The following is a 144,179-nucleotide window of genomic DNA, read 5'->3' as shown; positions in this document are numbered from 1 at the left end:
TCTGAGACCAGAAGTTTTGGTCTAGGTTGACTGATAAATCTGCTTCCCACTTTGCAGTAGGAAGGGATATTGATTCATCTAATTTAGAGAGTGTTCTGTATATTTTAGATAATAATTTGGGGGATTTAAGAGTAAGAAAATGTGCCGCACTTAGTGGTGTTTGTAATTCAACTTGACTGAGGTTAAATTTCTTTTTAACCTCAGTAGTATTGATTCCAAGAGCAAAAGATTTACAAGTAACACTTTTCAGTCCTTTTAGCAGGGTTATTTTTTTTCTGGCAGGCGACTCTTATAGATCTATACATCGCTCTAGGAGATTTGTTCCATCTGGGGCTCAGAACTCACAGCCTATTCTAAAAAGCTTTAGAAGACTAGAAGACTGTCTCTGCTTTTAAGCTCTGTTATCAGATCAGAGAAGAGTAGGGTTTCCTTGCAGGCCTAAATGGACGGCTGTGATCTCCTACCGAGCTGGTGAAACCCTTCGAATGCGAGATGATCTCTCGCCCTATCTTAGCCTGCGCTGGATTTTTGTCGAAAGGCTTGCTATGCACTAAAATGAGATTTAAGGTTCTCATATTTAGACAGTCTTCCCACATTGTTTTTGTTTTGTTACATTTTGTCTTTAAGCAGGAACTGAACAAATATGCAGCGACAAACTTGTAGAGCAATTTGGTGATTTAATCCTTGGCAAGCGAGTATGCTGAGAAAAGGCACAGATGGCCTCTGGCGGTGGTGGTGCTGTTTTATCAGGCATCTTTGGAGTCAGTGCAGAGGTGGAGTGTGTTGCTGCAGAAGATGATGAGGTTAGAAAGAAAACTAGTAACTAACAGTAGCTGTGAGGTTTGTGTCATAATTTAAGACGGTTTTCATGTAAGTAAGAGCTTTAGAGATAGTGAAAAACATGTAAATATTAATGAACTCTTCACATCTCTCCTGTACCATGATGCAAGATGCTACAGGATGATAGGCTGAGCCGCAGATGACACATTCAGGAGTTATTTAGCACAGTACAAGAACAGAGTGTCTCTGATGTCACATCTGAAGAATGATTGATTTCACTGTCTGTGAAAGATGGAAACTCTAAAGAGAGATGACTGCATTGTGGGTGAAGGTCAACTCAGCACAGAGATTTAGTGATGAGCAAGTAAAAGGCCGTATTGTTGTGCTCTTAGTTTGTATCCACCTGCACTGGGAAATGTTTGAAAGTCACAACAATTCTGTACAGATGCTGTTTATTTTCCTATCCCACACGTACGCATATCCCAACTTACCAACAAGACTTATCATTTCAGTACAGGCACTCTTGCAAAATCTGTCTGAGTGTTTTGTGTAGACGACCGTTAGTCCCTGTCTACTGTGTAGTAATGCCACCTACTGGATTAACCGTGGCTGCACATTATTTTGTGATCAAAGACTAAACCTAACTTCCCAATTCGACCGTATATTTAGTCAAAATGTGGGTTGCTCCTATCCACAGAATTAAACATTTCTTTCTTGGCATAATTTTCAGCACATGCCCTTTTGCAGCTGTGTCTCGGTGCAGGTTTCACATAAACAGTCGCTGGATTCAGAAAAACTGGAATTCATTCATTGACGTGCAATGTTTTGACTGGACCCGATGAAGTGATTGTCTGCTGTTCCTAGCAGGTGTTGGGTGTCAGTGTCAAAGCCCTACACCTGCCTTGGATTCAAATGCCTAATCAATCCCCCCCCATGGTAGTTCACCAGCATCTGTGCCCAGTCTGGGATATCCTGTGTTTTTAAGAATAACTAAACATCAGAGGAACAAAGGGTACACTGTGCCTGCTAGAGATATTTGTCATATGTGGTAACACTATGATGTAGTGGAGCTGGGATTACATGAGTTTAGGAATGTGAAGGGTGACAGCTTGGACAAGATGACTATTGTTGAGAGTAACACCTGAACTGGTAGTAGGAGTGAAAACTGATCAGGAGGAGATGGAAACTGGCTCATCTCTGGCCAAGGAACAACTCGTGTAAAAATTTGATCTTTCTTTATTGAACGGAAAGCGCAGGAGAAGTGCGTCAACGCTAAAAACATAGATGTGTATATATTTCATTGTAGCACTATAGCAGGCCGACATAAATTCTTTTTGCAGAATTTATGGCAAGAAAGATTAAGACAGGAGTAGTAAGGTGTGTGATAAAAGCAGTTTTTCTGCTTGCCTTATTTTTTTGGCTTTGTTTTTGCTTGTTTTTTTAGTTCAAAATTCAAAGACAACACTTTTTGTCTTGTGATGAAGACACACAAAGCACCCCTTTTAGACCATGCGATGGTAAATCTTCACTAACTGTCAGTAGAACAAAGCTCGTATTGGAACAGCCAAGGTTTCAACATGCTCAAGAGTGCGAGTCCTCTGCAGAGCACCGGTGCAAAGATAACAGCATGTTCGCATTTTTCAAATAACAAACCTCAAAACCTCTCAAAGCCATATCCCACTAGAATCAGCTGTAATGGATCCAGGTGGGAACTTTATGAGCAGTGAATAGTATTACTTTATTTCCAGACCAGATGGGATGCATTAGGGAGTAGGCCTGGTTAAAAATACAAAACTTTAACCCCCTTACACCAAGTTTGTTCCCAAATGCATTAGGTGGCCAGCAGCTGGGTTTTAAATCTTTCACTTTAAAAACAATGTGGAATAACATTTGGTGGGCTGGGGATTTTTTTTTCACACATATGTAAGGTGTGTGTAATGCTGATGTGAAAAGGGAAGGCGTTATGTATGGTGATGTAGTGGTGGTGCCTGAGGTGGAACAGCATTTAGGGTTGCATACATGTGCACATACTGCCCAACTTTCAACAGAACAACACATTTTGTGTATTTATTTTCAGCGTTATGATGATTTTCTGTTCCTTCTGTCATTTAACAAGTTAAAGAGATAGACTTTTATTCTCAGGTATTAATTATTAATAAAAGTTCGTAAAGCTGTGCATTGAGTCTGTTCCATAAAGCATATAGTTAGGGCTCAATCAATTGACCCTGAATCCTCCCTTAGTTATGCTGCAACTCAGTTTGTGTTTATACACCACTTTGCATTTAAACATTAGTTATTATTAATCTCTGGCTCTCTTCCACAGTGTGCCTTTTGTCCTTTCGTCCTCCCATCACCTCCAGCTAGTTGCGCCATATGGCTTCCCATCCCTGGTACATGTTCTGCCAGAGGTTTATTCTCGCTAAGAGGGAGTTTTTCCTTTCCACTGTTGCCATGTGCTTGCTCATAGGGGGGCATGTGATAGTTGCGGTTTTCTCTGTATCATTTTAAGGTCTTTACCTTACAATATAAAGCACTGTGAGGCAACGTTGTTGTGAATTGGTGCTAAATGATTAAAACTGACTTAAATTTAGTTGGAATATCAAACAATAAAATCGTGTGTATGCCATTCTTGAGACACATAAATATTTTGTTTATGTAATATTGCATGTAGTTAAAACATTTTTCTGACTGAAATTCTTCCTGGTGCTGCCAATTTCATAAACCCAAAATCTCAGTTTGTTCCTTTTCTTATTTAGAAATATCAGTTCCAGCTCATTGTTGCTTAATGTCGACTTCGTTTTGTATGTTTTTTCGCATTTACACATACACATTTGCTGTAATGGTGATGAATGGGGAGCACAACACTGAGGAGGTTCTATTAAAAACGAATGTATACTCAGGAAAGACACTTTAGTCCCTTATATCATACAGTCCACCGATGAATGGTGACGCACGTGTTGGAAACATTGATACAATCTAATGTTTTGACCTGAGCATATATTTTACACCTCAGAACTTTTATAGATAAATGGAGAAAATGTCCTTTTGTGTTCAGAATCTGGCCAACTGCCTGATGTGATGTCACTTGAGCTAGTGGCAAACTTGGAAAAAAAAAAAGAGCTCTGCTCTATTTTAAGACATTTTCAGTTTTTTTGTATGTTCCATTTCTACCAGGGTTTGTCTGTGTAGTCAAGTGAGTTCTGATATATCCAGATAGAGACATTTTCACTGAAAAATGTGAGATAACGAATAGTATGCATTTTCTAGATTGTGTAAACCTTTACAGTCAGCATATCTGACAGGCACGTATTTCTCTTTTATGGTGAAATAATGTTGAGATCGGCGGAAAGATTTTAAATTGGCTGGTGGCTTCTCACATGCCGATCTTTATGAAAATGTGCAGCACATGAAATCTTTTATATTGCCGTGAGCTTTATTGATGGCTTTTCCAATAAAGTCTGCTGTTATTGTAAATATGACAGGCCTACTCTGCACTTCTCAGAGATGTTTTTTAAAAGGGAGTGGCTCATACACACACACATGAACATACACACACACAAACCCTTTTCATTGTAAAGGCAGTGTCGGCTGTCCACATATGATAGATGAAATTCTATAAAGGTTTCTTGTGTGAGTGCGTGGGTGCATCGCCGTGTTGGGGTGTATCCATATTTTCGACAACAAGCAGTTGCTTGTTTGCGGCTCCACGGTGCATTGTACTTATTAAAGTCAGTAAGAAAGGAGTCTTTGTCACAGCCATCATCTAAACCCAGTCACACGGACCATCTTGTGCCAGAGAGCCCAACTCATTTTTACCACTGCATTCCTGGGCTGTTTGGTAAGCCCATGGGGGTCCTTTTCCCTTCTCTCCACCTCCCTCCCTACACCTCTCGTCTACATTCTTCATTCCATCTTCGTTTGAGTCCTAATGGGTACATTAGTTTTACAAACTTGCCTTCACCCTTTAAACTGCCCAGTTTAAAAGGTGGCCAGCAGCTTTCAACAGTTGTCCTGACTTCACTGCCAGCCCTAATCAGAGTGTTGGAGGCAGAAGGTGGCAAAGATCGTTTCTTTCATTTTCTCAAATGAGATCATCTTTGCTGTTTTCGCCACTTATTTACTTTTAAAGTCAGCAGAAGAAACATATTAAGTGAAACAGAACTTCAGCTAATGTAGTGCTTTAGTCATTTATTATTTTTTTTGTGTTGCTCCCCACATCGTTTTAATGGCAGACAAACAAACAATCCATTCACGGGATGCCCAGACTTCCCCAAGAAACTAGACTGTATGTTTATACATTCCTTCTATTTGCGAGGCTATTTGTGGTTGCGTTATTCCAATATTCCATGTTTCACTGTCTCCTGTTGTCTCTCTCAAACATTTTCCAGGTTTTCTCACTCCTAGTCTTCTCCTTCTCTTCCCTGCATCATGTCTGTCTCTTGCCTCAACACTGTTATTTTCTATAATATAAGATTGTTTAGTTAAGAAGTTAGAAGTTTTAATAGTCTTTTCATTACTGCCATCTGCAGCTTTTAGACTTGGAATAAATTCTTTTCTTTAAAGATACAGTCCCTGCTTTTTAGCTTTAAAATGTGGGGAAGTGAAATGCTTCCTTACAAATGAAGTAGACGAGCACTCACACCACAAAAAACAAAACAAAAACAAAAACAAGCACACAAAAGCAAACCAAAGTAGAGATGGGAATCGAAAAGAATTTAGGGATTCTAATTCCCTTATCGATTCTTGCTGGCTCCAGTTTGAGCGTTAGTATCATCGCTAAGCAGCATATCAAAGACATATTTGTGCAAATTAATTGTATACTGTGTGGTCAAATGTTTGTGCATATTGGAGGCATTTCTCCCCTCTCTTTGTTGTGCACACACACACAAATATTAGGGTCAAGAAGTCATACGTTTTTAATGGGCGCAACCCACACACTCAACCATGCTCCTCAACCCACAAATGCATTTTTCTTATAAACGTGGCAAAATGTAAAGGGAAATACACAGGCTTTCCAACAGTATAAGATTTATTGTCAAGAAGCATTTATACAACAAGGAACTAATCTCCCAAACATAAAAGTTTATGTGATTTAACTTAAAATGTATTATTACATTTCAAATTTTACATTGCGTTATTTGCTTTGATTGATCTGTATCATTCAGCCCTCTCGGTTTCCTGAAAGTTGGCCAAATAGTGACTCAGTTGTAGCCTGAGTCATAATACGTCTTTGTATACACACACCCTGCAAATTGCACTTTCTTGAGCTCACACCTTACCAGTAATAGATCTTCATATAATCACATAAGTAGTGTAGTACACCACAAGGCAACTATAGGTCATTTGGTATTTTTGTAGTTTGGGACTTGTGTTGTTATATTAACCAATTTCTGTGTATGTATAATAACAAATGCATCCATTGTGCAGGGACTAATGAGATGAATGCAGCTTTTAAACTGGATAACGTGCATCAGACACCACATATTCTGCAATTTAGCATAAAGAATAACTTCAGCATAAATTACAAAAGGACTATTCTCAATTTTAATCCAGGTTTTTAAGGCCATAATCCTCTCTGAAGTGATGATGAGCTCATTCTGCACTCAGACATGGTAGGATGGTGGCAGGGACACATATTGCTTGTAAAGCATCAGCCTTACACAAAAGGAACATTGTTTTATTTTTCACCCAGCTTTAGTCATTCATAGTCATAATATTTAGTATTTATAATGGCCAGATTTGGCCAAAGATTTAGATAAGTTGATCCTGTTTTTAAGATTACTATCCCAGTTCCTGGATTTCTCTATCATAGACTTTATTAGATTCATCTCCTTTACAGCCAAACCTAGTCATCGGGATTAACTCAATTCTTGAGGCCTAACTCCTGCCTCAGCATGCCAATCATTTGGTCAGGCCTGGACATATATGGCACGAGGCTTTGTGACTCGATTCTCCCTTGTGTGTCTTGGCAGTGTGTTCTTCTTTGTATTATCTGTTATACCAACCGGCCTTTTCTTCTTTTGCAACTCATCAAAATTTAGGGGCGACCGTGGCTCAGGGGGTTGGGAAGCGCATCTGTAACCGGAAGGTCGCCGGTTCGATCCCTGGGTGATGGCCAGAGGGGCTGACGGCGCGATATGGCAGTCTGCCCCAGGGCAGCTGTGGCTACGACTGTAGCTTGCCTCCACCAGTGTGTGAGAGTGAATGAATAGTGGAATTGTAAAGCGCTATATAAATGCAATCCATCATCAAAATTAGACACCAGAAAAATGGATAAACATTGACTGGACTGATGAGTCTTGGTTTCTGCTGCAGCAGATCGTGTGATCAGAATTTGACATGAACAACATAAAAGGATGGCTCCATCTTTCCCTTTCAGGCAGGTGATGATGTGCAGTGGAGAGTTTTTGGGTCTCTTAATACAAATTTAGTGTAATCTGAATACCACAATCTCCCCGAGTTCTGCTGCTGACCAAGCCCATCTGTTTATGACCAATGAGTAGCACACGCACCATGCCATGAAGCTCAGATCATCTCAAACTGGTCTTTGAACATACTCAAAAAACCTACCGACCACATCACCTTAGGTTATATTATTTCCAGCACCTTGTTGAAATTTAGGGCACTTCTTGTCAGGCAACCTTCTAATGTGTTTTTCATGGCTGAAGATAAAGAAAAAGAAAACATGCCCATTTAATATTACCATCGTTATTTAAAAAGTACTTACATTACTAAAGAACATATAACTATGTTTGACTTGCGCTCAACTGGGATTGTTGACTTACTAGCCTTTGGTGACGAACCAAATTTTGTTTTATTTGGATAGAAGTGGCATAAAAGTAAACGATATAATCTCAGTGAACTTTAAAGCCAACATCACTGCATCATAACAGCCTCTTTATTTGACAGTTACTATTGTGTTAGTTATCTATTGGCGTTTATTGATAATAAGGGTTTTTTTTTTAACTCAAGAGTCAACGTCCTTTGCCAGGTACATGTTACTATAAAATGTTAACGTTCGGGCTGATTTGTTAAAACAACATGTTTGATTTTCTTAGTTTCGCAGTTTACCTGAAGAAAGTCCCACCCCTTCTTTTCTCGTCACAAAACCTGTTTGCACAGACTACAGAGAAATCTTTCAGAGCTGAACACTCTTGGGATATTGCTTTCTTCGTTATTTTAATAAAGCATTTCAAAGCAGGCCTCCAAGACTGTGAATGCACATTCTGTACTGCAATAAGTGAGTTGTTGTGCTTCTTTGAGTTGCGGAAACACAGAGTCACTTGGTTCCCTTGACTCTGCAGGTGCTCTGAGTACATTTCATAAACACCTGCTGGGAGTGAGAGTGTATGAAACTCTGTGACCGGTCAGAGCTTGAAAGTGTTTGACTGGGTTAGCCCTAAAAAACAGGTTGTGCTGTCTATTAGCCACTTAGGTAACTTTGAGGCAAATAAGTTATATTTAAAACCATTTACCATGACCAGTGGAGCAGTCCTCTGTGGTCCTTGAGAGCCATAATTCTTTACAACACATTTGACATTTCCTTGACCGTATTAGTCAGGGGTGCTTGAAATGTTTCCGAGGACAGGCTAACTATCTGCTTGAGTTCCTGGATTGACTGCAATGACAGCACCAGCCCTAACCTCAGCATCAACCCTTCAACAGTTTACAGAGTGAGAGGAATGAGCGAGCTGACCCAAACTTCCCAGGATGAGAAAACTTTAAATCTAAATGTTATTCTTCTGGGTCCTCAAAGGATACATTGTGTAGGGATCCAGAAGGACATACCAGGCAGTGAAAGAGCCTCTTTCTTGTTTTCTGCCCATTGGCCCCCTCCCAGTCTCTCCGGGGCGGCCTGTCTCTCTCTGACAACAGCTGCTTGCTGCCTGTGGAGGCCGGGGGTGAGCGGCGCAGCTCCAGACATCTGTAGGCCCTGAGTTTGGGCCGCCTAGGTCTCTCTTTCTTTTTCACATACACATACATTGGAGCCCACAGTCTGCCCAGCACAAAGGACCACATTCATCCCTCTCATACAGTCTCTACTGGTGAAGAGGCTGTCTGAAGCTCCCAAGCTCTCACTCTTTTTTTTCTCCTCGCGTCTGTATCTCCTGTCATTTTCTCAGATATTTCACCATTTTCAAACTCTGTCTCCATTCCTTTATTGAGCTGAACTTTCTTCATTTTCTCTATGTGACTTACATAATCACTGAGCATTATGAGCTGTGAATGGCAATGGAGGCTACAGGTTGACAAGTAGTAAGGCGTATTCTCCATTTTGGGAATTATAGCTACCTGTCTTTTGCTTTCAGTGATGTTAACGTGAGGTGTGTCCGAGAAATATGTTGTGGGAAAACATGCATATGTCTTTGTGCATCTATCTTTGTGAATTTTACCTCCAAGAATAGGCATTCCAGTCAGGAGGACTGCCGACTTAGTTCACAAAAGGATACTGAGAGAGGCCAGGCCGAACAGAGATCCTTTGTACAGAATGAATGTGGCCATGAAAAGTTTGGGAACAGCGTGGTTCGAGAAACATCTAAAAGTTGCTTTCAAAAAGCTCCACTGGTAGGAAACCATCTACGTTTAGGTTTTAGACGTCACGGTTGGCCACATATTGCCTTTGACAAAGTCCGTGACTCTATAAAACACACACATTGTGTTTCCCAGAACATAAATTTTAAAAAAAGTACAGAATCATTATATAACGATCATAGCGAATCTATATATATATTTGGCAGTTCAACTGAGCACCAAACTAAATGTCAGATTTTAATGGTGTGTCACAATATACTGATATTATAAGATCATACTATGATGGTCATAACACATGTTTGTGTTCATGTTTGTAGTAATATATAAGTCAGCGTTCTCCCAGTACAATCCAAAGTATGTTTGCGGTGGCTCAGCAAATTGTCTGGCAGTGACAGCGATTAGATGACATATTGTTCAATGGCACACTCTGTTTAAACCTCGTGATTATCCCTGCGTCTGTCTTGCTAAGCTGCCCTCAAGCAACACAATGATTTCTGACCACTTCACTGCATACTGTCAGGTGGCTGACAGATTTTGGTTGCAAAATCTGTCAGCCACCTGAACAGGTTGCTTTCTAGGCAGTGTGTTTTGCAGCCTGTCCCAGTTTTGTTAATATATCCCTCTGGACCTAATAAATGAATTCCTTTCATAAAGTTATTTCTCCCGACTTTTCATTTGAACATTTTTTGAGGGTCTAAGCTATTGTATTTTCTGTGTTATTATTGGACTTGCGGAAACATAAAACTTGTTCTCAAAATTCCCGTTTTACTTCCTCATGTCCTCAGTTTTCATTTTTAACAAATGAACCATTGATCTCTTGGGAGCTGCTAATAATACCATGAAGCAAAGGGTAAACTCTGTTACAGTTTTACTATTAAATTATTTGTAAAGGAGACTGAAAGCTAATGTCTTTGTGCCATGTTCCCTCAAACCATTCCCATTAGGTTCATATGATAAAATGACTTTGCGGTTGTTCTTTAGTTGACCTTTGGGTGGCAGATGATTATCTTTCCTCCAGTCCCTCACTATTGCTGTTTAGCGCTACCTATTTGCATTTGCATTTGATGACACCAGAAACCATCACTTGTTTACAAGTGCATGAGGCACTGACCTGCCTAGATTTCCCATCCTCTGTTTTTATCACTTCCTCACTGGCTAACTACGCATACAGTAAAGTACTTAAATGTGCCAAATGTAAATCTATATTTATGTTTCAGCCCGTGTCATTTTGAATAGAAATGATGATGACATGCAGAAGCCACACACAAATTTGTGAATAATTTGCTGACTGTGGTCGTAAAACACAACACTGACCAGAGTGCATGGTTTACATCAGCATGTTCTGATATCTCCATAAACTTTGTTTTTAACCTCAGTCATATCCCGCAGGTCCACAGTAAAATCCATCTAAGCTCTACACAGTCAACCACACATTCATGCTCGCACTCATACACACAGTTGGTGGAAAGCACAGCTTGTCTGCTCATCTGCTTTTGATTACTGATGACATGAGTAATGCCAAATGGGAGATATGGATCTCATTCGTCTGCAGACAAAGCCTTATTCATTGGCAGAAGGCTCAGATGTGGGAAGACAGTTTCTGTAACTTGGACTCAAGCCGGTCTTGTCCTTCAGGGTCTCATTTTATGTGAACAGCGGGGACGACCACATGTGTAAGAGTACATCAGACGCTATGTTGTATTCTTGTCTGAGGAGAGTAGAAAGTGGATTTGTTTTCCATTAGATAGTGCTGATAATGAAACCAGAGTTAATCTGGCATCTTATTGATCTAAGGGAATAATGTCAGATATTTTTAATCAAGCTGAAAATCAGGCACATTTTGTAAGTGAAAAAAGAAAGAAAGGAGATTCTTCAAAGGCACTGGCCCGTAGATCTTGGAGGCATTAAATAATTGTCTATATTATCTGCTGATGTACTTACAACCATTCTTTGCAGTTAGCGTGCAACAAGCGTGTGTGCTTTGGATCTCCTGCAGCATACCAGTAAGCTTTTTATCCATATTTTTTATCCATTCTTGTTTGCTAATGATCTGTTTGGCCAGCGAGATATGTTCTAACCAAATGTCAGTGCGTGGCTGCAGAGCTGGAAAGGTGATGGCACACCTTGAGAGGTCCGGCAACCTGCTGATGACAGCTTAACCCTTTTTTTTCTAACTGCTTTCTGTGTGACTAAAGAGGAAAAAAAATCAACGAGCGCCAGTGCTTGGATAAAACCTTAGGCTCCACCAACGATGACTAATAATTCAAACAGTCACAAAAAAAAAAAATCAAACATCAGAAGCACACTCCTGGGCACAAACGTACGCTCTTTCTTTGAATTGTGGTACAGTAGCTAAATGATAAATGTTGGTTAATTAAATACAAGAAATGACCGAAGTCTAGCGCATTTTTCAATTTTACTTTTATTCCAAGTAGGGCTGAACGATATATCGCATTTGCGATAATATCGCGACATGATCAAGTGCAATTTTCTAACCGCAAAGGCTGCGATTATACTCTGGACATGTCCAAATTCATGGGCTGCATCCTCCTGAGGCCGCATTTGTAGACCGATTACGTCACAGCGACGCGCCGAAGGCTGTCCAAATTACTACCATATCCCAGAATTCATAGCGCGGCCCAGCCAAACTCCAGTTTCCAACAATGGCGGCCGCTACTAAGTTTTAAAATTACTCATACTAATCTTTCTGGGTCACAAAATAAACTTTTAAAATATTTTCAGGCGAGAAAGTAGTTGTGTAAACATCAAATATCTGCTCGGTTTATCAAGATATCCCATATTTGCAAAAGTGCTTCGACGTTTTCAGAGGCGTCTGCTACCCACCAGCTCGACAGCTAGCCGGGAGCTCGAGGGTTACTGATGCGGCCGAGAACGGCACAACTCCCGGCACATCATTTTCAGATCACCGCGGAGTTTCGCTGCTCGGGTTAAACGTAATATATAAGTCACTTAGACAACCTAAAAATGTTATTGTTGGGCTTTTTTCAGTGTTTTGTTTGTTCGTGAGTAAATCGGTTTGGCTGAGATTAAAGTTATTAGATTAGATAAAATAAAACTTTATTAATCCCCCGGGTGGGTTCCTCCTTGGTTTTCACACAGCTGACTAAACGTCAAACAGAAAACTTATTAAACAGAAGTATGAGACAGTCGAGAATTTACGCCAGTGTCTGGTTATATTTTAGATAGCAAGAAGCAGACGGCCGAGTTTATTAAACTCCACCGAGACAGCGGTGACGCTAATCAGAACTAGCCTTCTGGCTAATCAGAAGGCTAGACCGTCCAATTTCACGCCTTTAAACTTTAAAGGCGTGTTTGTGTGTGTGTTTATACAATTGCTATTATGTTTGCACTTTATGTGTAATGTTACTGACTGCAGAGATCAGTAAGATGTGTGTATTTTTTATTTATTAGTTTTATTTATTTAATATTATTTTTTAATTGAATGACTGTCTAGTAGTTCACAGATGTCGAAAAACTGAGTGTGGTAAAGCCACTGATTTTGTTTATGTATATTTCTGCAATCTGCACATTGTACTGACTTTCATTTTAATGTTTACACCAGGGTTCCTTGTCAGCACTTTATGCTCAGATGTTTGTAAGCTAAAAATAAACTATTGTGTATGTTCAAATATACTGTTGTGATTGAAGAAGTTAAATAAAAATGTCAGTCATCAATTCATGCATCACCTCATGTCATCATAACAGAGGTCTGTCTTCCAGGAAAGAACAGTTTAAAATTAATGTAATATAGTATTGGCCATACTATATGATGTATTGCTTGTCTTTGTTTAATAATACAGAAGACAAAGACCTTAAAAAATAATCGCATATTGCATCGCAATTGCAATATTGGGGCAAAAAAATCGCAATTAGATTATTTTCCATAATCGTTCAGCCCTAATTCCAAGCATCAATTCTGTTTCAATTCTTTAATTTGAGATTGTTTTTACAGTGTGCATTTGTAGTGTAGTTTGCTAAGACTGGAGATGCAGTCATCATTTAGAGGTTGTTGACCTTTAGTCCAACTACAAGCTCATGAAACAAGGCACTCCTGTATGATTGTCCAGTGTCTTTTCACTATATAATCCCCACAGTTAAACTGCATTTGCGCTCTATATTTCTGTCTCTCTCACTATGGCTCCTTTCACCTCATTTCTGCTTTAACCCAGAAAACAGTCAGCTTGCCAGTACATATAATAAAATGTAATGGTGGCAGTTACGATATTACATGCACATTTGTTAGGCGATAAATGGACATTGGCACATTCATTTCAGACCTGTGAGGCATTATTGATTGTAATGTGTAACTCAAAGATATTCCATTCTTTCCCAGAAACATACAAAACAAATTTAAGTAACACATGACTCTGTTTTTACTGGCTTGATAGGTCCTGATCAACAAAGCCAACAAAAGCTATCAGGCGTACTTGTTTACATACAATAGGAAGGGCTTACTTAGTTTTTTCCACTGTAGTATGTTTTCTCATGCAATGCACCATGTCATATCCTTCTAAGGCGTAACAATTTCCGTCTCCCAAACAAAACATGCTAGCGCCTGCATTGTGAAGTAACGTGGGAGCAAGTGATCTTTTGTCTTTGTCACCATTGTAAATGAAAATCTGTTTGTTCTACTTGATGTCACTCAAGCATAATGCTTTCCCTGTGTCAAGCACACTTTGACATTTTGCTATTTAAACATAATGAAAGAGACTAAAGTAACCTTAGCTAGCGCAGTATAATTGCTAACTTCTAATTAAATGAGTTAGGTATCCCTGCAGCTACTTTAGTTTATGCTCCAGTAGCAAATTCAGTTATATAGTAGCCTTAGTTAATGTTAACTGCATCATACAGTTTTTAACTTGTTTTTATATTACACTTCACAATGCACCAGATTTCTATTACATCTAATGCTGATAGTAGGCCCACAGTTGTAAAGGTCTTGTGCTTGCAAATGTGTCTCATCCACAGTTCAGTTGCGAGTAAGACTTTTGCCCATTTCTACTTCTAGTCCTTTAATCACAGCAGATGTATTAGACTACATTCTTTTTCAAAATCGACCTGACTATAATACTTATCCACACAATCAGTTTGACAACAACTATGACAGATAGGCATGTAAAACAAGGATCGCATTGTGCGATGATGACACATTCTAAAACTGAAAGAGACTCGTGAGATGAAAACACCTCACTGTATATATGTGAAAGGTTTCTATTTGAAATATCAAATCTTTGAAAAAACGTGAGGAAGTAGATAAAAAATTATGAAAAAATATTTTGCACTCTTTGTTGCTGGAAAGTCTGTGACTTTCTCTCTTGGCATATATATATGTATATGTGGACTACTTCCACTCCTGTTTCCGTCTTAACCACATAAACCTGTAGTGCATCGATGCAAAAAAGATCGACTACCACGCCACCCGGTTTTTCTGTAATCTCCAAAAACAAGCAAATGTTTCGGGCTTTACTCTCCTGGGCGCTCCCCTCCTTCTGCACCGCATGGAGCAGGGTTCATTTGAAAGCCACTGTTTGTTAAGGCTTTAGCGGTTAGTAAGTGCTTCCTTTGTTTGGTGGGAGCATAGAGACGGGGGTTAATATCTCCCAGAGAGCACATACAAAGAAGGCCTTCAGCTTCCCTGGCCGGAGAGGGGTGGCTAGATGAATGAGGCATGGTCGTGGGGCAAAGGTGCCAGGGAGGGCACGGGAGGGTGGGGAAGTGCAGGGGGCAGGAGGCAGGCAGAGTCCAGCAGGTCACAGGGGTATTAGAACACTGCAGGGGGTCTGAGATGCTGCAGGCTGCTAGAGAATAAAAGGAGCGAAGTCTCAGTTTGGGCAGTGACTCTTGATTCAGACAAGACACTAGGCTGAGATTACCATCAGAGTCCGATTGGTCTAAAACAACCAGACCAGTCAGCAACTTTGTGATTATGACATTTTGACATTCTTCCTCTGTTTGTCTAGATTATAAAAGCTTTATGTACAGTAGTAAAAGTTTGATGACATTATGCATTAGCTCTATTTAAACTATGTTATTTGTGTGATTGCCCTGTCCAAATGCGAAAGGTGGTAGGGCAGTATCTGTGCAGTTGCATCAAAAATGCCTTTGATACCATTTGACTACACTCGGAACAGTGTGTAAGGGCCACATCCCTCTGAGAAACATAGATGTATATGTAAGAAGAGTTGCTAATGAGGAAACTAGGGATTATCACTATTTAGAGCAGGGGTGTGTAATTAATTTTTCCAAGGGGCCACATGAGAAAATGGGGCTGTTGTGGAGGGCCTCATCAATAAGCTTATGAAGTGATTCAATTAAAATTGCACAGAACTGAGTTTCTGGTGCAGCCCCCCACAACAGCCCACCCCTGCTTTAGAGATAAGATAAGATAAGATAAGATAACCTTTATTAGTCCCACACGTGGGAAATTTGTTTTGTCACAGCAGGAAGTGGACAGTGCAAAAGTTATGACGCAAAAATTAGAATACAATAAGAATAAATACAGTACACAGCTGTACAGAATAGAATAAAATAATATACTATATACAGTAGAATAAAATAGAATAAAAATATACAATAAGATAAAAATAGAATACGAATGCTATATACAACTGAGTAAAAATACAACGATGCCAGAAAAGATTATTGCACTTAGTGTTATTGCACATGTGTGGATGTGTGTGTTTGTTCAGTTAAAGTCTTTGTTGTGGAGTCTGACAGCAGTGGGGAGGAAAGACCTGCGAAATCTCTCCGTCCCACACCGTGGGTGCCGCAGTCTCCCACTGAAGGAGCTGCTCAGTGCTGTCACAGTCTGCTGCATGGGGTGGGAGACGTTGTCCAACAGGGATGACAGCTTAGCCGCCATTCTCCTGTCACTCACCACCTCCACTGGGTCCAGAGGGCATCCTAGAACAGAGCTGGCCCTTCGGATCACCCTGTTCAGTCTCTTCCTGTCCCCAGCAGAGATGCTGCCGCCCCAGCAGACCACACCATAAAAGATAGCAGAAGCCACCACAGAGTCATAGAAGGTCTTCAGGAGTGGGCCCTCCACCCCAAACGACCTGAGTCTCCGCAGCAGGTACAGCCTGCTCTGCCCTTTCCTGTAGAGGGCGTCTGAGTTATGAGTCCAGTCCAGTCTGTTGTTCAGATGAACACCAAGGTACCTGTAGCTGTCCACAGCCTCAATGTCCATACCCTGGATGTTCAGTGGTTGCAGTGGAGAATGCTTGTGCCTGCGGAAGTCTACCACCAGCTCCTTGGTTTTACTGGCGTTGATCTGGAGGTAGTTCAGCTGGCACCAGTCCACAAAGTCTTGGGTCAGACCTCTGTACTCCTTGTCGTCCCCATCAGTGATGAGGCCGACTATTGCAGAGTCATCAGAGAACTTCTGCAGGAAGCACTGGGTGGAATTGTGGGAGAAGTCTGCAGTGTAGATGGTGAAGAGGAACGGAGCCAGAACCGTTCCCTGTGGGGCCCCCGTACTGCAGACGACCCTGTCCGACACACAGCCCTGAGTCCTCACATACTGTGGTCGGTCGGTGAGGTAGTCCAGGATCCAGGTAGTGAGGTGATGGTCCACTCCAGAGTTCTCCAGCTTGTCCTTCAGAACCGAGGGAAGAGGAAGACAGATAAACTAAAAATGTAAATAAATGCAGTTAAGCCATCATGTGACAACTTATTGAATTAGGAGTTATAATACTGTAATTAATATGTAAGCTTAAAACTTGTCAAGCTCTTGATTTACATGTTCTTCCCAGAGCTAATCTAGAATCTGTATCCATATGTGTATTTTGGTGCTCCGTTCAACACGAGTGCAGTTTCCCAATAGAGTCTGATTGTGAAGGCTCAGTGTTGCATGATGGAGAACAATGGGATTTCTGTAGTAGTTTTGGATCAGATTCTATTTCATGGGAATTGGTGTGTACTTTGGATTGCTACATGTGTTGGCGTGGGTCATGATACAGATACAAATGGTGGGGGGGGACTTGGCTGTAGGGGATGAGAAGTATTTTGAACTAGGATTTGGCAGAAATAAACTTTTCCAGGTATTGATGTACGAGGAAACACAACTCTAATTATTTCTGTTGTTTGTTCAACAAGAACAGGAAGTCTATCAAATGTGCGTGTTAATAATTACATATAATGTATTCCAGAGTTCCTCAGAACAATCTTTCTTTTTTAGTTTCACTTCCTTGTTAGACGTGTTGCTAGGCTGCATATCTTGTGTTGGTTTGAAATTATGCTCACATTGTGTCAGTGAGGGCTGCTTGTGAGGATCTTTTTTGATGTCTCCTTCTCCTCTTCTCCGTCACAAACTCATTGAGAAGAGAGAGAGGGAGATCTGTCTCACTGAGCTGAGTATTCCCACGGAACTCCGACTGGATTCATGCTGCGTCTCAGCCAAACCAATGGTCCCTTTGTGCCTGTCCATCCTAGATTCTCTCTCCTCTACACACTGCCCTCTCTGTACCCTATAGTCCATGACCAACTATTGCCTCTCTTCCTGCTTCACACCCATAACCACTTCAGCAAATCTCAACAAGTTCACTATCCACCTTTGTCTGCAGGCTGGTTAATCTCAAGCTATGATTTTGAAGTATAGAGGTGTGCTTATTATACAATCAATATTATACTAACTAAAATACAGCTGCAAACACACACTCACTGGCCACTTCATTAAATACACCTTGCTAATACCAGGATGGACCACCTTTTGCCCTCATAATGGACTTAATTCTTAACTCTGATCCTATTAACGTTTTTACCTGTTTACCTGGGTCCCCCAAGAATAACTCAGAAGTAGTCATAAGAGCAGAATAATAACAATAGCAAAACACATTTCTTCTCAAAGTCTTATTAATTATGTAATTGGTGTCATTTAAATAAAGAAATTATTGTTGTTACAAGTAATTTGCATAATTTATTAAATAAAACAAAGTTTTCTTTCATATAACTTGCAACTTTTCAAACATGTGCTCCACATTATCACTGTTTAGCATACTTTATTCTGTTATCACTTTGTTTTTCAGTCAGTTCAAGTTAATATTATTTGTGCTGTATATATATATGATGAAGTTGCTAAGAGTCATTTTGATCACTCAATTTGATCCCATGATAAAGTAAGTGAAATAAACAACCTAGAGCTCTAAGGCAGACCAAATGACCGAGCATCTCAAAGGCAGAGCTCAGGCGCACTTTAGAGGAAGCTCATTTCTGCCGCTTGTATCTGTGATCTCACTCTTGTCTGTGACCTGGAGTGGGCACTCTACCCGGTGGATTGCCCACCCTGTTCTGGCTGAGAACTATAGCCTCAGATTAGGAGTTGCTGATTTCCATCACATTCATTTCACACACAGCTGCAAACCAGTGTAAACTGGGGGGGGCTCAATTAAGCCATGGGACCAAATCTCTCCAAACAGCAGAGATGGGATCCTGAGACCATAGACACCACACTCGAAACTTTGGCTGTCCTTATTAATTCTGTTCATAGATAATAAGAACAAATTGATGAAAAGCACAAAACTATCTCTCCGATCAGAGTTCTTGCTGGCAGTGCAAACCAAGCTCTCACTAAAGCTGTACAGGGACCAGCAACAACTAAAACAAGTAAAGCAAGTCAGGTTTTTACAAGAAACAGAAGTAATTATACTGTAAGTGTACGTAATTTTAAGTGCTGCATTAAACTTTCCTTGTAATTTAGCAGAAAAACAAACAGTATTTCCACATCTTACATTATGGAACCATGCCATAACTTCCAGGGATTGTACAGTAAAGGAGACACAAACTGAGGTTGAGAGTCAACAACGTGCATTCCTCAGAGACCTTGGTCGGTACTGACATGACAGCATCACAGATTTTATGGAGAAACAATTTTGAGCTTTGCGACCTGCTGTGTTATTCTGCTGGACAGAGTTATCAGTACACTGTGGTTATAGAGGAACAGTACTCAGAAAGTCTGTGGTATTTTTAAGATTCTCCTTCTTACTTTGAAGTCTCTCCATATACATCTGATCTTCTGCACATCGCCACTCCCAGTGTACTCTGAGATTCTAGGGGTTGAGGGGTTGAGGTCATTTTTACCTAAAACTCAGCCCTTTCTAAAATGTCATACCTCAAAAATAGATACACTTATTGTGAAGAAAATAAAAGTATCCCATAACCATATAACACATGATGAGTCTGGATATGGAATGTTATGACAACTTCACTCATTGGCAAAGGCGAGGCAGTATTTCTGTTAATGAATTTCTTTTAATTAAAATAGCAGTCTGTAAATGGTCTTTTTGCATCATCAACATCCCTATTAACATAATCACTTTGCCATTTATGGAGTCAGTTGTCAACAAGTGTTCAACTTAAAGAGTGATTTCCACCAGGTGTGGTTACTTGTGTGTTTAGCACATCATGCTGTGTGACAGTATACAATCTAGGACAGCTAATGAGGTCTTAGCTGTAATTTTAAGGCTACCTGAAAAGTAACAAAAGTTGCAAATGGTCATTTAGCATGTTTCATAAGAAGATTTTCCTATTTTTATGTAGTTGCATTGGCTAAATATGCATTCATATTTAGGATCATTGTCCTGCTGAATGAGGAAATGTTTTCAGGGCATTTTTGTGAATTTGTGTACATAGAATATTCTTCAATTGCACTCATGCTATTTAAAAAGGTATGCATCTGGCCAACCATCAAACAAGCTTTCAGCCACAATGTGAAGACGATTGAAACCTGATATTACATTTCCTTATTTCCACAGAGGAATACACCTCAAAAAAGCAATCAGGATTGGAAATTGATCACAGAAACCTTAACTGGAATGCCTCCAAAAGCTATTATTTCATCTAAGAAAGGTAAACATGTTGACTTATGTTTTAGTCCTCAGCCAGCTAGTTTTTTTTCCTCTCTTTCTTGCTATTTCCTGTTACTGCTAGACATTTTTTCCCATTTTTTTTCCCGGGTCACTACAGCGGCATTTTCCCCCCAATGAGCTCATCCAGTCTTCACAGCTTTATGTGTGGTGTTGAGTTCTGATTCAAAGCAGGTCTGTGAAAGAATAATATTGCTCTGTTTAATCCCCTTCTCCACCTCTGCACATTCTCCATCCTACAGAACCATAGGAGTGTGCCAACAATAGCACCCCTCCCTTCTTCCTTCACTCCCCGCCACCTACTCTGCTCTCTCCCAGATAAAGTCAGCGGAATGGGTGGCAGGTGTTTGGGTAAAACACCATGTCCACGGGATAGGAAGTATGGGCATGACTTGGCTCAAAAGAATTCAAGTATTGTGGACCAAATGGGAATGTGTATGCAGACAGATACATTGCTGTCATCTGCAAATTACTTACTGTTAAGTTTCAATTCTAGAAACAACCATATTAAAATATATCACAAGTGTGAATATTCCATTAGAAAAAAAACGTGTTGAAAGGTATCACTGGGCTTTGACTGTTTTGCTTAGCTAAATTAATTTCCTCCAGGTGCGCTAGTGGAGCTCGGCAAGAGAAGCATGGAGTTCTTTGTTTTCAAAATCTGTTCAACTGCACTTTTACAGCAATAGCAGCACCGCTCCAGGTTCACTTAAGTTTGGCAAAGCCCTAAAAGATCGACTGTGACAAGAGAACAGACCATTTGTCACCTGTTGCTGCTCTAAGTCACGATCCAGTCTGCATCAGTGCTGAGCCCATTACACATGCCGTCTAACAACAGTTACCTGTTGTTTACTTTTGCTTTTAATAGAATGGCATTGAGAATAAGTGACATCTGTGCAACCTCGGTTTCAGATAAAACAATCGCATAAAGATGCTCTTTGGATTAAAAGGCTTTTACAGTTTCCCTTCATTCACATTGTTCGAATGTCCTGGCACTGTGAAACGGAACAGTTTGTTCTTCACTGTCATAGGGAAAACCCAGCATAGCTCGAGAATGAAGTGAACTGTTTTGAAAAAAAACAGACTCACACGCTCTTTTCCCCTTTAGTTTGATGAATATTCTTTCTCAGGATCATTTTTCATCTGATACAAAGACTCAGGTTTGTCAGAGACTCCAAGGTCTGTGATGTCATTGTTTTTGTGGTCAAGAAAAGAAAGGGGAAATGAGGAGAGTGAGTTCACCATGACCTGTGCTTGTCCTGGAGCCTAATACTTTGGTTGGGGGTTTGGGGCTGGGAGACAGGGAGAGGGGTCAGCCCTGGCAGCGTCATGATCTACTCAGCTCTTGGCTCTTTCATCACAGATTAGTCATGATCCATGTTACCTAAAAGAAGAACTCTTGATGCCTTTCGGTTTTTTCTCCTTACTTCACTTCCAAGTCTGTGCTTTCCCACTTGCGGAGCTTGATCTCTTGATCCATGTTTGCCATTTCAACTACTTTACTACTTTACCCTCCGTCAGATTTGAAGGTGTTGTGAGAATATGGAGATTGACCACAGCTGGAGAAGTAGGCTAAGGTTTTGGGAGATAACAAGAGTATGTGGACATTAGCTGGATTTACAGAGGTGAAATTTAAGGAGGGCATGGCCTTTTGTCCAGTGATTATATTCATCGTGTTTGTACAACTGTCAGGAATGTTTATGAGGATTCCACTAATCTGCTAAATCTCTTTTAGTATTGTACTCTTACTGATGCACACCCAGGCACAAACACTCACAGAGTCACACACCTTTTACTCATACCTGCTACCATCAACAACATAACAGCCGTTACCTTTTGTTTTACCCCCCATCCCTCCTGTCTTTCCCTTCTCACCCTATTGCTTTCCTTTGCTTTCTTCTGCTCTCTGCCTTTCCGTGACTTGCTGTCATTAATCTTCCCTCACTAGGGGCAGAAACTTGACTGTGTGCCAGGAAGCGTTCATACAAAGCCAAGACAGCAATCCAAAAACAGAGCCGCTTTTCTTGTTTCCAGAGCACCACGAAGCTCACACTCATGCTGCCGCGGCCCTCGGGGCAGCACTTCTCCACACAGCAGCTGTAAGTGCCCTTAAACATTCACACCGAGCTTAACAATATTTCTGTATACACATGCAGGTTGCCACGTATGAGGTGCATACCTTTTTGTCACAGTCACTCATGATTCTTTTAATCCATGTCCATTGTGATGAGTATGATTTTGGTTCTATGCATTTCTCAGTCAAATATTTCAGCAGACTTTGTCCACTGATGCACTTCGATCTATGTCCTTTTTTTTGCTTCACTCATCTGTACTTGTAATCATAATTTACCTTCAGCCACCAGGAAGGGAAAATAATTATAGCAACTCCAAGAACATGAGTCAACTTCTGTTGACATTTCAGTGTGATGTTATCAAACTCCGCACACCTATATAACATAATAACAGGTTTACAGGAATGAACACTCAATGCAAAAATGCAATTCCTTCTCAGCATAGTCCTACAATAATAATTAAGCTTTATTCAACATCTCATGTTTAACGCTTGATCCCTGCATATTCGGTTGTTTGCATTTATATTTAAGATTAAAATGAGTATGCCTTATTTGTGTTCTGTATTTTTCAGCCAGTGATGACCAGTCTGGGAGGTGAGCCAGAGTTCACCTGGCTGACTGGGGTTTAGTAGGTAAACCAATCCTTGACATCATCCTCAGTGTGTTGGCAGCAGACTCTGGACTTTGTGTCACAGGTGGTAATTGTGCATTGCAATGCTTGGGAGAAGAATGAGTTGTAATTTCAATGTTTGCCCCTAATAAAAATGCAGATCCTTCACCATCATAAAGAGCTACTGTGAGGTTTATAGTCCATTGTAAGCACTATAAATGCCAGCCAGTAGAAAGAGGTGAGACACCCAATGTTTGTTCTGCGTGTGTGTGTCTAATATATATTGTATATCAGTGGCTTACTCTCGCTTATGTATACATCATCCCTTTCTTTATTAATTTATTACAACCCAAACCTCTAAACCTACACCCACTGATTCCTAAATTATTGTGAGTGATGATACTGTGACCTCCACATTTAAGAAAAGGGGCCACCAGCAGTGGATGTGTTGCAGTATCTCATCTTTCAAAAGTAGTGCCCCATTCAGCCCCTATAAACCACACACACACCAAAACACACGCATACTTTACTTCTTAGAATATATCATCCAACCTTTACAACCCACCACCACATACTACTTAACTTGCCCACTTCTCTTTACCCTTAGATCTGTTTTCCCCTCAAACCCACATTATCTCGCAATATGGTTGCGCAGTTAAGTGCTGAGGGTGTATTTCAGATTGTGGGAAATATATACAATGCTGCCACAGATAGGGTTTAGTTGTGCTTTGGCCCTGGTGTTATGTTTCTCTTAAAGTGTCTTTTTCTCTAACACTTTGATAGCTATCTGAAAGACAGGATTTTATAAGTTTAGAGTTCATAAAAACAAAGACGCATTCATTTTATATGCAGATGCACAACATCGCTAAGGTTGATGTAGACAGGGTCTGTTATCTTATGAGTCAGAAGTGTCGCTTTGTTCTTTTGTTGTATTTAAATTTGACGTGCATCGGTGGATTAATTCATTCTTTTTAAACTCTCTCCGGACTTTGAATGTGCTAAAAAACACTTATTTCAAGAACGACTACAGCATAAAATCAATTTCAAGCACGTTGAAAGCTGCCGTGGACTCTTTCTCTGTTGGGGTTCTGAATATAGATTTAAGGGGCATACGTGTTAGAGGCACATAATGGTTTAAACAGAAATCAGGGGACACTGTATCTACCCAGGGGGAGGGAGAGTATGCTTTTACTCGTGGACTGTGATGATCCTCATGTGTGCACTGAGTCGTATACAGTAAGCGTGATATATCACACAAATTATTGCTACTTGACTTCTTAAATGCAAAGATAACACAAACCCTATGTAATTATTTCTTGAAAGGTGGGCTTGCAAATGAAAACCTTCAAATTGTTCAAACAGAACTTCCTTCTCTCTGTGTTTCATCTCTTCTGCCTAAAGCCAACAGTCAGTCACTCATATTTCCCTGTATTTGCCTGCAGGGAGAACACATTAACCTGCCTCTGCTGTCACGCTAGCTTACAGTTGTGTGAGTCAGCGTCAGCAAGTGAAATTGGACCTCGGCATACCATTCTCACACATCAAAGGCGCATGCTAAAGTGACTCCATACGCTGAACCTCCGTGGCATGGTGTACACAGGACTCAAAAGAACCAGTCGGGAAAGAAAACAAAATGTTCTGAGGTCATTCAGTTTGCGGGAACCAAAAGGGGACAAGGGTGACAAAATAAGAGCTAAAGCTAATTATACTGATACAGTAAATCATAGTAAATGTTTACTTTTATTTTGAAGTGGTTGTTAAGATATATTTACGATTCAGAGCAAGAGGCCATGTTCCTTTTAAATCAGTAATGCGAAATATAGTATAAGAAAGTGGTGATTATGTCATAACAAAAATGAAATATGGCTTTCTAATTTTTGGTAGTTGGAAATCAACTCTTTTTAGGGTTTTTTTTTCTGAAAATATGCACCAATGATGACAATCACAACACACTTTTTGCTTTTTATTGTTGATTATTTTTTTGTATTCAGAGGTGCTTTGCCAATGTGCTTCTTTTCTTCTGCTGGAGCGTGCCAGAAAGCAGTCATTATCGTCCAACACAACCCTGTTATTAGATGACTGGCTTGTGGGGAAGACTGTTTGCAAACAGCTGCCTGACGTGACCAGAGAGAAAGTGACACAGACAAACAAGACAGCAACAGAACACCCTGAAATTTGCCTTTGTGACAGCTTTCTCTATTAATAAAACATTGGAAAAAGTAGAAGTGCAGCACTCACCAAATTTAACAAAAAAAGAGAGAACTTTGATAGCAGCTTTCATTTGCGTGACTTTCTGTCAAAATTGCATTAGCCTTCTAACTTCTCAAAAAAGCACAGTTTGTATTATTGGCTAATTTTATGGATACATACTGAAATATTTCCCACATGATGCGGGTAATGAAAGGGAACAATGGTTCCTTGAGGTGCCATGTGGTACACATTTACAGAGAAAACTTGTTTCACTGTTTAGTTACCACTTTGTTGGTCTCCCTCCAAGCACACCTTGGGGTGTGAAGAAGGACAATACAGCCCTTTCACAGCTCTGACCCAACCATCACACCTATCCAGGACGGGGACAAAAGCAATTGTTCGCAATGAAAGCAGAGAGAGAGACAGAAATGAACTCAATATGAAACAATGGACTCAGATGGCAAAAAATATTACACAGTTTAAGTTACAGGAAAGGTGGTGGATTGTAAAAATGTGTGGGAAATTGAGAATTTCTGATATTTTCCTTTAGAGTGTTTGTGCCGTATTCAGTGGTCCAGTGACAAGCAGCTGTGGCTGTAAGAAATATCTATTTAGTCCCCTGCACCAATTGCTTCATATCCCCTATCAAACAACCCCTTTGTGTCACTGTTTCGTCCAAGCACAGTGAAACAGTGAGCTGCATTGACGAGATGCAGACAGATTATCTTGTTTGAATGGCTTTTCCAGAGCAGCAGAAAGGCCAGAACAACAATAGGTAACTTGTTGTAGGCACAACAAATCTAATATTCATTTAACATAGCCTTGTTGTACGCTACCCGTGGGGGCTGCTCAAGCTGGTACAGTAACTGTTTGTATTTGCATAATACACTTCACCTCTGCAGGGCTACTAATTGGGCTGGTTGGAGGGAGCCAAAAGCCCCTGATGAAAGAGAGCAGCAGGCACAGTGATCACAGGAGACAACAATGAAGGGATTGAAATAATTTATTTTGTGGCTGTATGGGACTGTCTTTTCCTCTCTGACAGTCTGACTTTCCCAAATACAAAAAAGAGCAGACAGGGGTTGCCTCACAGCATGAAGGTCCCGGGATCAAATTCACCTGTTGGCTGCGGCTGTTCTGTGTGAAGCTTGTGGGTTCTTCCTGGATATGTTTGCCTCCTCCCAAAGCCGTAGCCATGCATGGGGTTGTTTAACTGGTCATTCTAAATTGAGCGTAGGTGTCAGTGTGATTGGTTGTGTGGTCCAGGGTGCACCCCACCTTTTACTGCTATGACAGCAGTAAAATGCTGCGATGCTGAATTGGATCAGGAGAAAAAAAACTGATAGATGGAGGCAGGACTCAGGTATTACATTTATTTATCAATTAATCTGAGAGAATCCTGAATCTTTGTTCATATATGATCTAAGCATACTGGAGAACAGCGATGTGTATATGCAGTTGTCTCTCATGTGTGAACTTTGCAAGCACTTTTGGGTTTGCTACTACGCAGCATGTGAGTATGTGTACAGACATGCACGTTCGTGTGGGTTTCGCATTGTGTGTGTGTGTGTGTGTGTGTGTGTCCTTGACATGATAAAACGATTCTCCTTTTCTCTTGCATTCATTTTCAGTGATTTCAGCTCTATTTGATGCTGCTAACATTGGCACAGAGGTTTTGGTTTTCCCCTGCTTAGCCATGACGGTCATTAATCATCGATCTTCGTGTATCGGAACCTGACAGGACTTTTCATTGCTTCACAGTTTGTGGTGAAGTGCAGCTCAAAGGAAGTGCGTGACTGAGGTTGGCAGTAGTACTAGAGCTTGAGTCTGCAGACCAGATTTCGACTTGTTTTATTACCTTCCCCAGGAGTTTAAGTTTAAGTGTTGGATCATAATCATTCACGCACACACCAATAAATATTTTGGAAGTTATTCACACATATTTTTGTATGTCAGTAAAAGCTGTACCAAAACTATGTACAACACCTGAAACAGAAAATTGAAGGTTACACAAGTTGAAAGCGGTTAAAACAGTATAATCTCTTTCTGATTTAAATCAGTGAGAAATCCTTTTTTTCCCCCCTTTTCTCACATTTTGGATTGTCAAATCATATCACGATGGTGGTGCTCAGTAGCATTGCCACCTCACAGAAAGCAGGCTGTGGGCTGTGTTTTCATTTTCCCCTCACTGACCGTACACACTTTTTAAGTTAATCTAAACTGTCAGTAGATGTGGTTTTCTGTCTCTCTTTTATCCCTATGATGGGCTGGAAACGTATCCAGGGTGTACCCCCACCAATGCAGATTATTTTCTAGTGTGCCAAAGGTAATTTTGTTGGTATCGATATTACCAGAAGTGACAGCAGAGCTGGCATGTTCTCATCTTATGAGTCTGTGACAAAATGCGGTTCTTGGAGCACCGACTATCGTGGAAACTAGCAGAAAGGCAGTTTTGCGTAACCTGGCTGGCAAGCTTTAGCATATGGTGCCAACTCTAAGGGATGCAGTCATGGGATGTGACATGCATGTAGTTGGCAATGAAATATTAAATATTAAGTGCTTGTATATTACTATCTAACCTTAGATAAATTCTTGAAAGCTGCAGGCAGAACCATCTAAGAGCCTAGACTACTCTCAGGAGGATCTTGGGGTTTTGTGTCTTGCCCAAGTAAACTTCAACACACCAACCCCGTGTTTATCGGTCTCCGGTATCTGAGACTTTGTTGTGGCCAGTGTGATTCCAGGAGGAATTCTAGTTTTGATTCTGGCAACATTAACTTGAATTAAAAAAGCAAATTTACTGAAATAAGTCTTGTTGGTTTTGTCCATAACTTTGAATTGAATTGAATCTTAATTTTGAACATGTTAAAAAGAAATACAAGCACATAGAAATAAAAAAGAGACAAACTTCATGTAATGTAACACAATATTGCAGGACAAACTGGTTAAAAAAACAAATACAACAAACAGGAAGGAACAACACAGACAAAGGAGACGAACGTTCAGTAACAAAAAACGTGTGTGTAAAGTGTTTGTGAAACTGAATGTTCAGAGTCAATCAGATATTCAACCAGTTTCTCGAGCAACAGAAGGAAACTTCATGTCCTCTATAGGAAACAGGTGCTGAGTCAGTAAGGAGAGGAATTTCAGAAGAATGGGGAGGGAAAGGTAGCGTGTCAGAGGGTGCATGAGCGAGAGACTGAGAATGAGAGGTGTGTGGTAAGTGTGTGTAAAAGAGAGTGTGAGTAAGCCTTGGAGCTGAGGAAAGAACAAGGGGAGGAGACTCTCCGGGGATTGCGTGCGGACATCAAATGTTTACCTGTAACAAAGAGAAAGGGGAAGGTGTAGAAGGCAAAAAAGGAGAGGAAAAAAAGGCCGTGGTTTACAGGGGTGGGCGGGGACCCAAAGCCTAAAGCATGAGCTTCGCACGCAACTTAACAATACTACCTTTATGAAGACTGTATTTCATTAGTCAGTGAGCACACACACACTCACATGAGATAGCGTTGGTGTTATACATGCCCACAAGCACACACCGACACAAGTCGAGGAATTTAACAGGAATAGATAAGTGGTGGCATTTACACTGCAGCTCTCCTTGTCACACAATGGAAAAGGTTAAGGAAGATCAAAGGCACTTAGATTATTTTAAGGCAAACATGGGCTTTTTTTAACAACAAATGGGACAAAATAACTGATGCCATCTGTGGAACAGCTGGAGTTTCTGTTTGGCAGAGATATTTACTTGCGACTGTCCAAGCTCAACCCAGAACTTCTCAAAGCAGATGTTTAGCATTCCCACACATTCCAGACCCTCCCCATAGTTACCCTGTTCATTTCTTTCCCTCTATAATTGCCCAACAAATCACAACAAAATGAGAGACAGCTTTTGTTGCTGAAAGTACAGAGAGTGTCAGTAATTCACCAATAGGCGACCCCCCTTTTACTTTCTTTGGGGGTCTCTCTCAATCTGCAATCTACAGTATCTGCATGACTCTCCGTGTCAAAATTGCCTTATCTGCAACGAGAATAAAAAGGCTGGAAAAACATGGGTTGGCGTAGAACTGATAATAGATTACTATCAACAGTCACGTCATGTATTTACATTGTGTGCTCTCAATTATAGACCCTTAAAGTGACACCTCTGAATAATCTCTCTACGAATAACATTCACACCTATTAAGACATGTTTTTTTTCTTTTTTTTTTACCATTTATATTATTATGACAGTGTGTTGTATATTCCCCTTCATAATACTGCACATACAAAATATCCTCAACACAATTAGAACTTTTACAAAATCCAACATTTCAACTTTTTGGATATAATAATATCAGGGGACTTCTCATAATATCAGGGGACTTCAATCATGCCTCACTGGACTCCACACTGCCCACCTTCACCCAGTATGTGACCTGCCCAACCAGAGTCAATAAAACACTGGACTTACTGTATGCCAATGCAGAAGAGGCATACAGTTCATCACCTCTCCCTCCCCTGGGCAGATCTGATCACAACCTGGTGCACCTTGTCCCTGTGTATGAGCCCTTAGTGCGCAGGGAGCCACCAGCCACCCGCACAGTACAGAGATGGTCAGAGGAGAGCGAGGAGGCTCTTAAGGATTGTTTTGAGTCGACTGTGTGGGAGGTGATTTGTGATGACCACGGTGAGGACATCGACAGCCTTACTACATGCATTACTGACTATATAAACTTCTGTGTGGATAACACTGTACCTACCAGGACTGTACGGTGTTTCTCCAACAACAAACCTTGGATTACCCCAGAAATTAAAACCGTCCTCAAGCAGAAGAGGAGGGCCTTCAAATCCAGAGACAAAGAGGAGTTGAAAAGGGTGCAGAGAGAGCTGAGGGGACTGATAAGGAATGGGAAGGAGAGCTACAGGCAGAAGATGGAGAACCAGCTTCAACAAAACAACGTTGGTGAAGTCTGGAGAGGCCTCAGAACCATCTCGGGCCACAAACAGCAGAACTCTCTGCCTGGGAGGGATGTGAGATGGGCAAATGAACTGAATCATTTCTTCAACAGATTTGACTCAGCCATGAGGCAGTCTGCAACATCGGCTGCAGACTCACCCACCCCCACTGCTGCTGTTCCACCTCAGACACTTCACACCTCCTCTATTCACCCTGCTCACTCCCCCCCACCCCCAACAACAGCATCCAATACACACTCAACACAAGGCTCCAGCCTGTCTCTCTCAACCACCCAGGTTAGGAGGGAACTGAGGAGGATTAATGGCAAGAAGGCAGCGGGTCCAGATGGCATCAGCTCGAGGGTCGTCAGGTCCTGCGCGGACCAACTGTGTGGGGTGATGGAGCACCTCTTCAACCTGAGCCTGAGGTTGGGAAGAGTTCCACAGCTCTGGAAAACCTCCTGTGTTGTACCAGTGCCAAAGACTTCACGCCCCAAAGACCTCAACAGCTACAGGCCGGTGGCTCTGACATCCCACCTGATGAAGACCCTGGAGCGGTTGGTCCTGGCACAGCTTCGGCGCCTAATAAGCTCATCACTGGACCCACTTCAGTTTGCCTACCAGCCTGGCATTGGAGCGGATGATGCCGTCATTCACCTCCTACATCGTTCCCTCGCTCACCTGGAGACCGCTGGAAGCACTGTGAGAATCATGTTCTTTGATTTCTCCAGTGCCTTCAACACCATTCTTCCCTCGGTTCTAAAGGACAAGCTGGTGAACTCTGGAGTGGACCATCACCTCACTACCTGGATCCTGGATTACCTCACCGACCGACCACAGTATGTGAGGACTCAGGGCTGTGTGTCGGACAGGGTCGTCTGCAGTACGGGGGCCCCACAGGGAACGGTTCTGGCTCCGTTCCTCTTCACCATCTACACTGCAGACTTCTCCCACAATTCCACCCAGTGCTTCCTGCAGAAGTTCTCTGATGACTCTGCAATAGTCGGCCTCATCACTGATGGGGACGACAAGGAGTACAGAGGTCTGACCCAAGACTTTGTGGACTGGTGCCAGCTGAACTACCTCCAGATCAACGCCAGTAAAACCAAGGAACTGGTGGTAGACTTCCGCAGGCACAAGCATTCTCCACTGCAACCACTGAACATCCAAGGTATGGACATTGAGGCTGTGGACAGCTACAGGTACCTTGGTGTTCATCTGAACAATAGACTGGACTGGACTCATAACTCAGACGCCCTCTACAGGAAAGGGCAGAGCAGGCTGTACCTGCTGCGGAGACTCAGGTCGTTTGGAGTGGAGGGCCCACTCCTGAAGACCTTCTATGACTCTGTCGTGGCTTCTGCTATCTTTTATGGTGTGGTCTGCTGGGGCGGCAGCATCTCTGCTGGGGACAGGAAGAGACTGAACAGGGTGATCCGAAGGGCCAGCTCTGTTCTAGGATGCCCTCTGGACCCAGTGGAGGTGGTGAGTGACAGGAGAACGGCGGCTAAGCTGTCATCCCTGATGGACAACATCTCCCACCCCATGCAGCAGACTGTGACAGCACTGAGCAGCTCCTTCAGTGGGAGACTGCGGCACCCACGGTGTGGGACGGAGAGATTTCGCAGGTCTTTCCTCCCCACTGCTGTCAGACTCCATAATAAAGACTTTAACTGATCAAGCACACACATCCATACATATGCAATAATACTAAGTGCAATAATCCTTTCTGTCATCGTTGTATTTTTACTCAGTTGTATATAGTATTTGTATTTGTATTCTATTTTTATCTTATTGTATATTTATTTTATTTTATTCTACTGTATATAGTATTTTATTTTATTCTATTCTGTACAGTTGTGTACTGTATTTATTCTTATTGTATTCTAATTTTTGCCTCATAACTTTTGCACTGTCCACTTCCTGCTGTGACAAAACAAATTTCCCACGTGTGGGACTAATAAAGGTTATCTTATCTTATCTTATCTTGTAAAAAAATCTGTCAGTCACTGCTCTGATTGGCAACTTGCGTGTAAAAGGCAGAGTTGTTGGGATTTAGCTCAGGGCGCCTGCGGTCAGCGCAATATGTGTACTGTAAATAATTTGGCTGTGTATCTCGTGTGATTGTGTGAGCAGGGAGGGAGAGACGGGCAAGCGAGCTACGCACACACTGGGATCAGGGCTTCCTCTCCTGCGAGTATCAGCAGTCAGAGCGCAAGGTACAATAGGGAGCATTGTTCACCTGGCAGGCCCCTGCTTGCCGACTCCCCCTCCATACCTGAGCACAGAGACAGGTGTATTTCTCCTAGTCACGCATAGCCCTGCCACACTCCCAGCTGCCTACACACTGCTTGCACCAAAATCTACCCCCCTGACCCCTCCCCACACACACAGACATTTAGAAAAGCATCCAGAGGAAAAATTTTAAAAAAGGCTTCATATGCTTATTCTCCAACTAGAGGTGTAAACTTACTCATAGTATTTCCCCTATTTGAACAATTTTAGCCTCACCTTCATTTTTTCCTGTTTAAAATTTTAAACTTCATGAGGGCTCTTTGTAGAGTCACCAAGCCAGAACTCATGCTCCTTGAAATGCATGCACAGGTATGCAGCTGCATGCTCCTTGGTGCTTAGTGTGTTCATAATTAGAGCTATAAATTTAGGTTTTTATAGACTAAGATTTGCTCTTTGACATAGAAACCCAATAAACCAAGACACCTGCAATGGTCAAACTATGCTACACGCCAGCAAGGGTGTGTTTCTCCGAATAAATTCCGCCTGTGTCCAGTGAAAGACTGAATGAGTCATATAGGCTACATGTCAGTGGTTCTGTAAGCCTAGTCCAGGCCAAAAGTTCATTTAATTTCTCCTCAAGTGAGAAAACTTGGTTGGGTAAACACTGGAACTCCAGTTACAGTTTGACATCTTAATGCAAGATGAGATGGGAAAGGCTTGAGCGAACTGATTTACTAAAATCTTTACGGTTAGCATCAATCAAATGAGGGGGTTTGAGGGGGATTGTGCCATTGATTACATGGTTTTCTTTGAAAGGCTCTCTCTTCCATAGATCTGACTCCCTAAGGTGCTGGAAGGAATCCAGCTCTATCAGTCTCATAGCACAAGAGGATTAGCTCTTTATCCTGGGTGATTCTATAGAAAAGAGGTACATGCCACATTGTGTCTCATTATGTAAAACTGGTGAAAGCCATTTTTAGTTTCACATGAGAAATTTTCACCCACTTCAGTGAGAAACCTTGCCTTGACCTCTGTTTTGCTACACTTTGCCCATTCCCACAGGCGTGCCAAAAAAAAAAAACAGACGGAAATCTGCATGTTGGCTGTATGTGAAATTACATGAGCTGCCAACATGGAATCTAACCTCATGTTTCCTGGCTGATGTTTACCCAATTAATTCCCAGGCGGATGTAGAAGTAATAACACTCATGAGAAGTGGGAAAGTGAGAAAATAAAGAACGGAAACCTAAGCAGACTAGCAATTTTGTGGTTACCAGAGAAACAGCATATAGTTATTGGGAAATATGTGTCATTGTGCCATCCACCCTGTTATTTCTGTAAGGTCATTACCATCCTTCCCCCTGTCCCCACCTGTGATCCAGCTTATATCCCTCTATAAGAGCAGAGGTATGGCCTTCAGTAATGTCTCTCTTTCAGTCTCATAGGCTCTTCTCTATATCCTGCTGAAGCTTAGGTACTCAGGGTCACATAAGGAAACATTTGTTCCCAGTCTGGTTGAATAGAGCCTTGTGTTGGAAGTAGTCAAAGAGATACAAGGGGATAGGACATCCAAACAGTCCAACACAAGGGCTCTGCTCTGAAGCCCCTCTCTGTCTGAGCTGGGCCAGTAATGAATGTGCTCTAGTCTTAATCACTCTCAGAGCACACACTGGAGATATGACTGACTCAATTGTCCTCGTCTCTATGTTTTCTACGTTGAAAGCAGAAGGTCATGAGGGTCATCGCTTTCAGTAAATATTAGATTTGTTTCACCCACTCCAGGTGATGGCGGCCTCGCTTGGCTCCTTTGCCAGTAGATTTCCACATATCATAAGTTTTACACTTGCACGACTGTCTGTGGGTGTACACTCAGTCTCGTTTCCTCTGGATTTTTTTTTTAATGCATTCCTCCTTTTTCCTCCCATCTGTGTGAGAAGCATTCAGCATGGGTTTGTGCTCCCTGGATATGATTATCCTTGTCACACCAATGTGGAAAACATTTGTGTGCACATTAGCACATACCTACAGACGCATGCTGGCGTGAGTGGAGACACGGTGTAGGAGGATGCACACAAGTGAGCATAAACACATTTGCAGGCTGTTGCACAAACAACCTGGAAATCCCACCCGCGCATGCTTTAAGGGGATACACTGAGAAGCAATGCATTTTCATTTGATTTAATACTGCTGTTCAGCTGGCTGCTGGCTTAACATGAAAGCTGGCACACTGTGTTTACATTCATCACATTGTTTTGGATAAGGGATAAACACCTCTTAATTACCCCATGGCAGATAATTGCCTCAACTAATACTTTAATTCAGTCTTGATTAATGATTAATGAGCTACGAGAAAAATTGTGGAAGAAGCACAGTGAACCAGATTAAAAAAGTGCAACCCTCCTTTTCTTTCTTTTTTCCTTTCTTCCTTTTTTTTAAAGGAAAGAAAAAAAAACCCTTCACACTGCAGCGGTGGCTTAGGAATGTGAGACAGGAATGCTGTTGAGTTACTATAAAGGGGGTTTGATCACTGAAAACAATGTCTTTGTGTTTTCGTCCCCAGCGCTAGTCACGCAATGCTGTGTGCGCAAACCTCCAGCAACTTTTCAACCCCTGCACACAAGAAAGCCATCAAGTACCTGCAATTGACAGAATCGCGTGCAATTCAGGTACTCCTGGACTGGACTGGATCGCAGCCAAAAGAACAAAGTAAAAAGTGGAATGGAACCGTGCCAGGCCCTGTGTGAATAGGAGTAATGTATGAGGAACGAAAGTATAATAAAGACTGATATAACTTCTACGTGAATATACTTTTTTATTTATTCATGGTTTTTCCCCTTTGGTTTAGGTCAGAGTTTATCAGCTTTACTCCCTTAATCCCAGCTTTGTTGTCACTTATATCCTCTCTGCTGTGTTTTAGTCATAAACACTTCATCCGAGTACTTCTTAAATATGATGAAGTAAAAAACACAACAAAATCACAAATAACAGCAAACATGCATGCAAGCTTTGACTCCACAGTCCACAGTAGAACAGAGAAGAAATGTCCAGCTTTACTTAGCTTCAGCTTATTATAACTAAGTGGGCTCTGTTCTGATTTTGATCTGTGCTCCATTCCCGTGAATCCAGGCCTTGTTTTGAAGTTTGAGAGCGTGATCCCGGCAATACAAGCAAGCCTGGAGGTGGTTAGGACATGAAAGTGAGGTAAGAAAGACAAGAGATTCATTCATGGGAAGGTGATTCAAGGCACCGACATCTCTGTATCTCTGCACAGCTACAGATGATCATTATTACTCACACACACTGCTCACACGCAACCTGGAATGAAACTAACAGGTGATGAACGATTGCAACAGAGATTGTAACAGCTGATATCCATGACAGCTTTACTGATATTTATAGAATAATAATACTAATAATACTAATACTACTACTGCTAATAATAATAATGATAATATGATCTAATTTCTAATGCCTGTAACTGTTTTAAAAGTTATTTTTAGTTTAAAAGTTATTTCACCTTTACTTTGCTTTCATTATTTTAAGGTTAACCTGTGAAATCATTTCATTGCGTTCCGTGTTTTCTTTCTTTCTTTTTTTTGTCTTTAAAAACTGCTTTTAAGGTTTAAACCTGCTGCTGTTTTCCTATTCCAGTTAACTCCACTTACCGTCATGCATTGCGCATCTACGTTTGGTGAAAGCAGCATGTGCTGAGGCGCTCCGCACAAACTATGGCTCAGTGAAGCTGCGGCTCTTGACGAGAGCGCGTCGTGTCAGCAGAGACTCTGGCTGCAGCTGCCGCAGATACCATCATTGCGCTGGACCCTAAGGAGGAATCAGCATCTTCGAAAATAATCGTTCTGATTGCTTTGCTGGATTTGCCTGGGCGTAAATCGTTTAATGCTGGGGCTCTTTGGACGCATTAACGGGATTAATCGCGACATTGACAAACGTGGAGAAGTTATTATTGTTTTGTGTTTTTGTTTAAACGTGATCACGATGATAGCAGCTGATGGATTGAAAACTCCAGCTATGGATCTTTTCGCGTGTTATAAGGAAATGCTGACTTCAGTCTGGGATGAGTTTCTACTCCTGCCACAGATTCAGCTGCTGGACAAGTCTCTTGGGATATTTGGGATACACGCGTGGTCAAGTGCTGACATTTTCATAGATGGTTAATGTTATATGCTGATTTCGGAAATGAAATTTGTATTTGGTGGATTTCTTTTTTTTTTTTTTGCACAGTTGGATATCTTGGATTATGTTTTGGAAGCTGTGCTCCAGTGGATGTCCAGTGATTTGGATAATATGTGCGCATCTCCTGATTCCGCAGGTATGTGGACAACGTCAATATAAAAACCCCAAAGTATGCTTGACCTATGGAGGTTTGTATTTATGTTATACATTCGCGACGTGACAATGCATTCAGCACTGTCTGCTTTGGCCAAAGGTTCTGTTCTTATCTTCTCAACACACCCACATGGGTGCCCATATCTTCTCTACCAAATTATAATTTATACTGAAATTCTTTTGGAAGTGGACTCATTAGGAACATACTTATACATACAAACACAGAAGGTGTGTTTCTGCTCATTGTCAGTTGGGAGCTGCGTATTTTGACAATGGAAGCCTCGCCAAACTCTCATTAAGTTCACCTGTTCAGTAGGTGAGAACTCTTCTTTATTATTCTCTAACATCACTACATATGCATCTGTAAATGTTAAAGAAGAGGGGAAATGGCTCAATTTAATATTTCACATGCATGTGTTGAGCACAGCCATTGGCTATGCACCTGCACTGCCGGGTGTTCACAGCCTAGAGAGCAATGACCTGTTATAAGTTGTTAAAGACCAGGTGCAGCTGAAATAAATCCACAGTGTGGATACAGTGTTCATAAAAAGGAGCAGGCCCTCCCATCGCTCATACAGTAACTCCATTCAAGGTGAGAGGAAAGTGCTTTGAGCACTATAACGTTGACCTCAGTGGTAGTGGAACACCTGTCAATCATATCTATCTATCTATCTATCTATCTATCTATCTATCTATCTATCTATCTATCTATCTATCTATCTATCTATCTATCTATCTATCTATCTATCTATCTATCTATCTATCTGTATGTATGTATGTATGTATATGTATGTATATGTATGTGTGTATATATATATATATATATATATATATATATATATATATATGGAATGTAATTGGATTATGTTGAACCTACAGGTCCATGTGATCACCCAACTGATAAACATGCTCAAAATAGCGTGAGATAACCTGCTTTGCAAGTTAGCATGTCCATCTTTTACAAGCCTTGTGTGACTTAACGGCATTGCATTCATAATGGGTGCTGTGTGTGTGTGTGTGTGTGTGTGTGTGTCTTCCTTCATTTGCTGAAGCCTCCACTTTCACCTGTCTTCATCTTTCAGTACCCAGTCCTCTCAATCCCACGCACTTCTGTAGCAATGAAGAATTTCTCCTGTTGTGGTTGTGGGAGGGCACAGAGCTCCACTATATGTCCGTATACAGCTTACACACACACACACACACACACACACACACACACACACACACACACACACACACACACACACACACACACACACCACCTCTATTAAAAATCTTCTCCAAACAAGACCCCCTTTCTCCACTGAAGAGCGACCCTCTGTCTAATGCCAAGTGACTCTCATGGCCAGCATTGACGGTGGGACACTTGCTTCACAAAAGGAGCTGAAGTGTCAAATAAACTCGGTCAGAGCCCCCGACACACAAGAATTCCTTTATCTGGCACCCTGGGAGGCAGACAAAGACAGACTTTGTGTCAGTGAGCAGGCCTTGACTAAACACTGGGGCTTTTTTCCCCCTTACTCCTCTTCTCACAACTTCTGCCTCTTCTTCCTCCGCCTCCTTTTGTTATTTAAACGGCAAAGCGAGAGCAATATCTGACCCCGGTTGTCCAGCATCTGTCCTGCGCATGGCCAGCATCACCCCTTTTCCTGTTTAAGCCCATCAAAAAATAAAGATGCTTAAATGGAAGCCCACGAGTGATCGGATAGACATCAAAGCAGCCATGACGCTTCAGCAAGTGTATTTCTTTTTCTGATTCTTTTGTTTATGTTTGTCATAGCTAAAAATAGCAGGAATTTGCTTTCTCTCAGTTTTCTGTGCTGTCATATGATATGTTTGTGGTGAACCACAGCAAAGAACCATATACACACACCGGGGCAAGACTTAACAACCCTGTATTTACTCCAATCAACGTTTCAGGAGGACCTTGTCATCACTGGCAATTGAGTTTCAGCTTCAAGTTGATTTGTGTTGTCGGGAATATAATACGCTAATCTAGTTGTTTCTATTTAGTAAGATGCAGCTGATGTTTATTAGACGATTAACACCAGTTTACACTCCCTGAATATAAATGTCACCTAAGCAAATCAGGGAGCGCGTGCACTGTTTCTACACTGCGGTCTGAAGCACATTACATATCTAATTACTAGTGATGGGAAAGGATCTCATGTAGCTCCCCATGCTCCTCACAGATCCTCATGTAGCTGTGACAGCCATGTGCATCAGACCCCTAAGAGTGCTATCACAGGCAGATAGTCCCGAGCACCATGCGGTTAAGGTAAACGGATAGAGTTCATGTGGTCGAGCGTGTTAATGGTGTGTTTATGAGCTTAAGCTGAGTGGTGATTTATCATGTCTAAACTCAAGGCCTACCTCAGCTCCCTGGCCCCCGATTGAGCTCACAGGGTGACAACACGCACTGAGCAGCATGACCTCCTGGTGAACTATGACTCAATGTCATGACTGCTTTTGACCACCGAAGAGAAATGGAAGGCAATAGGAACAGTTGTTATTCATTATTACACAAACGGCCCTCAGGATTATCTCATCCTGTCCTCAGGTTCAAAGCTTAAGACGCAGGAAGACATCCTTACATCATTAGTGTCAGATAAACACTTAATGAGCTCGAGAAATACCAGTCTTAAAAGAAAATGCTCCTGGTATCTTTTTATGTAGAGCACCATTTAAACTTTTGTGTGTGTGTGTGTGTGTGTGTTTGAATGGGCCCTAAAGTTTGTCTGAACAGGAGAACTGTCATTTATTAGTAGTGCGGGAACAATGGGGAGCTTGTCTCCGGGGTGGTGGGGGCCGGAGGGGGGGGGGGGGGGGGCAGTGGAGCCAGGGGAGGGTGGCCTGAGATTGGGCAGCAGCCTCTGACCAAGAACAAGCCCCTGTCTGATGGAGAGAACTGCTGACCCTTCCTGAGTAAAATGGCACCTTTGTTTCGAGGTGTATGTGTTTGTGTCTATGTGTTTATGTGTGTGTGTGTGTGTGTGTGTGTGTGTGTGTGTGTGTGAAAGGGAGAAGGAGAGAGCTTTTGAAAAGCTGGAGCGCTTTATAAAGTGTTTTTCTTCTCAGGGCTTTTGGCAATTGTGTCTCCATATGTGCTGTCTCGTGTTTAAAATTTTGTGGTAGGAAGGTAGGAAGAGAGCGCAAATTGAACTGACACAGCAGCTAAACGGTCCAACATCATGTCATGTTTTTCTGAACGGTCCTCTCGTCTTGCTCACAGTTTCAAATTCGCAGAATATTCTGAAGTTTAGAAATCACGAAACGTCCTTCAAGAGCAGTCACATCAGAATGTGTACATAGCTTTTGTTAATAACACTGATAACACCCTGATGCTCTGACACCAGATCACCGCCTTAGATTTATTAGCTGTTTTTGGCGTCTTTTAACAGTCTGTGTGGTGCTTTCTTCCTGTAATGATCTCGCATAAGGGAGAGAAGTTGTTTGTTTTAAACATTGGGGCAAAGAAAAATTAAAGGGTGCAGAGAGGAGGTGTAAATGCTGGTGGGTAATGGCAGCAGATTGCTGATTTCCTAAAGGGAAACCACAACTTAGAAGGTGGCTCGTGTGTGTATATTTGCCTCAGGGTGGTGTTATCCTGGTGTGGGAGTTACCAGGAAGTGTGAGGCTGAGAGAGGCATCCAGCCTGTGCTTAGGTGAGAATGAAGAAGGTTGTTTTAGAGGAAGTAGCAAACCTGGGTGGAGGGGTTTTCTGGAGCGATGCCTGGGAGGTATGACACGAAACCTGACTTCTTTGGTTAAAAATTCCCAGTGCACTTTGTGTTTACACCTTTTGAAGTTACATAGCTGTCATATAGCCTGTCACTTGCTGTTATGTGATAAAAAACGGTATGTTTCCTGGAACTGTAATTGTGATCCTACTACCCCGTGGGCTTTTTACCTTTTGTGCATAAGAAAAACCACACTGACCTCTGCAGGAGTATAGAAGATAGAGTGTCAGCCCAAATGTTAAGACCAGAGAGCAAACAGTGAAAATGCTCAGCAGGCCACATTACAGGGGCACCTCTGTCAGCACGGGCAGACAGCTCTCCATTCTCACAGGATGCTCTACGTACCTCAAACTTGTCCCAAAGAGGAACGATGCTAAATAAAGACTCTTACTTTAATAGTAAAACTCAAATACAAACAGCCCGCTCTGATAGTTTGCAGTGTAACAATGATGACACTAGTTTAAAATGCATTTCTTTTAAAACAGACTTGGAGTGAACTTTCAGGTGCATTCTTAACTGTCCTTGTATGGAAAAAAAATCTGATCGAGAGTTAGAAATACTTTAAATTCCTGACATTTCTCCTTCAGTTTTCTTGCTCCTGTTTTGGAAGGAAAATTCCTCCCTTTGTGTTTTGCTCTCATAAATGTCACATTCCACTGAACCTGTGACCACGTTCCTCCTTTACTTTGCTGGGTGTGGGTTGCCATGGCTGTGTTTCAGCGAGTCACACCTACATAAGTAAGACAGAGTGGGTTTCCTTTCTTTTCCAGTTCGGTCTTTCATTCCTCTTTTCTTTTCTTTTGTCTCCAGTCGGGAGGATAAAGGAGACATTTTCAGTGTGAAGAGGAGCGTGAAATTTCCTGTGTGACCTCCCTGGGACACAGCAGAACACCAGGCTCCTCAGACCGCTGTTTATGTGTGTGTTAAGTCATGTGCTCGTGTTGGAGATCCGTGCAATTGTGAAAGCTTTTAGTTCCTTTAAAAGAGATTGAATGTCGTCAACTCGCAGTCGTCTCCACATAAAATGCTTGATTAAGGTTGATTGTTTGATACCTTTGGTTTTCTTGACGCATAGAGGCTCATTGCTGAATTCAAATTTTAGGCCTGATAAGTAGGGGGGCAGATGCTGAGCAGGCCAGTGTGTTGTGCTGTCAAACTATTACTTTGAGCCCTGACAGACAGGGAAGAATTTGCTTGCCAGTGTCACTGAACAGAGTCACAGACTTACAGCACCAAAGTAGTTAAATTGACTGCAAGCTGTCCTCTACTTGGGCTGTCATCAGAAGGCTTCAGTCAAATAAGCAGAGCCATTCATGTTTCCCAGGGGACTGATTTATTTTGTTATCTTACATTGGCTTAAAATGAAATCTGGGCTTCATAGGTGTGATGTTAGTAGTTGTGTAAAATAACACTGAGAGAATTGCTGTGCTGTAGTGCCATCTGTAGTCAAGCTTTCGGATTATCTTGATGCATGCCTTACATTCTGCTGCACTCTTGTGGTTAATGTGTGCAACAACATAATCCTGGTTTTCTGGCCTGCATTTCTTTCTGTGGCCACTTAAAATGTGTGGCGCTAATTTGGAACTTTACTCCTACCTCCGGCAGCCAGCAGAAGTGGAAGGGTTGCATCAGGGATGGCATCCAGTGAAAAATCTATGACACAACGAACATGCAGATCTGTCTGCATCCCTGTGGAAGAAGAAGGTTTATCCCTCGGGAAATTAGTTTTCATTAGGGTTTTTTTTTAAGCTTTGTGGTGGTTTTCTTAGTGCCTTTTATCCAGCGAATTATGATCACAATATCTTCATTTATTTTGAAGAGAGAAAATCGGGGTTTGAAATCAAAGAGAGATTAAAAATCAATGACAAAATCATCATAATTACTAGTTAAATGTTTTTTAAGGCATTCAAAACATTTCACACGTCTGTGATTTTTTTTTTAATGACTTTCAGGAGTTATGAAAATCTCAACAATGGCATTGTCACCTTAACTGATTAAAACTTCCAGTAATTCTGGCTCTCCAAACTACAGCTGGAGAGATCACCCTTTTTTGTTCAGACAACTTTGGCTTACTATGAGTTAGCATGCTAACAAACAACACTTAGAAATTAAACTTAATAAATATTTTCTAGTGGCTAACAACTTGAGAGTCTTTGATGATATCCTCCTACTCTTCTACCCTCTTTGATCACGCTGTGTGCTGAGGGTTCCAGAGTAGTAGGGGAGTACATGTTGAGCTGCTGCCATCAGATATGACACTGGGGTCCAGGTATTACTCATGCTTTGTGGGCCTTATGATTTGGGTGCCCCCTCGGGCACTTTGTGCTGTTTGTACAGCGTGTGATTAATCACCCACCACCACATATATATTTAAATGTGCAGGCTGCACTGAAAAAAGGGGGCATTTACAGATTGTGCGTTCATCTATAACATGTTCTACTTTTCATACTGTTACCTTGGTCTCCCATTGTAATGTACACTGACTACACTGAATCTATCTAATGTTCATCTGTCGTAGTAGTGTAAAAATCCATCTTTGAAATCTGATCTTCTAATTTGTTTGAAACTAAAAGTTTTATTGTTTTTATTAAGCAAATGAGACAAACTTAAATTTGTTAAGCATTGCAAATTTAATTTTATGTCACAAGCTAAATAAAATGTAAATAGAGTCTAAAAAAACGATAAAACATAATAAAATAGTTAAAAGAAAATTAAAAAATATCATTTTGGGGACACATTCGCTTGCTCTCTTGTTTTTCTGTGCCTTGTGACGTCCCCCACACACTTCCTTGACTTCACCACTAGAGGTCACAATTGGATCTTTTCTGTGGGGTTTCTCAAGGCCCCACTTTCTATTTGTGTTTTATTGTATTATTAAGTGTAATTAGATTACATATGTCACCTGTCACAGTAGATAAGCATGTTTCATATACAGTTATTACACCTCGCTGACTCTTCTGCCCTCGGTTTAACTGTAAATCACAGCAGAGCTTTCTTTCCTCTACTACAGCACAGTCATTAGTACAATATGTCCTCTACTGCTAGAGGTTGACTTTTTTTTATCACTAAAAGTGTTTTTAATATTTTTATACTTTTATACTTACAAATGCTTTGAATAGCATTCATTCACATCCTTCACTTTTCAATTTGTTGCAGTATTTGTAGAATGCAGTGCTGGAAGCTTCTGGTCTTGAATCTCCTGGTTGGCTGGGCCTTTCATTGTGGGTTTATGTGTTCTCCCTGTGGCTGTATGGCTTTCTCTTGGTGCTCTGGTTTCCTCACACAGTCCAGTGACTTGCTGGTGATTTTACATTGGCTTTTTATATAGATGGAAGAGTTTATGGTGGTCATGTCTCTGCTTTATCCCTGGGATTGACTGAAAACTTTTCCAGGGTGTAACCTGCAGCTTGCTCTGTGACATCTTAGATGGGCTCGAGTCTGCATCCAGCTGACCTAACCTAAGATGGAGAAGGTTTAGGTTTGCTGTTAAGAAACTGAATGCATGGCTAGATTTGCAGTAGGTTTCCATTGCTGGTCCGGGTACATGCGACCACTAGGTGGCAATGTGGTAACATGAAATGTGGCTCTCTGTCTGGAAAATAAAAGCTAGGAAAGCTACTTTGCATGTTGCAGTGAACCTGTGATCTATGGAGTAATGGATATAGATTGGCGTTATTATCTTCTTATTGCCCCTCATTCTAGCTCATCTCCCTTTGAAGATCAAAGTGGCCGTGTGCCTCTGTGTGTACCGACACCGATAAAATCAGAGTGAAGTTCAATAAAGTTCACTTTGTACATCTGTCTCCCATGACCCTTTTCCAGCCCTGCAAGTTGCTGTCAAATTACAGGAAACTCAAATATGCAGCATTTTTGATTACTGCTATCAAGATAATCTGAACGATTTCAACAAAGTTTTAAATACCTGATAATTTGATAAAGTGCTGAAAAAAACAAAAACAGCCTTCAACGCCCACTCTGTCCTTTAGATTTAACAACTACTGAGCAATCAATTCATTCATGTACTTCAGCTCTGCTATAAACTTCAGACATTAACGAACAGAGAATGAATGAAGCGGAGATAAAACTGGCCTACTTCAGGAACAGGTGGGGCAACTTATGACAAAGTGACAGCACAGTCATTAGTACAATGCAAGTAGAGTTTTCATTCCCACGGGTGTCCCATATGCATGTGTCTGCGCAAATTGTGTGTAGGCCAAAGTCATACTTTGGTCTACACATCTTGCAGCTTTTGCATATTTGTAAAGGTGAAGTTTTCCATGTCCTCTTATTGTGTACATCACATTGTTGTACGTTGACCAATTTGCTTTAAACAAAACAGGTTTGAAACTATGCAGTTTTTCAGGTTAGATAAACCTGAAAAAGTTTGAGATTAGAGATGGAAAAGAGTGTCATGGGAACAGGTTTTAATCACAGGAGGATTTTTATGTGACCTTTTGGCCCTGTAGTGTCTTTGACGTGTCTCAGAATGTCTCTCAAACAGTCTGTGCATTCATTCTCAATGCAGTATGTGCACATGTGCAATTAGACATTTACTGTTGCATGCATTTGTGTATATGTAAAGTGTGTGCATTTTAAATGCAAAGCTGCAAGTCATGCACAAATGCACTATATCAAGTCATCCATAATCTACGGCCTATCAGATTTCTCTTTTTGAGTATGTCAGTCATGGAACTTGGACCTTTGACACTTTAAAAAAAAGTTGAACACACACACTGAGATATGCAAAGCCTTCTTAACTTTAGTCATATTTCATGTACTGTGGGTCCTTCTTATCGCCTCATTTCTTTCTCACCAAAGCCTAAATACATTTCCAACCTGCAGGCTTATCAAAGCTGTTGACCATTCATATCTGTTCTTGTTGCATTTTCCATATACTTTCTGTTTATTCTCAGTGAAAGTGCAAACTTGTACTGCCCATATTTTATTTTCAGGTCTTTGTGGAAAGCTCGCTGACAATCGCACCTGAATTAAAACTCATTCATTCTCAGACAGTTGCTGTATACAACATAAGCAAATGATTGCAACACTGCTTTCAGCTGCTTATCTTTCCATCTCTTCTAAGCTCTCCAGAATTACTCATCTCTTCATAATAATCGATCACTGAAATCCTTCAGCAGCTTTTGATAACAGCTACTGCAGGCTAGCAGAGCTCAGAACCTGACCCGGCGTGTTCGAAACTGTCAGGCAGGAATCTTAGGAGCTCACTTGCCTTTACGGTAAAGATCTGTGTTTTTCCCCAAGCTGTTTACTGCAGACAGTTTGTTGAGGCATGGCAGAGCTGCCGAATGAGCAAGTTAGGGTGGAGCTTTGGTAGCGATATGAAGGAGGAAGTCTGTAGTGTATTTTTATGTGCCTGTCTAGTCAATGGCTCAGGTAAACCCCAGTCTACTGTTCAAGTTAATCATTGATGCCGGAGTTCACCATCTTTCTCTACTTTGTAAGAGGCCAAGACTTTAGGAAAACATTTGTTCATTAGCTGCATTTTTTAGATTTCAAACCTCAGAAGGTTGGCTTTTGCATTAACCACATTTTGCAGCTGGGCAGTAAAGAATTACATTTCTCTGTAGCTATTTATTATTGCTCTGTGCCGTGGCTCCTTACAGTTGATTTTAAAAGGGGTGTTAAGAGCAGCAGCTCCTTGACTGGCCTTTTTTGGTGCACATAGCTTCTTTTTTTATTTGTTAAACTTTCCAGCAGGTCACCTCCACACAAGCCCTCCCTGGTATAACACTGGCAATACCTCAGTTTAAAACCAGGGGAAATCCTACCACAGTAAAGTACTACATCTTGCCCATCTGCTAATGCTCTTAATGGCTTCTGTAAAAGCACGTAACACTATTAACAGAGCGAGAGTCTAGTGCCCAACAGGTAGCATAGGTGAACTAGAGGCAGACATGTACATGCACACAAAGACACCAGCCCCTGCATGCAGACACCAGGTTAGCACTGGTGCATGTCTGTTGTGAGCTTGGCATTCAGTGTGGTGTAAGGAGAAAAGTTGGTGTGAGGTTAACACACGTTTGTGTGTGTTCCTTCATTTGCTTACAAAGCCAGTCCTCCTTCACTGTAAACTCTGCCAGCCTAGCTTCTTCCAGACATCTGTCTCTCTCTCTCGCTCGCTCTCCCTGTCACACACACATTCACATGCCTTCCCACCTTCTCAGTAAATCCCCAAGTCTCAACAAGCTGCAACTTGAAATCCAACCCCCGTGCACCACAATGTGTGCATATAAAAACAGGTAATACGCCTTCCAATATAATTACAAATGTGACAATGCTGTGCTCTATTGTATGTAGATAGCGTGCTTTCTTTGTCTCGTAAAGCAAGGGGAGGTCTGTGGAAGTATTGATCGTGGTCACAGCAGACAATCTTAATGGCTTTGAAGACAAGGCAGAGGTCATTCAGGTGAGGCTGGCCCTCTCCCAGAACTCTGGCGCCATGCAAAAGATCAACTTCACTGAGCTCTTGAGGGCTGAGTCGTGTACAACCGGGGAGGAGAGGCAGAGCTTAGATTGTGAAAACATTTTGGAAAGTTTGAGTAAGGTGGCCAGGGACCTAGCGGCTACAAATGGCAAGCTTGGCTTCTGCCAGTTGCCAGCTTATCGCTTTTAATGATGTTAGAGAGCGATGGTCAGTCCCCCTGTCTCCTGGGTTTCTGTGTCCTTCATGCCTGCCAAGGCAATAAGAATGGCAGCAGTACACCAATAAAGCTCCACATGGTACTGATTGAGAAGTATTAAAGCTCACATTTCCTAAATCTTTATGATCAAAGAAATTCAGATATGTCCAGCACATTTGGTCATTTTCAGTTGAAAATGGTTGCTTACTTCAAATGCTTTTGTGTAAACTTCTTTAATCATCAGATTTCCGAGAGATTTATGAAAATAATCAAGATTCATGCTAGGACTTTTTTCATTTTCATTGCATTTATTTCATTTCTTTTAGTAAAGCTTTTCGTTTCGGGCACCGCAGGTCAGATTGGTTTGCCTGTAATTTCCAACCTGCCTCCGTTCCTCCCCTGTCCTCTTCTCTTTGGCTGACCTGTTTTGGAGGGAGCTCCAGGGGTAGCATTCATTTAGGAGTCAGATATAAACAGGCATTAAAAAGCAGCGTGGTCTTAATTAGCTGAAGCTGCTCATATGTTTGGTGTGATTGTGTAATGTTTATATTTCAGTGAGTGCATGCTGTGTCAGGCCACAGTGCTAATCACCTATCCTTAGTTTTATTGCCCCGTGCGATGTTGTAACGATGCCGAAGCGAGACAAGCGAAGAACCCTCACACGGAGACAGAAGATCGATGGACGAATAGTGATTTTAATGACTTATAGCAACGAAAAACAGCTGCTGTTGTAGCATCAATGTACGTCATCTTGCTTTGTAGCAGCATCATGATTACGCGATCTCAAAATGTCTTCCATAAGGGTAGGTCCAGTGCGATTATGCAAGTTGGTTTTAAGCATAGATAGGTCGTGTGTGTGTGACAAAACAGCACCAAAAATGCATGAAATAGATTTCTTTGTGCAGCACTGTGTTCTAGTGGAACTCAAGTAGAAGTCTGTGAGAGCAAATGGTACCTTTCTGTGTGGGAGGACCAATCCTCTCCTCATCAACACTTCCTTAGCCTAAACAAAGTTCCAAAACATCATAACTGTCTTGTTTTCTAGAGAAGTATCTGCCCCTTTTGGTGTACAGTGAAGCAATGACATTTGGCTGGGTCATAAAGGAACTACAAGAGCCATAAAACACCTTACGATGTCTGGCTTTCTGTAGCCAGGTTATTAAGCTGTAAAACCCTATTGTAAAAATCGAGATTGAACCGATTTATTTAAGGAGAGCGCTGCAAAGATGAAAAGGGCCTTACTCAGCCATACTTTCATAGATGTACAGTGGGCTTGGTTTGTGCCGGTAAGCACACAGGAAAATTCTTTGAATTCCCCGGCCTCACACCCTCGCTCTACTTTTGCCGCCCGACAGCCAATACTGCTGGCTACATGTGCTTGTTTGCGGCACATTTGACGTCACGGAGGGTGTAATTAGCTCCTCGGGTTAAAAAGATATTTTGCTTTATAGTTTGTACATTGGACTGAATCTGTAGATAAGAGAAGCGGCATATGGGAATATGCACTTTTAACCTTGTAAACACTTGCACATAGACACATGAATATTCAGCTCCTGTGTAGGTGGGCCATATCACACCATCTGACCATACTGGAAGACGTCCACAAGTCTGAGCACACCGCCTCCCTGCTCTTTTCCTTTGTCCCTCATCTCGTCGATCTATCTTTCTATATTTGTGTCCCAGACCCAGACATGTCCATAAATAAACGGGGTCTCCCTCTCCTCAACCAGACCCAAGCCATGTTTATGTTCGGGCCAGTGTTGGGGGGGACCATCTGGACCACTGGGAGTGTATCACCACCTTTCTCTGAGCTCAGGTGGAATCAAGATGTGCCGCCAGCATAACAGACTAACACAGGCTAAAGACATAGTTGGGCTTTTGAGATGTAACTTTAAAGTTTTCCTCGAGTACTCCCTCCCACTTTTAGTATTTTACGATCATCATCCTACAGTGAATTAACTCATCTGTTAAATACTTTTTCATCAATTATATGAGGACACAGTTTTAATTTCAGAAATAGGCTATTTCCTCCCATTCCTCCTCTACTCTTATGCAAACTTCTTAGAAAAGTCAGGATGATTTTTAAATATTTTTTTCAAATTTCTCTCACAACAGACAGTTGATGAGTTTTTTTTGGTTTATTTGGTTTATTTACATTAGCTGGATGTGGTCTCCTGGTCTTCATTTCATTTGCTCCGGGAGCCAGGCTATTAAAACTAATGAACACTTATTGCCCTGAGTTGGATCCTGAGCGACTTGCTAAACATCCCTTCTGTAGCTGTTTGTTTTACTTGTACCTGATTATTCAAACAGAGCAGTAAAACATGTGCCCGAGCCTTTGCCTCTGGTCTTTACAGGTACTCTCTTAAATAGCCTGATCCACAAAATGTGATTGGATAGCCAGGGTTTTTGTTTGAGTAAACATGGGTGGGCTTCACTTTTCTTCACTAATCATCTTGGAAAGAATCCCAGTGTTTTTAATGCATGCACTGCATGCACTATGGTGTCCTGTGTTTTCAGGTATCTGCGTGTAAAATCGCTTTTTTTCTTCTCTGTTAAAAAGCAGAACTGTTTAATGCAGAACATTTCGTAGTTTTTTATGGTCCTTGTCTTGTTGGAGGGAATGACAGATTTTCTTGGTATGCACTAATCAAGACATCTGCTTTGCAAATGTTGGGGGACATGGAGCCTGTTCTTCAGAGCTTAGCTGAAGCACAGTTTGATGTATTATGATGTTTAATAGTGCTACTTTCAGTTTGTTCAAAAGTAGCATACGGCATTTGTCTTCTTTGTAATATTCTGATAATTTGTTTCAACAGCTTTATTTATTTTTTGGTTTACAGCGCTTGAAAACACTCAACACCTTTTACCTTTAGCTGGTTTCAGCTTTTCATGCTTGATTGCTTTAGAATTGTTTGCTGATCGCCAGGTGTCACACTGAAGTTTCTTGCACTAACCGACAGATGCTCTAGAAAAGTGTGCGTATATGTGTGCCTATGCCCATGTGCTCATGTGTATTTGTGTACACAACAGTTTGAATGTGTCACTGCCAATCATTAGTGGAAGTAGAGAGAGAGAGGGGGACTTGGTGACTGACACATGAAAGTGTGTATTTTTTTTCTCTTCGCCGTGACCTTTGTGCTGCATAAATCAGCCGGAGCAGCTCGGGTAATGTTAAGGGGAGGAAAGGCGCGTTCTTCTGACTCTTCTCCTGACATTTGTGGTTTTTAATATGATATGTGCATACAGAAAGTGTGCTCAAATAAACAGCGTGTAAAGTTTCCCGTGTCTGTACCAATCTGTCAAAAAGAGATGGGGCTTGACTTTCACCCCCCTCCCCAAATCGCCCTCACCCGACCCCTCCCACTACTCTTACAGCCCTTGTCATCCCCCAGGTGGAATTTCCCTGGAGTCAGCACAGGCTATTTCTACTTGTTTTAACCTAATTAAATAATCCGAGAAGGCATGCCGCTTAACAGCTTCGTTTTTTTTTCAAATACAAGATCAAAGGAATGTGCATAAAATGACAAAAAAGAGAGCGTATAGATGTAGATGAAAAGCATAGGAGAGGCAGAGATGGACACACACACTTTTCTAACTTTTTGTTACTCACATTACCCTTAATGATGAAGCATACATTAGCATTTTATGCAGAAACCTTATATGGTGAAATTACAAGGTAGGGCTGCATAAACTGCTACATCTAGGCCAAGGCAATAGTTCTGATGTTCTTGTATTAGATTTCACTTAACATGCTCTCATTGTAAAATCTGTAATTAAATATAGAACACAAGGCGCCACACCTATAAATCTAGCACAATTATAAAAGCCTGTTTTGGCTTGATGCTCGGACTCCACCTACGTCAGCAGTGTGGGTGGCACTTGGCTACTTTGTGTGTGTGTGTGTGCTCACAGGTTATGTACTATATCAGTCCCTGTTGTACTTAGTCATTCTACAGATTTGCTCTAAAGAGTTTGGAGATCTCACAACAGCACGAAACCACCTTTTACAACTCTACTTTCCTTGTTTGTGCTGAAGATCATGAACCACGCTGGCACCTCGGCAAACAATGGAAAGAACAGATTAAAACATTACAGCATAATGTGACGGCAAAATGTTTAGTGCAAGAATGGGCCCTGCAGCTGTGTAAAATGACATAAAGAAACAGAAAGTGGGGCCAAGCATTGTGGGAGAACATCGGAGACAGGCTTTTGGAAAGACCTTTGGGTCCTCGGAGTGTCTTAACTGTAGCTGCTGGTGGAGGAAATACTGAATCCTCGCTGCAGGGGCCTTCCTCTGTTCTTTCCTGGAGAGAAGGTGCCCCCAAAGTGCCTGATAGCGCAGGTTTTTCTTGGATGCCTAACAAAGTCTCTTCACACATCTAAAGATGTATTTTTATCAGAGCACAGATGACAGGGGTAATCCTTTGGTGTGTTGCCACCCCCAACTGTCCGTCTACTTCCTCTTTTTGTTTTGCTTTCACTCTCTTCTTTACCCCCTCTTATCAGCTAATCCCTCCTTGGATAGAACGGTCAATTAAGGGACTTAGTTGATAGAAAACAAGACCATTTTGGATGCATGGAATGTGTGAAAATGTAGTGAAAAGAAGGGTTGTGACTGGTCCTCCAACCAAAGAAAAGAGGGAAATTGAGCTTTTTGCCAGGGTTCATTTACTAAAGCATAGTCTTTGTTGCCTCTGAGAGCTAAGAAACAAACTTCTGAATAGTGGAACAAAAACGGAGTCGAGAAATCTCACATCCTAAGCTCGTTTTGTTACACAAGTGGGTTAGATCGGGAATTTCAGACGTCATTATCAGGCACTTTTATAACTGTAGCATTACATTGACCTTAGCATTCCTGACCTTTGATGCAGAAAAAAAAAATAGAAAAATTGCCCGGCAATGTCTTTCAAAGCAAAAGCACATGTACACGCATGGTTTCTGATCTGCTTACTAAGATTAGACATAAATGACCGGGATTATGACGCTGTAGAATATTATGGTTTAATACGGTTTTAGAGCTCAGGGCCATCTACTTTTGTCTAATTCAGGAAAACATATTGCACAAGACTGGTTTGATTAGTAGAAGCCGTGAGTTCCCATAAACTTTAAGCTACAACTGCTAACCTTAAGAATGAGATATACCTGTAATTAAAAAACTCTAAAACATTTTTTTAGAGTTACTCGTGTTCTAAACTGACAACTAGCAAACCTTTTTTCTTATTATCCCACACTTATCCCACACTTTTTAGCCGTGCAAACATATCTAATGCGCCCTCTTTTTTTCAGCGAATAGCATCCCATTACAGCTGTGAAGTTTGAGATGCAGCTGGGGGTGAAAGAAATGTTTTCTGTGTACAAAACATAAACGAGATGTGCTTTGAGCACAGACTCTGTGCTGTGCTGCTTGGGGTGGAGAGAAGAGGTGAAGGAGAGGGAAGGGTGGGGGTAATTGGCACATTAAGGAAAAGGAATTCAAAATAAATTTAATCTCCCAATCCCTTTCACCCCCCCGAGAGGTTTACAGTGAGCATGCTCTGTCTTGTTGTGAGACACAAGGAGAGCACAGAGCACAGAGAGAGTGAACCAGAGATGAGGAACGTAGAGAATGAGGTTCTGATCGAAGTAATAAGCTGGCTTCCAGTCAGAAGAGGCAACTTTGAATAAAAATGTCTGAGTTGGTTGTGCCATTTTTATGTACGTGTGTGTGAAGTTGGACTTAGCATCTGGCCAAAGATTTGCATTTGTTCTTCTACGCCATTTCTCGCACCACCTCACACAGTTGACTACTACCATCAAGCCTACACACTACACAAGCCCACTGCAGTATCTGGCAACATGTCAAGAGCGGTACAAGTTTTGGTATGTAGTTCTTAGGTTGGGAGATTCTGAAATCACAAATAGAGAGAATTAACACTTTTTAAGCACAAATTTTCCCTTTTGATAACTTCTTTTTTTCTTTAAAAAAAAAAAAAACTTCTGGTGAAATGCCCAAAGCGAGGCTGTGTCAGCTTGTGAAGTGCAGAAGCCACGTTAGAAGGCCTGCTGGATTTTATTGTGTGTGGTTTGGGCTCTTACAAGGACATATGGTGTGGCATATTTTTTTATAATGTAATCATTCCTCCTCCTGCAACAACACTATTAAAACTGTCTGCATGCTGAGGCAAGAATTCAGTCAAGGACCCTGCTGACCCAGACACAGCAGAGTATAAACAATGCTGCTAAGGCTTTAGCAGCACACATGAAAGCACACACATTACCACACACATCATACATTGTCAGTACCCAAAAGCTGTTTATTTCTGCAAATTGTGCAGCGGTTCACTGCAGCTGTTTTTTTTTCTGATTTTTAAAATCTTTACTTCAGATTTGGGTCAATGCTGCATACATACAAACTCCTCGCTCCAGTGGTTTTTATTAGTGCTCTGTGTTTATTTTACTCAAATGCAACCCGTGATTTGCGGAGGTTAGTCATCTTCCGCTGCCGAGGAGGGACCGAGAGGTCACCTGGAGTTCTTTCATTCAGAAGCTGTTTGAGTGACACTGATCTGGCTTTCAGGTAGTAAAGTTAGTTGACACGGTTGCACAAGCCTATCATTATGCCTTCTCTCCATTTTGTCAGTATATAGCCCTTTTGTCACACTCACGGTAATTTCTACGTGTCACATGTAGTTCAGAAAATAATAATACTAATAAAAAAAAAAAGCCAACCAAAAAAAGTATATGTATATACAGTATATATCGCGGCTACTCTGTTTAACTTGATGCATTTTAATTTGTTTGAAAGCTACTTCCTGTATAAATGACACAGCTAACAGGCTCCTGTGTGTCACAGGAGACTTGGCGGCATGATTGAATGGGATTGTCTTTGCTCTGTTCCGCCATCTCGTTAGGGGAAATACACCAGCCCAGATTTCAGGGTGCTGACAGCCTGATTTGGTGTGATGGGTTGCCCTGCGCATGAACATGCCATCCCCTCGGCTGCTGCGTGAACACTGTGCTCTGTGTTGATGGTGATGGCAGGCGCGCAGATCATCTTTCCAGCAGAAGCAGGAAGTGAGAATTGGAGGGTTCCTGCTACCAGGCCCCTTCTTTCCTCCCGGTACTACACCAGACCAAACTGAAACCATGTGTGTTCTCACCCCGTGGACCTCCGCATACAGCCAGCCTGGCTGCCCGGCTGGCAAGTGATGTGGTCTTTCTAACAACATGTGATCTCAGGAAGCATTCAGCCCCTCCCCCTTCCACTATTGTTATTTGAATCCCGTCTCTGTTTAGCTCCACTGGGGTCTCTTGGGGAAAGTGGTAAGTGATTCCTCCCTGTGTCCAGACTCCAAAGAAAAACCCCTCCCCTTTTCAGCTTTCATTCAAGGTTAGGCACACGATGGATGTGATTGGGGAAGTACAGTAGTCTGTCACCCGGCCCAAAGGTCATTTCCTGCTGCCACGGGTTAACTAGGAGCAGATTAAGAAAAATGGCTCAGACTCACAATGACAATGGAGGAAGTGAAGCCCTGATAATTACGTACAATTTATTTGTAATCACATAAATTGATCATTTTGTTGGCTTGTATTTGACAGGTGGAAAAAAATGTCAGTTGTAAAATGGAGAGATTTTCAGGATGCACGTAGCAACTTCTGACACACCTCTCATCTAATAAGCACCTACTGTATGCCTTTACACGCTGAAGAACACAATATAAAAATCCCACTTTCAAGCTCAGTATAAAGGTCTTGGATTCAGTCATGTAATTCAGCACAAACATACTGTATTTTTGCTGTGGACTGTGTCTTCATTGAAGCTTTTTTCTAAGCATTCAAATTGTGTACATTGTCATCAATCACAATATTTTAGTCATGGCGACATGCTCGGGCATGGGAATACTCCTGAAGTGAGGTGTTTATGTTGATGGAAAGTGAGGGTGTATGGGGCTGATTACTCGAAACACCCGTCTTTTCTCTCAATCCTTCCAATTCAAACGACTGTTTACTGAAAACATTGGCTGATGAGGGGATAATCTGTCAAAAATATACTGCACAGTGTGCACTCCTTCTTTGTTTGCCTCACTTTCTCTCTCTCTCTCACTGACTTCTGTTGCTCTTGCATCTTTAGGAAAGAAAAAAAAGGCAGATTTAATCAATGCATGCAACTGACTCCGTGTGCAAAGCAAAATTAATGGAAACAAAATCTTTTTTGTTGTTATTGTTGTTGCATTAAAAAAAATCATATTCTTGCAGAGTTGCTGCGCTGGCATTCCTGCTACTCCTGGTCTATGAGAGATTGTTCGGGCCTTGCCCCTGCCGCGTTCCACTCCTCTGTCTCATGTGAAAGTCAGCTCTGACCAACCTCCCATCTCTCATTTTTTCCTAATGAGACAGGCATTGTAGGGACACCTGTGGACTGCCATTTCCATTGAGGGGGGTTGAAGGATGGGGGTGTGGTGTGGCAGCTCTGCTAGCTTTTAATCGAGACGCGTTGACTAATCGCCCAAGGATTAGCCTCTTAGACAAGGCCTCTTTCATTCTGATACGCCATGTAGTGCAAAGACTCCACTTGGAGATGCAGAGGGTGGAGGAGAGTACTTTTTTGGGGGGGGATGGGGGAAGTGCAGATGGCATACTGTACCTGGGTGTGCTTTGTTTGATCATGCCTGAGCCCTCTGCATTTACACACACACACTCACACATACACATATATACAGACACATACTCGTATCCTGAGGCTGGATCTTTTCTCCGTCCTCTAAATGGAGACAGCTCTGCATATTTCTCACAGCACTCACCTCCTCTGCCTCTACCTTTGGAGAAGTGGAGTATATTTACAGATGTCTGCCCAAAAGCTATAAAGACATTCAAAAAAGTGGAGCGTTATTGATTTGTGAGCAACAAAACCACCTTGCCACGTCATGCTTTGCCGTGTTTTCACGCCTGTTACAAAGAAACATGCACACACATACATATTTGTGCAGTTATGCTCTGACTAACATTAAGTTTAGCATGCCGTGGATTGGTTGTGTAAGTGTTAGTGAGTGTGGACAGTGGACCTGTATATTGTTGCATGTTAATGAAGCAGAGAACGTTTATTGAAGCTCTAAGGGCCAAAATTTGCGACTGATGTTACCCAGATCCATTTGCTGTGTATTCTAGGAGATCATTTATAACACACAGTGTTCTATATACATGTGCATAAGCAGCATGCTCATGCCAAGATATAATGAAGGCAGAGAGAAGAAAGCCTAACCTTGCTGAAGACCATTGCTTCTGTCTGCAAAGAGGTGCAAAATTGGTTGTCCTTTAAGACAGGTAAAAGAAAGCACACGACTCTTTAACCTTCAATGTGCAGCAGCAAATTTCTACTTTTAGCCAATTTGTACTTTATACAAACCTCCAATATCTGTAATATATGGCTAAACAGTATGCTACAATTTCCTACAGAAAGTTTTGTCAGTCTTAAGAACATTGGCACTTGAGATAATTTGCTTTTGGTTTCTGGGATTAGAAACTGGTAAGGTGTGACATGCTGTTTTTCTTGATTTTCCTTCTGCACAGTTTGCCTGTAAAGCTTGTGAGTTTCAGCTTTGACATACCTATCAGAACAGGTTGCTACACACTAAGCCATCTCTGACTAGGACATAGTGCAGAACAAGCGAGGGCCTAACACAACTCTGTTAACGTGACAGAAGATAAAGGGGGGCAAACATTACAGCGATCCGTGTCCTTTGAAAGAGTTTGTTGGGGTAGCGCATCCCAGCAGCCTTCTTTGATTGATCCTCTGATTAACCCTGATTAGATGATGTGTTTGCAGAGAGAACCCATTAAACAGCAGGCTGTGATCTTCAGATATTTGCTTTTTTTTCTTTTCTTTTTTTTTAAGGTGGTATATGTGCACCAGGTGAGCTGAGCCGTGTGTACTGTGTGTATTGTTATCCACGTTTACTTAGTGGGTTTATATGTTCTTTCACCTGTGTACACTCTCAAATAACAATGGCCATCCTGGATGAAGAAATCTACACGAGGAAGGCATCGCATTTAAAATATCAGGTTTAAGGATCCATAATTTGCTATTGAAACTGTATGAGAGAGTTCATTTCTTCCATTGAGTTGAACTGTTCAACTTATCTGATTCCATTTCTCCAAACTGTTTGCTTTAGAGTACATACTGTGGCCTGTTGTTTGTCTAGTCACAGGAGCAGCCTGGATGTGGCTGCCAACTGGGCTCTGCAGGTTGTGTGCTGGTTCACTCACCTTGTGGGGAAATGATAACGAAGGAAATAAATTAAATAGTACTAAAACATTTGCGGTTTGGGAGATAGAAAAGTGAGACAGATTTTACAGCAAATGGGAGGTGCAGGGCAGAAGCTGAGGCTGCAGGATATGAATAGGTGTGTGTGTGTATGTCTGTTTATGTATGTGTGCGTTAAAAGGCTGTTTTTATGAAGGAAAGGGCTGGGAACTAAGTGTTTGGCCCTCCAGGTGTGTGCGCCGGTGGTTGTTAGGACTTGTGAGGCCTTCTGCGGAGGTGGCTACGTGACAGTGGTAATGATAGGTTGTGGCAGGTGAAGACATGAGTGTATATGTGTATCTTGCTGCAGGCAAGTGTTAGCTTGATGACAAACTCATACACACACACACAAGCCTGTGCACACAACAATGTACCTTATATCAGACTTCATATCCCACGCAGTGCAAGCAATTAGATGCATGACATCAGGACGAGTAAGCACTTGCCAAGTGAGGAGGGCCAAGTTCTTCAGTTTGGGGTCAGATAATCCTCAACCAAGCAGCTCTGTCTGATATGCAGGTGCTTAAATCAGGTGACTGAGAGGTCAAGTTCAGGTTGAGGTGTAATTTAGCTGAGAGAGTCAAGTGCTTCCTGTCTGATTGTCTTTGACCCGTTGACTTAACAAGTTGAGTTGTGTTTAATTTTTTAGGCGTTTATACCGAGTAAAGAGTGCCAAGTGTGTGCATATAAACATATAAGTAGTGTTTTGTTCAGTTGAGAATATTTGCATAGTTTTCATGTGCACCAAATGTGCTTTAATCGTGTATCTAATCTATAGTGTGTGCAGGTAAGAGTAAAAGCTATAGGGTTTTTGTTGTTGTTTATTTGGTTTCAAAATGAAGAGTGACCAATATAAATCCATATATTAAGTCTTCAAATATTCAAAGGCAAAACTATGTCTAAAAAACACAAACTTGTATTTATAGGATCATAGTCAGTATGAGAGAGAAGCTCATTGCAGCTTTTGTGCTCGTGGGGTTTGCACCATATCTACTTATCTATTACGTCACCCAAGATGAAGAGTTTTAATTGCGCATCTTCTGCACAGGTGCTTTTAGAAACAATGGTAGTCGGATAACTGAACAGACTGCGTGGACTGTGTAATGCACTCATTTTCTTTGGTATAAGCTTTCTGATCAACACAGTACATCCTCTTAAACACTGAGCTAAGATCTGCAGATGTTTAAATTAGCTTTTTTTTTAACGACAGACACATACCTGGAGCTCATTAAATGTAATATGCACTGTACTACACTCTCCTGTCATTTACAGTAATGTATAAAGATAATAGCGCTGCTTGACAAAGATGCTCATTGTTGCGGCTTTGCACCAAGGCCTTGCATCTTGGGGAAACAGAACTGGCTGCGGCAAGTCCCATCACACAATAAAGCTCTCAGGAGGACCTTTTCATCCCCACGGCGTTCCACAATGGTCTCACCACTTTGGCCGCATCCGTTTGCCCCATTCTGCGCATCTTTCTTCTGTGATGTCGCAATATGTGAAAACACACATATGCGCTCGCAAACACACAGGAAGAAGAGAAAGAGGATAAGCAGAGACAACAGGCGAGCTATTGTCTTGTCGTACATAGGATAGGCTCAGAACTGCTCATGTCTGCATGTCTGTGGTTTAAGACGGTTTAGTTCCTAGTGGTGTTTGCCAAGATGACTCTTCAATGTGTCAGCTACCATTTAGTTTATTGAAAGTGGGAGACGTAAAGATAATGACACGAGTGAGAAATGATTTTAGACACCTCTCGAGTCATCCTCAATGGCAGCTTTCCACATTCCATCCTCAAGATAAAAGTCGTAAAAATAATAGTCTGACAGATAAACTCCGGGGAATCACTGGTTTGTCTCAGAGGGCTTTTGTCCACCAAGATCAGACCCCCTTTGTCAGGTGCATGTGTATAAGTGTTTGTGAGATTATTTTTTCATTAAACTTTCTATTATGAATCAGAGTCTAATGGGTTCAAAGACATCAAGAGGATATTTCCTGCTGTCTTACGGCACAGAGCTACTTCAAAGTAATCCAACTGTTGACGGCAGCTGGTCTTCTCTGGCCCTCCGACTTTGTCCTACTGTATGAAGAAGCTATTGTCATTCACAACTGTACATATCCCCCACGTACCGCAGTAGAAAGTTTTATGCTGTAGACAGTATTAAGCTCCCTGGAAAGATATCAAAGCTTCCTTTTGCCATCATTGACTTCTCATTGTTTCTCTTCAATCCATCTCTTCTCCCGTCCCAAAGACGGCAGTGCCCAAAGGCAGTATCAGTGCTTATATTTGTGATTTTGTTGGCAGAGGAACAATGCTTCAGTTTAAGCAGTGCATTCCTGATTATTGACACACTGTGGTATGGCGAAGGATTAGCGAGTGCCTTGGCTTTCTGATTCTTCAGCTTTGGCCCACGAGCTACACCTGGGTGTATCTATGACAACAGGCTTCACAATGGACAGATATTTCACCACCAACCGGTTCGACAGAGAGTCTGTAGCAAAACTTGTAGAAGGAGTGTCGCTTGAGAGGAGAAGAGGGAAATGTTTGCTTTATATTACTGACTGTGGCTCAAAGTGAGCCTGTTTAAAGATTTCTAGGAAATAGGAATTGAGCTGTCACCACTTTAAAATGATAATCATATAATGTGTTTTCTTTTTTTCTTTCCTTTTTTTTTTCTTTTTACAATGTTCTATCTTGTGTATACAGTAGAAATAGTTTAGTAGGGTGTAGCTGGTGGTTTATAGTTTTTGCAAGAGGAACTGGTCCTATTCTGACAGCCCTGATTACCTGTGTCCGGCTATCCCACATGTGGTCTGTGGTGAGATGGCCTGATATCTGGAACTAAGGCATTATTGTTAGCTAACACTGAGTTTGCTGAGGGTCTCCTTCTGACTTTCTCTCAGTCTTATTGCTAGGAGGCTCCATAAGCATCCTGGAAAACACTTCCACTGACACCATGGGCTTAGGTGGGAATTGGCTACTTGGTTTTGCAAAGAAACATTAAGACAATGAGAACCTGTGTTGTTTTGCATTATCAAGGGCAGAAACTGTAAATGTAGGGGTGTCGTGAGAATTTTTGCATTTAGAGTAAACACAACAAAAATGACTCCGTTACCCTGGAGACATTGTGTTTTGGGGTTGTATGTCCATTTGTCCAGTTTTCCATCGTGCTGATGTTAATATGTCAGAAAATCCTGAAATGAATGTGATTCAAGCAGGCACAAAACCAAGACATCTTCGGCCATAAATAAATTGTCAACATTTGAATTTCTGCAATATTTCTCACAACTGTTTAATAGATTGAAATTTTAGCAGCATCAGTGCAGTGTGGCATCAAGGCTGTCAGCTTATGGCTCTACTGAGATGTTATTGAAACCCAGGTTGCTTTGATAGCGGGCTTCTGTAAGTTTTGGATTGAGTGTTTCTCATCTTGCTCTCGACAATACTACATACATTCTCTATGGGGTTCAGGTCAAGCATGTTGTGTAGTCAGCCAAAGACAGTAATAATATAGTCAGCAAATCATTTGGTTGTAGTTTTGGTTCTGTGGGCAGATGTTAGAGTGCTGCTTTTAAAGGAAACTGGCATCTCCATAAAGCTTGCTAGCAGATGGAAGCAGGAAGTGCTTTAAAATCCTCTGGCATACATCTACGTTGATTTTGGACTTGAAAAAACAGGGTAAACCAGCAACCAACAGATGACCTTTGTATCTGTTTCTTTCCACACTGTGTTCAGAAGCTAGGATCTTAATTTCCAAATAAAATGCTAAATATAATTTCATATGAAAAGAGGACTTTAGACCAGCAACATAAAATATCTGTGCATGGTGGCTCTTGATGCATTTCCTCAAACTTGAAATGGAATATTCTAAGAATTTGAGATGCACAATTTCAGATTTCTGTGAGCTATAATCATCCAAAAATAATACACAAAACACTTGAAATATAGAATATATTCAAATTCACCTTTGATAATAAAATTCTGAAATAAATTAACTTCTTGTTTAGTTTTGTTTTTTCAAATGAACTAGAGACTAGATTCATTTTACGAACAATTCAGAGTATAAATGTAAACACGGCTTTCCCCCCATCAGTATGGACTACAGATATTTAATCTGACAGCTGTGGTTGCATTCCTGGAAAGAAAAAAATATCTCCATATCATTTTAATAAACAAGTGTGGGAAACATAATGCTCTCAAGCTTTTGAGAAACAGCCACAGTGGTGCCATGCCACCAGATCTATTCCTAAAACTAAAGGTAATAAGATAATTACTTATGGTAGAACTGATAGGACTGAACTTCTGTATCCTCCTCAGTGAAGCACAAACCTTGAGAATAAGCTGATAGATATCATGTAGGAAACAGTATCTTCATGTGGATACACTGTCTATACATCCAAGAAGTGACTGTTATCTACAGCGGAAACTTTATCTCAAACTTTTTAAACTGTGTTTCTAATGTGCACTGATAAGAGAGGTATTTGGGCCATTCCTCAGTCTAGGTAATATTGCTCAGCAGGACCGACACCTGATAATCATGCCAAGTGGGGGAAAACCCAACAACCTGAAGCACATTTGAGTAAAGTTTTTAATTCAGAATATGTTAATCCATGTCAAAAGTCTCCCCTAATAAAATTCATACATGTTTTTCTCCTACAGAAAATATAATGAAAGAGATTATCATGCTGCAACAACAGTGTGATTTTGGCAGTAGATTTAAATAATAATATTAAAAAAGACAGAGACCATAAAAAGGCCATCTGAGAGTAATGTAGGTAACTTCCAAAATTAGCACATAAATTGTGAAAGAAAAAAGTAACCAGAAAAGCTTCTTCCTGATCTGAGATGTCCAAGGGATAAGTTGTAATATGACTGGAAATGAGGCTGAGAGGAGTGTAGTGGAACCGGACTTGATCAGGAGCTCTTTTACTCACAAGTGGTTTTGTTTGGCACTACCCCGTTGTTGACACTGCCAGGTTCTCATACTTATTTGATTGCTGTTGACAGACAGGACTGTGGTGACACTGTTTTACCATCGACTTAACCGGAATAATAGCCGAAATAATTTTAGATGTTCAAGAAAATTTCATCTTTGTCGCATTACAGAAACACATGTTCAGTAGATTATTGTTATTTTTTCTTGTGACACTAAAATACAGTACCTTGATATTTTCTCTAGACTCCACGTGATGGACAGTGTGGGAATGTTTTCCCAGACGTTCTTTTGTGTAATTGATGTGTTAGTCCTGCCACGTGAATGAGGAAATTGAGTATGGTTGTTTTTTGTTTTTTAATTGTTGCTTTTTGTTTCTTCTTTTTCCTTATGGCTCATCCTTGTATGGGCACTGAGGCACTGCCCCTTTGGGAAACAAAATTCTCCTGCCTATAATGAAGTGTCACAGGCTTTAACCATGGTCTTGTGGTGAAAGGCAGCGTGGGAAGTTTGTTGAACTTCCTGACCCCACACACCACCACAGCACATTGACCCTCATCACGTGACAAAGGAATGTTCCTCATCTTTTGTTTTAACATCCATGGCACTCATAGGGTTGAGAGCAATTTTGCATACTATAGAATGATCACTAGCTTGGCATTTTGCCTCCCCATTCTCCTTCAGCGTTATTATCAAACAGGATTTGTGGGCCGCTCTCTCCTGCATCTTTTAAATCACTTCAAGCGCTACTGAAGCCTTTTTCACCCAAAACGGGCACCAATCTAATGGCATCATTTGGGCCTGCACACATCAAGAGAATCAACCCCCTTTTTTTTTCCATGCTTAAGGTTTTGTGAACCAGGGGAAAACAAAAGGCTGGCCCAGTGAAGCGCATCTCGCCTGGCCGGCTGAATAGAGGGGCCCCTTTCATGGCTGTTTATGAGCACCCCTCTTCAAAAACACACATACAAATCACATCCAGTTCTCCCAGTGGCTCCTCTAATATGAGGGTGACAGCAGGAAAGAAAGGGGAAGGGACTGGAATCTAGTTCTGCCTCTTTCCACTTATTCTGTTCCAGTTGGTTAATTCCATCAACCAAAAAAATGTAAAGTTTTTGACATGTCACACATTTGTTAGGCATTGTTTCTCAATAAAAAAGAAAAAAAAAACAAGCAAACAAATAAACGAAGAAAATGCTAAAAATTATTTAACAGCTTTTTAGACAAATCAGCTGATTTCATGTGACATAAAGATACCAGAAGAATTCCAACATCCTCTAAAATGTTTGGCAACCAATGAAGAGATGAGTAATATGCACTCTGTTACAGTAACAGTGTTCAGCACAGTCATCTGTAGTTTTGTTAAGAATCAAAATTGCATAATGAAGCTGAGTAATCATCCCCATTTGAAATCGCATAATAAAAATACTAATAGCAGTAATAGCACTTTGGGTACGTCTGCTGAAAACACTGATAACAGACAGAAGAGATAAAAATTCAACATTACAAAATAGCCACTGACGTATCAAATTTCAGTGACATTCAATTTATCCTCTTTGTGGAAGTACAGCAAGTTTCAAACATTATAAATAATGTCCAGAGCAGATACTGTGTTCCTATTACACTTTGCGGATGTGTGCATTGACATGTACGTGGAGGAGGAGTGACCTGTAGTGTCAAACACTTTTAATAAATTGAAGTCCTTCTGCAAGCTACCTTTTCCGCTCCATGTCAAATGTTGTTCAACAGGTAGGGTTTGATGGACAGGAGGAATGCGGGCTGAGGGATTTGTTTTGTAATGGCAGTCCATTCTCTGGGTGTTCTTGAGCAAATAGTGTGGCGCTATGTCCTGTTTTTACGGGTTTCACACGTCACTGTTCAAACTCTCAAACAAACTGATCCCCAAGAGTACATGGAAGAATGGAAGAGAGCAAACAGCGCTCTAATACTTCACCGCTCCGACCTTCTGCTAACTTGACATACACACAGACAAACATGCAGTCACACACACATACAGCGTTTTACCTTTTGCTAAAGGATGTGAGTGTGACCCACCTGATTTTTCAGGACAGTCCCACTCATTCTTAACTTTAGCTGAATCCTTACATTCTCTCTAAACATTAAAACATATTATTTATTCTGTTTTTAGATTCCCCATTGTCTTCATGCAGGGAATTGTTTCTATTCATGCACAACAGGTCGTGCGATCTCTGTTGGTGGCTGCTGTGTGTCATGATTAAGCAGCAAACGAACGCCCCGGTTTGGCTCCGTGTGCCAGCGTAATTGAGTGCTACTTTAATGCGTTTGGGTCAAACGCACGGAAAATGGTGGGAATTCTGTGGGAAAGTTTGAGCACTCATAAAATGATGGATTTTTAAGCACTCCCTTTATTCCAACAAAATGTAATGAAACAGCCCAATGTGTTTTTTTATTAATGGCATGGAAAAAATATATATAGGAAACATGTAGGGCTCCCTGCTTGGTGCTCCGTGCTGTGTGTCTCAGTCTGATTTAGTTTATACAAGCATTTGTTAAGCAGTCAGGCGTGTATGTGTCCGGACTTGTGTGTCACTGTTACACTAATGCCAAGCTCCCTGCCATGTTTTTCTTTTCTACAAACATAAAAGAATCAAACACCTACAGCTTCCATAGTTGCCTCTGCGATCCACTCTTTACTGTTCTTTTCTTTTGTGCTCGTTTTAAGTCTCTCTTTGATATAGCAGGCATTCCTTGGCAGTTGTGTAACATGATTTGGGGCAAAAGGAGAGAAAATGAGATAGAAAGAAGGCGAGAGAGAGGGAGAAAGAGAGAGAAGAGGGAAAATGGTTTGTCTTGCTGCGTTTCATGTCCTGCTGTGCGCTCATATTTCTCAGCCCACTTCACAGTTGTGGGGTAGCTGGCTTATCGTGGGGCTCCTCAGCTCTTTCCATCATGCGTGGCCTAACTTAATCTCTCTTGTGTACTGTAAACTGCACCTAATAACCCTGCACACGATTAAAGCAAACATCTTAATAATGGCCTGTCTCATTATCAGCTCGCATTGGGAAAACGAAAGGTTCACTCTTGCCTCTATAATGTGGCTCACAAATAATCCAGAGAACAAGGCAACCTGCTTAGTTAGTGTCTCAAAGAAAACCAAAAAAATAACCGCAAGCCTGACGTTTTAAACGGAATTATCTGCATTTTAAGTAAAGCAAATGTTGCTGATTAATGCTGTGCTTGAGCAACGTTTTCTGCACGTCATGCAGAGACCAGGAGTGAGATGCAGGATTGAATGAATTGTGTCACTCTAGAGGGTGCTGTTTGCTGAGGAAATGTGCTTTCCTCCCTTTTTTCCTTTCCTGCAGCTCACACTAAATTCTGTTCCTCCTGCTTTTTAAACGTGAAGTCTTAAACTTATCCGACCAGCGTAAAGAAGATCGTAATAGATACAACAACTCACATTTAGTGGATATTTTACGTATTGTATGTTTCAGATCGGACTCGACTCTAAAGGCAAAGGAAGGAAAGGATTTCGGGGGAAATAATAAGTCTTCGAGAGACTGTGTGGTATTGTGCTGCAAGGCATGTTTGACGCGATGTTAGGCCACGGTAATCCTTCTTTGTGTGTGTTCTCCTCACCTGTATGTCCCACACACAAATGCCCACAAGATGTTTACACAGGTTTCAAGCAGCCAACGAACATGGAGAATGAGCTGCCAATCAGGCCTCCGCTGGCAGAGCGGAGACGGGGAAGAATGCGTCCGCGATGATGGTTACACCTGTGCTGTCAGTGATTTCCTGCGGTGGTATTGCAGGGTGTAATCCCTAACATTGCTTGTGTTTATGCTTGTGTTTTAGTTACAGCCTTGATACACACATGCTTTTGAGCTTAGATGGGACTTCTGCTTCATTTACTCCTCATCTTATCCCCGAGGGCATCCTCTGCAGCTCTGACACACACACAGGCTCATCTCCAGAATGTATACAGCAAACTCATGTATCCTCAGTCTCCTATTCACGTTAGATACACAAAACCAATATGCACAGAAACTGAAGACAGATGATTCTCTTTTTTTTTTTATATATCTTTTTCTGTAAAGTTATGTAAAAGGCACATTTGTACTTTTACTTTGTTCTAAATATAGAAAGCAGGAAGCTATATTTTTTTTGTTGTTTTTTGGCTTGCCTTATTTAACCGGATAATTTACAGGAAACGCTAAAGTGTGCCTGTTTCCTTATGTACTGAGTATTTGAGGAGGTCTTTTTTTGTTGTTTTATATGGTTTGTGTTTCGTCACGAGTGACGCCGGCTGCACCACTGAGGTCATGAATGGGCAGGACAAACTCTCAGTGCCAGCGACTGAACTCACTTTTTATTTTAGCAAATATGCTAAATTTAGAGCTCAGCCGCAGCCAAAAGTTTGTCCCAAAGTCCCTGAATGACACACCTTTCGAGAAGTGACTCTTAACATCTGCTATGTTTATCATAATTACACTTTTTCCTCTTGTTTTCCTTCTATTCTCTCTTTTTTTTCCTTCTCACAGACACAGTAAGTGTTGCTCTGTTTTTCATTTATAAGATTTGTTGGCTGCGTTATTACTGAGAGGATTCTAAAGGAAGGGCATGCTTCAGCTGTGTTTTTGAAAACACTGTGCTCTGACGTTAGTAGAAGTGAAGGACCAGTAAAAGGTCTGCTCTGTTAACACACCCTCTAAACACCACTGCCCAGTGAAAGGCCTGTTGTAATAGTGGCATTTCAATCCTTCAAAGTCAAAGACAGCCAATTGGATAATGAATTTTGGTTTGCCATTCTGGGGAACAGACCAAGTTGTGACAGTGCATAAAGTTACATATGAGAACTTCTGCTGAGTGAGACAGAACCCAACACTACGTAAAGTCTAGCCCAAAATAGGTGCAGCATTGAAGTCCTGTGGTTTGTCTGTATGATGTGACATTGATGAAATCCACCCATCGCTCATCTGTTATTTTTTACTCTGATCCATTATGGATGTGAGTCTGCGCCACTGCAGAGTGGGTAATGTTCGAAACCTGTTGAGTATTAGCTACTCTGTCACTGTTAAGGAGAGCGAAGTGTAAGCAATGTAATTGTACTGCATATTATCAAGGTGTGAACTGACATATTTCCTCTTCTGATTTGTCTTTACAGTGAAGGAATCCAAATTCTCGAGATGAGAGTTCGACCTTTAATTGCATGCTAGCGATCTTCTGGTGAGTTTGTGTTTCCAAAGTCACTGCAGACTTTTTTGATGAGCTTGGGATGTTTTAGTTTTAGAGTCTTCTCCTCTAAACCATTGCAAATCAACCTTCCGTGAACTTAAAGTGTGCATGAGTGTTTTATTTGCCGCATTTGTGGCAAAATCTTCTGTAGCAAAGAGGATACATGCCAAAGACTTATGGTGTTACTGTGGTTTAGGCTTATAAAACTGACGTAACTCCTGCTTTTACTGTTGGCACAACAGTATAAGTAGCCAAGTGCTGTTAACCATTTAGCTTAGAATGACGAATAGAAACCAAATTTCCAGGGTGATGTTTGTTGTGGTGTCCTTAAAAGATTGTTCTCATCCTCAAAATGGCATCTTAACACAAGTCGTTTAATTACGCTACTTTAAAAGGGCACAACCATCAGTACCGTTTGTGACTGTACTGTAGCCCCCAGTACTCGGTGTGCCTCGCCACTATCCCACTTCCAATTAGGCCTCTTCACCCCCCCACCCCACACTGGTAGCCCCTATCCCTTACTCCCTCTTTCAGCTGGTCCACCCTCTGTCTGCCTGTCAGTGTGTCACCCCAGGGTAATGCTCCTCTCTCAGCCCCTTGGGGCCCTTTTGCCTCCAGGGCACTCCATGTTTGCCCAATCATTTGCGAGCCGGATACGGGGATGAATTGTTAACTACAGCAGGTCAGCCAGTGCCCTGCAGCCCCCCAGCCCTCTCTGCTCTCCCTCGACCTGCTGTTGACTCATCTCCATGGCAATGGGGCAGGAATTTCTTTTTTTTTTCTCATGTGTCTGCTGCCAGGCAGTTACCCGCCACCCTTTGCCACTACCGCTTCCTCTTCTCTTCAATCCCTTGGTCTCAGAGAAACCAATCAAAAGGCAGCTGGAGAGAGTCACGTGGTCAGGAAGTGTCAAGGGTGCCCACTGTGTAGCGTGGTGCTGTCTCTGGAGCTTGGCTCAACTAGGTTAGAAAGGCCTTAGAGACAAATAAGTGCCATTTGTTTAGTAGGATTTCCTGACACACAAAGCATGCAGATATTTTTTTTTAGATTCTTGCACAATAAAATGTACACTGTGCATGTCCTCTTACCAAAGGCATTGTGATGGCCCAAGTTAACACCATTTACCTCTGTTGATACAAATCTTGCATTCTTTCATGATACGGTGAGTTTGTCATTAAAAATGTTACATGTGACTATCACTGAGATGGTCCTTTAAAAGAAAATTCTGATGCTTTTTTCATTTAGTCATTGTGCAATCTAATTCCCATCATTGTCTCAGTATTGACGAGCTTAAGTGTGTGTTTGCCCCCACACATGTTATTAGCTTAGGGCAGGTGAATATTTGCCTAGCAGTCTCCCCGTATGAGATCAGTGTTTGCCTAGGGAATGTACCATGTCCGATTTGTCATGACACATATTGTTTAGCTCATCAAACTGGTCCCTTATGGCTGAGTTGCGTTGTGCCCTTTCAAGTGAGAAATGTCCTTTTTTGTGTTTTTTCCTCTTTGGTTCAGGACATGTTATTGGATTGTGTGACTTGGTGGAAAAGTATTAACGATGGCATATGAGTGAGAGGAGTCCACATCGCCGTTAAGAAAATGAATGCCAGTGTGAACATCACCCATTATCCTCCAGGCACATCCCGTAGATGCAGATGAACTCTGAGAGAAGCTGGCTCTCTCGCTTTGTGGTTGTGAGGAAGGCTCAGCAAACTCATTTCTCCCACTGCACTTGAGTGGTTAACCAGCCATTACCCATGGCATGTGCAGCTTTTCATTTAGTCCCAGAAAGTCTTAATCTACAATATTTACTACATCTTAAACAGCATATGTGTTTGCATTTAAAGTGTCATTGAGTAATGGTTCGGTGTTTTGTGGATGTCTGTTGAACAATGTCCATATTAGTCACTATTAGCCTGCAAGTATATTCGAATAGCTGTGCGCCTTTTGTGAGTCTGTGTGGCTGTTGTCCTGTGCCACTATCTGGGTGGTCCTTATGGCTGATTTGATGGTAATCCGCATGTCCCATAAATCAGTGTCCAGGGTTTGGCCGGGAGCTGATGCTGTGTTCCTCACTGGAGCAAGCAGCTTTAGGCACTAAACCGAGACCCCAGCTCCTGCCCTGCCCTGACCTGGCCACACGTCAGCTCTCCACACCACCTCTAAAATAACTCATCATGCATGGCTGCCTTTGGAAAATGGCCTCACTTCTGAGCACATATTAGCCACCAACATTATAAACTGTGTATCTGTATATTGTGATTTCAGTATTTCAAGTTCTCAAAACTTTTTGATCATGTATATTTTACTTTCTGTGAATTATTATAGAAAGTTTTTTATTTTCTTTACTAACATTACACTTGTTTGTTCTGACTCGTGGCTGACACAAAGTGACTCTGATAGGCTTCTAGAGCCATGCCCTCAGCTGAGATGCCTTATGAAAGAGCTAAGATTAAAGTCAAATCTCAGTCTTTGTAGGGCCTACACTTCTCTCAGAGAATGAGGAGGGAGGGTAAAGGCCCGTCCGGCTGTCTGGCTTGCATACAGCTCTCTACTGAGCTTTTATCTAGGGAGATTGCTTGCAGCTCTGTCCAGACCCGACTCCTAGGGAGTGCACAGTCCTGAGACCTGTGGCATTAATAAAGATAATGCTGTTTGGAATAATAACAGTCAATTCTACTCAAGACAAACAACAGACACAAGTGGGCATAATACAAAAGAAACCTAGATGAAAGGCTGGTAGGTAGGTCCATGCACCTCTCTGGCTCTCTTGTGGGAACTGATGGAGCCTATATCAGTATGCTCAAATACAAACAGCACTGAGTGGGACCCTATATCAATTTTGACGCTTGGTGCCATGAGGCAGAAACACAATTTGTTCTTTTGTCTGCCAAGATCACAGAGGGAGAATGGTGACTTGTCTTTCCTTTCATTTGTTTCCCTCTCGCTCAACTCCTTTTCATTCTCTCTATTCTTGCTTTCAGTGAGTACAATTTAGTTTGATGAGCAGGTGGTCTTTTTTTGAATCTTACAGTGCTTTGGGCTCCCACCTTTGGCGTGTGGGGCTTTCAGTTGGAGTTAGTCATGTAGGCCAGAATTAGAAGGGTGGAGGAGAAGGAGGAGAAATAGGTCCAGTGTCTTGGTATTGGCAACCTTAGCACCCTGCAGTCAGAACCATGCAGTGTGCAGATTGAAAGAGTTATTTTGTTACTTAAGCTTTCAGCCGCACCCCAGATGGCTTTTGTGCTGGCCAGGGACATACTTGGGGACAAGGTTAAAGTGACAGAGTCCTTTAGGCCCGTTGAGTCCCTGGGCACAGCAGGTAAAGCACTGTGGACGAGACAATGAAAGCACCGCCTGCTCTGCACTTTTCCGTCTTGAATCTTAACACTGAACCAAAAGAAAATAGGTGGTTTCGAGCAAAGGGAAACTTTTACTTCTCACCACACCCACAAAAAACACACATGTACACTGCATGAAGGTGAGATTCAGTACTTTCACTGCTTTACCTTTGAGGTCATGTTTCATCACACAGATACTATTTACTCAGCTCTGTTACTACTTAAAGGAATTCATGGTCAGTCACAGTATCTATCAGACATGATTTTGCCATAACCTCCATGGTGACACCTCGACATGCGAACGGTTTTGTGTTAATCATCCTGAACAAAATACAGTGCTCAGCTGTCTACTACTTCTAACTATATTTATTTTTGTTATATTTTAACAAAGAAAAACAAACATGCTCATATTTAAGGAACTTGGAAACTAGTTCAGTCGCTCTTCTGAACCACCGCTTGTGATGTTGAACTCCATGTGGTCGCAGTTACCTATTTAACTGGGACACACGACTTGGGAAAAAAAGTCTATTTAATCGCATTGTCTGTGTATCTACTGAATTTTTGCATTGCTGATTGCATGCTAACTAATTCAGCCATAATGCTATGACAAACTTGTCATTTAAGTGTCTAAATATGCGACCGTCACTAGAGATGGTCAAGGCTAAATCATATCCCCACAGAATATGGCTATCATGAAGGTAGTGTCAGAGTGAGTAATGAAGTGGTGATAATATGGTGAGAATGTCGTGCTTTGGTCCTTGAAGTCAGATCTGTAAATCAAACTGAGAGGAGTGATTTGGTCATACTGATCTGTTAGCCATTCTCGGTTTGTCCCCCAAGTGTTTATCATAGAGCTTTCACAAGTGGCCACTTCTGCTTGCACTGATAAACAGCACGGATTGGATCCAGACCCTGCTGGGTTATAGCTGGAGCCCTTGGGCTTGTAACCACACAGACTGAGAATGTTAGTCATTTGTTTATTATTGGCAATATTTGCCTGCTCCTAATCTTTGGCTGGATTAGCCAGATTAGGTGATTCTTATCCTACCTTTTTCCACTTTGGCATTTAGGGACATTTACATTTTGCATGTTTTGCTAATGGCTGCACTGACAACATGCGCATGCATAGACATGCTTTTAGGCTTGTGCACTAATGCGCGAATGTGTGTTTAAGTAAATGCTATTGCACATGTATTGCTGAAGGATGTTTGTAATCAAGAGTTTGACTGATACCCCTCTAACTTCTTCTTTATTGGAGGAATCAGGGTCTGTAGGAAAACTATTGCTGTGGCTGATATTTTATCCCATGCCAGGTCATCTTTGTGGTCAATGCTTGGAGCTGAAGGAGTGTTTGGATCTAGCAATATAGGGCTCCAGAAAATATTTTTTGTCATTTATTTTTTTCAAACAGAAACACTCGCAAGAGCCCTGTAGGAAACAATTAATCAAAGAAGCTGAATGTCAGTGCGGCGTCACTGGAATCGGAAATTAGTGATGTCATGAAGATGGAGAAAGTGGTCAGAATGGCGATTTTATGCCAGTTCTGTGTGCCGTGAAACTACTGGCCGAGAGTCACCTGGATCAGAAAGGGAATAGGGTTTACTGAAATGAGCTAGCTTGTTTAGTATGACCTTTACAGAGCTGATCCCAAACACTACATAAATCTGTTTCCAGTTTCAAAACACAACCACGCACATGCTCATTAACATGCCGTACTGCTTCACCCAAACAGTGTTTTTGTGGGTGAGAAAGTCCTGCAAATCTGCACAAACGCCCAGCACATAATTCACGCTCCTCAAATTCCCCCACAAACATGCACAGAAGCATGCACCACTGCTGCAAGATGGGCAGACATATAGGAAGTTTGTATCTATGCGTACGAGTGTGAATTTTGAGGTCAAAAGTGTAAGAATGATGGTTTGGAGTAGTCAAGTTGGGTGAGAATCTGATCTCACAGGGCGGAGGAGTACAGTAAGTCACTAGATTTATGTTAAAACTGCTGCTTTCTGGTTGTTTAAGGCATGTCAGACTTCATTAGTTTCTAAGTACATTATTAGTCTCTTTTTTTATTACTTTTGTCTCTTTAGGTAATTTTCAGGGAAATAATCTCGCATTTAAGGATGTTATGATAGTTCTATATAGCCAGGGCTAAATGCTCTTCTTATAATATAAGAAGATAATTATATAAGGTTATATAAATGTATAAGGTTCTCAAAAAAAATGTTAGTGTGTGATTTGTCATTACTGAGCTCTTGACGTTTCTGTTTAAAGTCTTGTTTAAAGCGAGTTGTATTTTAGAGCCATCAAGTCTATAGTGAGTCACCGCCGCTGAAATTTGGTAAAGTCTCAAAGATTAAAAATCCCTCGGACATTTTGATAGAGATGCTAATATTGGGTGTGATTGACAAAATGAATGTTCAACCCTCCTTCAGCATCCCTTCTGACCCACCACAGAAAAGTCTCTTTACTTGCTGCACATGTAAGCTCTTCAGCTGAAGCAGTCACAGCTGAGCTTCATGGGGTGTTAGTTAATTGGCAGTTTTTGGTATGTGCAGATATGCTTCACTATGCATATCTTCCTTAATGTGCCCACCACTATTTGCTTTTTTTTAAAGTGTCCTTTAATTGGCTGCACAGTCACAGTCTCCTGCTTTAACTCTCCCCTGTGGAACCTAAATGTGGCCTGTTTGACCTCGAGGCCTCGGGGTGAGAACCTTGTATTTGCAAGCTTTAACCATCTGCTACTTACAGTTTTTTCCATCATTTCTCCTCTTTCCCTCTGTTTCTGCTTCCAGTGTGAGTTGGTGATCTCTTTTTCATCGATGCAGCATTGGGTCACTGAAAATAAAATCCGCTCTGTTTCAACGCCTTCCCATAACCCTGAACTATTCTGTTTTTTTTGTGTGTGTGTGTTACTCCATCGGCCATAGTTAGGCCATGCTGTCAACATGGTAACATGTCTGCCTCCTTAGACGCCAGAAAAGGCCCCAATGTTGGACTCTAGAGGATCAGTGCTAGATCTGACCATGCATTCTCCCTACACACCAGTCACTTTTAACTGGCTGTATCAGCAATACTCAAAGACCTGAGAGTACTCTGATCCCACCATGGGGTGTATAGCTGTGGCTCCGGCTGTGCTACACTTTAATCCCCTTTCCTTTCAACCACAATGGGAAACATGTGCTTACTCTGTGTAGGGTACAGGCCCACCATGGGAGAAGCTGTTTACCTTTGCTCCAAAACTAACATTTCATGGATCTTGTGACAATTCTTGGTCACTGCACCTTCTGGTTTAAAAGGGTCGTAGAAGGTGACACTTTCATCTGAGACTAGATGAATCTTTACCGCTGCTGCTTCTGAATAAAACTGTTTCCTCACTTCACACCTTGTAAAACTTGACACACATTTTTGTCCAAGTATGCATGGATAAAGGGAAGAGTTCAAGGCCAGGTTTGGAAAACAAAATGACATAAGGTACATTTGAATGAGCAAGGGGTGCAGCACGTTTGCTTGATTCACACTTTCCCAGTCGTAGGCCTCGATTTCGATCTTTGTCTAACATTCTTCAAGTGCAGTGTATGATGGTTAATTAATGGCACAGCAAGTGGGAGTTCCCACTCAAACCTCCAAAAAGGGGGGTTTTGCACACCCTTAGAACTGAATATGTCTTATTTTAGAACCACCTGAACTTCATTATCCTCCTAAGTTTCCATGTGGGTCAGTAACACCAATATAACACAGATTTTTGTACTTTCTTGCTACTTGGTGAGATAAAAACTATATCCAAACACCAACCTAATCCACCATGTGGACATTTTCATTAACCTAGAGCTAAGGTCATGACCCATGTCACCAAAGTTCGGTCCCAGTTCTGGTGATGAATGGTTTATGTGCTGCCAGAAAACTTCAACAGAAAGATTCAGAGGTGTAAAACAGAAACAAGTAACCATATGTCACGCTGGAGGGCAGGAAATAAACTCCAGATGAAGACACTACATTGTGGTTTATTTTGCTTATGTGTGTGGGTGTGCACATACTGTAATGTAAGTGAACTGTAGGACTGTCTTTTGAGTTGCACAGCACACAGCATCTCCATTTCCACCAATCTATTCTAATTGTAGGATCATAACAGGTTTTTTATTGATCTATTGGTCTATGACTTTATCAAATATCCTAAATATCTAAAATAATGACAGCTATCATCACAAGTTATAATGTGGAACACTGCTCGTTTTCTTATTCTAAATATTACAGATACAACCATAAGACATGAGAAATTCAACTGGCAACTCAGTGGCTAAGACTGTTTTGATCAATGTCTTGCACCATATTGCAGCTGTTTAGACACTGGACCTCTTACATAGCAGATACTAGATACCCTTCACCTTCATTTGTTCTGTTATAACAAAAATAAGGCATATGGTTGTAGAGAATAATTTCTTGTGTTGTTACCTTGCCTTAGATACAGGGATAAATCAGCTTTTTTGATAAATTACTATTACTATTACTTGATTGACATGATTTGGATTGTTGAAGCTAATAAGGTTTGTGTCATATATTAAATATTTGTATCGTTTATTTTAATTTTTGGGCAACGCAACCAGAGCTTCCAGTTCAATAGCTTTTTGTGGGCATTATGCTATCTCAATTTACATTGACTCTAATCTGAGGCTTTGGTGACCAATTCTAAACTTCTGACTGGTGGCACTGTGTGATTTAGACACTGGCCTCCACAGGTGTGGCAAGTGATCTGAGGGATGAGTGAATTCTTCCTGAGTAATGGTAGCCATGATTTGCTCCCCATGTTGCCCTGCTCAAATCTTCCCCTTCCTGTTGTCTTATCTGAGCATCCAGTGCAACCTAAACCAGGGTGCGGTGCCTCTGTTCCTCCATTCCCTGTGCAGCCGGTCCCCATTGCTGGTTTTCTCAAATGTCACTGTGAAGAGAGAATGACCCAGTTGAGTTGGACTGACTGACAGAGTCCTGACACCCCATTGTAGGCACCCTGTCTCAACCTGCCACCCACAGCTTCCCACCTTCTGACCTTTGTGGCACCAAGGGCAAAACAGGCAAAGGCATTCAGCTATGCAGTAGATCCACGAAGAACTTTCTTTGTTTTTATAATGGAAATTGAAAAGCATTGATTCTTCTTCCAGACTCAAAAGTAATTTAGATTTCCTTAAAACATTTTTAAAGACGTAAATGGTAAGTGGTAGTAGACGGAGAGTAGACTAAAAAAGTAGAGACTTAACATAGATTGTGTAGAGACAATTTATACTTCTCCAACTGTCTGGATTTGATTAAGCCAAACAGTCCACCAGCATCAAGCCAAGCATCCTCTTTAACACTGTAACTTAAAAAAAAACTGCAAATAGTTACGAATCTGACCACTGAAGCTAAAACGCACAAAGATGTTAGATGTGTTCAGCAGCGTATCATAGAACCAAGCAGTCATTAAGGATATGCACACTGTGTATAATAACTTTGCCACACCGTGCTTATTTATGTGCTAACCCAAACTTCATTACTCCATAGAATAATAAGGCTTGTTTAAAGTAAAATCATTGACCAAAGCCAAATTGACACTTACTTAAGCTTGATAAACTGTTATTTTCCTGGCTTAATTCTCTGGTGCATGGTAACTTGAATAGGATTTGAATCATTTGTGAATCATCTATCATTTGCATTCCTGCCAAATACGCTATAAACATGTTTCCGCATGTGTTCATTCCATAGCTGATCTGCCAAACAGCAGTCGAAGGCTGCTGAAAGAAGGCTTATCTCACAGCCTTCTATGAAAATATATATATTTCTTTTTAATGGAATGTGGAATCAAAGGAATCTGCGATAAATTAACTGGATATTGCATTTTTTTAAATGATTATTTTGGCCAATGTCCGATGCTGTCAATTTTTTTTGTACATTCACAAAGACAGGAAGTTTTGTGGGGAAAAATCTGATTAACTGAGTGCGTGTGTGTGTGGGTGTTTTTGTGTGTTTGTGTCTGAGTATAGCCACCAAACTTTGAATGTGTGTGTAGACTTGCAGACCTTAGCTCAGCTCGGAGATGTAATCTGATTTGCAGAAAGGAACGGGTCGTTTCACATGACTGGTTTAAAGGACCGCTGGCGCAAGGTTGTGCCAGTGTCCCTGACTGATTTGTGTGTGTGTGTGTGTGTGTGTGTGTGTGTGTGTGTGTGTGTGTGTGTGTGTGTGTGTGTGTGTGTGTGTGTGTGTATGGATATATGTACTTCAATACTTGTGTGTATACACCTACAAGTATTAATTTGTTTTCACAAAGTGCAACGCAGACATGTAATCATTTGCTACTATAGGCTTGCCTCCACTAGAAAAAGAGAGGTGTTGAAGTTTGCAATGTGGTCAAACACACCAGAGTTTTGCTTTTATTCCGTTGTTCTTCGGTTTAAACACGGTTTATTTGCAGAAATAAAGCCACCACTAATTAACAGTCAATTACACATCTGGAAAAAAGCAAAGCTCTGCTACAGACTCGGATGAAGGTTTTGTTTGCAGCTTTCTGTTTACACATCTCTTATAATCAGAGCTTTATTTTGAACTAATGGACCATCAGAAATTATATCAAATAATTGAAATCATCCTGTAGCCTGAGCCCTTTTTACAAGACTGCTAGGATTAAAATCCCCTTAAAGCTTCCCCTATGAATCTGCTGGGTTGTTTTTTTTTTTTACATAAATAGAAAAAAAATGTTTATTGATGTTTTTGTGGTCGAGATTCTCAGATGGGTTTTTTTTTTTTGAGCTGGAAGAGGTCCATCATGTGATTTTCATTGGAGAGTGGCCGGAGGAGACGACCACAATAAAAACAAGTGAGCGTGCATGAGCGTGTGTTTGTGTGTCATCTGGCCTTGTTAATAACTGCAGGTTGTTTTCCATCTCGAGGTCGTCAACTGCGGTCATGGCATACACAAATGGAAGAGAGGAGGCCCTAGGAGGTGATATCAATGAGTGCTCCTGGGAGTGTCGTGTAAATGCATGCACAGGTCTTGTGAGTTTCTTAGTAATTGTGCTTCTGAGAGTTTGTGAGAGTTGCAAGTGTGTGTGAAAGTGCTGTTGCTTGAAAGTGTTTTCCTGTGTGTGGAGAACTCATAAGCAGGATGATGTAGCAAGCAGGAAGCTCTGATCCCAATAGGCGTGTCAGCAGGAGTAGTTTTTCATAAGGTAGTAATCTGACCAGACAAAGGGGTGTCCAATATTAAAGAGAGCCCCTACCCCTGAGCTAATCAAGACCTGACCAACCCTTCTGCTGGCTCACCAACTCTCTAAACATTACCTCATCTGGAGGCTTAGCCTAGCCACATGCAGCTCCAGTCTGCTGGTGTACATGATAACTCACTTAGCACAGTATGATAGCTAGAAAAAAACGGAAATATAAGAAAGGATATAAAAGAAATGGGACCAGCACACAACTACCTATGGTGCCTAGTGCCAGGGAAAGGTATTTTAAAAGGCAGAGGAAAGAAAGAATCATTTTACCATGTCCTCCAGAAACTCTGGGAAGCAATTTGCCGGTATTCAGTTTCTCTCCCCACCGTCCTGTTATTGCTGTTTTCCCCTCAACTCTTGGAGCCTTCAACCTGAAAAGGAGAGTTTTTTTAGTTTAGGCTTTGTGTCACTTGGAAACAGTGCCTTTGTTGCCAAGGCAACAGTTCTGGGACAATGAAACTCAGAAGCAGAGAGCGCCTTTGTCTTGGAATGGATGAAGAGTGACCGACGCTGTCTTTGGTCCAGCCTCTTAACGTGTTTGCATGTGCTGTAGAAACCTGCAAGAGTCTTGATTCAGTATCTACCTGAACCTCTTGACCTCATAAAATAAAACCAGCACACCAAATAAATTTTAAATGTTACAATGGAAAAGCTACTTTGGCTACTTAAATTTTCCTGGGATGCCAGGTTTTGCAGAGCTCCCCTGAAACCCTAGATTTACACTAAGCAAAGATGAAACGTAGATCTCAGTTTCTAATCCGGATTTGACTTTTTTTAGTTTCTGCGAAAGTACTGCTTTCACTTATTTTTACATACAGTCATGCATATATGAGTCATTTTCTGCTTTTGTTCTTTTTCATATGGTTAACTTCTACATGTACAACATGCTCACAAATTTCAGTTATTAGAGCTAACAAACGATAGTGCCCATAGACTCCATATAAAAGAGGCTTTGGCTTACCATGTTAAATTTCTTGAGCTTAAAGTTGCTATGTTTAGGCCAGAGAGTAATTCTGAGCTATTAGTTATCAGCTAATGCTAGCAAGCTAGGATAGCAAGCTACATCTGTCAGCTGTATGGGTCCATTTCACAGACAGAGATATCAGAGGTGTACTGGGGTTTCACTCACAGGCAGTGGAGCAAAGAGCAAAACTCTGTGCACAGATTGTGCAAACTCATAGCAGGATATTATTTCTCCCATTCAGTGAATTAGCAGAGGTAAAGACTAGAAAACCGGTACTGCCTTTAGCTGCCTATGCCAGCTGCTTAACCCTGAACATGCCATTAGAAAAAAAAAATACTTCTACATACTGCAGCTTTTTTGGCTCTAATTTGAAATATAATTTTGCATGAGTAAGTGGGACTTTCCCTAAATGAGTCAAGTCACTTATGATCTGTATGTCTGTGAGAGACCTGTTGTTTTTACAGACACTGGAGAGGAAGCAAGTTGTCTTATGTACTATTCATTTATTTTAAAAAGATAAAGTGCACATGACCTGTAATTCTTATTGTACTGTTGTTTCCTTCTCTCTGTTTTTTCTTGTTATAATATTTAGAGGCCAAAATGGGAAACCATATAATTAATTATAGGAATATTAACATAATCCAAATCAGTTCAAGCAAGTGTACTAAATGATTTCATTTTAACACCCAACAAGACTCAGAGATTATACAACACTGCGGGTTAATCTTGTGGCATCTGTAAATCAAGGGAACATTTGGCATTACTCATTTACAGTTATCAAAGTTTCTTAATACAAGTTTGGGCAGTGTTGGTCGAGATAAAATATGACTCCAGTTTTTTTTTTCTTTTGTCTTATATGTGCACCTCTCTCTGAATCACTTTATTTCGCCATTCTTTATCTTTTTCAGATGATCACCAAGAAGGGGCTGAGTAATGGAAACATGACCTCAAGAGATTCAACAGGTAAGATTCTGTCTTTTGTTTGATCTTAAAGCCTAGGAGTACGTGATTACACACAGTGTCGTCTTATGAGGAGCAGCGACCGTTGCTATAAACAACCACAGTATGGTATGTTGACTAAATAAACAGAGGAAGAAGTGGTAGTTCACATATATGAGAGATGTGATCAGGGTGGTGCCACTGGATTCATGCCCGTGTTCTTGCTGTTTTTTTTATTGTGTAACCCAAGTCATGACAGCACAGTAAAGAATGCAGGGACACAGAGATATCACTTCAAACACAACTTCTCTCAGGAGCCTCAGATCCTTTCAGTGGAACTGAATGAAGATATGCTTTGATGGCCCACCACAGAGTCGGTGGCTTTCAAAGAAACCTGTTGATGGGATTGCACAGTGCACCCAGCCAACTGAATGAGTGGTACTGTATTTGTGCCTCTCAGGATACTCCTGGGTGTTCTCATTGGAGGTCAGATCTGCTTGACCTCAACATGAGTAGTCATTTTCTGTAGATTTTTTGGCTTGCCTTATCTTTTTTTTTTCTTCCCTTCCATCTTGTTCTCTCACCAAATGGAGAACTGTGTATGGATGGCAGGGTGCCAGCAGACAGGTACAGTAGATGTGCTGATGAGGGATGGTGATAGGGGCAGGCCTCAGTTGCAGCCTCGGGCAGAGAGAGACATACACAGGCAGGCGTAGACTCAGAGGCAGGTTGAAACCTGGTGCTGTATGCTGATGTTTCTCTGCTTGGCTGTGCTCCAGGGTGAGGCATGTGAGAGAAACGTGGGAAGGGAAAATCCAGAATGGAGGCCAGAAGAGATGCACAAAGTCAGGTAAAGGAAATCTGTCCTCCTTTCCCTGATTTTCAAAACTAAAGCCACAATGAAAAAAAGAAGGGTAGCTAAGAATGTGTAGTGGTAACAAAAAGTGAGAGCGGGAATAGGCGCATGAAGAAAGAGTACAAGAATGAAGCTATACTGTACACTGATGGAACGTGACTACTCACAGGTAAACCAACTCAGAGGTGCAGACAAGCAGAAAGAAGATAGGAAACATTGATAGATGACTGCTTATCCTCTGACATGTTCCTTCCCCGGGCAAAGAACAAGCGGGGCAGGCCCGTCCTGCCACTTTTCTGCCATAAAACATGCAGGGTTGAGTGGGTGGTAGACAACGTCATGTCATTTTGTGGAGGGTAAAGCAAAGCCTGGGTTGTCAGGAGAGCACCTCTGTGTATTATGTCATCTTAAAAGCAGATGTTGAAGCCAGATTAGATGAGAATTCAGAAAATAACTCAGCTGTTCAGCTGCTTATTAAGCAATTTGCTTATATTTCTATCTTTAGTCTTAAAGATGGACTTATCTTTCTTTTCTTTTATGAAAAATAGTTAGCTTCATTTGCATGATTACCTGGCCTGGTACGCTGTATCCAACAAAGGCATCTGGAGTTAGCCAACACACCATAATGTGATAATGAGGCTGTGGATAATTCTTCTTCTCAGGCCCATTTCTTTTGTCAGCAGTTTTTTGAAAAGAGCCAGTTCTGTTCTGCTAAAGTAATCAGCTGCGCAGTAGTTGATCAGTTTTGATGTTTTATTAATTTAATAATTATTTGACGTAACTTTAAAAAACGTTGACTCAACATTTTAAGCAAAGCATTGTTATAAAGGATCCAATACTTATCTTTTTTTTTCTTAAGCGCGGGTATGAGAAATGTCTCAATATTCAAGTAAGTGGTTTTGGGCTCCAGTCAGTCATTAGTTTCTGTATTATGTTTCCAGGATCATACTAAATCCTGGTTTGGACTGTTGGACCAGCATCCTCTGAAGCAGATGTTTGCTCCTGGCAAGGCTGCCGACAACATGAGCTCCAACACTGGCAATCTAGCTCCCAGGATTCAGTGAGCAGCGTGAGCTTGGAGAAGCTATGACATAAACGCAGCAGGACGGTGAATCGCGTTTTGCTGCTCAGACATCATGGAACAGATCAGTAAGCCCCATCTGGAGAAATGCTCTATAGAAGAGTCATATATTTACCATAGTTACTTTGATGGATACAGCATGTTGTTTGACTTTATTTTTCTAATTGATTTTATGATGATAATTTCCCGGCATCTATGTATCTTCTCTTGTTTTGCAGATTTTATTTACAGTGTCGCTCATTCAGTAACTTCAACATTTAATGTGTAATTTTTGTCATTTTTGGTAATGTGACTGTTTTCAAAGTGGCTCTTCTAAAACTGCATAAGAACGTTTATCCAGGGAGGAGCACAAAAGATGTCTCCTACTGTGTATAAAGACTTAATGCACATGTGATTGAGATTAATCAGACGAATCACTCAATCAGTGGATATGTGATTTTCATCTTCGACAAAGAAGCCATTGTCATTAATGTAAAACCATGAATTCTCCTTCTTACGCTGCATTTTTTTGTGACACATTGGCAGCTTCTGCTAATTTCAGTTAATAATCCTGTCAAGCAGTTTATTCTCATTATGATTTATGACTCCATAGCTTTTGTTGTTTTTGTTAAGCCCTGTTAGCAGAAATTAAAAGGTGTATCCAAGCTGCTGTTTGTTTGTGTTGTCATTCCAGATACATGAGATAAATGGTTGGATGTTTCAGTGGTGTTCATTGTTACGGTTATTCATGCTGGCTTCCTTACTAGTTAGGCCAGTATGTGCTAGTCTAGCATTTGAGGAATAAATGGGGTGTTATCTTTTTTTTTTTTCTTCAAAGGAAGACAAGGTAAAGGTGAACTTTACAGTAAAAATGTAATATGTTACATTTAAACTGAAACAGTGATTTTTAATAGTTTTACTGGCAATCGCAACATACTGAATGTATATTTTTGGTTGATGTTACAATGTAATGTGTAAATGCATCACTTACTATAATCACAAAAAATTGTAGAAGTAACAGTAAAAAGATGACATCATTTTGCTGAGTTTACACTCTACAAACGTGTCACGTATGATGTTGATGGAGAAGTGCTTAATGTCACATAATAGGTCAACGTGTGTCAAAATGCAGGGAGTTTCCAACCATACTGTGGAAGAAATCCCCACAGATCCCTCGTCTTGTCCCAAAAATATTCAACATACGTTGCTAATGCATGCATTGTTTTCATTTAGTCTGAGTGACTTCAGCATTTCAGCAGTGACTTCCCATTCAGCTGTCTTTCGCTGTCATTTCAGTTACGATTCAATAAAGTCTGCGTCAGGGTGGGTGGGAGCTAAGGGCCATGTGGGGAGAGGGAATGGCACATAGGTGAAGGAGTGTATAGTTGCTAAGGGTGTAATTATTCCTCAAGGGGTTACTTATTGTTGTCCTTGCCTCAGTGATAAAACAAAGCTGACTGGGCAAGTTCCATTACAGTTTGTTCAGGCTTTTATTCTAGTGCTTGACAACTTGTCTCGGGCATCATAGGAATCATATTAAGACTCAAATTTGAGGTGGACGAGGTCATAGCCGTCTGAAAAAAAAAAAACCGACAAGCGGGATAAAGGCCCCGGTGGTGATGTTTTGGAAGTTGAGCTTTGTGACATCTTTATGGCCCTGCTTATGTTCAACAACATTAGCATGTCCACAATGCACTTCTCTGCTTGTCTGCCTCCCCCCTTTTTTCTCTCCTCCCTTTTCTCACACACATACACATTTACACAACTCAGGGGGGAAAAAATGACCTCTCGGCAGCTCTCAATTCACTGCACTTCTATAGCCTTGAATGGACCGGCTCAACAAAAGGTGACATAATTTTCTCAGGGTTTGATTGGCCCCCTCCATGCCACAAGATGACATCATGCGAGCCTCCCCCTCAAACACTCTACCACCACCTCCAGCACTATCACACAACCCCCCCTCTGTTCTTGGATGCTGTGTTACCAAGACAACAGAGCTAGGCCCAGGCCATGGGGCAGGACTTGGCAACGTGTTGCAGCTTGGCTGTCCATAATAAGCTCAGGCAGCGTTGCTGTTGTGTTTGTGGTAAACAGTCTTGGGAAATGATACGGGGGAGACGGGAAGAAGGGATGGGATAATGATAGTTTGCCTTTTCATTCAACCTCTCCTCTACATGGAGTATTTATGTAGCTATCAGCATCAGGAAGTATTTCAACAAGAAGTGTCAAGTCACAAACCTTTGATGTGAAGATTCTTGTCAACTAGTGAACTCTTACAACTTGAAGCCTCCACATGGTTCTGGTATAAGGTTTACTCTGTCTCCATTTATATTCAAGTTCAAGGAGAGAGTATGTGCCCACAAGGCATGGCTAATTGGCTAATTTGCTTTTATTAATTACAGATTTTTATCCTGTTAAAATACGTGATGATTAAAATACATGATTTTTCAAAGCTGTACTTTGTACTTGTTGCCTTTAAAAAATAATAATGTCAGCATATGTATTCCGAATTTGACATAATATGACACTTTTTCTAAAACTGTGGGCAGTGGTGGTATTTGTCATTCCACTGGTCTATGACATCAAATAATACATCCTAGGCTCTCACACAGAATCAGAGCCAGAAAATCTGCTGGCTGCCTATGGCTCAGCTCTGTAAAACCTGTGTCCTTAACTAATGAATGCCACTTTTCATACTGGTATGCATCCAGAAATATTACAGGCCCTGTATACCAGACTATCACACACATACAAATGACCATTTCCCCTTGGAATTGTCATTAATGAGGATAATTTGAAGGTGGTTGACATACAGCTCTGAGCCAAACCTTGTTGGTTCCAAACTCTCCTGCAGCACTGATGCCTTTCAGCACGCTCCAAACCATTTCCTCAAATTGGTGCTGTATCCCAAGAAAAAATGACACAATTACCACTTGGTCTTGGAGAGAGTCCATGCTTCATGTTGAACATTACATATTGCACTAAAGAGTCGTGTGACGCATGTGCCTCTGCTGGTACGTATTGATTTAAATAGTCAATATAAGGTAATTTTTTTCCTTCTTTCCATGCAGGTTTTTGTCTTTATCGTGCCCATCATGTAAAGTCTCTTACCCATTTTAAAGTGCTCCTCTCTCTAGTTTTCATACTTTGCCTTTCGTCTTTCCTGTGGTGTGATGTGATTAACTGTGGTGCACAGGGTTGGCCCCTTTTTGGACTTTGTTGGACGAAAGCAGCTTTAGTGGGTTTTTGAGCTTGGTTGAACACCGACTGGGTATCGGTTACCTCTGGCATGCCGAGGATGCGTGGGCTCCCAATGTCCATGACGTCGATCCGCTCAGCTTTGCTTGCAAAAAAGAAATGGTGGGAATCTGCTATACCCTGCCCTTTCTCCTTATTTTCCACAATTGTTCTTTTATGGAGAGAACCTATTTCCAACAGGTTTTCACGTGTCATGGGATTTACCTTGAGTGTATTTTGGCTGTATTTTCCCAAGTAAGAACTTCATCAATAAAACGACTTCAAAGTGAGAGTGACATTAAGGTAACAGATACTGCACAACTTATTCACTGTGACAGCCTTGACTGGACTGGAGGGGTGACTCAGATAAGGTGGTTGCATGGCAAACCATCCTTCGGTCTAGGCAAGCACCATCTATCATCCTCTCCATCACTTGCCTCTCTTACTCACTCCTAATCCTCATTGAGTAGGGGAAGGAGAGACTCGGTAAGCAGCAGAGGATGAGGAGGAGGGGAGTGACAGAGCAGGCCAAAGGCTCCACTGACATCCATGGGAATCTGCAGATCCATTCAGTGGTAATTATCAGCATCAATGCAAAGAGGCAGTGGCAAGGCAAGGGGTGGGGGCAAGGGGTGTGGGAGAGTTTTGGGGGTGGGATTGGGGAGAAGGAAGGGGGTTGGGGGAGGGTCGGTCAAGGATAGAAATAATGGTGCAGATCCAAGAGTGAAAATGAGAAGAGGAAATTAGAATTAGAAAGAATTGTGGGTTTACTTTCAATTATGGTAAATATGACGTGAGCTTCATGTTATGAGAAAGCACATGTTGATTCAAGGCAACATTTCCCTTTAGCTTTCTGGAAAAGTGATTACCATAATATATTTATACGACTATCTGTAACAGACATTTTATTTCTCTGATTAAGTCACTTCTCACTTTGTTTTTGGTCCAGGTCAGTGCTTTTATTTAATTACTGTCAGTGGAGATTATTTAATTTACTTAGACTTAAATTAAACCATTATTCAATTTTTAAAAATGCTTTCAACTTCTTGCTAAGGGCACATCTGCAATCTGAAAGTTTTTTGTATGTACAGTATTTTTTTAATTGATGTTTTAGAAAGAAAAAAGGTTGCATGGACATATATGAGCCAGTGTAAAGTGAAGGAGCATGGCAGAAGTTCTCAAGTCCAGGATGCCAACCCTCTTCCCTTCCTACATCATACATCACTCTGACAGGCCATTTCACTCCTGGATTCAGAATCCAGGCTGAGAGACCACCTCAAACACTCTGGGCTTGTCACCGCATGGTGAGAACGTCACTCCCAGGCCACTGAACACCACGTTTGAACTTTGGCCAGCTGGCAGAGCCGAATCTGTTCAGCTAAGAAAATTATGACAAATGATTGTTTTTTTTTTTTAAATTCCCTTTCCTAATTTTACACAGAAAATCTGAAAATTTTCCAGCAGAGGGAGATTCACCGCATCAGCTCTGGGTGACCTTTAACGACTTATAAAGAGGAAGAATCAAATTTAAAAGGAAAAGACTAAAATTTTTGGGCGTCAGTTCTCTCAAACAGTGTTGCTCATTCCTTTTCTCTGTGGAGAAAAGGTCAAGTCAAAGGTCAGGTCAGCACTTGTCTTCTTCGTTAGAAAGTCTGGTGATACTCTGGACTTTACCAAAAGAAACATTGTCAGCTAGAGATGTTTCATTATGCCTCTGATGAATTTAGAAGGATGGTGTCAACCTGTCAGCTCCAAGGATAAATGATGTCTTAATGTCAAGCTGTCAGAAAGAGGTATCGTAAAATATGGTGAGAATGCTCAGAAAAAAGGCACTGTGGTCAGACTTCTCCTTAGAGGTGTGTGGTAAGTTAGGGTAAAAGTAAAATTCCCCTAAAAGCACATGTAGCCATGTGTTGTTTATTTGCAGTTTATAACGTTTTATAAGTGCTTGAGAAAAAAAAAAGATCACTTCCTTTTTAAATGGAAGAAACATCACGTTTGAATCCCAGGTAAAACACCTTTTTTTGTTTGTTTGCTTGTATGTTAGAAATTTCTATGACGTTTCTTGACTCAACAAGAAACAAAAACAGGTTCATGTTCCTCATCATTAAAGGTGGTTCTTGAAGTCTTTATAATCAACCTTTAAGACTGGATTTTCTGTATACACAAGAAGGAAGCTAATTACTTCCTGAAAATAGTAAATTTACCATTTTTTGTTGCGTAATTAAAAAATATTGTGGGATCTCATTTCGTTGTAAAAACCAGCATGATGGTTTTCTACCTCCCACACACGCCCACCAAAGCAGACCTCTTTGGTCAGGGAAAAAGAGTGACCCTGTGACACACACACACCCAAAGTTCCTTTTTACACACAGCACTTGAATTTCATTTCCTGACGTGTAAAGCTAACAGAGCGGCGCGGAGCAGCGAGAATTCAAGTAGTGATCTGTCACAATGATAGCACAAAGATGGTGGCGGTGCCAGCGTGTGCAGTTTGCTTTCTTATTTATTTCTTAAGCTTGCTCTTTGACAGATCTGCATAGAAAAATCCTAAAACACACCGTGAGTTGTTGCACACACACAGACGTACCGTACACAGCCAATCGCGTTGCCAGATAAGACCTGTCACTCCTGTATCTAGACTGGTTGATAGCCATCAGGTCTGAAGTAGACTTGTTTACACAGTCTACACACATGAGTGAGGCCCTCAGTACCAACACACAACTCTGATTCAGCTGCTACACACCGTTTCACATGCATGTACACCAAGGTCGCCATCATATAGCCAATGTTTGCACTTTGCAAGGAAAAAAAAATCACAGCTTGGGAAACTCAAACCATGAACTTGTGCCAGTCCTGTCCTGCATTCAATGTGGAACGCTTAGTGGCTCCTCTGCTCTTACAATGTGCTGAAAAGCAAGAGATATGCTAAAATAAATATTGCAACACTCCTATGTCCCCATTAAGGCTTAACATTCTGGTAACTGTGGGTAAATAAGGTTAAAGCCATGATGCGCTCTGCATGTGCAGAAATCATAGGAATCTGACACGAACTTAGATGCGCTTTTATCTTGAAACAGAGGATGTAAAAATACTGCAGACTCAGGGCTTTTCTTCCCTTGTGATTGTATTTCAAAGGCAGCTTTCTCTTGATATTCATCCTGCTTGAAATGTAGCCCAGAAAGTTGATGTTATGTGATCTTATCCCTTTTCTTATTAGAAATTCAAAAAGCTTCCCACGTCTCTGAAAACTCTGAATTCCAAACAATAGAAAATTTGTATTTATTTTTCACTTTTAATGCAGTGTCACTGCATTTCATTCTGCACCTTGGACAAGATGTTTTTTTCTGGTTAAATAATATGACGGATAATAGCGTAATAATGCCTGCCCCCTCCCTCCCCAATTAAAAAAACATTGAGTTACACAACCTATCAAATCATGAATCTACATTTTCTAAACATCTGTAAAATGTCTGTCCATGACTGAGCAATTCACTTTACAAAATGCGTTTACTTAGCTGAGCCACTCCCACAGTTTACTTCCCCTGTGTGCAGAATCAAGCATGATTTCACACATTTAAGGGAAATTTATTTGGATGGAGAAACGCGTCGCACTGGCCCTCTTCCAGTCAGTTAGTTCTGGGTGAAATGCAGCAGGAGTAGTAGTCACACAACACTTAAAACAATCTGATTGGGGAAAGTTAAATACTAAAACCCTTTTTTTTTCTCTAAAAAAGCGAGATCCTCTTAATATTGATGTTTTGTGTGATATGTTCCGATGCTGAGACACTTTTTTTCCTGAGGTTTCCAGGAACGTACATCAGTGTCTGACAGTGAGCAGGCTTTTAGGTTGGTTGGGTAATTTTCCCAGCAATTGGCTCCGTATGCCCTCTCTTTGGGAATGTGTTTCTGTAGGGGAGGTGGATTTGCCTCCCAGTGTAAAATGACGGTTGCAAGATTTGCGCCATAAAACTACCTACACTCACTGTTAATTTTGTTTATTTCTCAGTTGGAGAGAATGTAACAGGTTGTATTTGTGCATGAGCTTATTTGTTTATGTGATTCTGTCATGTGCTTGTAATCTAATTTCCGGCATTGAATGATTCAGCCCTTTTTGTGAAGCTTCATTGTACTCATGGGAGTACCCATGTTGAATCCTCCTGAGAATGGCTTTTAGAAAACAGTCCCATCTCCACCAGAAGCAGCTTGAATGACACTGTCATCTCTGCAGGTTATTGTTATTTGGCACCTGTTTGGACTAGGCCCAATTTCTCATGGCATACAATGTAATGCAACTAACGTCTAGAATGTACTACTCTTACTGAACACCTTTCATTATTTGCTTTTTTGCTGTGAGAAAGAAGCACGCTAACCAGTGATTCAACCTTTTTTCACACAGTTACGCTCCCATCTGATCTTTCTTTTAACATCTAAGAAACCAAATGCAAATTCAGTCTGATCCTGGTGCTGAGCTTTTGCTTGACATAGAATAAGAATCACAGCATTAAATTCCCCATAGTGATGTCAAACTCTTTCTTTTCCTGTTTTGATACAGTCTACTCACACTTCACACTATGCCTTTAAAGCACCTGGGAACTCCCCAGAAAGAGGGAAAGCAAGAGATGAACTTAATCAGTAAACAGAGGGAAGTAACAATGACCTTATGGTGTAGGGGGAAAAAAAGTCAGCTTAGCAATCTGAAAAATCCCTCCAGTATAGCAGTGTGCTAAGTGTTTAAGTGTTTACAACCGGGGCATGTTGGAGTTATTTAGCAACGGACATGGGAGTTATACTGTGGCTTTACAGCTGGGGCCAAGCGTGATTAGTGTGATGGCCATAATGACAGTGGTGATGGTGTTGAGGTTACCAAGAGGTTATGATGGGCTGAGGAAGAGACAGAGTTTATTGCCACTGGGAGGAATGCATTGTATGTATTTGTTTTTAACACCAGAACCTTTTCAGAAACTGGTATCCCAATTAAATGCATTATTTATAGCTGTGATACTAAAAAAATATTACAACTCAGCTTTTATGAGGGGGAATAGCTTGAAATGAACATAAGAAAATTCTTGGTATGATTGATAACAAATAGTGTGGGATGGATGGGAGTGATCGAGCGTCTTGGGACTGGAGCACATCCTGTCAGCTGAACTTCCTCTTCTTTTCTCCCTCCTTCCATTCTCTTCTAAACAGCTGGCGCTCGCAACTGCATGCAGGGTGATGTGTGGGTTGAAGGGGTCTCTCTTCAGGATTTCCAGCTGAATAGGGGCTCAGCCTCGAAGAGTGCTATGGGGTTAGCTGACCTTTCGGCCCCTGGGTTAACCTATCAGCTTCATCTCTCCCCAGGGTCAAACCCATAGCCATACTGAACACATTAACCCACTGACCCGCTCTGTGCTCCTTAGTACACTCCATTTTCACTCAGTAGCAGCAATGGCTTTTATACACACTGATTTGCAAATAGTGAGATATAATGAATAATAGGTTGAAGACTAAATGGTCCCCTTGCATGTGAGCAAAAGATCATAGCATCATCAGTGGACGGGGCAGTTTAGGACATAGCCGCACCAACTACAAGCTCAAAGTCTGTTCGGCTAGACTTAGCAGGAACTGTTCAGCAGCTCCTGATTAGAGCTGAAGGCTCAATTTCCAGGCCTGCGGGACGCAGGGCTTCCAGGCTGGTCAGGTGGAAGGCTTGAGGCTGGGTGACTATCACAGGGTAGCACTACTCCTCCCTCCCTCGCCACTGATCTGCCCAGCATGCACAGGACTTAGGGCAAAAGCCGGGGATTATCTCCACTGCACTTCCACCTCTACCACCCACTGCCTGCTTGCAATGCAACACCACACTACCCATAACTCACCTCCTTTCTTCCAGCCCTTCTAACTTGACTCCAGGCAGGTCACCCACACGCACACATGCACCGTAGTTTCGTTGTCAGTACTCAACATGTTGAGTACACTTCAGCAGCAGTGAATTTAGAGCCGTGTTCCTCTTTCTCTCACTCTCATAGTCACATTTGTCCAAGCCATATTTCTCCTGAGGGAGACAATAAAGACTAAACTAATCACCGAACAAATGATCTGTGAAATAGATTAATTAATAACAAATTCACAAATGAATTCATAACAAATGTCTTGTCATTGCAGGCTGAACACTTGAGCTTTATTGTTCTTTATTATGTATGGCTCCCAGTGACAGACAGGAAACAATACTTGTTTTTCGTGTTCTGTCTTAATGCCATTTTAGTTACTCATCCACACACTCACTCACTCATCACTCACTAATCAACTCAGATAGCATCTGGAAAGAGACATAATGTAAGACTGACATGTGAAGACAAAGTCTGAGCACCTATATTTCTTGTCTCGTTTTAATTGTCGATCCAGCAGCATTAATTCATTCAATTAATTAGCTAATTTATTTATTTGCACCACTTTATTGGTTTATCTGTAACATATCACCCTTCCTACCTACCCTGTGCATCAGTGATGATTTCCAAATCTATCTACCTGCATCTACAAAGACTTCTTTAATGTTAGTTTTGCATTAAACGATAGTGCCGCAGCCTTTTAACACAGTTTGAACAATTAGATTGGTCCTTCTGTTTGTTAAGGGTTAAGGATAGGATCGTTTTTTGTGAAAGAGATGACAGAGGGAACTAAAGGCCTCTACCTTACTCTCTGTAGGGCTTCTCTCCACATGGCACTGTTTTAAAGGCAGCTTATGTTTCATTTCCTCATAACTCGTTGCCTACTGTGTGCTCTGCATTTCTCCCCATTTCTTCCATTCTGTCTCTGTGCTTCTCTGTCTGACACGAGATGGTCGTATCCTCCGAGTAACTGACACACTAATGAGCCACCTCTCGCTCATTATGTCATGTGTGAGCGCTGACAAGTGTCTAGCTTCTGTGTGGGTTGAAAAACAAACAGTAGCTGAATAAAGATGACTATTGATAGAGACACTACAACAAATCAGAGCTCACAATCGGATGACATCAGTTGGCCTGTGGCTGACCCGGCAATGCTGCAACAAACGTTTGGAGAGATAAAAAAAGAAAAGAAAAAGAAAACACTGGTTTTATCAGACATGTAAGAGGAAGTGATAGAGCTCTGTTTAGAAGAGAAAGGATGAAGTAAATGATCTCATTATGTTGGAATAGGGTTGTATCTCTTGCAATGATTAATTTTTTTCTCCCTCTCTTCTTCTTCTTCTTCTTTTTTTTTTTTTTGCTGTTGCTTGGGTTTATTTCTTTGGCTGTCTTTGAGGGTTTACATTAGTGATTTGTGTCTATGCTTCCAATGCAGGCCAAAAGCTGCAGTGTTGCAGCTGTGGGGTGGGATCCACTTGGCATGGTGACATGCTTTCTGTGTTAAAGCTTAAGTCAGAGAGATGTGCACTATTCCCAGCCCATTTCTTTGCGTGGTGCTGCTGATGTAAAACGATATGAAAAAGATTTCAGCTGCACTGGAAGACAGGTTCAGAGCAGCTTTGCACTGTTTGTGTTCCGTTTTAGACAAGTTAAACGAGCTAAAATGGCCTCCGAGAAAGTGGATATGTGCTGACATGTTTTCACAAAGTCTGCTTACTGCAGACATTGGCTCATTCTCCATGGCAGAGGTGGCAGCGAGTATGCTTGTGTGTGTGTGTGTGTGTGTGTGTGTGTGTGTGTGTGTATACACTGTATAGGGATGCTTATGTTTCCTACTAGGGGATGGAGTGACAAAGAGCACCATCAACAAATGATTGGCCTGGTGCCAGAGGAGATAACAACACTGTTGAAAAGATTTTTAGGGTAATGTGGTAGCAGTGGAAACAATGATGTCATCGAGGGATTTTGGCTGCTATCTAGAACCGCTGGTCTCCTAGAACTAAAAGAAAAAAAGGAAAAGGAAGAAAAGATAAGAGTGGTTAAAAGGTTGTAGGTGCAGAGGTGGCGAGTTTCTATGACTTTTGGAATATAAGAAGGGCTCTGATGGTGCGAACTATACTATATTGTTTACCTCATTCTTGGTATGCATTTGTGCATAATGTGAATGACATATCTATAGTCAGAGCATGGTGGCAGAGCGTAGTTTATCATGATCTATCCTCTGCTTTTTCTCTTCCTCTGTCCCCTTAACCTGGCCTCTGTAAAACCACTCTGCAAGCACGTAGTCACTGCACCCCTCCCTTCACCTGCTTATGTCTGCAATCACACTGCCCTCACATACTGCTGGCAAATAGCCATTTAAGCAGTGCAGATACCATACTGACTCCAATGCTACCCACACCTGACAAACAGGAGGATTACAAGCATCAAAGTAGCAGCTGCACAGCTCTGGTTTTGCACCGCGCTCAGTTGCTGAAGATTAAAAGTGTGTATCAAATTCAGAGCAGAAACTCAAACAAAAAGTCAAGTTTGTTCTGCTTCTTTTATCACGCAGACACATATATTTCTAAAACAGAAACAGGAAGTATTGTGTGTAATGTAGGAAGTTCAACAAAATGCCTTAACCTTACTGGTTAAACAGGAGCAGGATTTACAAAAGCCAACAAATTTATCTAGAGTGGTTTTGGGTTTGGCATCCTTTAGTTATATTAAACCTGCCCAAGTGATTGGCAGCAAGCACTGAGCACCTCCATTGAACAAGCTTACAGAGGACTTAACGAAACAAAACAGTCCCTGCCCATAAAACATAGAAATGTAACTGAGATTCATAGTAGTTGAAATATAGATGTTATGCATGACAGGGTATGAGTGCACAAAGGTTAGCTCAGTTACTTAGCCCATTACTTTCATGTTATAGTTTGGATGCTTAAGTGAGAGGTGCCTGCAGCTTGAGGTAAAACCAAAGGCCTTACAGTTTAGGTGGGCCTATTGTGTTAGCTTAGCTCTGACAGCACCTGGGACTGTTTAGCATCCTGGCTAGCTGACATTGCTGCTGGATAAATTTCAGCTCTGTGGGAGAGGAGCAAAATCTACAAAGACAGAAGGAGATTTCTGATGTAAGCATAACAGGATTGACACCAAATGTTCTCAATTCACACATGCACAGTCTAATGTCTCACTTACCAAGCATCATGTTCAGAGTGCACTTTGCAGTTGCGTCACACAGGCCCGCTGAACATTGTTTGTGTGTGGACCTGCCCTACAAATAATACAAGAGAAGATACACAATATTTGATGAGAACACAAACAGTAACTGACAGTCATGTATTTCCCAGTTGTGAATCAAAAAATGAGACAGCAATTGTGAGAAAAACCCCTTCCAGTCTCTCTGTCAGTGGAATGAGATTTAGGTTAAAATAAACTGTATATTCAACTTACGTAGCGGTTTTTTTTTTTTTTGTAATCATTTTCCCATTTTTGCCTCAGCATGATGTGAGGTTGCCTCACTTTATCCACTAAGAGTACAGTTCCTTAATCCCAAAATGGTCCTTCTACTTGCTCTCACATCCAGCCTTACTTTTCACATTAGTGCGGGGCTTGAGCAGTGGTTCCACCTCAAAAGCTGTTGGCTGTGATTCTTGTTCCAGGTCCAGGGTCTGCACCACTACTGCAGCATGGCAGCTTTGTCCAAAAAGGTTTCAAAGACAAAGGCTCTGGGTCAGAAACAGGGGCTTCTCTTTGTGACGCAGTCATGCCAGAAAACAAGGGTAAGCCTGCTTTACTGGATGGATGGGGCAATGTTCTGCCTTGACCAGTGCTGACCTGACTAGACGACCACAAGCGCTTGGCCGACTTCAGTTAATTTTCGGGCTGCCATCCCACCTCCATGTTCTGTGCTCAATTTGGGCTTTCTTGATCCGTCCCAAACAAAACCACAAAAGCGGAGGGGCTGATGCAGTGAGACTGTTGAGAGGCTCTACCTCGCTGTGAGGTCATAGACTGCGTGCCCCAGCCTAATACTTGGCATGTTGCATGAGAACTGTTTTAAATCCCATACCTCCCATTCCTTTTTCTTCTCCCTCTGCTCCCGCTTCTTTCTCTCTACTATCACCCGGCTTTCTTTCAGGGATCTGGCATCTTAACACTTCATCATCCTTCAACCTCCTGATCTGGGGAAGAAGCAACAGAACATATGTTATCCGTATCATGGTCATGTTACTCATCAAGATCACATCCATCTTCACACAGCAGAAATCATTAGTGTGTCTGCTTCTTGGCATTACAGGATGGTGCTATGACGTGATATGTTAGCATAACACCAGCACTGCCAAGGTGGCTATATGGTAAGGCAGAGGAGCTTTTTATGTTTGGGTACAGTTACATGCCACAGAGGCCTATCAAGTCTCGAGCCAAACCTCTAAGAAAGCACCATATCCCTCATCTCTCTACATGACTGCCTTGCTAAACTGGACATAAAGCTCAGACATTAAGACGGAGATTTAATCATTGGGACGTTGCTGGTGTTTATTTTCAGTGATCAAAAAGAGATTTCTTCCAGGGAAGGAAAGGAGGGAAGCTGATGAGTCGCAACCAGGTACAATTGTATACCTGAATGCAAACAGTGTTATCCGATGCAACAAGCAATTATAAACAGGAAAGAGGAGAACTTTAAATTTCCTTCCAGGTCTCCTTTGCAGCGACTTGTACACAGAAGTCTGTTACACTTCCACAGCTCAGTTACTGCCTGGGCAAGCTCCAAGGGCAATTTTCTTGTACCATACCATGTTGAATGGTAATATCGCCACTGCTGCTCAAACTGCGGTGAACTTTTATACACGATGAGACACGCATGGCTTGGGAACATATTGCTTGTCAGTCATACATCACCTTGTTCTAACACCTTAACAGACACAAAGGTGCCAGTATTGTTTCTATAACGCTCCCTCCTTTCAGGGTCTGATTCTTTATTTTACAGTGGGAGGAAAAAAATCACTTCCTGCATTAGAAAGTGTCATGTTACTGTCTCACACAAACAGCTCCTTGTCTCCCCGTGCAATTTACCTGTCCCATAGCCATAAGGGCTGTTGTTCCCCTTCGCTTCGTCAGGGCACAGAGCTCAGTTCACTTGGAGGACAGGCTTACTGTTGATGTTGTCTCTGTGATACACAACCGCTAGAGAATGAGACGGAACTCAAATTATGGGATGTCATGTATGGGAATAGTCAGCAGTTTGCAGCAGTTATACAAAGTTTTCCCAGGAAACTAAGCAATTATATTTTGTCTTGAATTTCACAAAGGTTTTAAGAAGACTTGACATTCAGGCATTTCAAGCAAAACAAACTTTTATCTCATTTAATCAAAAAGAGATCCTCAAATAAAATGCTCAAAAATACTGCTTTTATTATCAGTGGAAAGTTTTGTTGAATTGAAGGACTACTGTTTGCTCACCAGAAGTGTGAATATTTTGTTGTCTTGCCAGGTCTGGTCCAAGACTAATAAGTACGTTAGCCACACCCTTCACTGCCTGCCTAGTATGCTGAAGGCCTTAGGCCAAGGGTTATTAAATAGTGCATGAATATACTCTGCTAAGACTTGTTTTGCCTGTCATTGTAGTTCAAGAGTATCAACCCAGAGGAAGTGTCAGTAGCTCTATATCCAGTGGCTTTGTGCTGGGTGTGTATAAGTTTGCACACTTGCACAAATTGGCATACATTTTTTAGAACCGCATGACTGTGCAAAATTGATTAACAGGAATAAAGTGTGTTTGTGTATTGTCTTCATCGTCATGCTCTCCCAACGCTCATGTATGTGTACAGCGCGATGTGTACTCTTCTGTACTCAGCATATATTGACAGCTGTTTGTGTTAACAGATTGGATCCAGCAGGTTTTATAGCGCTCCCTCATTCTTTGAAATGTGATTATTTTATTGCGCATCACATAAAAAGCTTCTTCCGAAGTTCTGTCATCAGATTGCAGCCATTCCAGTTCTTACTAGCTATTTTATTATCCCGCTGCCTTAAAAATTAAGAGCAAAATTAAGGGTGAAGAGAACGAGATGAAAGAACTTGGCTAGGGGTGCCAAAGTTTTACAGTATTATCCGGCTCATAAAAGCACACTGGTGATGATTACACATTAGTGGAAAATTTTTCTTAAGTCATGTAGCTGCACTATGACCAGTCTCTCAGAGGCTCGCTTGCAGGACCGTGACCTGGAAATATGCTGGATTGCCAGAACACATTAAAAAAGAAACAAAGCAAAGCTAAACAGGCTACATGGACGAGATGGGGTATGTCTGAAAAAATATTTTTAAAGCATTTTAATAAATTGTAAACAATTTTAATGCAGCAGTGCTGTATAGATAGAAGGTGTTTAGATGTTTCTTCCTCATTGGCTTGAATATTCTCCAGGTTGGACCAGCAACTTAAATCTTGAAGTTGGTGTGTATATGCATGTGAGTTGTTGCCTGTTTCTTTGTGTCAGTGACAACACGGTGCTCTGTCCAGGTTGTAACCTGCTTCATAATTGATGTATGAACTTTATCCAATGTCTTGTAAGACATGAACAATCAGGTATAGAGAAATAATTTATCTCTTGTGAAGTTTAGCATATATATCGTGCACTATTAAGAAAACAATGCATAAACATTAAAAGAACATATTAAACATGCATACCACAAAATATCTTATTACTTACCCATGATCTGATAGTTACAGCCTATCATAGCCATATAAAATCCAGCCTTTTTGCTGTGTGTTGTCCACCTCAGCTTACTATTCTCCACCTCTCTCTGCTGCTGCTGCTGCTCTCTGCAGCATATTTCATTTCATATGAGAGTGAAAATTAGAGCATGTAATTGTGAAGAATTCGGATACACAGATCACTGTCTTTTTTGTCTGACATCCTGTTGGAAAGAGTTGGAAAGGACTGACACATTTGTTGCTATGCATTCAAAGATGAGCATACACAACATTCAGGAAGTGACCTCACTTTAGCAAGGATGCAAAATGTAGAATATGTAAGATCTTAGGCTAATGGATGCTTGATTGTGAACATCTGCAGCATTTTTCACACACAACCAATTAAACCAGGTCAGTTTAAGAGTCAAAAGCCAAAGGTAAAGTGAACCTTCAGTTGCACAAATCTTTTCCTTTATTGAATACTTTTTTCTTCAGCCACATTTGTTTCTTGTTGCTCAGTATCTATGCAAACAGGCCACTAATCAGAAAATCTGAGTCATGCAGAACACATAAGCTGACAGCTTGTGCCCAGTCAACTGTGCTTGGTGGGTGAAACACATGAACGGGTACTTGTTGCTTTATGCTATACTCACACTCACGTATTTTTTAGACAGAATCATTTGCCTTGACGTTAAAGTGAGCGACAGTGTTTATTGTGGGTTGTACTTGCCAGCTAGGAACATGCTTTATTTTATCTGAATAAATTGTATAATCTAAAAACACATTTGTAGTTCACTGAGGATGAAAACTGTGTTTGAGGTGCAAAAAACCCCTGAGTAATGCCAGATAATGAGGCCTTAAGAGGATATTATGGTTGTCCAAGGTGGGAAAACTTGGACAGCCAATGTCCTTCCTTCTTGTGCTGTCTGTCTGTTAAGCTAAAAACTAATAGAGGTGTGTCTCAGAGAGTGTAAGCGTGTTGGCGAATAGAGTTACTGCCAATAAGAAGCTATATGGAAAGAGGAAAATGAAAATGAGTGGAAGGAAAGGGAGAAAAAAGTAATTTTACAGAAAGATTCAGTTGTTTAACAGAATGTGGAGTAGAGGTGAAGAGATGGTGTGATCCTAAATGGCCGAGTGGAAACTCTGCTCTGACAAGGGGCTCTCAGCGCTCCCAGCAGCCATCTCAGAGCGCTGCCATCGCTATGGTGACGGCAGACTGTTTTCTTTAATAATAGGCAACTGTGAGTGCGTAAGCGTTCCCGCGCACGGATACTCAAACATTAAGGACACCTGTCAAAGAAAGCCTGTCCTGTGAAATTTGATGAGCTCAACAACTACTGTGGAAATGCACGGGCTTATGTTTACTGTGCACTCACAGGCACCTCACAGATGAGAATCGTCAGCGCAGTTGATGCGGACATCAAACTGTTCACGAAAGGGCCCTGAAGGAAAAGAGCTTTGACAGAAAATTTGTCTCAGTGTCTCCGCTTGACAAAAAAAAAAAGCTTACGTACGTTCAGTGGAACTCAGGAGAACTGAGAGAGATAAAAAAAAAGAAAAAGAAAATCAGTGATATTGTTCATGAAGGGATGTTTGGGGCCCGCATGTGATGTTATCACTCTGATGGTATCTCACCTTGAAGAGGTCCTGGGAGATGTGCAGCAGGGAGGGAGACTTGGTCACGTCTCATTGCTCTAAGCTGGATGACATGCAGCTGTTTACAACTTAAGGCAGCCCCCAAACCCAGAGATAGGTGTTCTGTCACATCTGCACTTTTTCCTTCATTTCCGACGGATGTCGCTTCACAATCGCGTTTTGTGCTGTGATGAGATGAGTACGATAGCTGAAAAACATGTTTTACTCACTTCCATATAAACTATATTATCATTATCGCAACATAAATCTCCCACTGGCTGACTGTGCGTTAGTCTTAGAGTAACAGCCGCAATCATAAAATGTGTTTTTTCATGTTCCTGTAAGTATACACAGAGATGATAGCTGGTGACGCTGCTTATTAGGCTTGACTACAGAAGGTGCTCATTAAAGCTGAAATTGATATGGCTCTCTGTGCTCAGTTGCTCAATGCTTTTGTTCAGTATGGGAATAGTCCTGTAACCCAGAGTGCTTGGCAGTAAAGCACTGGGTCGTTTTGGCTCTGTGGTCTGTTGTGTCTTTGTCAATCACCTGGCCCTGAGAGGAAATAGCTGTGTGGGACAGCAACATCCTGGCAAGCACCTAGGACAGCTGATACCATGGGAATGTCTGTCAAATAGAAACATCAGGCACTTGTAGGATTGTATAGTATTATTGTGTATGGAGTACATGGTGTGAAGTGATTTTCTTATGGGAAAAGAAAACTTTTCATAGCTTTTTCTTTAATGGATTGATGAAGATTATTTGCAGGATTTGTAGAACTGCATTGCCCCAACTTTGCTTTTATTTTTGGTGCCGGCTTCCTCAGGCACTGCTATTTAGACGTCAGCAGCTCTTACATCTCAATATCCTCCCAGTTATTGTTTTTTCTTTGTGTCTATGCTTCGATTATGTTAATGTATATAAATATAATAATAATAATAATAATAATAAAGTAAGGTATTATAAAGTATGGCTTTTCCATGGTTAGTGAATAACACATTTGCCTTTCATGTGAAACTGGCTTACAGTGTGATTCCCGGAGGAGACGAAAATACAGCCTCAGGAGGTCAAAGTCAGTGTACTCTTGGTTCCTGTCCCAAGCCAGGATAATTGGGAGGGTTACATCAGGAAGAGCATCCGGTGCAATATCTGTGCCAAATCAAACCTGCAGGGCAGATCTACTGCTGTGATGACTTCTTGGAAAATAATGGAGTAGTTGAAAGTACCTTTCATATGTGAAGTTGAACCTTTTCTTCTTCTGCCATGAAGAGCAAATTTGCCATAGCTGACAACGTTGGTAATTATAAGTTTGCAATAAATAAAATGTAATCATCCAGTGAAGTTATCTGTACATTTGTGTCTTTCTGTGCAATTGCATGTATCACCACTTGCATATGTTTTAAGGTATCTATAAAGGGTGTGCGTCTGGGTTCAGATGAAGGGTAACATGCATTTGTCAAATAATCTACTTTGGGATTTATAGTGGCTTGGTTAGTAACTAGCAGCAAGTGGCATATTAATAACTTAACAACTTGGCTGAAAAACACTTTCCGAATGATTTTATAATGAAAAACATTTTGCACTCAATTCAAGTGCAGCCAGTACCTGAATGGGATAATGCTTTTGATTATTATGCTTTTTATTCAATCATACAAGCTTTCTAATCTTTCCTTTATGATCCAAAGTCAGCGGAGCTCTTCAACAAGCAACAAGCCAAGAATTTAGCAACATATGGCTGGCTACAGGAGAACACATTACTAGGAGAATCCATGTAGTCTGTCATCATTTGATGCAAAGCCTAGTCTTGATCCTGTAATCACACTGAACCAATATAACAAAGAACAGACCATGCCAGTGAATCTGATTCAAAGCAATTTGTTCAGTTATAGGGAGCTGGAAAGTGGAAACTGATACCCAGTATGAGACTTTAGTTCCACTGCACTCAGGAAAAAGTGCTAAAAAAGACCCAAAAAAATCATTGTACAATATTATGGCTGCAACTACTTCAATTGTTCCATTGGCAATTTGTTGTTTTGAGCAGCGGTACCTGAACGTACAAGATAAATCAAGGACAACAGCATGTACAAGATTTACTTAGTAGCCAAGACAAACTCAGACAAACAGACAAACAAACAGCATCCAAGAGTATAGCTGAGGAAAGAATATTTCACTTCCTCTAAAAGCTATATATGAATTATCTTATAAATATTAAATTAGCAGAGCTGTACCCATATTCTTCTTAAAGTTACCAAAATATGCATTTAAAAAAGAGAATGAAACACCTGATAACTCTGTGAGTTAGATATTAACAAATACACATAAAACACTTAAAGAACTTGGTTTTACTGCAGACTGTCATTTAAAAGTCATGTTCATCATTTAATTTCCTCTTTGAAACTAATAGCGTCTCTTTTAAATCAAAGTCAGATGGTAATAATTTAATTTGGCTGAATCATATTTAAGCTCAGAAGTTGTTGTTTTTCCCCCAAGTCATGTTTCACATGGTGGAGACAATGTCAGAGTGATCAGATTTTTGATCTTCATGAGACGCTTTGACATCATCACTGTGGGCTGAACACAGACATTATGCTCTTTCACTTCTCTTTACTTTCTCATGCCTGTCTGAAATTACTGATATGATTCAAGCACTTTTTATTTTTCACCCTGCTCAAGAGGGGAAGTTTGAGTCTCTCACTGTGCCTAAATGCACTTTTCATTTTTCATTTCCACTGCACAGTGACGTAACATGCATGACAATTTCTTTCTAAGTAGTAATCTAATATAACCTCTGTGGCTTGTGCTTCTCTTTTCTCTGGAGCTGGTTGGGAGTGCCCTGTGGTCTTCAGAGGTGCATCCCCTTTTGTCATGGGTTATACATATTTCACACATTCCCAGCTCCTCCTAAAAATGGGGATTCACAGTTTGTGCCTCAGCATGTTTACTCCCTTGTTCCCATTTCCTACATGCCACTGTGGCTGAATGAATTCCAGACCACACCAAGGGTTAAAAATTTCCACTTGCCTCAATTTAAAGTTAATGTTTGTGTGTCTGCATGAAAAATGTCAGGATTTTGACAAGAACAGAACTGAAAGGCATCAGCAAAAGCTTTCCTGTAAAGTACAACAAGACTTAATCAAACATCAAAGGTCAAATGTTGTTTCGGAAATTCCAGAATCACTTCTTGCATTGCAGCTTTTGCGAGGAATCTCACATGCAAATAAAGCAAATATGATCCTGTGCATTTGTACATAACAACTGTGAGCAGGCGCACATGCGCACAGTCACAAACAAGAAGTACTAGTGAAACTTGTGTAAGTTAGTGTTGTAGGGATCCAAATTCATGGTAAGTATCGAGCACTGAGAAAGCAAACAGAAGTGTAGGATGTTTTTTTTGTTTTTTTTGTACACTGCTTATGATGCTATAAGGCTAAAGGGTGCCACACAAGCCAGTTGGACAGCCTGATAGTAGGACTGTCAAATAATGGCTAATTGTTGCTACAGCAACATCACAAACCTGTCAATTTTGTCTAAAATCATTTCTTTTTACTACCAAAATTGGCATGTTACAGAAAATACAGCAGTGTGAAGCTGTCGTGTGAAACGGTGACCCCACTGGCAAGACACCGTTGTGTGTGAATGGAAAATGGGAAGTATGGAAACATGGAAAGGAGCACAAACAGCTAAAACTCAGAGAGCCAGGAACCTTCATCTCAGGTACCCACACCAGCTAGACTAGCTCATTTTGCCAAGCGCTTACTTCACTCTTGCTCTTGAGTGCGTCACAAGAGCTGCAAGAGGTCATCTCTGACAAACACATTCCCTGGTCTCCCCATAAATAATCTGCTCCTTGTTTCCTTTGATTTTTTTAAGTAATCCTATGACCCCGGGGATGTAATGAGTTGGGATTAATTCATAATGGATGTGCTGGATATGCCCAAGGCTTCCATGTTGCAAAGCCAGCCTAACTGGGTCAACTGCCAAGAGGAGGTGATTAGGGTTTGTCTGTTTGACAGGAACCCAAAGCCTGACAAAGAGAGGTAAACTTAACTCTGGCGCCTTATTTTTCATGGAGGTGAAAGATGAAGGCACACACCCAAAAGGCCATACGCATTTAGTGACAGAGAGCACAGTAACTCTGATCATTTATGCACCCATAACCCCCAGCACTGCAGTGAGCCATAGCTATTAATGTCATATTAGCCCTATCAGTTTTACTTTTTTTTTTTTTTTTTTTTAACAACACAGCATTTTATTCCAAAAAGACACTGAAATATCTGGCTCATAATCAGAGCCAAGCTTAGCCCTGTGATTGAAGTTGATAGGAGTCATTTTTGGCCATTAGTAGGAGATATTATGGGAATTACTTAATTTCAGTGAGTGGCTGATGCTATCTTTCATTGGGTGTGTTAGATCATCAGTGGCATAAATGCTTGTTGGGACTCGCAATATCTCCCAAGTGTAAAAGCATGACTTAATCTGTCCAGTTAATGCCAGCAGGCCCACTGGTGCAACACGCCTGCATAGGCTTGGCCGGGACTTTGCTGGGCTGCAGTGTGCTGAGCTGGCTACAGCTGGCTGCAGCTGGCAGACATCTCTGACTATAGCAGGCAGCAGACCGAAAGATGAGGATAAACAAAGTCAGCCTGCATGGTGTGTTTAAAGTTGAATCTAAAATATGGTGATGTTATAAGAAATTAATGTACACATATTGGTGAAACCAGTAACCAGTGAGCTGTTATTTGTGGTGCACAATGTTAGTGAATTATGTGCCCATAGTTAAACTCTTCAGAGAAAGCACTGAACTGGTACTGGAAGGAAAGGGAGATTAGATAGGTAGTAAAAATGTTCACTATCCTCAGTTGCAGCATTGATTTTTTATATTATCATGCATGCATCAACTTAGGTATATATGACTTTAGATATACCATGTGGTCTGAGGTTTACCATTTCTTTTGCCCTGCCTGTAATGCAAAACAGGTGGAGGCAGTGCCACTGAGGCACAGCATAGGTGGCTCCCCAGTTTGAAAGGTGCAGCTCTTGCCCATATATCATTTGCTAATCTATTGGCTATCACCCTGCCTGCAGTGTCCCTGCCCTCACCCCTTTTTAGCCAGACCTGGTCTATTAATGACATCCATTTTAGGAGGCAGTGAGCTAGATCCTTTTATGTAGAAGCGATAAAATTGCTTTTTGCCTGTGCTTAGCAATGGTGCTGATCTGACCAGTAGACCATTATGTGAAAGTAAACCTAATTATTTTCTGAGCTGCTGTACTGTGGCCCCCAATCCCCAGCTGCAAACTTAGACTCGTGCTCTGGCCTCAGCTCCGGGGCCTAATGAAGCTCAGCCTTCCCCATCTCTGTAAAACTAACCCAAAAAAGAAAGAGTGATTCACTTAGCCAATAACTGTACCAATGCGCTTAACTCTCAAATCATAACCATGATCAGATTCTGTCTACTATAATAATATGTGAAGTGTCCTCTTTCAGTGTATTGACTCCAATCTGATGCAAGATGTTTGTCAAAAAAAGAAAATCAGAGAGAATCTCGTAAATCTTAATCTAATAATTCTCATTTGGGCATGAATGCATATGCAAATGAGCCTAGAGGGGGTTCTACAGAAAGGGAAAAATGGTGTAAGTCCTACATGCTACAAACATGAACCACATGTGTTTCTCTCTTTGTCTGTAAATGCAGTCAGATGGCTTTGTTCTTGCAGTACCCCCTAGGAGAGAGTTCTGCTCAGCCCGGGTCCCTTCAAGCAGCCACAAACCTCTCTTGCTTGCTTGAGCCTTGTTTCCCAGAAGATCCTCCTCCCAGTGTCCCCAGCCAGATGAGGATATTGTGGGTAGTGGCGGTGTTGCAAGAATAATCCTGTGAAATATCTGTGACCAAGCCCAAAAAAACTACATTATAAAAGGGAGGTGGACCGGAGGAGCCAGAAGCCATGAGAAGCCACAGTTAGAGAAGAAAATAGATAGGAAATAGATGTAAATCCACTGCAAGATATTTGCATCTACTCCCAGAAGCTGAAGGTTGGCCGGGTGGTCTGCTGCACTGGCCCAACCATGGAGGAAGTTTCCTTCCCAGTGGGAAATAGGGCTCATTGCTTGGCAGCTCATGTGTACTGCTGGGAATGTGACAATGACCAAAAAGGGCATTGCTTATAAGTCTTAATAATGACAATAATAATCGCTTTGCACTCTGTCTAGACGAGGAACGGTTAAATTGGGTGTGTGAGGGTGTTCGGGCCCTGGAAAGTGGGGGTGTAGCGGAGGGGGGCAGCCACTACTGGAATGGGTGAGTAAAGTGAGCATTCTATTGAGGTCTTAGTTTGGCTAATCTCCCCCATGTGACAGCACAGCCAGATTTGCTGCCATGGAATGCCACAGGCTGTTGTGCTGAGGACAAAAAGAGACAGAGGCTTAAGCTGCAGGGGTGCAACACTTCGTGGTCCTGGAGAGCAGCACAGCTATGCCAAGAGAGAAAAAAAAACGTTCTCAGGGTTTCCTCACACACCCCTTCCTATCCCGCCCTCAACCACCTCCAAATATTCACTTTCGACAGTCATGAGCAGCAGCGCTCACTCACCACCAATCATGATGCATACGCACAGTTTTCACCCACCATCTGAGGTGTTTTGGGAGACTTCTTGCACCCATTTGACCCACCGCTCTGTTTCTGTCTCCCTCCCTCTGTCTCCAGTGCCTACAGTTGTTCCTGTCATGCTATGCAGTCACTTTAGGACCACATCTGGTCTACAGCCTTAGAGACTTCCCATGAATACCAGAACCGTGGCAAGGACAAACAGTACAGATCCTTAGGGTGGATGGCTCCTCTACACAACAGTGAATGTTTTTCTACCTTCTTCCTTTGTAATGCACATTATCTGAATGGGTATAAGCCATCAGCAAATGTCTCTTAATTTCCAACTGCACAAGCATTGCAACAATCAGTTGTTTTTATTTATTTGTTTTCATGAACAGCTCCAGTTCAGCTCAAAGCAATCCCCCTTTGGAAATGCATAGAGTGGTATTAATAAAAATAATATACACACATGTGTACAAACAGGATACGAAACATAATAAGAAAGATATTACCTCACCCGTAAATGCTCAATAGGCATTGTCAGTGCAGGTTATGCATTCTATGTATTGTTGGATGTGTAGTTAGTCAGCTTTTCTTGTAACTGAGTCAAAGATCTTTTTTGAGGTTCAGAAAAATGTATGCCTTCAGGCATTATAAATATATATGAAAACCCTGGGTCACAGACTGAAAGACTCAGCCTCAATCCCCAGCACTTCACACACCAGCTAAACCCCGCCGCCCCCCAAGCCCCAGATATCCAGTCTGGGCCGGACGTGAGAATTCTTGTCTAGTAGGGGTAAGTACATGCAGTTCTATCAGTGTCAACTCCACCCCTTCTCCCCTCTTGCCCCCCTCCAGTGCTTTAATTAAAGAAATAATCAGCATTTGCATCACAATGGTACACACAGCTCTTACCATTAGTGGCCTGTTTGCCATCTAGTCTAATGAAAATATAACATCACCTAAGCCCTCCTTCACAGATTCTCAGATTAGCCATTGCAGACTGGAAGAGAAAGCTTGGACCTTGAGTTGGTTTAATTCTTTTGTATGATAAGCACCCCCCCCTCCAAATCCGGCCCAGCCAAATCCTCTCAAGAGGGTCTAAGTGGCAAGGATGAGTGAAGAGAGAAGAGGAAAGAAGAGAAGAGGAGTGGGGAGCACAGGGGAGCAAAGACGAGAGAGAACAGGAGAGGACAGGAGAGGAAAGAGCATGGAAGCAGAGAGGATAGTTGAGGAGGGCAGGAGTGTAGATGGGAGGAGAGAAAAGGTGGGCCGGTAACCAAAACATCTATACCATGCTCAGGTCTGGCTAGACCTCTCTTCCCTCGCCTGCCTTCGCTCCATTGGCCTCCCCCCTCCCTCAGCTGTCCCGGGCCACAATAGGCTGAGCATCTTTTGTGGCATTAACGGTTTGTAGGAACGGGAGAACAATGTATGAGAAGTGAGGAGCGCAGGGTTCCCACACACAGGGCCGACATGTCCACACACCCCCACCCAGCCACAGCTCAAAGACGGCAACCTGCACACAGCTGATCGCGGTCCCCTGCTGCGACACCCCCCCATCCCCACTCACAACACTTGCACAAAAAAATTTTCCTTCACATGCTTGTGTCAACACACACACACACACGCTTACAAACCCAATGCTCACATGCACTCTACATACATTGCTGGTGGGACACAGATATTTGCTCATGTGTAAGTTTTGTAGTTTTATCATCTTAGTGTACAATGGTTTTATGTAATTGAGTCTTTTGTGAATGTAAAGCCCAACAAGGGACAGCAAGAGCTGAAAATTAGCAACAGCTATGGTTCATATTGGATCTATATTAAATTGCGTTGTTCCTTTTAAATAAATGAAATGAAACATTTAATGCATGAATAAAAATTTATGACATGCGATGCCGTTGTTGAATGTTTCATTCATATGTGCACGTACACTCCCACGTGTAATTTATTGCCTGGAGGGGGCCATACAGTGCCAGGGAAAATCTTTTGTTGCATGATGGGTGAGGGTTTGTCTGGGATCGTGATTAATTTGTACTGTCATATGTGGGAGGGGTCCTTCGCCAGGGGTTACGAGGGTGGGAATGCCACTCACCCAACTCACCCAAGTTCTTTTATGTCAAGTTTAAGTTTGCCAGTGCATCAGACTCGTTAAAGAATCACCATTCATCAAAATCAAATAGAAATTTATATACTTGAAAATATTTCGCCTTGTGATTTTTAAGCTGAAGAAGAGAAAGTTCAATTCAAATAGATACTACTCTATTACTCTATGTTACACAATGAGTTTTAATATTGGAGTAATTCAATCATTCAGTAAAAGCTGTTTAAACCACTGGAAAAATAATGGGATGTTTTACAGGGTAAACTTCAATGCACCAGTGTACATTGCACTGTACACTTACTGGTAATAAATAACATGAACCTCTAGCTTGACTAAATTAAATGTTCTAAAACAGCTTATAATGTGTTAGTAACATTAATTAAGCTTTGAAAACTGTTAAGGTAAGGTTACAAACTTAGTTTAAATCTTTTCTGACAGTGCAAAAATGTTTCCCATTGGGGATGAAGTTTATTAAGTTCTTCAAGTTGCTGAAATGACTCAGTCACATCATTTTTGATAATTCTGTGATTATAAGATGAAGTGGTCAACGTGACAGTTTTTCATGCACTCAGCTTTGAGTGAAATTTGTGGAATGCCCAACAAGAGTTTGTTTGACAGAAAGTCATTAAGGTTTTGTATGTATGAATACATGAATCCTTGTTATTTGCACTGAACCGGAACATATGCTCAACATATCAGCAGCTGCATTGTTAACTTGAGCAGTGTGATTACTTTGGGAGTGTAATTTATTTACATAAGCTATAGAAATATGCAAAACTTGAATTGCCCAAATGCCAACTGCATCCTTCTTTATTAAGTATACCTTATCGTCCTGTCAGAATGTAATCTATTTAACAAATGAGGGATTCTCTGTTTGAGTGTATGTGCGACACGGTCTCTCTTTTCTATGGTTCACTGTTTGCTTCAGACTTGGCAAGTGGATAACAGGAACTTGCTGAAGTGGACTGTCAGTCATAAAGTTGTTTGAAAATGCTGTCTTCATATTTTGGTTAAAGGTTATTTTCCATTATAATTTCATAACAGTCAGACTCGCAGCCAAAGAGGTAAATTTGTGACTTGTTAGTAGACCATGAGGGCTGACAAATTTTACTCCAGGTTTCAAAATTTACTACTGTGACCACAACCATCTCCATCCCATTCAGCCAACACACAAATTTGCACCTCGGCAGGAAACCTTCGGAGCTCATTTACTCACTAAAGTTTATTTTAAAGTGAGATTGAATGTAGGAAAAGGTATTAGCGCTTGACGTGTGATGTTCTTTAATAACAATCATCCATCCCACCAAGTATTTATCACCTCAAAGGTTATGTCAGAGAAAAGGAGTTTCCTTTAGTTTGTCATGGGGTGATACAGTAGCTGGCACTGTTGCCTCACAGTTAGAAAGTTCCTGATTTGGACCTCCTGGGTGAAGTTGAGTGACATATTTGTCCTACATTAGTTAATCACGTTAGGGTAAATGGCAATTCAAAGTTGGCTGTAGAATGTATGCATGTGGTTTTGTGCCTTCTGTGATGGACTAGTGAGCAGTACTTTGCCTCTTGTCCCACAAGAGCTAGACTCTGTGGTTGCATAAGCTTCTTAGAAAATGGGTGGCTTGCTTGGTTAGCATTAGCTCTGCTCCAAATGCACACAGACACATGCATTCAACCCCATGAGAGTAACTGTGTCCTCAAAGCTGTCTTTTTCAGAACAGCAATGCCGTGCACATGTGTGTGTGTTAGCTCTGCTCTATAGGCTCACTTCAGCCATTGTTGTTAAATGCTATCCTATGTGTGTGATATCAATCTTGATAACGTCATATATCTGGATTGCAGTTCAAGGCTGATGCTGCTGAATCATTTCATTGAAATGCTGTCATTCCAAATCAGTTGTGTATTTTGCTGACATAACCCATTCTCCCTGCTGCTAATGACTTCAATCATTCACTCATGCTGCAAGACACAGTTTGGAACGAGTATGTTTTAAATGGGACTGCCCTAGTTGCAATAATGTGGAATAATGTTTCTTTTCCCCTCCCTCTCCCCTTGGCTCTTCTTTGCTCTCTTTCCCTCCATCATCCAAATCTGCTGTGTGTGGTACTCAGTGGATTCCCACACTCCACTGCTCTTGTGCTGTCATGCCCAATCAGTGGCCGGATCTGTATTGATTTTCAGCCACCTGTGCCAGGCGCCCTGCTGCTGCGAGGGCTCCCTGCTCCTTTCCTCCTCCTCTGCACTTCTTCGCTACCCTGAGTCTGCCACTGTCTCCTGGGGCAACTGACGCGCAGTGTGCAGTGCAGTCCATTTGTCACCAATTGTCAGCGTTTAGTGGGGCAATGATGTGTGGCAAGATGGGAGGGAGGGAAGGAAGCAGAATAGGAGCTTAGGATGTGGGGGTAGGTTGAAGGGGTGAAAGAGCTCCCTCCTATGGAATGAGAATCACATCCCACCGTGCAGCCCCTTGCACTGAGGCAAATATTTGTGAGGTTGCACATGGTGTCTCCTTCTGGGGTAACAAACTGCAAAGCCTCCATGTGAAATAGACACATTTCATTTACTCCAAATATTATTTGGCATCAAATTCACATTCCTTCATAGACTAAATGGTGGTCACCATTTCTGAACGTTAAAAATTATCATAGCTTCACTTGATTTTTGTGATTAACCCAGGGCAGTATCACACAGAGAGGTGTGTGTCTGATGTCCTTGTTTGTTTTCCTTAATAACCAAAGACTTTTTAAGAATGTCAAGGGTTGGATGTCTGAAGTGAGGTGCGGCTGGTCCCTAGTGAGACTTGGTCTGAGTTCAGCTTACTCATTTCCAGCTCTGAGTCAACAGGGAATGGGCAGTTTTCTGCCATGACATCCCATCCTGTCTAGCCTCTGAAAACAGAAAGGATGGGACACTAACAGAGGTGCCCCAGTAGAAAAGGAGATATCAGTGTAGTCGATCCTCCAGTGGATCTCTTTTCATTACTGAAGAAGTGGTTATTTAAGTAGACTATAGGGAGAGCCCACATTCTCGAAACATCTACGGAGGGGTTTTTAAGCTGATCGTGAAATGATGTATTTCACTAGCTGGGCCCACGTCCTCATTTTAGGCTTGACAGCATTTTAGTAGGTAAAGGTGAATGCTTGGACATTAACTGAGCTGCGGTTTGGGGAAGGCCTCAAAGGGGACTGGCGACAGCTCCTGGGCCTGGCAGATCCCCATGCACTAAATAGGAGCGAAAGAGTTTAAGAATTGGGAACAAGGAGGGAGTGAGGGTGGAGCACGTAAACGAGAATGAACAGCTTGCAGAACTGGGGGAACCTATATAGATGACAACCGGAAGGAGCATGTTTGGAGGCGTGGTCCCGCTCCTGAAATTCAGATACATAATCTCCAGTAAATTAAGGCACCGCTATCAGGAAGACAGAGGAGGAAGGCGTGATAACTGTAGGTTGTCCAAATTGCAGATTTTTTCTGTGACTGTGAGATCCCTCAAGTAGTTTTAATATAAATCCCTCAAGCAGTTTAGTGTACCTTATTTTGTGTCCAACACTAAATTCCCCAAAAGTACTTACTGCTCAAAGTTGACTCCTTTTTTTAAACAGGAAGTTGTAAGTAATTCAGTCAGTCGTACCAGGTCTAATTTCCACACTAGAATTTAGTTTGGCAGCAGAACTTAGGAGACTTTATGGTTACACCTTGTTAACGTGAACTGACACTTTCTTCAGTCCAAGGTTGACAAAGACGCTCATATTCTACCACCTCAATGTGACACCTTCATATTTTCTTCAGTGTTATAAAGCAAACACTGAAGAAAAATTTTTTTGATACACTTCTCCACACAAATGGCTCTCTTCATACGTTGCCAGGTAAAATTTGCTGACTTGGCTTTGACTTAAGTAGCCTCCAACAATTATGAAAATATGAAGCGGGGAATCTTTCATAGTGCTTTGCGTGTTTAAGTGCATGGATCAAAGTGCATAGGTGTTTCTTGGTCTGCTTGGTCTCACTGTGAAGACGGCCTTAATGGATCTCCATTAGGGTGCCCTGATTTGCCAGTTGCAGTGCCAAGTCTCTGGACACATTTTGGGGATCAGCTCATGTAAACACAGACACACTATTCCTGGATCTACATGGAGGAAATCACCCAATAGACAGTAATGTTATGCCTTTTGCAGTGGAACTGTGGGATCACATGCTTTCCATCCCCATTATTTCCCCTAAATATCTACATGGTCCTTTTTCTTGAATAGCTCTTTCAATATGTCAACATGACTTGCAAACTGACAAGAGTACTTCTACATCCCTGAATGAACATCTATCCTCCCTAGATTATATGTTAGATGCAATTAAACTGACTCAAATATACTCAAGATCAAGTACAAAAGGCTGCATACTTGTCCAAATGCTTACAGGTTGGACTGTAAAAAAAGATACCAAAAGACATCCTCCTCTCTCAAGTCCTGAAGCATAGAGGTTAATGACCATCCGTGTAATTACTGTGCAAGGGACCTGTTTCTTCTCATCATGGATGACTGGCTTGCGATTAACTCATTACCCCCTATCCTGACCATGCAATTAGGCCTCGCACCACAATTAAGTCTCTATGTTACGCCTCACTGGTCACTAGACACAGCGATCATTGCCAGGGCACCATTGCTGCTACCTTTTATCTGCGTTCTGTGCATGATTACTGAGTTATGGCTTGTAATTGTAATGACACTTATTGTTTCTACATGTCCTATCTGGTGCATGTTATCGATTAGGGTGGTGTAAGCCACAACTTTTGAAGGTTGTTGACAGACAGGCGCAGTTGCCGGTGTTGTGGGTTGTCTGTGGCTGCTGTCAACAACATTTTGGCTCTCGCCGGGTCCTTCAAATGTCTGTCAGGGTGGCCCAGGAACAATGATGCCCATCTGGAAACAGACCTTCCCAACTCTGGACGATCTGATGGATGGGGAAATTTCTTCAGGATGTCCAGCTGAGCCCACAAACAGAAACTCAATCAATCACCCCACTCTTCTGTCCCTACTGACGAGCACCCACCCAAACCGAGACCCACAGGTCAAGGGTTCTGTCAAGACATCTCCAGTTCTTTACACTCATCCCTTGACCAGAGGCAAATTAATCTGATCACTTTAAGTGTGTCTTCATACACCAAGTGTTCATTGTTCATTTTCTTACTGCCGTCTTATTTAGATACTCAAGTCTTACTTACTGATGTATCACTCTTTGTTTCTGATGTGGTTCATTTTCCTAAACCAACTGATTCAGAGTCGCATGTGGAAAATCCAGGAAACGACTATGTACTCGGATAAATGTGGCATTCTTCAGCCTACAAAGTTGACAATTTCCACTACTCTAATGAAAGCCATAAAAGAGATTTTCTCTTAATAGCAGCATTTACAGTAGCTGCAGTCTGGAAAATCTTAGGCTTGCAATCAATATGTGTCTTCAGTCAAGTATTTGTGACAACTTCACAATGTATTATCTTGTCAGGATCTTAAAGTAGTTGATGAAAAGCACTTTTTTCATCCAATCTGCTTTTCTGTGATTGATGAGGTTTCAGGCAGATTTTCCATTGCTCCGGAGACTCCGTATGTCAAGAAGCTTCTCAGGTTCCTGGCAATAGTAATCCGGTGCAGTTTCAGAGATGTTTTCAGACCTAGTTTAAAATATGGGAATGCAAAGATTGAGAGATGATGACAATATTTGTCATATTTTTACATTTGACAGCATTGGTACTGATGCCAGGAAACAGTATTGGAGGCATTTTAGCTTTTTCATTTCTTCTGTCATTGTGCACTTAGGCATTGAGATGGGCAGTGAGGCAGATAAGTGATAGAACTTTGTATTGATAGGCGAAGCTAGTGACACAGCTAGGAGGTCAGAGGGAGACCCTTCCTCCTCCTGGCTGGCCCAGCTCGGCACTTATCAGTCATAATGACAAATGACAGCGTTTGATGAAACAGAGGGGTTACATCATCACTTCCCTAATGAGGGAGCTCACAGCAGGAGGGGAAAAGATGGAACAAGACAAGCAGTATGGAGGGAGAGATGGATAAAAGGAAGATAGACCACTTTATAGTTGCCAAATACCGACGGTTGCCCAGAGATTGTCTATGTTTATCAAGGAATAGATTTTAGGATTGCTCTGGAATACTAGACCTATAAAACTATAATCAGTTACATAAAGGAAGTTTTTCTTAAATGATTGCTTTTGCTTTTGTTTCCAGCTTAATTTGACATTTAAGTGTCCTTTTGATCTCATCGAATAGACGTCTTAGGACAGATACTTGAACCATGCCACTGTACTGAAAGGATTAGAGTTATTTGGAAAGCCATGTGGAAAGAAACAGAGACAGTGTACATTTAAACAGTAGCTCTTAGTTATGAGGCCAGTAGGGACGTAGCTAAAGGAGTTTGCCGAAATATATCCTTTTCATTCATGATATTATCTGTCATAGCATTTGGTGTGACAATAGAATAGCAGCTTCGAAGGCAGCCAGGCCAAAGGACATTCCCTGTATGCCCGTGTCTCTCTGTGTCTTTATGGTTGGCTTTGGACTTGGCGCTGGAGTCCGAGGGGGAGATTATCTGGCCTGTCTGCCTTCAGGAGCTCTCGGGGTTTGTGTCTTTGTGCAGCATTAGAGCAGGCTGGGAGTGCGCCCACCGCGAGAGGGGAAATGTGTTTGACATACGCTCAGCGCACACGGTCGGGGAGACTGGAACAGCAGGATACGATTAATGACCACAGAATCAGATTGTTACAATATGGCTTCCCTCACCCCCACCTTCTTCACCATGGGGCTGTCATATTTCACAGGCTTGCCTGCCTGTGTGTGTCTGTGGCGTGCTTGTGTGTGTGCCTCAGTAAGGAAGGGGCCCTTTTCTCCTCTGTATTTTGTTGTCTCTCCCTCCGTCTTTCATTCTCCCTCCTGCACTCTCACTCTGTCTCTCTCTCTCCCGCTCTCTGTCTTTCTGTGTTGTTGTGGGTCATTTATATGCAACAGTGCATTCTTGGATCTTACAGGAGAGTCTGTTCTCATGGGTTTTGTGGTGTAGTTTGGCTGGTTAGACACATGGAAGCAGGTTCCTGGGTCCATGTTATCATATACATATAGCCTGCAGCAGACCCATCAATTTCTATTTGTAAAATTGGACACACTCATACAAATATTTATATAGCTTCTATATATATCTATCCATCTGTTCATTTTCTTAACCACATATCCACCATATATAATACATGCATATACATGTTATTTGTATTTTCATATAATTATTCCCAATCAAATTTGATTTAAAGTCGTAGAAAAACAAGTTTGTTTTCCACTTTTATAGTTTATGCTGATGAGGCTGCGTTTGACATGTATCGTTGTTAGGCTCATAGCTGTAAAAATATGTCCAGCAAAACCATTGTCAAACATAATAAAGAACAGTTTTAGATTAGGGTTCAGGGAAAAACAAAAACAAAAAAAAATCTGGAAGCCAAATGTTCCAAGATTGTTAGGAGGCTCCTTTAAGGGGACTTCAGGGCTTTGAGGTCAGTGACCAAAGATCAAAAGGTCACACTGAGCATGGATGTACAGAGGTAGAGAATGCGCGAGGAAGAAGAGGAAAACCTTGACAAGGTGTTAAACAGGCACGTTGGATCTGCGCACATAAGCACACGCATAACTAGACCTGCGCTGTGATGTTTGTTGACACGTCTGGGAGAGAAATTCGAAGTGTTCACAGGTATCATAAATCAGGAAGGGGCATGATTTTTCCCAGGGCTTCATGTCACTCTCTGGTGGTCAGTGACACCGGGCTGCGTTACCACAGAAGCAAATTATGAGAGCGTCAGAAGAAACAGTGTTCTGTAGTATAGTTTCAATGCCAGGGGTTAAACAACAAGAAATTAAAATTATTCGTTCAATTCATGCATTTTTTTTCTTTTCTGTTCTTGAAAAACAATTGTGTCCCTACTGATTCTCTACTTCCTGACGTCTACTTGGAATTTCACAGCAAGTTACAGAAAGTGAGAAGGGCAGAGAAAGAAAGAGAGAGCTGGATGTACTGTCTGGCACTTTTGGCTCTGTACCTGGGCACAGCACTCACCCATTTATTGAAATCCCACTCTGTGATCCTGCTATAAAGTGAGCGATTCAAATTTCTCCTTCATCTAGCCCACGTCAAAAGAAAAAAAGAAGAAGAAAAAAGAAACACCCAGTCTCTTCTAGTTTTAATTCTTTTCCCACTGTCTGTTTTTTTCCAGATGTACTGGCTACTTTCTTCTACTCTTATAATCTGACAGAGACACAAAAACATGGCTCCCGTTGAGGTTAAGTTATATTTTTCTTTCTCTTTCACTATTGCACTGTTTAAGTTGCCTTTTTGTGTTTTATGCATCTAACTTGCTGCAGACCTCATTACCCTTCACCCTGTGCTCACTACAAACACCTGTTCCCTGCAGCTGCTGCAGCTTCATTGCACTCTAGGACATCCGAATTGCATGTTTTCCAAACCTCTTGTGGGGAAAAAACACTAGAAATGTTTTTTTAGAAACGTTTTCTTTTCTTGGAAATACATTTGACACCTAATGAAGAGTTTTAAATCACAGGGTGCGTTTGTGCCAGACAATCACCAGCAAAGGGAGGGGGCCATCAAAGTATCTGTAAAACAAAAAAGTCGGAGCTGCAGAACAGCTAACATCAGCGTGCTCTCCTGCACCTTGTTTTAAAGTATTCCCTTCTGCTCGCAATGACGCTAAAATTGCTGATCCTTCAGAGGTAGTTGGAAAGCATTAAACTACCTGTGGAGAAAATAATAGAGGCACACAGCTGAATCATACCAAGCCCTTTCCGATCGCCATCCCAGTACTGCTACCAATTAATGCTCTTAAGAGGCTGCCTGCATGGATACATTATTTTTCTTTGACAGACCTATAAAATTATATGATAAAATGTTATAATTACCAGAGCTCTGCTTTTGTCTGTAGACTTTGCTTACACCCTGTTGTCAGCCAGTTTTGTAAAAAGTCAGATTTCCTGCAGCTATAATCTGTCGGCAAACAATGAGCACCAAATCACAAGACACAAGTCAGAGACTAGCTTCTAAACTAAAACCAGGCTACTGATTATTTTGGTCGCAGTGAAATGATAATGATAAAAGTGATTTAAGCAAGTTCTGATGGTAAATATGCTGTTGGCTCTAGTTAGTAATACTCCTGGCCTTCTGCTGATATTCAAAAGCTCCACTCTCAAAGGAAAAGAGACAGCTCATATCTTAACACATGCAGGCCACTGGGTTCAGCAAAAGAAAGAGCTGTACAGAAGGAAAGGAGGAAAAAAGTAGGACACATATAAATGCTAAAAACAAATAAATATACATGACCATGCAAAATTTCTTTCATTTCTTCCTTTAGTACAAACTGGCTGCTGGTTTGGTTGTCACTTTCTGTTGCTGTGACAAAGAGTCTCTCTGTGTTTGATTAATTGGTTTACTGCCAGGTTAGGTACTGGCTGTTTCTCTGGAATCTGCATTTGGCCATGAACTTTACTTTTACATGTTGGTTGAGGTATTAACTTATTTAGACTGGGGATTAAGGCTTACTGGTTGTCCCGTAGATGGAATGGACAAACATAAGGGAGGTATGTTTGAGATACCGGGGTCTGTCAGTAAAGAACAGGCTGCTGAACGGCTAATAATGCTCTGCAGCTTGTGTCACAGCAGTGGCTTTGCAGACAACCAACAAAGATATAAGAAACACAAACAGTGCACTCCCATTTCATGTAAAAATTCTCCCAGCCTGTGCCCCAGGAAGAGAATTAGATAACTCGATAGTTAAGAAGTCGTCGTTTTTATGCAATAACAGAAACGGACAATTATGATCTAAGAAAAAAAGCAACCTAATATTTCTCCTGTTTCTAATTTATGAGCTAAAAAGTCTTATTAAAAAGATGAATGCAATAGTAATTCCACTCTATTTATTTTATAAATAGGTGTGGTTTAACACTGAAACAAAACAGGAACTAGGTTTCATGCCTGACTTACATGCCTCATAGTTTCTCCATGTACATGACAGCTTCGGCTTTGTCTCAAGGATCAGCTAGCAGAGCTTGGCTTATTTCAAGTCCTCATGCCCTGCGAGAATGGCATCAGTTTTACCGACATGTCAGTTTGACTTTTCTCAAACAATCTGTCCCAAATAAGCAAATATGGACAGTTAAATGATATGTTCTGTCAAGACTTGTCAGGTACAGAGTCGCAGTAAGAGACAAATTACTATATCTGTGGCTGGTTCGTCAACAAAACTTTAAGTGTCTTAACTGGAAACAAATGGAAACATGGATGGAAAATCTCATCTCTATTACTGGAGAGAATCCTTCTTTGAACAATGAGGGATAATAGAGATATGGATGAGAAACCTTGATTAAATAAAGCTTATAGACAAACCCAGTTGATCCATGTTCTTGTTTAGGCCCCTGGATTCAATTATGGAAGACTGTCTTGCTAATACATGTTTTTTTCTGTAATACATGCTTTTTGTTTGTATTTTTATTTTTATTTTTTGCATTTTACGTACCACATACTCATATAAAACACATGCTTTAGGCATGTTTTTGACTGACACCAAGATTTTACTCATTTATTTATCTTTGACTGATCTTTGACTTCTTAAAAATAAAAAAAATAAAAAATATATATAAATGCCTAAACTGCCAGTCTCATCTTATTCATTGGCTGTGCACTTTAGCACAAACCACCCACTGCCAGACCTCACCTACCTTCCTCCCAGACTGAGCTGGGGCTCATGAGGCCTCAGACACACTTAATGGGATTATGGTAATATAATTTTGTGCCGCTGACCTCGGGCTGGTGCCAGGTTTCTTCCACATCCTCAGACAAAGGCACAAAACTCACCAAGGGTTCTAGCAGGCTGGCCCGGCTCGGCCTCTTGGCACAGGCCGCTCTCCTCCTAGGGCCTGTGGAAGATGGATGGCTTTGGGGCAAAGTCTTACTTCCTAAGTCTGCTCCAACAGTAACAAAGCAAAACTGAGCAGTGACGGTTGTGAAATTTTATTGTAAATATAATCTCACAATAGAAAGAAGACTATTGTTGCTCGATGTAATCACATTGCGATTTCGGCTATACACCACCTAATGCAGTTCAGGACGGAGGAAATGTGCCCTTTATTTGCTCCCCATTTACTCCCACAGTAGTTCTTCAGCTGAGGGTGTAGCCTCCATGGAAACAGCCTTGTAGTCAGCTTGTCTTGCCATGTGATTTAGTGTAGTTCATCTGGATGTGTCTTAATAGTTTCAGAAGCAACTTTATGGACTGGATGAGCAATTTAAATTCTTTATACAGGACATTGAAACAATCCTGTCATCAATAAACTAAATATCATCCATAATATTTGGTTTCATTGAACATCTGCAGTATTTGTTTTTTAAAATTGATGTTCCAAGCAAAAGAAAGCGCACTCACAAAGTCCATCAGCGTACGGTGTGCTTCCAGTATGTTGTTGAGATCGACTTTTGGTTTGTTTCGTTTTACTTTATTGTGTATCTTATTGTCGTCCACTCACCGTGGGTGTATCACCAGATTTTTTTCAGCTTTTCTTTTCTTTTCCTCTTCCTTTTGCCTTTAGAAAGACCACCCATAGGGTTCGGAGGGGGCAGACGTCTCTGCGGAATAATAATGGAGTCGTCCTGGGAAAATTGCCCATGGAAAGGCCTGTCTGAAAAAAAAAAGAAAGAAAGAAAGAAAAATTTGGTCTTGTTTCCGATCCTTCTCGGAAACATTCATCAGGGCACTCCTGCTGTTTGGTGGGCAGACCCATTTCAGCCCCAATCCACTCACTAGCTCGGCAGGCTGGGACGCTTAGTTTAGAAAGATGCTTTTCTTTTTTCTTTTTTCTTTTTTTTTGCTGTGCCCAGATTTGTTTTTAATATAGATCCCCAGTAATGATAGGCTGTGACTGTATATGTCGTTTCCTGAATATCTGATGTTGTGCAGTTGCTTTGAATTGTTAACAGAAGTTATAATCAGGGAAAACGTTATTATCATTTCTTGTGGCAATTTTTTGGGATGAATTACATTAAATTTAACATTACTTTTGACTCGCCTCTGGCCAAGACCGCCTGTGCCTGCAGAAAAGCCTGAGAAATGAATCACTGTGGTCTCACACAGGGAAAACCTCAGTACTGATGTCATTTCCTGGCGTGGTGCTACCATTTGACAAAACTACATGACACATCATTCTGATGAAATACGATGAAAGTCACTATCATCATGTTCTCTATTATCTCTATGTTTTCTTTTTTCTACTGAAGTCAGAGAAATTCAAACATGTCCTATCCAGACTCTCTGTGAATAATAAAAGATAAACATTCAAACACCTTTCCTCTGTAACAGAGTGACTTAGACTCACTTGATTCACCCTGAATCAATCAAGTGAGTTTAACTCGCATAGAAGGAACAACAGAAACTATACTCAGAGAAAGGATCAATTAAAAGAAATGATCAAAAATATACTTTTTAGAAATATTAAAGCAAAAAAGGCAGGCTAATATTTTACCAGAAGTGTTAATATGATCACCTTATGTGTTCTGAATTGATCTGGATTGATTTTGGGGGGAGCTGGACTTGCAAGTGTAAACACTTAACATTTTCCCATGCACTAACACTGCCAACAACCTGAGAGTGAAACAATTTAGCAAAAATGTTTTGGTCATTTCCTATAACTAGTGAACCTGTGTTTACTAAAGTTGACTTTTTTTCTTTGTTTACTGAACAGAAATGTTGGCCCCAGTTTAACTTTCAGGCAGCAGTTTTCACAAGGAGCCAATCATGTCCTTAGCACTGAGTCACGCCTGCTGGAGCAAGCTCAGGCAGCATCAAGACATTTTAGGTCAGGTAACATTTTATTTTCATTAAGAACTCGTGCTTAACAACTCTTGATGGATTTTTTTCCCTGAGATTTTCTGACAATCAGTGCTTTTAATGATAAAAGGGGCGCTTTTCTTTAATGTTCTTCTGTCCTTTTCTCATGAACGCCCACATCACCGTTCTGCCCTGCTCTGAATCAGCGGTAACTGCCTAAGCCCTGAGGCCCTGCTGCCCTGTTGCCTAGCTCCACGTTTGAGCCACTGGAGGTTCAGTGATGGATGTGCCTCAGGGGCTCTCTGTGGGAGGTAGGTTCAGGGCCTCACATGCCCCGCATGCTCCTCACCGTTAGAGGGGAAGTTTACTACCTTTGTATTTAACCAGAGACACCAAAGTCAAGCCTTAGGACAGTGTTGTGTCCTCAACACAATAAACCTTAAGTGACCGCATATCAGTTTCTGAACGCTTTACCAGAAGCCACAGAAAATCCCAGACCAGATGAACGAAGTAAAGCTGGCGTTATGATGTCACAAAGCATTACTTTTGTATTTTTTTATTACTCTGATCATAAAACTAAATGTTAAACAGCCACTAGACATTTTTCTCTCAGAATAGCAAACAGTTTAGATTATCTAATAAATAAATTAGTCTGATGGACATATTTTTAGAGAAGCAATTTCTCTTTCCCCCTCTTTACATAAGAGTGCAAAATATGGTTAAAAAAGAAAAGAAAAGAAAGAAAAAAAACACATAAAAAAACTTTGGGAGAAAGTCACTCAGACCGATTCCAGTCTGCATTACAATGAGGTGTTGAAATGGTTGATGGGTCTAGTTAATATATCTGGCTCTCTATCCATAATACAGGTTTTGTGTACCTTAGTATGATGTCTAATAAGTAGCTACAGAACAAGGTAAAAAAAATGTCCAGTCATCACAGTGAAATGAAGTGCAGCAGTGGATGGCAGGAAAAAGAAAAAAAAGATTTTAGTCCAGTTGACGTGAGGAAAGAGACGTCATCTGTGAATGTGCCTCAAATTTCAACACAAACCTATAGTACCTGATTGTGTTTACACTGTCACTGATTTATTAAGGTCAGCCGTGCTCCAATGTTACGAGGCCAGTAATGACTAAAAAATATTCAGTGTTTAGTTTGTTTCTTTAAGCCGTTGAGTATACAGGCGAGGGGGGCTGGGGGTGGACATACATCTTGGCAGTAGTCCACGGTAATAATGGACCTGTGACCTCACGGTCTGAGAAGGGAGAAGTGTCGATGTGCAGCGTTACCAAACTACTGCTGTTGGTGGATGACAAGCTGGTTCCAAGTAATGCACAAATTAAATTATCTGTGCAATCTATTATCCCCCCCCCCCCCCTTTTCTGTTCCAAGGTAATTCAGACTCATCCAGTGGCACCGCCAATCTGCTGATCTCATGTCAGCACCTTTTTGTAACTGGTTTGATGGGGATGTCTCTTCTCACATCAACTGAACTAAATCCTTTTTTAAAAAATACCACCTATTGTTGTTCTCCATCTTCAGTGATGACTAGATGCCTTTTTCCATAACTACTTATTGCACACCGTATTAAGGTACCCGTACTGCCAGAGTGCCCCCGAAACTCTCAGATGTGTTGGTGAGAAATGCTGACAGATGGAAACCACGAGCAGCGCTGTACAAAAACACAGGACGAGACAAGACGTTTTGCTGTTTTGCTTTTATTGCAAACAAATATAATACAAAAGATAAGCTTTTAAGAAAATGCCATGTTTACCTAGGGAAACTGCATTAAGAAGATGACAAAATGGGAACTAATGAGACAGAATATAAAATGGGGAACACAATGTTTTTGATAAACAAACAAACAAACAAAAAACATGTTGATTCCAGCAAATTCTTTACAAAACGGCTGCTTTTATATTCATTTAGACATTTGTTAGAAATAGAGTGACAAAAGGAAAGACTTCCAGTTTTTCTTTTTACTTACTCGTGTAATTATAAGTATTCTGTACATAACTAGATCATGAATAAAAGAAACTTTTATAAGGAAAAGATTTACAAATGATAAATAAACAAATTTGTACCACATATGACAGCAACCTATTTCTCCTCAGCTAGCTGCTGCTGAATTAAAACGACAATTGCAAATAGTTATTTTCAAATAAAATTAATGCTAAAGAATAAATTAAGACAAGGGTTAGGAAAAGAAAGTTGAGGCAGAAGGCTTGATAGAAACACACCGGACTCAGACTTGATGGTTGGTGAGAATAATGGGGTCAAAGGTCACTTCTTGTATCTCATCAAGCAGGAAGTCAGAACTATGCTGTAGTTTTCACACTGCAATTCAAAGTGGACGAAGCCTCACTGCCGTAGCTCTTGAGGCACCAATGGTTTCAAGGCAAAAAAACAAAACGAAAACAAAACAAAGCAAGCATTGCTGTTACAGCTAGCAACACAGTAAGGCCCTTAGGAGAATTACATGGCACCTGCTATAGCGTTTCCAACACAATAAACTTGAGCTAAAGCAAACAAGAAGTAGAATATTTGACTAATTCACTGATGACACGGTCATATCATGGCCAAAAATTCTCATCTATTTCAAACGTGCGTCGCTCAATCCTTGCATCTCATTGGAATTACATTAAAATATGTACAGTACAAAAGTTCAAAGCAGAATATAGGCTATTATGAGACGGCAGTGTCAGTAAACGGTTTCTTACTTCCTGTACAAAAATACATTAGTCAGAAGTAAGGCCACGGAAGGGTGTTTTTACCCGGCATTCCTGCTCTGTTACGTTTGTTAAACCTTCAAATCGTGACGACGAGGGTGCTGATGACACTGAATATGATAGTAATGACAAGAGCAGAACACATACACAGTACATACTAATATATTTATAGCCAGTATGTCCTCACAGAGGATTTAACTTTTTTTAAAACATTATATCTAAAAAAATATAATCACAATTCAAACCAATACAAAAGGCACTGTTGTGAGCCAATCCAAAGATGTGTTTTTTCAGAACCTTAAAAAAAAAAGTTCTTGTCATGTTTTTCTGTTGGCAATGAAAGGTGTGTGACGTAACGGTGCAAAGGCCACCGAGCAGAAAGAAGTCTGGGATATATGTGTTATATAGTCAGTGCTCAGACTGCCTCCTCAGGGCCTGGAAAGTTGTGTGTAAATGGGCTGCTCCCAGTGCTGCGGACTGTGGGTCTGCGGCACAGAGGGCACCCCGGTGGTGTCAGCAATTGGGGTGTACATCGGCCTCTGAGTGGGGCTCACGTAACTAAAGGTGGAGTACAAGCTTGAGCCTTGGCCAGCTGCGTGGCTGTAGTAGGAGTTGGCACCACTTTGGTGGTCTGAATAGTCATATTGTGATCTGGTGATGGAGGGGTAAGAATTGGTGCTGTAGTGCTGGAGGTTGAAGGACCCATAGGTGACATGCTGTGGGGAGCCCTGCTGCTCACTGTAGTGGCTGGGGCTCAGCTGCTCCGTCTTAATCTGGGTGGTTCTCTGTTGACCCTGCTGGCTTTGCTCTCCTCCTCCACCCAGAGTGGTCAGAGAGAGCTGCTGTTGCTGCTGCTGCTGCTGCTTGGACATCCAGGCGTGGGCTCCAACACTAGCTTGCTGGCTGACAGAGGAGCTGTTGATAGGGTAGCCGCTGCTGTAGCCAGCCTGCGCTGCACCATTCACCCCAGCATGGCTGTGTGGTGGCAGGTACTGATCAAACTCATCAACATCGAAGCTTCCTATATTGGAGATGACATCAGTGCTCAGCTCACCGATGTCCACAGCTCCAAAATCAATGTTGAGCTGGCGGCTAGTGCCCTCCTGCATGGGCCGCCCCTCACGTTTCAGATCAGCTTTGCTGGAGGGAAGGTCTGTCTTCGGGGTGGTTGGGGGTGTTGGTGGACCCTGTGACTGACCTAGTGAGACAAAGGCAAAGTTAGACATTTGTTTAGCATAACATTTTTGTTAAAAAAGTTTGAATTTAAGAACATGTTTCCCACATGAGATATAAAAGCTTAACTGTACATGCCTCCAGGAGAGGTTTATTGTAACTACAGGCAGGTGTATTTGCATGATGGCTTGTAAAACCTAATAATCATTAACTACTAATCATTAACAGTTCTCCAGTTAAGGCCCTGAGGGCTTCTAAAAAATATATTTTTAATCCAAACCGGAACTTTTGAAAAAACATAAACATTACAGAAAATATATTTGCTTTTTATTTCTTGTTCCCTCACCTGAGTGCTCTCCCGGAGAGTGCACCTCGCCCATACTTGAAGCCGGAGAGTCGGCCTGCTGCAACGCCTTGAAAATGGCATTTGGAGAGATATGAGTTTGGTCGTTGTCCTCCGGTTCGCTTTGCCCATTCTTGACAGACTTTCTCCGCCTTGGCTGATATTTGTAGTCGGGGTGATCCTTCTTATGTTGCACTCGCAAACGCTCAGCCTCCTCCACAAACGGGCGCTTCTCTACCTCATTGAGCAATCTGAAAATAGCACACGGAATTGTACAAACTTGTTAAACTGCGCTTGGTAAACAGTTGCAGAAGCTAAGCACACTGATTCAATCTGTGCAGTTGGTAATTAGCATTGATCATTACAAAAAAGAAGAAAAAAAAGTTAGCATCGTAATTCTTTAGAAGTCATTGTATGCATAACAATGAACTTAAAATACTCATAAAATCAAAAGCATAGGTGAGTAAAAGCATTCAAACCAAAATACTGCAAAGCTAAACTTGAAAGAGCAGGAATCTATACGTTAATAAATAATGTGCCGCGCACAGCGGCGCGTAAAAGTGCATTGTAAAAGTGAACGATAAACTAAAGCGAGCCTACCTCCAAAGTTTGCCCAGGGTTTTGCTGAGTTCTGCGTTGTGCAGGTGTGGGTATTGATCGGCCAACTTTCTCCGTGCAGCTTGAGCCCACACCATGAACGCGTTCATGGGTCTTTTGACGTGGGGTTTGCTTTTACTCGAGCCGTTGACGCGCACCGGCATAGGCACGAGCGTCCAGTCGTAACCCTTCAACACCTGAGACACCGCGTCTCTGATACACACGGGAAACTTTTCCTCTTCGGTTTCCTTCTTATAGTCTTGACCCATGAGGAGGTGGTTGTCGGACGGACGAGTGTTTTCAGTGTCCGAACCCGACCCGGACGGACAAGGCGAGCCCGCGGAATCCTCAGACATGCTTGGGCTGGGAGCGTCAGAGTGACACTTCTCCTGTTCTTCTGTCATCTTCAGGTAAGGGTCGAGGAGATTCATGCGAAAAAATTAAAGAACAGCTTCTCGCAGTTAAAAAAAATAATTAAAAAAATAGGAGGAAAAATCCTTCTTTCTATATCCAGGTGATATGCCCCAAAGCTGCAGTGTCAGCTTGCCGGGGGCAAACTTTAAAATGAAAAAATAAAAATAAACAAAAAAATAAGAAAAAATAAGTAAATATGGAAATATTTCTGTTCCGCTGAATGCTCACAATTTCGCAGAGAAGAAAACCATCTGTAAGTGGTCGCTTTCGAATACTTAGCTTCGAAACTGTGACTTTGAAGACAAACGTGAGAGAACTGCTGTTGCAGGATTGCTGAAGAGTCTATAGACACGGGAGGCGATGCCTGGATTTATGTTTTAACGGCAAGGAAATGATTGGGGGAAACTTTTTTAGTAGGCGGGACGTAATTTGACTCTGCTCCAGAGCAGTCTTGCAGTCAACAACTGAAAACTCAGCTCAAGTTAGGAAAACGTGTTTTTCCCCTCTTATTGTCTTTCATTTCATTTCAACTTTGTAACTTTGTAACTTTTAAAAGAGCATGCTTATGATATAAACTGATTTAGTTACTCGTACATTAAAATCAGATAAGATGAACTTCCTTTTTATGGTAACAGGCACAAAACCCGCCCCATCTTTAATAAAGGTATGATTGTCATTAAAACTCTTGTATTTTTCTTTTTTAAAAACTTGATTATAAAATCAAGTTTGTTTTTGTTTCTTTACTGAAGTCATACTTACAAATCTTCAACTTTTCTTTAACTTCTTCTTCTTAGATTTATTTTAATACATTTGTTGGTGGAATGTAGATTTGGGATGTTGCAGTTTTAATCCTTTGCTCTACCAACTAAGTTTATCCTTGTGTTTCTGCTATTTTTCTATGATAAATATTCAGCGGTGTGAGTAATTTACAGGAAATAAGTAAAACATTTTATTTATTTATATTTTATAAATACAGGGTCAGTTACGTTAAATCAGAGCTGAGGAACCGATGAAGAGTAGAGCTGATGTTTATGGGTCTTTGAATACAGGGAGGCTGTTATTGTCAAAAACTAGTGCTGCACAGAGACAGCTCTGCCAGTGAGTCCCTGCAGAGCTGCTCCGGAGCGGCAGCCTTCAGTCATCTCAGCTCCCTGCACAGTGCACATTGACCAACAGGGGGAGACAGCAGTCCAGAAACTTGAGAGGAAGCCGTGGATTTGTGGCGGTGCTGCAATGATTAAAACAAATCAGGAGGGTATTTAATTTTTCTTTTCTTTTAATAATTTAAATGTAATCGCCAGTTAAAAATTGTAGCTTCCTATCTGTGGACAATTAGTGGTCCAAACAGGTTGACCGCTCACCCTCATGTTTTCCCCTAAACAAACTCAACAAGTGACATCACTGGTGGTTATTTCTAACGTCATTTAGACAGACTTTCAGTATTATTTGAGTGAGGTAGGTTAGCTTTGGATTTAGAATTGGACGGGTGATTTGTCTTAAGAACTTACACGCAGGTTATATTTAAAAAAAAAAGGTTTTGTCACTCTCTACATATTTAGACTCTAACTTCTACTAATAGTAGATGTACTGTCTTTAAAAAAATCAGAATGCATAAAACATTCATTGATTTTGTTTATACATTTCACAGATTCAAAGTGAGGGCAACTTATTTTTTTTATAAAAAAGAGTGCATGAAAAACATGTCACAATGGCAAAATCTACTTTTCTGGATTTCCTCCAACACTTGTTTTCCTGTGGACAAAGGACACTTTGTTCAGAGTTCAGTCCCTCTAATCCATGTATTCAATTTTAGAAATGAAATCCAACTGTAAGTTATGAGATCGCATGGAGACACAGAAAGGGACTGAAAGCTTCCCATTTTTATCAAAACTTTATGATTTGGATTTCTATTAGTGAACGTTTACAAATGCCACTGTGAGAAGTCTCAAAATCTTTGCTGTTAATACATGTTGATATAGCTTTAATGTTGCTTAAATAGAGAATATTTGTCATGGTATGGTGTAGTCAAAATATGTGTTTTAAACATGTACAAAAACTATTTTACACATGTTGATTAATCTCTATATATTTTAAAGAACTCCTTTCCCCCCATTTAAGTGTTCTCTTTTAAAGGTAAAGGTCTATTGTTTCCCGTCTTGTTCCCATGATTTTCATTACATTTATTTTAATTCCCTTCTCATTGTGCTCCTTGCCTTCTTGGTCGACCAGATGTTGTGGCAGACGGCCCTTACAGCTTCCCTTCATATAACTAGATGACATAGATTCAAATGTAAAAAAGGCTGTTGGAGGGAAATACAAGCAGTAGAGGAACATAGTAGAGGTTTGTTGTTTTTCCTTTAATACATAATCTCATTAGAAACTGAATATTTGATCTAATTTACAGAATTTTCAGCTTTTAAACAGACATGGGAAGTGCAAAGAGAGCTGCTGCCTTGTCAGTTTGCGAGGCAGCTCGTCTCGACACACTGAGGAGTAAACCCTGTGATGGCTAACACAGAGGCATCAGAGGAGTGGGACATGTTCGCACCCTCACAGTGCTGACTGCTAAGAGTTTGAGGTGCCCTACACAGTGGCGTACGCTCGATCAAGGGGACACACATCCTCAGGGGCCGGGCTCAGCGCTTTCGCGGAACACCCACCTGCAGGCTGAGCAGGTCTTGGGAAACTTCTCAGCTTGACTTCGAGCCATGGCGTCAAAATGTTGAGGCAAACACTGGGGGTAAACTGCCAAATCATGTCTTCCACCTCTCCTAGCACTCTCAGATTCCACTGCAACCGTCTGAACAGACCGCCCCTCATTTTTTTCCTTCTTTTTTTCCCCCCTTTCATTTGTGTGTGGATGTGTTAGTTTAGTGGGTGTGCAAATCTTTGTGGTGTTCCCATTGAAGTGTGTGAAAGAAATAGAAATTATAGTTTTTATGAGGAGAATTGGTATTGGCATTGATCTTTTGTTTTCCATATTCTTGTTCTTTAAAAAAAAAAAAGATTTTATCCAAATATCTAAAATAAAATAAATAAATAAAAACAAAAAATCCCCCCAGAAGTGGCTTCAAGCACTCACAACTGACATCACATCTGTTTGAGACGTACCACAACTAGCACATAATTCACTAGAAATGCAAAAGACCACAAGAGGGAAAACTAACAAAATCCTTTTTGGCAAAACAAATCAAGTGTCCTTCCGGGTACTTCCTCAGTTTCTCTGTAACTGATTCTTAAACAAGTTATGTCTGAAACAGACCACACTGGTTGCAGTACCCACTGTCAATGGCATTCTCATACGGATGGGCTTCCTCAGTGTTTGCCATTCCAGGTCAGAGTGCTTCGGCACTGCTTTGGCATTTTGCGGTGAGTAAAATTTAAGAGGGACTTTTTAAGAATTTGCCAGCCTTTTACTCCCTGCTCTGACTCTCTTGCACCTCCCTGATATCCCATTCAGAACCACAACAGCTCCACTTCATCAGAAAGACAGAGGAGACAAAAACAGAGCCTAACGGCTTTCCGCCCAAAACACTGCAGATACATTTAGAGGTCAATATTTCAGGAAAATTCTGATTTATAATTAACATAATTTTTAAAAAGCTGATTTAAAATGATACTAAAGTGCACCATGCAGTCACCTCACTCATGAGGTCAAATCAGATTATAGCTTATCTATGTCACTAAGGAAATACCTTCCAACTGAGAAGCAGATGTATTCTGGCCTTCACCCCTGTACAGGTTCAGCTGTGTGTACTAGTCACTGCTGTGCACTTTCTTGCATATTTTCTTCTTGCTTTGACCTCCCCTGGAGATAGTGCAGCAGTAATCTCAGTCTTATCTGCTCTTGGCTTCTAGTAAACTGAAACATTGAAGGTACCTATTGATAGTGTATCTGTAAGGAAGGAAACACACTCTGATTTGGGAAGACAGTGGAACCAATGGTACTTGGTAAACATAAGCTGTTTGGATAGGTGCAACTGCCAAGCATCAGTTTTTAAACAATATTTTAAATTATTTTTTTCCTGGAAGCACACCTGAAAAGAAAATCCAATATTGAACTCAGCTGAGTGACTTTCAGGTACCTTTCATGCCTGCAGGTGAAGTGGCTCAGACTCAGTTTGAATGACAATGAAATGCTAATGAAAGCAGAGTGTGATATCTGTAGGTCACTGGCCTCCATTTCCAATGACAGGCCTTGACCTATAATTATGTCTGAATGACAATAGCTCATTCGGAAGGTGTTGACAAAATGTTATGACATTACCCGAGTCTTTGCAGAGGTCGCTAAGGTGATTGCGCTCTCAACAGGGGACCTCTGGAACGAGAGCAGGTGACAGTCACAAAGCATTACTTGAACAACATTAATGAGCTGCTGCTTTTCTTTTTGACGTAGATAAGTTTTGGAAGACTACGTAAAGAAAGTAGAAAGTTGAAAATCATACACAATAAGCTGTACTCTTGTTCAGTGTAATATACAGTCAAACAACCATAAAAAGCCTCATCACCAAGATAAAAATGTCACAGTGACAATTTGCATAACAAACACTAATAAATTGCAGTTTTTCTTTTTTGCTGCCAGTGAAATACTTTACCCCCCAAGGGCCGGGCCTTCTTGTTTAGGTTATTTTGAGCAGAATGCAGGCAGAGTTGTGAAACTCATCTCTGTCATGGATTTTTGCACGTTTGTGTCTAGAGCGTAGCGCTGACTCAGACTGGCTGACAGTGCTAGCAGCTTCCTGGCACCACTACACATAAAAGCTCCCATCCACGACTCCGGGTGATGTCAGACCAGCGCCTACCCACAGAGACGCTTTTCACGTTGAACCTGTATGCGCCTGGGTCTGGTCTACGAAATGGAATATCATACCCCCTCCCTCCACCTGTTTCAGCGATCAGGTGAAATGGAGACTTTTGTTGTCGCCCGTACTGTCGCAACCTAAAAATAAACTTTAATGTGTTTCCCCTACTTCCCCTTCTTGTCTACGTCACCTGCGCCTGTTTAGATCCCCATTTGTTTATTTCTCAGTACAGCATTTGTTTATGTGCTGGCTGATATTTGCTTATTCTCAGTGACATTAGAGTGTTTACACTGTTAAACACATGGGTTTAAATACTAAGAAGAAATTACCCACACTGCACCTATTTACTCCTCTGTCAGCTTTCTCCCCCCTTTTCTCTTGTTTCATTATCCTCCCAACTTAACCTGGCTCTTTCAGCACGGCTCATTTTCTGGGAGCACCGATGAAAAGGGGCCATTCTTTCCACACGGTCATGGAGATACTAGAAATACCAAGTTAATGAAAGAGTGATGATATCTAATCACCTTCCAGAGCATAGCACCTGCATCAGAGCCAGTGCCCCAACCTTTGCAGAAATCTCGCAAACGGATGCTCTACAGATGCACTTCCTCTTAGCTGCTCACCATGTGCCTTTGATACTGCTTGTTGCAGGAGAAGCAGGAATATCTTGTGTGGTCAGAAAAAAACTAGTCTTCTTAAGTGTTCAGGGATTTCAGCATTAGACCGTGGCAATAAGATTATTACATTCAGAAAGGGCAGAGGTGAAATGAACAATGACATACTTCAAGGGCTTTAAAACAGTGTCTTATTACAGGGGGGGGGGGGGGGGGGGGGAAGCCAAGTCTATTCTTGTTAAAACTTATTTCAGAGAAAAGGAAAAAGAGAAGGAAGAGAAGGTGAACAAATTGCTTTTAGTGACTGTAACCTGTGGAGACGGGGTTAAATTTGAATTTTGACAACTGACTGCGAGATTCTGACTCCAGACAGTTTGGATTTTATTTCCACAAAATATGATGCTTTTACTGTTATCATTTATGTGCTGTGGAAAACAAAGACCTCTTAAAATATAGTTAAAACTTGTTATTAATGGTTTACATAGTGGGTTAAGTGTAATAATACAACGTTTTAAAACTCAGTAAGTTACAAATGACCTAATTGGGTTTAAAAAAAGGAGCAATCAATATCACCTTTACTATTTTCTTTACTGTTCCTACACCATGCAGTCCAATAATTTCATACACAGAAAGCATGAAAACTGTTCTTAAATATGAGAGGCTTTCTCCTCACATTAGTCTTTTGAGTTTTCATCTTTTTATTTTGCTAAACCTTTTGGAGTTATCTAATGATCACTTTGCAGCATGACACGCAGCGTATGTAGACTGTGAGAGACATAAGGTGATACGTGCCAAACATAACACAGCTCTCACGCCTGTGTGTATGTATGTCTCCCTTCTCTCATTCCTCCATTTCTTCCTTCCAGCTCCCTTTGGGTGCTTCTGTGTTCTGGCTGGGTCAGACACAGCAGGGAAGCGCCATCTAATTGGAGCAGCCCAGCGGTGCTGGCCCTGAACCTCCGGGAGCCAGGCTCATGCATTCTAATGTTACTCTGAAAGGAAATTGTTCTCCACTATTTCCTGATATCCAATATTTGAGCAGTTTGGTTACCTTTCTTAGTAGGAGTAAGAAAACTCTAACTGATTTACTGGATTTGCTGCACAGTTGAGTACCATCTTGTTTGCTGTAGCTTGCTGTGTCCGGGCATCAGTTTCTGGGCTATCTGATTATTGGCCCTGTATTTTAAAGAGGAGTTTACACTATTAGAAAGAACTACTGGAACTACTGGAGCACAAAGCAAAGCACTGCTCCTGCTCACAAATAATTAACTATAGCAGAATTGGATCATTTATCTTTAACCTTTAAATGAGTGTCTGAACGTGTCAGTTTGGGAAACTGCAAGCATGCATGTAAAAGTGAAAACAAGGAGGCAATAGTCAAATGCATAAATATGTTCTCTATATTAGCTGAAGTAAAAAAATAAAGTAACAGGTAAATATAATCCACTGTGGTAAAGCTTCAAAGAAACTCTTGCAAACAAGAGATGGTGAAGTGAGGCGGGTGCAGCAGAGGAGCAGATCAGATGACTCTAATGATGGGGCATGCAGGCAAGAAAGCATCATTAAATTTAGCCACAAACAAGCTTTTTTTTTTATTACTGAATGACTGAATGAATGAAACCCAAAACAAGAGAAGCAAGCAGATGGTGACTCTTGCTTTGATTTTAGAAGAAGTTGAGAGATAACTCCATCTGGACAGAGAAAAGGAACATTTGAATCATGAAAAAGAGTATCGGGAAGCTATGACCCTCTTATTTCACTGCCACGGACACACTGTAATTAACCATCTAGAGTTACACAGCACCTACACCTCAGCGCACTCCTGTGACCTGAAACTGTGGCTCCAGCGCACTTTGGTTTGGTTGAAGTTGCTCACTGAAGCTTAACTCTTTTTTTTTTTAACAATAGTATCTATTTAGAAGAACATGCAGGTGGCAGACCCTGAGAAGGAGCTGATGAAAACCAGTGGATGTATACAGTGTTGATGAGCATGTGGGGAGTGGAAGGTCTGGACGGTAAACCCAATCCACATCTCTTGGGATGGCGCTTAAAGTAGTGCACGGAGCAGGGAGAAAATGGAATACCTCCGCACGTTTCCCACCAGCCCAAAGATCACAAGTGCAAGGGAGGGAGAGCTTGCAACAGAGACTGCGTGCAGTCCCACAGGGGGTAAAATGGGCAGTAGTGCTGGCTAACAGCAAGTAAAAAACAACAACATAAGGAAAAAAGGAGAATATGAGGTGAAAGGGAAAGAACGCAACGTTACTTGGCAGTTTTAGTTTAGTTTATATAAGAATTTTGTTTATGAATTTTGCCATCTGGCTTTGACTTAAAGATATAAGAGAGAAAACAGAAAGCATATACATATACAACTATTTGTTTATTTTAAGAAACAGCTGTGAAATCCTTCATTCATATTGCATGGCACACATTTGGCCACTTTCATATTAGTATGAACCAAAAGCCAAATGTGAAAATGGAGATGTAAATCCTCTTTTTAGGCGTGACTAGGAAGAGTTTTGTCCATGGCGGTGACAGGACATACTGTACTCGGGCGCCTCCTCAGCAGGCGCCAGCTGATTTTTATCTGTGTTGAAAACTGTCTCCGCTTCCCCAACTTCTCCGCTCTCTGGGGTTCTGCATACATTTCTCACTGGCATGATTGAAGTCAGGTATTTCTTTATCAGACCGGTCCAAAATCTACCATCTTTTGGCTTGATCATGAAGCAGTTATTACTTCTACTTACTCTACTACTTAACCCATCATTAAGCAAATCTAGCAGAGTAAAATGGATTTTCCAGTCTGTTGATACTATTCTGTTTTGTTTTTGTTTGCATAGCTTGTTTTGCTTTCATCCTCGCATTAAGGCAATCCATTTTTGAACTGTGCCGTGCATCAGCGTTTATGTAAGATACATAGGTCTTTGGTGACTGAATGTTGCTGATATATTTGTTATGGATACTGTTTTGCTTATGAATATTTAGCAGCTGAAGGTTAAAGTAATCCCTTTGTTGCATCTGGGTGAGTGCTGAGTGAAACCTGGATTCCTGTGTATGGAATTAAAGAAAATCCTCTGGGTTTCTTCTTTTTCTTCTTTTGTTTTTGGAGGACTTCTGGTCTTAATTAGCCAGTGAGGTGCTCTTTGCCTGAAGGTTGGCAGGGTGGCTGTCTCAAATACGGTGGATCTCAGTGCTCTGCATTGCCATTGCAGTTTCAGTGAAACTATAATGGTGGAGCCAATTGCATAAATAATGTTCTCATCCATCTGTAGTGGAGACTAGAGAGGATTAGCATCCCTCTAATGTAAATTGCTTAATGGGTAGACACAATGCTAACAGAGTTTTGCCTCCATCTGTATTATTTGGATCAGTTTTTTACTATGAACAGCAGAATTATTAATTTATCTTTTTCAGTAAAACATTCTGTGACATCAATGTTATCATCATTATCATCACCACTATCTATAAAATCCACAGTTTGATTACTGAGGCAGCCTGAAAAGTCACATTACTTGGGGAAAAAAGCATCAGCATTGCTGGATTCATCACTTCACTTCGATGCTCAGTGGTATTACGTTTTTTTTTCTACTCAGGCAGTTTACTATGCAATTGATGAAGCGTCACTCCCAAATCAAAACCATAAAGGAATGTCCTTGCCTGCAATTCCCTAAACCGTCTCTTCCCTGTTCTTCCTCTACTCCTCTCCCAAAAAACCAAAAAATAAAAAATAAAAAATCTCCCTGCTTTACCCTTCAATGAAAATCCAGATTACTAAACCTCACAGCCATTCACTCAGACTAATGGAGGCCAGATATGCCTTACAGTCTGTCATAAGATTTCTGCAACACTCAGAGCCTGATCACCATTTAACAGTTGTCTCACCAATTATTGCTTATGCTCTGCAAAATGTTACCTATTGCATATGAAAAGGTAGAATACGGTGAAACCAACAACAGATGTGTGATCACCGCCTGCCTGAAAGAAAAAGGCCAACAAAGTTACAACAGGACACATGAGCAGGACCGCTGCCAAAAAAGCATGCATTTAGGTTTGAAAGAAATGCATCAATAAGCTGATTAGCCACTCGGTGGCATTAGGAGTTCCAGCTTTAGCGATTAACCTGCATTTTCAGATGTAGCTCTGTTGCCTTATTAATATTGCACATGACAATTATGATATGCATAGAAAAATTTTACAGCAAGAAACCAATGTTGATAGTTAGGGTCCAACAACAGTTTATCACTTTTTCTTCTGTGCAGTTTGCAAGTTTTTGTGGTTATGATAACATCATTGGACAGGAAACACAAGTTGTCTGATGATAAAGTTTTTAATTATGAAACCATTAGCAGATTAGATAACAGCAGTATTTGAAGTCAAAACATCAACATTGCTTTAATGTTTCTATTACAATTCGTACTCTTGTAGGGAATTGATGAGTGTGCAGCATTATAGAAACCAAGTAACAACTGCAACTTTTTTTCAGAGGGAGGTTTGTGATCAAAAACTGCTTGTTTTTGCTGATGTTGTTGAGTTGTGAGAGTTTACCCTTGAATTTGGTATAAGGTGGGAGGATAGCCGACATCTTCCGGGCAGCTGAACGGTCCCCTCTGCCTTACTTCCTGAAGGGCACGAGGTGTTCCACCCTGAATGTTTAAATCCTAGGGGCTGGCTATAGCACCTCCATTTTCATTACTGTAGCACAATGTGTGATTTGCCTCAAGCAAATAATGTTATGGTTTTTAATTGTATGGCATATTTACAATCATTAGTAATAATTTATTTTACAGAAGACAAGAAAAGGAAATGCTTGTAGCCTTGTATTTAAGTACATGTCAAAATTGTCACGTTGGCTACTGTTAATATTTAAAGGCAAATGTTCCTGAGATCATTTCATTTGGAGAAGATTTTATGATATTTCCATAGCCATTCCAAAGCTGTTCTATCTGTTACATCTTCTTCCACTTTTCACCTTTCCTCAGCTACTAATCGTAACTATATTTTGTCATTACCACAAACGTTAGCCATGCTTGAATCCTTGAAAACACAGACACACCAAAAAAGAAAACACCACTCTGTAAGGGGTACATCGATTTGGTCGTAAAAGCCACTTGTAAAATAAATGTATCCCTTAAAAGTAGTGAAATGAATATTTATTAGATCTTTGTGTATTCGATGACTTTATTTTAAAGGGGTTTTTTTTACGCTTCCTCGGGGTGACTATAACCTTTACCTTTAGGGTAGTTTTTATTTGTATTTGTGGAGGCTTTCTCGAAAATCATCTAACAGTCATATACTTTAAAAAACATTTGCCATATTGTTTTCAACTCCTTTTTCGAATGTATTTTGCAGAATCAGCACGGAAAGAGAGACAGAAAGACATTTCTGCTGTGCAGCCTTTACACTTTCTCAGCTAATTTTCAGCCTTGCAGGCATTCTCCTGCGCTGAGGTTTGAGCTGTAACGCATGTGCTTGGCAGTCATCTCATTTCTCTGTTTGAGTCCAGATGTTGCTTTGGCTGATGCACAGCACACTTGTCAAATGAAACCTAGTGATGTTTAAGTGGCAATTAGTCTCTTTGTGCTCAAGTGTATCTACACACTTGAATGTGCACAGACACACATACTCAAGCAGAAATCTGCCAACAAATCTGCATTTGCCAGGAGGTAATCATTTCCATGTTGCGCTATAAGAACTCAGCAGCTTTTTCTTTGCAAGTGTCTGCAAACATATGCAAATTGAAGCAATATTGCAAAGGTTGCAATTTAAAAGACCTGTAGTAGGACTGTTTGGTATAAAACCCTATCTTGGAATCTTGGAAGGAAACACAGCAGACTTTGCACCTGGTATGTGGTTAAATTACTTGTGCTATAAGTCCAATTTTTATTTCATCTCATAACATTTGATCAGTCGATCAATACTTTTGCTTTTCTTTTAAAAATAATGCCAGCAGTTGCTAAAACTTGAATTTTGTTGGCAATCCTGTGGAAAAGTTTGGGAGGGAAAGGAGTGGCAAAAGGAAAAGGGTGGAAACACTGGGTAGGAGGGGTGGTGCAGTGGCTGGGAGGGGCTGCTGGAGCTGACATTCCAAGTCCTCAGCCCTATTTAGGCTTGTAATATTTTCTTCATGTCCACACGGACACTGGTCATAAAATTGTCTTTTGACTTATTGCTTTATTACTGGGATATTTTTCATACTCAGATCAGGTAACTGCAGATCAGGCGAGCTTGATTCTGACCCTCACTAGTGAATAATCACTGCTTTTCCTGCTTATACTGGAAATTACTCACGTTGAAACAAAGCATCCACTGTGGTTATTTTTCTCCATCTGTGGTCTGACCTCTGATCTTCAGCAAATAAATCAGCTCTTATTAATCCCCAATTGAAAGAATCATGTCCAAAATATTGCCACAGCATGTTTATGTATGAATTGTCTATTTGTCACAACACTGAGAACACGTGGAGAAAAAAAGAGTGATCCCTGGGGCACTTTTATGGCTCCTGGTTTTATAAGACAAGGGTGGAATGGTAGAGGTGAGGGGGAGTCAGTGAGCTTTAACAGGCACTTGGGGTTTGATAGCTGCTGAGGAGCTACTTGAGGAGTTGTGTCATTTTACAGCTTGTGTTATAGAGGCGCACGGCTAAGTTGCATCCAAGACCTCAGCTGTGTAACAGACTGGCTGGGCTGTGAGTCACGCAAGTGATGCTTTTCTCCTGTTATATGGGGAAAAGTGGGAGCTGGGTGGTGGATATAGTGTGAGTGTGAAAACCTAAATAAACCCACTGTAGGTTTCAGGAAGGGAAATACTACAAACACCTGTTACCTGGGTGTGAAGTGCCAAAAACCAATTAGATAGAATTTAGGAAATGGGAATTTGAGTATTCCCCTGTAAACTCTGGGAATCATCTTTTTATAGAGGGAAAAAAATCTATGAATGTAATCTTTGGAAAGCTATGAGCTATGAGGGACCATAACTGATAAAGGAAGCAAATCTTTCTCTGTCGTTACATCAAAGGGTGAAAAAGAGTAAAAAAAAAACACTTGATGTGAGAGAAGCTTAAAAGTTTGATGATTACTCTCTTGATTACCTAACAAAATGCAACACTTTCACTTAGCACTTACTTGTCTGAGTAGTAAATCTGTTTGTTTGTTCCGAGTACACGTCTGAGGCTTGAAAACAAATCTTCCCCTCATTTGATTTCATCTATTTGGAGAAGCTCTTTTAGTCTTGTTAGCCTTGTTAATATGAGTGCATTAAGACTGTATGACAGGTGAATGATCGCTGGTCCCAGTACACAAACCAGATGTCCTAAATGTAAGTTTAAGGTCAGAGGTTAATGTACTGCTAGAGGCAATACAAAACAGCGTTCTATATGTGGGATTTTATAGGATTGCCACTGGATCCCAGGAACAGAAATTTATCAGATGATTTGTCTCAGTTTCCTGATTTATATCCTCAAAATGTTATTTAGATCTAATAATTAAGATGCCACATGGCTCAACAGCTTATTCATACATCAATTATGATGTTTATCTAAAAGTTTGCTAGGAAACTATTCCAGCGGTAAAAAAAAAAATCCTTTTAAAATCTCAGTTATTAGATTGATTGTGTTTGACTAATGCCTCATATTAAAATAAAAATAAAGACATATACAAATAAAGGGCAAGCATCTGTTGGTAATTACTGACCATGTAGCAGTGGCCTTGATGAGAAAGAACACTTTTCTCACTGCCTCTAAAGAAAAATCAGCGTATGCCAGAGAAAATTATCAGTGGCTGTGTCCCTTGAGTTCTGCAGCTCTACATGCAGACCACCTGAATAGCTGTGAAATGCTGACCTGATCAGGCCTTCCTGTTTCCCTTTGTGTGAGCATGCATGGCTCAGTGCAAAGCAAGCACAGAGATGCTACGTGTTGGGCTTGTTTCAAGTCCTGCAGTCAACCAACTGTGTTGAGACAGATTGGACTTTTGTTTGGAACTGACATGTCGGGCCGTCTGCGTCTTGCCAAGTAGCCTTCAGAGACGAGGAGGGAAAGGAACTGCTCAGTAAGCCTGTCTCATCTCAGCATCCACCCGCTCAGCCCCGCTTTCCGGCCGGGGCTTTTAATTGTGTCTCTAGGTGAAGTGGTAGCGGCCCAGCAGTGGGGAGCTGACACCTATGTGTGATGTGAATAGGACCACACACCGCAATTACATGCTTTCAAACACACACACACACATTCACACAAATACTAATATGTATGCAGTACAATCACAGTTATAGGGATTAGACATGACTAATTTGGGATATTTAATGTCCACAGAAGTCCCTGGCACATACTAAGCTTCACCTAATCATGACGCTTACACGGAGGCAGATACCGCTCCAATCCAAAATGATGTCATTGCTCAGATATTTTGAGACTACTTCAGCGTTTCATGTTTAGGATAGTGTGTATATAAGCAGAGCCAGAAATACTCAAGTTGCCTCCACCTTCAGAAGGCTATCCCATAACAGTGATGTCACCAAGTCTTCCTCACACCAATCTGAAAATTGTCTCTTTTTTTCCAGTACTGACTCAGGCTGACCACAGTCTGGCCAGCTTCCTGTCTGACCATCAGCAAACACAGAGAGACGGGTAGTAAACATAGGGGCATCCACCTGTTAACAGTGCCAAATCACACAGCCAAAAACAGCAGGGGAGACAGGATCCGCTCCTAATGGAGATATGTGCATGTTATAGGGTTCAGGCTGAACTGTATTTTTACACCATGATAGAAAACCTTTGTTCCAGTTTCACGCTTCTCTTTCTGTAATGTCAATGACAACCATTTAACCATGGAATACAGTTGTGGTGAATAAAATTACTAATAGTAGCCTCTCCAAAACACACAAAGATTGGCACAGCTCGCAGTTTTTTTAGCATTAGGCTCAAACTCACGATCTTTGAGCCCGTCTCCAGTTGTCAGCTGTGTTACGTGACGTTCGACCACCTAGGTAAATTTATCTTATGCGTGTGCATGCAGCCGACCGGCCATCGTGTTTATGTAGCGGTAATTTGTAGACAGGTGGGATGAAGGCCTGTTGTTTTGCTTAACCTCCTCTGTGGTAATTCAGAACCCAGCTAACTAGACCTTACTTAACCCCCTGACTTTAGCCCCAATCAACACATGGATATTAGCCGCCATGTACCCCTACTTTTGTGTATCTGAGAACTGGTTTGTAGTAAAAACCTGTCAAAATATCCCACTGTCATTTCTCTTCAGCAACAGCAACAAGAGCTCTACAGTAATTTCCAGAAATCTGTCGAAATTGCTTAAGTCTTAAATTATGTATAATTGGTCCCTGCATTAGGTTACTGGGGGTAGCCCCCAATCATGTGGTTGTAAGCAAAAGGGGCTCTAGTCACTTCCAGCTGGTTAATAGCCAAGTGACTGCTTACTAGCATCTCGCCAGTTGCTGAAGGTTAGCATAGATGAGTATTAGCTTGATGTAAAGTAAATTTACCTAAATGGCAGTGGCCCTTAAACCCAGCTCGTCGACTGTGAACAATTTCAGTCATTGTATAATCCTGACTTGTGCTACTTCTCAGTTTCTCTTCTGTGACAGCTTCCTCCTTCATCTTTCCTCGGCGAATTAACTTGCTTGAATTTCTTCTTTGCTAGAGAACGTTTTGTGGATGTTCTTACTACTTCCTCCTAACTGAACCCCCCCTTGCCCACATAAGCAGCATACGCTATGTCAGTATTATCTTTTTAGTACCTGGCTCACCTGTAACCTGAACTCACTAAAAAGCAGTGATAACAGGCTTCTCTGCATGGGGTCACACCGCATTAGGGTGAAACAGACTCTTTCTTTGTGCTTTACCAGTGAAGTTTAGGACCACGGCTAATCATGGGGGTGAAAGCGTACACCGTGCCAAATCAGCTCCAGCCAGGCCAGCTAAATTTATCTCAAACTTATTAACTTTGCTCAAGGCACAAATTGAAACCAGCTCGGGTGCTCATGCTCCAGAGGTGCCGAGTGTGAGAAGTGACAGTATGATTTACAGGGGGAGCCCTGCCACAGATGCTGCAGAAAGGGGGAAGGAGGGGTGAAGTGAGGCGTTTTATATCAGAAAACTCTGGAGTGATCACTGATCAGGGAAAACCCAAAGCTGAATTAAACTCCTTTTGATGGCATCATTGTGAACACCAAGAGGTGGTGCCGCCATATGAATATTATTACTTAAATCTGCATTAGCAGGAAACCACCGGGCATCATCACATGAAATGAAATGCCAATTAAAATGCCACCTATATCTTTTGAAGCCCTTTAATCAATTTTCTAATTTACTTTTCAATTTATCAATTTATCAAATTATCATGGCTGTTCTCCTTTCGCTTTATTCAGAATTCAGAGTGTTTTTATGGTGAAGTTGTATTGGCAATGATGCTGAAAATAATTAATATACATACATATAAAAGTTGTGATTATCATGAATGCTCTTATTGTCCTCTTATTTTTAGTATTACTTCTACTGAGACTTCACGCTATATGTCTGATGGCGTCAATAGGAAATCCTTTTAAATCCCCTCTTGTTCAAATGATTTAGTTGAAGTCAGATAGCGTCTGTGGGTGTGTGGTTCTGTGGATGCATGCCTGCCTGCATGCTCATCCCTCCCCTTTTTCTGGGCTTTGTTAGGCCAGGTGTGCCTGTTCTCAGTGCAGTGCCCGGGGAGCCGTGAGAACGCAATCGCTGGGCCTTCTCTCCCTCCTCTATCTGATTTATTTCAGCCTCTATGGCATTTCAGCAAACAAAAGTCCCGCTCAGTATTGATCTGGATCTTTCCCATTTCCTCACTCTGCTCCCTTTGTTTTGCTCAGGTCTAGGATGGCTGCTTTAAATCAGACCCTCTTGACGTTTGCTTAATGTCTAATTAGCCATGGGTGGGCATGGCCTTTGATTATAGGAAGTGCCTGGGGGTGGGGCTGCAAAGACGGCTGAATTTTGACAAAACACTACAGACTGATCAATCATGCCCTGACACATTGTTTTGTCTTTAATTTTAGAGTGCTTGGTTTAGGGATATGTCCTCCTGGTCACCCTCTCCTGATTTCCTCTCACCAGCCCATGTGCCACTTTTCTTGGACCATGATGCGTGTCTCAAGATCCACTTACACTGACTCCAGGCTGTGCTGTGACTGACTCATCAATCTAAAATTCACTCAGTTGATACTGATAACTAAACCTCATTATTAGTATCACAGTTGTTTGTATCTGATCTTAGGCAAATATGTCCCCCATCATAAATGCTACTGAAGGACATTATTTCTGTAGCTGGTGTATTGTGATAAGGACAAAAGCAAGTTTAATTTATTCAATACAGCACCAAATCACAACAACAGTTGCCTCAAGGTGCTTTATATTGTAAGGTAGACCTACCATGCATTTGATTTTTCTAAGAGGTTTGGATCGGGAGTATTAAAAATACAGGTTTCTCACTCAGGCTCCACAAGCCTTCAAGGCTTTCCCCTCTATCCCAAACACTGGCCAGATGGCCGGAAAGTTGACTTTATTTAAATCTGGTAATTCCGGCTCCTTCCCTACCCCTCCCCACCCCCCACAACACTCCACTCCCACCGCTCCTCCACTCCTTTGCCTTTCTATCTTCTCTCTGAAGATCACAGCAGTGGTGTGTCAGTGGGTAGCAGCTTCAGCTTAGCGTGGACATGCTAGAATGACACGGCGATGATATGGATTACGGTTTAATTCACACACAGAGAGAGCGCTGAAAGGAGCGCAACAATAAAATTAAAGTCAGTTTAACAGAGAAATGTACTAAAATAATTATCTCAGGATGCACAGAGTTTTATTTTCCCTCCAAATGTTTAATTTGACCTATTTTGCTCATTATACTGTGGATACCGAAGAGGTAAAAAACAGCATTTTTTTTAAAAAAGTGGGCAAAACATTGTAAATGGTGACAAATTTGCATCTATTATAATGTGCATACTGTACATAGCAAATACTTTTTGGCATGGACACCTCCCACTTTGGCAACTGTCACACTTTGTCTGTTAGATATCATTACTGCACCTGCCTCTCATTGTCTGTTTAAACTGTCATCCCACCTGCAGTCCTCACTACAGTGGCTACCTGTCATCTAGCTTTTCACCTTTGACCGAGATGCCACGCTGACAGAGTAATGGCACTTATTACAGCCTTCATTAAACTGAAGGTCATAGGTCAACAAGCAGGCCACGGGACATCAGGCTGTCATTAAGGCTAATTGCTTGCTTGTGATCGTCCTCTGTCCCACAAAAGATTCTGTTTGGTCTTCATGACTATATTGTTTCATTACATTTCCATCAGAATCAAATTATAAATGACTGCTACAGAAATATTTGAAAAGATCAGATCTGTGGAACATAAAGTAATCATAAAGATCTATGTCACTCTTTCATTACTCCCTACCATAGCAGGTCTGCCTTTAAGCAGCCCATTTTCTGAAAAGAGAGTACTCCACTCCACCAGTCCTCTACTGTGTGTCCATCTGAGAAGGAAACTGAATATAAATCCCCAACAATGGGCAGAGTGCCGGGGGAATAGGTCGAAACGGCCATTTAACAGGTGCACCTTCGTGGCCTCCGAACAGTTCCCACACATATCACCGAGACTGGTGGCCTGCCCTAGAGAGTACCCCTGAATCACCATCCAAGATCAAGTAGCGATCAATTAATGGGAGAACAAGGTA

General features: G+C 41.3%; 1 protein-coding gene and 3 long non-coding RNA genes across 4 annotated transcripts; 3 read left to right on the top strand and 1 right to left on the bottom strand.

The window, feature by feature from the left end:
* The first annotated feature begins 20,076 nt into the window (after positions 1–20,076).
* LOC113020720 (uncharacterized) lies at positions 20,077–23,055 on the top strand. Its single transcript, XR_003272219.2, has 3 exons — positions 20,077–20,178; positions 22,144–22,294; positions 22,840–23,055. It is a non-coding gene; the product is annotated as an uncharacterized LOC113020720 (long non-coding RNA).
* A 12,370-nt stretch (positions 23,056–35,425) lies between these two features.
* Positions 35,426–82,469, top strand: LOC113020719 (uncharacterized). The gene is made up of 6 exons (XR_003272217.2): positions 35,426–35,570; positions 35,889–36,567; positions 67,331–67,392; positions 79,858–79,912; positions 80,668–80,738; positions 81,686–82,469. It is a non-coding gene; the product is annotated as an uncharacterized LOC113020719 (long non-coding RNA).
* Positions 82,470–95,643: 13,174 nt separating this feature from the next.
* Positions 95,644–100,572, top strand: LOC145428542 (uncharacterized). The gene is made up of 2 exons (XR_013908834.1): positions 95,644–97,202; positions 100,260–100,572. It is a non-coding gene; the product is annotated as an uncharacterized LOC145428542 (long non-coding RNA).
* A 21,921-nt stretch (positions 100,573–122,493) lies between these two features.
* On the bottom strand, positions 122,494–126,462 carry sox9a (SRY-box transcription factor 9a). Its single transcript, XM_026164918.2, has 3 exons — positions 125,637–126,462; positions 125,040–125,287; positions 122,494–124,718 (listed from the first exon to the last, which is right to left on the bottom strand). The coding sequence occupies exons 1-3, from the start codon at positions 126,062–126,064 to the stop codon at positions 123,949–123,951; spliced, it is 1,446 nt and encodes a 481-aa protein (XP_026020703.1). The 5' UTR covers positions 126,065–126,462; the 3' UTR covers positions 122,494–123,948.
* Positions 126,463–144,179: the final 17,717 nt, after the last annotated feature.

The sequence above is a fragment of the Astatotilapia calliptera genome, chromosome 4, assembly GCF_964374335.1.
Source record: "Astatotilapia calliptera chromosome 4, fAstCal68.1, whole genome shotgun sequence".
Lineage (NCBI taxonomy): Eukaryota > Metazoa > Chordata > Actinopteri > Cichliformes > Cichlidae > Astatotilapia > Astatotilapia calliptera.
This window is presented reverse-complemented; position numbering and strand designations above follow the sequence as displayed.

Bases quoted from the DNA above. Each gene is read 5' to 3' on its own strand.
- sox9a (XM_026164918.2), bottom strand. From the start codon at position 126,064: ATGAATCTCCTCGACCCTTACCTGAAGATGACAGAAGAACAGGAGAAG. The intron at 125,288-125,636 runs GTAGGCTCGCTT...TGCTATTTTCAG, and splicing joins ACCCTGGGCAAACTTTGGAG to ATTGCTCAATGAGGTAGAGA. The intron at 124,719-125,039 runs GTGAGGGAACAA...TTGTCTCACTAG, and splicing joins CTCTCCGGGAGAGCACTCAG to GTCAGTCACAGGGTCCACCA.